Source organism: Limanda limanda, chromosome 7 (genome assembly GCF_963576545.1).
Source record: "Limanda limanda chromosome 7, fLimLim1.1, whole genome shotgun sequence".
NCBI lineage: Eukaryota > Metazoa > Chordata > Actinopteri > Pleuronectiformes > Pleuronectidae > Limanda > Limanda limanda.
In genome coordinates, this window is record NC_083642.1 from 8,167,520 (window position 1) to 8,305,654 (window position 138,135).

The following is a 138,135-nucleotide window of genomic DNA, read 5'->3' on the forward strand; positions in this document are numbered from 1 at the left end:
ATTCATGATTTTTATGAAAGCAGTGCTTTGGTTTTTATTTATTTATTCATTACTTTTAACTTGTTATACTGTTTGAGGGAGAGTCAAGTCTCTGAGGGGTTTCCTGCTGATGGTTGGTCCGACGTAGTTTATTTATGAAATTACTGTCAATCCAGATTATGTTCATGTAATTATGAAACATGTTATTTTAATAATGTACATCTATATAGTATACAACTAATAAACTCAGTATTTGGTCATCGTGATGTAATTGTGGGTGTTTTACGACTACAATAACTGCAGCTATTATTATAATTTAAACATGTTAAGATTCTAAAGCCAGGCTCGGTTTACGAAGTGACATTACTGACTTTAGTAACTTGAGCTATTGCTTGAACTTCATAGTAATGTCATTGTGCTCTTTATGACAATGCTCCTGTTGTTCCTTAATAAATATAATATTTACCATATTTATCAGACTTGTTTTTCCATGGCTCTTTAATAGCTAATATACTCTTTTGGTTCTCATAACTTTGTAATCATGTCTGTATTGATTTGCGTACCTCTATATGTTTTTATGTCTTTTACTGTATTTGTTTTATTTTATGTGAAATACTTTGAGCTGCATTTAAAGTATTGAAGGTGTTTTGGAAATGTATTATTATTATTGCTACCACCTTTGTTTGTGTGTTACTATGTTAGCATTTAACAATTTGCATAACTGAGGCAAATTAGAGTGTTATTAGCCATTAATTGACAATAAGCATTATTATTAATAACAAAAATGTACAAATTAATATGTATTTCCTCTGCTGGAGAGATGTCATCTTGAGGGGAACATGAGAGCAGGATCCGTTTTCATGGTGATACATTGAACAGATGTTGAGACATAACCACAAATGTCAAACATCATGATGCATCATGGAGGAAAGGCCAAAGAATTCATGGTGATTTAGTCATTAGGAGTCAAACCATTTTGATGTCTGAACAAGTTTCATCGCAGATTAGTTGTTGAGATATTTGATTCTGGACCAAAGTAATGAAGAAACACAGTTTTACCAAAATCCAAACAATTAGTGTGGATAAGAAAAACAATGATGGAAGAAATAAACATTTTCTTTTGGTATTTTGGTGTTAGTGTGAAGGGTTGAGGGAGTCTTTACACAAACAGTCAGGATGACCTTGAGCTGGGAGATCTCTTTAAAACTGTGAGTGGATAAAAGTGGAATTATTAAAAACGAGTCTGAGAGGAGGCTCTCGTCTTTTTCAGTTCAACTGTGAGGATGAGCCACACAGATGTCCTTCAAAATCTGAATCCATTTCTGCACAATGTGACTTAATGCAAAAAGTTTACCTGTGCAATAAAACAAAAGAGACAGTGTAATGTTTAAATATAAATTTATATTTACATCGATATTAACATCAAGGAACAAGGTAAGAAAAAAACGCAATAGTATTTTACATCCTGTAGTTATGACTGTAAGATTCCCAGATGTGTCTTCTCTTTTCTTTAAGCAAAACACAGGCATTTTCTTAATACTTGTAGATCAATCTTTCATATTCTTCATAGAGATCAGGATTTTGAAAAAAAAAAAAAAAAAAACTGACAAACTCCGAGCTACTGGTCTGAGACATAATGACATCAATCATGAGTCCTCTCCGCTCAAGACATTCTCAGGTGAAATAACCGTTTGCAGCACCACAATTCAACCGGGTGTAAGTTCTACAGGAAGGAAGAAACAATCACAAACAAAAAGTCAAAACCACCTCAGCAGACTGGTCTCTACTCTATCTCATACGGAGGGGGGGATATAATATATGCAATTAAACATATTTAGTTCAATGTATATCATAGGTTATGTGCAACAATAAAAGCACACATGAGAACTTGCACGATCTACGTCAGGAACTGTTTCTACGCACCGCAGAATGACAAACAAAAATCTTTGGATTGAGCATGTTGCCTTTCGAAGGTAGATTTCTGAACAAAAAGCTTCACAGGAAACACGTTGAAATTAAAGGCAAAACTCAAAATGTCAACAAAAAAAATGGATTTAAATGCTTTCTTGTGTCGCTTCCATCGAGATACAAAAAAACCATCTGTGAACAAACCAACAAACACAGTTAAACGCTGATTTCCAAATTCTCACATCTGAGGCCGAAATCAGGGAAAGCCAAAGCACAGAAATCTCAGGAGTGAAGCTCACGCGTGGAAGCATGAGATTCAGGATCAGAACAAAAAAATGAAATAATCAACCTCACATACTGATAAGACGTCTGGGCCCCTTGAAGCCAAACACAATCATGTGTCAACTCTTTTTCGTATATAGGCATATTTTGTGTTGGATTTTTTTTTTTTTTTGCCAAAGGAAAAATAATTTATTCAACAGAAAATTACTCGCTAGCACCTGTTCAGCTACGACTATGTCTGAGTAAAGAGAGAGCGGCAGCGTGAGAGAGAGAGTCCACCCACACCGTTTACAAACCTCCTTTACAACCGGTGGCTTACCTACTGAAAATAAAAGCTGACCTATGACGGAATAAGAAAATTACACTTTTAAATATCAAGCCTTACAATCTGTGCAAAAACAGTATGTGACCTACAAAAGCATATATATATTTATATATAGTACATTTGAAGCATATTTACAATTCATATTCACAGACAAACAAAGGAATAAAACGGCTCCAAACAAACGAGACATCACGTCTAATACTGCAGTACCGTCGCTTTGAGTAGATGATGCTTCAGCTTTGTCCTCAGAGGAAAACCAGGAGGAAGGATTATTGCTAGAAATCCGCGCGGCTACACTGAACGCTAACACTTCCTCTCAGCGTGTGTGTGTGTCAAATATCAATTTAATCACCGACTATACTTTTAATTTCTGCAACACTGGAAATTGATGCAAAATAACCAAAATATCTGGATTTTAAAAATCACCTCTGGAATGATAAAACGCCCTCCTCCCGATTCTGTATAAATATAAGCGGAGATTTGAACATTACTCAAAAGTCCAAATGATCTTCTGTTAAAACGACTTTAAAACTATGAATTTCTCTGGTTGTAATAAATTCGCTCCGCTGTAGAAGAGAGGATAAAATCTGTGCTTACTGCCTTTCTACTGGTTCCCGCTTTAGAACAAAGATCATCATGGTTACCCATTCCCAATCAACAGCCCCCATTTCTCGGAGAGGAAAACACACGCACACACGAAAATAAACAGTAAATGTCTGCTGCTATGTGTCATTTCTCGGGTAAAGGCCTCTATATTGCCACAATCCTTTTGATGTTGGCCTTTCCTTAAAGTGCAATCAGCCAACACATAAATCAGTCGTACTTCAGCCCAGCAGCGTCCTGGAGGAGCGAAACAATGTGCTACTGCTTTATGACATTCATCTGAGTGTCACAATCGGATGGCTCGTCGTCTAGAGACCGGGGTTTTGTTTTGCTTCGCAGACATTTCTTCCAAGAGCAGCAGAGAGAGAGATGGCAAATTTGAGAAAATCCCACAAAGTCCAGAGACAAGGAGAAGGAAATCTGAACACAGCCTCGTGGTACATTCGACGAAGGAGAGGGGGTCCGCACACGTTTTTGTCCGAGTTCATGATCGATGCAAATGCCTGCCCACCTCCACTGGTTTGGTCCAGCGAGCTGTGCGTTTACTGAGGTACGCACACTGCTCGTAAAGAGAGGATTGTTTAAACTACAGTCCACACGAGGAATCCCGGAGCTGTCTGACAGACTCCATGTGTGTGAATGAGTCACAGTGCTTCTGATTTTCATGAACCCTGTGTGTGTCTCTCTGTCGATTTCCCTCACGTTGCAAGACTGCAACTACTGGCCATGTGTCCAGAGGAAAGGAACTTCACTCCCCCGTCTGGTGAGAGCGCAGCACTGCACACGGACACACACACACACACACACACAGACACACACACAGACACACACGCCACTTGATCCTCCACACACACTCCAGTGCTGCAGCTGTGTCCCGTCTCTGAATCACAGTGAGATAAATGCTTCTGTCGCCAGGCTCAGCAGTATTTCTAGATAAGAGGGAAGAAAAGGGGGAAAAAGGGCATAAAACGTTAATTAAGTATTTCTCTGCTGTCAAAACAGATGCAAATATTTTGTCAAGTTTATCTTAAAACAACACTGACTTGGTTGTATGCACATTGAAAGGCTTATCGGTAATTGTTCTTCCTGTCGATGTAAGTTAAGCAATGGGGTAAAAACCTCCGTCCTTGATTGATCCATAGATCTATTTCTAAAGTAATCAGTAATGAGTTTAAGCTTCTAAAGTCTGAATTAGGTTAGGTTATTACACCAGAGCCATCTCTTATCTTATTTCAAGAGCATCAGCTTTTGCAATCAAGCAGAAAACAGAACTCATTTGTTCCTCAGTCTGTCAAACTGTTAAATCAAAGTTTGATCTGTGTGGACTGAGCACTTTAAATGTGACAATATCTAATGCACTGCAGCCATCACGTTATTAGTAATGTTTAATGCAATAAGTCTTGTTGGATGTTTCTTTTGTTTTTGTTCATTCATGTGAAACGGTGCACGTCTTGGGACACATGACATATTTCAGAAGAGCTTTCTGTAATAAAAGGTAATCTTGTCTAATCTTATAAAGTATGTATCTTTAAACTCCATAGTCCAAAGTCCCTCTTTGTTTTTCCACAGACATTTGACAGGTTTCCATTCAAATTCTATCACAATTCACATTCAATTTAAAAAAAGGAAACATTCGATTCCGCCAGTGTAATGCAAACATATGGATTCATTGAGATAAACTGCTGCTACTTCTCCAGTCAGGCGCCATTAAACTAGAGCTAAACAGAACTAAGAGCGATGAGATAATGTGATGAACGAGCGACAGTAAAACCTCTAAAGGTGAAAAACAACAGAGATGCAAACAAGGTATTTATTTTTTTACTTCATCTATCAATTTAAGGAGTCGTTCCACACACTCAATGACTCCTGATATTTTTCATCTTTTCACAAAGTTAAAAGTTTTAAAACGGACATTTAAGTTTCAGATGCACTTTTGATTTCATTCATAAACCAACTTGTTCCCCTTCTTTACACGCAGACGTGCATACAAACACGTAGATGGAAACATGCTCTGTGTTTCTTTGCGGATCCACAGCAGAGGGAGAGAAAATAAATACAAAGTTGGTAACTGCTTCTAAAAGACTGTAAATTAGTTCATATCAGTTAAGACGTATTTTATCTCTCACACCGACATTGTTATCAGAAATTACATCAAGCAGTAACTATACATATGGTCAGGTCAGTAACGTTTAAACACAACTTGTGAACCTGTCCTTTGAGCGTTCAGACTCTTTCTCTCCTGTGCACTTACCTGATCAGGGCCCATAGGCATGCGTCCCATCACCATCGGGTTCATACCCATCTGTCCTCCCATCTGGCCCATGTGTCCCCCTCCTCCGCTGGCCGGCATGCCCCCGTTCATCATCATGCCGCCATACTGCCCCGGATTCCCCTGCTGCCCAAACTGCTGCTGCCCCGGAGGTCCCTGCTGCCCAAACTGCTGCTGAGGGTAGGAACTGACGAAGAAGAGCAACGGGAAGGATGAAGGGTTAAACCGTGTGCATTCAAGAGGAGAAACAACACACAGGTGTGCTTGATGTGGTTGATGTGGTACCTGTTGCGCCCCATGCCTCCCTGCGACCAGCCTTTCATATCGGCCCCTTGGTACATGGGACCGCCCTGTGGGTGCTGTTGCATCATGGGGTTTGGCGGTCCCAGGCGGCCCGGCATCATGGCGTTAGGAGGACTGGCGCCCGAGGGGCCGAACGAGGGGTCTCCTTGCTGTCCCATCCCTGTGGAGATAAATCAGCTCACTTATCTCTTCACAGACAATAGGTAATTGATACAAACGATGAATATAGATGATGATCCTGTAGTCGGCTAGTGATCTCTCATACTTCAGTTATTATATTATAAACAGAGACCAGCGAGAACCCTGCAGCACACAGACTCACCACCAGGTAGCAGCACTACTATTAAGCACCCGGCTCACTGGACTCACCATAGCTCCCACCATAGGCGAACTGCTGGGGGCCTGGCGGGCCCATGTTTGGCCCCCCCATAGGGCTGTCCATGCCACCAGGAGCTGTGACGTTCGGAGGCGGACTGAATCCTCCCGCTGCTGCAGCCGCGGCCGCCGCCTGCTGCTGCTGCTGCTGCTGCTGCATCAGCATCATCATGCGCTGCCTCCTCATCTGCATGGTGACCATCTCCCTGCTGCGCTGAGCCATCATCTGAGCGTTGATGAAGCCCTGCTGCACAGGACAAACACAATCAAACACATCTTAGTATGTGTGGACAAACTTTGCTAACTAAGATGATAATATTTAAAAAAGAACGTGTTTCTGTCTTCTACCTGTCCTCCCATGGCAGGCTGCATTCCAGGCCTCATGCCAGGGTTCCCTCCTGGGTTCTCCATCTTGATCGGCATGCCCTGCCGCGTCTGATTCATAAACTGAGGAGGAAAAGAGAACATTAACCTCAAGCTGAAGAAGCCAGTGTTACTCTGACCTTCTCCCACTTACACAACATATACTTACAGATAAATCTAATTCTTATATCGACCATTCAATATTTTGGCAGTTGAAACACAAGAGACAAGACTAAAATCGTTGTGGTCGCACAAAATCAGGCGTCAAGCATCACTTCAGCTGTGCAACCTCAAGTTTGATATCATTATAATGTGAACACACTAAAAAACTCAATACTTGTCAGTTGGGCCAAGTATTTTAATGTTAAGTGTTGACTTCCATGCACTTCCTGTCCTCCTACCTGCTGTCCCTGCAGCCTCTGCTGCAGCTGGAGTCTCATGGGCTTGTTGGCACTCATCATCCTCGGTCTCATCATGTTGGCTCGGGGGTGCCCCATCCCCCCCATCCCACCCATACCAGGGAAACTGCCACCTTGGCCCATCTGTGAGAGCATGGGCCCAAACCCACTCTGCTGGCCCTGCCCCTGCATGGGGTTCCCTCCGTAGCCGGACTGCATCGGCATGGTGGGGGGGCCTGGATAGCCCTGGCCATATATGGGCTTCTGGTCGAGCACCATGGACGGGTCCTGTCCTGGAAACTGCTCCAGCTGCTGCTCTGGCCCCTGGTTCTGGAGCAGAAAGGACACCAGGACAAAAAGAGAGACATTTGTCAAACTTCTCCATCTTATTGATTAATTTCCAATTGGTTGGCTCTGTAATTGTCTTTTTTTGAAGCAGCACAGATGTCTCCCTCTGGGCTCATCTTTATGGATTTAGTGAGAAACAGCCTGATCAAGGTGAATCATGACTGAAATGACTAATGATGAACATCATGTTCACTTATCAGTCATGACATGTAGACTGAACTACTTTTAAACTTCCTCTGAAGGAATCTAACAGAACACACAGGTGAACGTGTTGCGTATCCATCTTTTTAATCTTTCTCTTTTGACCTCACCTGGCTGACGAGGTCCGGGATCCCCAGGGCTCGGTCGATCTCCTCCAGAGCGATGCCATCGGTGTTGTTCAGCAGAGAGTCCAGCTGGTCGAGGAGCGCCCGCTCGTCGCTCTGACCCTCGCTGGTGGTGGGAGGCACCAGGAGATCGTCTAAGGTGCTGCCGAACTGCCGCCTGCAACACAGAGAAGCTCAGCATGAGTGCACGGTAAATAATGAATTATCAATATACACAGAAAGAGATCTTGCACTGACCTGTTGCCCTCCATGCCCATCATGGTGTCCGGCCACGAGGGGGACGGGTTGGGTTGACCCTGCTGGGTGAAGGGATCCATTCTCATGCCCATGTCACCGGAGCCACCTAAAACACAAAGACACCTCTTTACACAAATACATATTTATGCATTACGTCAGATTGATAAAAACTAAAACTGGTCATCAGAGTGGATTCACCGAAGAAGTGAAATCCAACAGGTGTGCACTCATTTTGAGACACTCTACAGTGGATGGACTGAAACATTTACACAGACATTCATCTTCTTCTTAGTGGAATCACTTTGGGGATCCTCGAACATTTGACCTGTTAAACATCTGCATCTAAGCATTATCTTTGTTAGCACGCTGACTTTTAGCTCGAAGCATCCCTGTGCCTAACTACAGTCTCACAGAGCTGTTAGCACACCTATAGATGCAGCACCATCCTGAGGTTTTGTTAAACATCTTCACGTTCCAATCCTTATGATAATTCCCTCAGCATCTGGCTGGAACTCAAACGTACCCATATCCATGAGCTGCTGCTGCAGCATCGACCTGCCGCCCGGCACGCTGTTGGAGCGGCTGACCGCGGGTCCTGACATCATGCCCTTGCTGTTGTTGTACTCCATGCCTGGACGCATCATGGACGGGTGTCCTGCTGCGCCCACAGGACTGGCACTGGAGCGAGGCATGCCCCACTCCCCCGACCCTCCCATGGGAGACCTCTGGGGAACCATGCCCCTGCTCATCGGTCCTGGTGAAATAAACACAAGATGTGCATATGTCAGTGTTGAAGGAGAGCAGGGTGGACCGGTATTGATCCTCAACACGTCTTAATTCTGTTTTGAAATAGATTATAACTGATGTGGAATGGTTGGCGACCACTCACACATATTTTGGGATTGCCCAATGATGCTTCCTTTCTGGAAGGGGATAAAGAGCGAGATAGATAAAGTTTTGGGAATTAATATACTATTCACCCCAAGTCAGTTTCTTTTCGATCTAACTCCTGAAGGCATGTACACAAGAGACCGAGAAAACTTGTTACATATATTCTTGATGACTGCTAGGAAAATGGTGACAATAAAATGGTTGAATCCATAGCCACCTACAGTGGCACAGTGGAAACAGAAGCTGAGGGAGGTGTATGGAATGGAGGCTTTAACTGCTCAATTACAATTAAGGTCTGATGTTTTTGTGAGGAGGTGGCTACCTGCAGGATACCTCTCTGAGGGGAATCCTGTGGTACGGTGGAATGTCTTAACTGTCCATTTATTTCTTTATTTCTTTATTATTTGTCACTAATCAGTCTGTCATATATAATTTGTGATGTTGTCAAGGAATGTTTGTGTTTCTCTTCAATAAAGTTCTAAAAAAAATAAAAAATAGATTATAACTCATTTTCATATAGTCAAGGACCTAAAAAGAGTATCACATGGTCTAATAAGTAACAAGGGGAGGGAGGAAGAGAGAGGTTAGTTGAACACACACCCATGTTTCCAGGGTAGCCGTCCGGGCTGCCCATCATCTCCTGCTTGATAAGCATGGGGCGTCGACCTGCTCCTCCAGGCCCCCCCGGAGGCTTCCCGTCCATGGACATCGCCCTCTGGAAGGGCCCCCGAGGTCCCGGACCCATTCCTGGACTCCCTGTAAAATATATATATATAGACTCGTTGGTCAGCAGGTTTCCATTTTCCTCAAAAGCAGGTAGAATAATGTGCTTCATGAAATTAAATATGGGCGATAAGGGAAAATATCTCTCACTACCCGCTGGCATTTTGAAAATATTGAAATCTTAAAACATTGTTAATTTTTTTCATAAAATAGATATTCTTATGGATTCATGAATAAATTAATATATAATGACAATTGTCAGAGTTACCAACCATGAATAATTAACACGACTTTTGTAAAGTACCTAATCATGCACTTTTCCGTTGACCCTCTTTTATACACTTACTGAAATAATTCACCTCATCAGTTTCTCCAGTGTGGTAATCAATCATTAATTCAGGAATGCAGATGTTTTTAGAATAAAATGTTCTTTGAAACAGCTTTTGCTGTCAATCTTGATTACAAAATCTTTGAATTGTCCAGATGTAATTACTTAAATCTTACCCTGCAGGCTGTCGTCAAGGCAACCCTGAGGTTTGGCCCCTGTGTCGTTAGAGCCTCCACCTCCTGCCTGATCGGGGTAAAAGTCAGAGCTTGAGCCCCTCAGATCTCCCAGGATCGACTCCAGGTTGTGCAACTGAAAATAAGGAATCATTATTTTGAGTGAACATATCTATATTTACTGTAGATGGGTAAATCTCAATAACAATATAACAGGAGCAGTTTTCCAAATATGAAGCAATCTTACGTCGTCAGGTGGTTCTGACTTGATCTTGCTCTCAGGATGTTCCGGTGCAGGACCAGGTCCGGGTCCGTTTCGTGAGGGGCCGCCAGCCGCCCCTGGAGGTCCCTTCCCCTCGAGATCCTCAAGTTTGGGCTTGACATCCGCCGGCTCTTTGGAGTCGTCCTTGTTGAGGAGGTAGTGGAGGAGGGCGTGGGTCTTCTCCTTCTTGGGGCTGTGCTGCTCCTGCTTCGGCTCTGTGATCGACCCAGGCCCGGCCCCTGATGCTGCCGCCCCACCCTCACCGCCTTCCTGGTTCCCGAGTGTCACCTTTCCTGTTGCCTCCGCTGTGATCTTAGCCACATCATCTGGGGTGTTGCCGTTTTGCAGAAGCTTGTGGAGGATCTTGTGCTTCTCTTGCAGCGAGCCTGTGTAGTGGGCTGACGATAACGCTGCAGAGAGTCCCCCTTGCCCGGTGGCCTGGCCTGGATTGGCACTGGCTGAGGAAGAGGAGGACACCCCAGTGGACGAGGGGCTGGTCATGCCCCCAATGGGGTCCTTACTGTCTGATCCTGCAGGAGTATTGCTGCTGGTCGTGGGGGGTGCTACCGGAGGTCCTGTTGGTCCACTATTACCTTTACCCAGCTCCTCAGTTGGAGATGTCAGCAATTGCAGCAACTTCTTATGCCCCTTACTGTCCGGTACCCTCCGGGGGGGTTCGGCGCTCGCCACCCCGGCCTCATTGCTCCCCTCTCCAAATTCTTTAGTTGCTGTACCGGCCTGGCTGTCTGGTCTGTCTCCAGAGTTCTCAGCCTGAGGATGCGGATGATGGTGGTGATGGTGCATCTGGTGGTGATGGTCAGCAGGTCCAGGCCCTAAGCCCCCTGCTGGACTTTTGGAGCCCTCTTGGCCTGGCTTGGCAGGCTGACTGGGCTGAGCGGAGGAAGAGGAGGAGGAGTGGATGCTGGGAGAGCTGTCTGGTTTGTGGGCTGGTGACGGAGACATGAGGGTGGAGGGGAGGGAGCTCCCGACGCCTTCACTGATGGCTTGTAGGGCGTTTAGGGAGCTGCTGGAGAAGGTGGTGGTGCCTCCTCCTCCACCTCCTCCACCACTGCCAATGCCGCTCATAGGAGAGTGCATGCCTGGAACACACACAAAAGTAATCAAATCAAAGAAATAAGTAACCATACATAATCTATACAAAATCCAATGATACTGATGCTACATTTCTGGTCACCGATGGATTTACCTCCAGGGGAAAACTGGTTGGCCCCCATTTTTGGGCTCCCTCGGTTCCGCGGTGACATCAGGAGTCCCTGCTGGGGTCCGGCCATCCTGGGGCTCCCCGAGGGGCTGTTCAGACCACTGAGCCCAAAGCCGCCGCTGCTCTGAAACGGTGGCTGCTGTGGATGCTGTTGCGGATGTGGATGCTGCTGCGGATGCGGATGCGCATGCTGCTGTGGATGCGGATGCTGTTGGGGATGCTGCTGTGGATGCTGCTGCATGCCTTGGCCTGGGTGATTCATGGGACCCATCTGATTCATCTGCCCCATCTGATTCATCTGCATCATGCGGTTGCCGCCGCCTCCTCCACCGCCTCCACCTCCACCGCCGCTCCCTCCGTACATAGGGCCACCACCCATTGGACCCATATGACCCATGTGGCCCTGCTCGTTCATGCCAAAGCCCCGGTTCATGCCACCCATCCCCATCCCCCCACTGGTGTTCATGTTCATCTGGGCATTCGGGTTGGGGCCGCCCATGCCCTGTTGTCTGATGGCGTTCGGCATCATGCTCCCGCCCTGAGATGAGCGGTAACCGTTGGGTTCTCTGTGTGGAAGGAGAACGAAAAATAAATAAGCAGGTTTGAAATGAAAACTTGAAAATACTGTTTCAAACCATCACCGCTCTCAGGTTGAAGAGGCTTAATATAAATGCAACCAAACCAGGAGCTCCAGTCTGGAGTCTTCTCACTATTCAAAGGACATCGGTGCATAAAAGCTACTTCAGCTATTCATGCTACATGAATGCCTTGGCTGCCTGCATAGATACGCTGGAAGTGCTTTTTTTTTTTGTCAATACAGTAAATTACTTCCTTCAGTTTCTGAGTGTGTATTCTCAGTTGTTCTGACCTCTGCAGTAGGTGAGTGGAGATGAAGCCTTGCGGCTCGTTGCTCATGGGATGGCGGTACAGCTTGCTCTTGGTTTGGGCCGTGACCGGAGTGCCGTCGGACAGAGAGAAGCGGTACAGGGGCGTCTCGGCGTGACCCTGCAGAAAAGCTGCGGGAACAGATAAAACCAGCGATTAACACCGTGAAGCACCTCTCTGATAACAGAGGTCATCAATCACTGTCTTTACGTTGAATCCAACTCTGTGATTACAGTGAGAATCAATGTTGTATAGCTCCGACATTCATATTCATGAGATCAATACTGATACACTGATGCATGAGGTGTGCGTGTGTGTGTGTATGTGTGTGTGTGTGTGTGTGTGTGTGTGTGTGTGTGTGTGTGTGTGCGCACGTCTCATTGAGATTCAGTGAATGAGTGGAGGTCCCAAGCAATAATTAAAAACAAATAATATCAGTCAGTTAATACAATGGTCACAGTGACTGTAAAAATAACACTGAGAGATAGAAAACAGTTTATTAAATACAACAACGTTTTGATGCTTTTGCCTCAAGGCCTTTCATTGTGGATTTAACTGCAATTAACAGTTTGAAGCACAGCTAATTCTACTTGTGTGTGTGTATGTGTATGTGTGTGTGTGTGTGTGTGTGTGTGTGTGTGTGTGTGTGTGTGTGTGTGTGTGTGTGTGTGTGTGTGTGTGTGTGTGTGTGATCACAGGACGTGTGACCCACCCTCGTGGTAGTGGCGTTTGTGCGACCACGGCTGCCCGTCGCTGTGCTGCAGGAACATCTGAATGCAACGCCTCAACAGATCCTCCCAGCCCGGACGCATGGACGCTCGCAGAGAGTTCTGGTCGATCTGGATCAGTTTACCTGCCGGGGAGGACAGAGGGAGGGCGAGGAAAAACAAGAAGACGTGAGCGGGACGAAAAAGAAAAATGGCACCATGGTTCTTTTGAGCTCACTCGTTGTGTTCAGTGAGCGTTTAGCTGTGTGTGCGGCACCTCACCTGAGAGCTCATGCCGGGTGTTGAAACTCTCCGTTCGCTCCATGGCTGACACCCGTCGGGCGACACAGATCATACATGACTGCAGGTCTGCACATGAGAGGAGAAACGTGTCATAATCACTGAAAAATTAACAGCAGTTGATTGTACACAATTAGATATAAAGGTTTTATTAGTTATTTATCGTCTGGTGTTACCCGCATCTGCCAAGAAGGTTATGTTATCATCTGCATTTGTTTGTTTGTCTGTCCGGTACTTAGCAGGATTATTCAAAAACTACTGGACAGATTACTATGGAACTTGGTGGAAGAATGTAGTATTGGTCAGGAGAGAACCCATTAAATTCTGGAGCAGATCCAGATCAGGGGATGGATCCAGGTAACATCAGAGATAAGGAGCTTTTAAACATTTTTCTCAGAAAATAATTTATGGATCTTGATTGTAAGAATCAATCATGTTTAAGGGATTCTTATCTAGTGTTTGCAATTTTAATGAAGTTTCAGAAGGGGACTGTTGGGACTTGGTGGAGGTATGAACTCTACTGAGTGTCATTCTTATTAAGTAATTAAACTAGCTTCGCATTTGTAAAACACATAACAAAAAATGTTTGTAAGTGAGAATAGAAAGGGGGAGAAAAAATTTGAAAAGTTATTTTCAAAGTCAGATTTTCAACCAGACTTGAATATTTTAATATTAATTTTCACTTTTTTTTTTTTTTTTTAATAACTTGTGTTTGACATGTTTTTTTCTTTTATTTCTACAAAGAATCCTTACATTGTTAAAGATTCTTTATAACATTTACTTGAATGAATTTAAATACAGTTCACAGGTGTAATTTGTGGACAATGTGTGTCTCCTCCTTCCCTGTAAAGTCCATTCTAAGTGCATGTTCTCTGGAGGATTGGGGTTTCTACATCACACTTTTATAATTTGCATACTTAAAAATCTTAAACATATTTCAAACATTCCTCTTTTGTTGATGAATTTAAAAACAGCCTCCTTGCGTCAAACTCTGCACAAACTGTGCATCATTCTGCAGTGATGCTCAAACACCAAAGTGAGGAAACTGTAAAACTCCTTTATGAGGAAGTCTGTGTGACGCCAGCGTACCTTCCCCCTCCTCGATCATGGCCTTGGGCTGGGTGAGGGCGAAACACTGCATGGTCTCGTAGCGTGGCCCCGCTGGCCCCTCCTCCATGGGGCCGTGGACGTGGCCAAACTTAACCAGCATCCGGCAAGTGAAGGTGTGACTCTTCTGTCGGGCGGCCTCGCTTCCCCACGACACCCCATTTACTGCGAGGAGGCACAGGCACAAACAAACACATCACGCTGACAGAACTTTACACTTGGGAGTAAAATGGAATGAGCATGGAACTCCTGGGACTGAAGGAAAAAACTAAAATAAACCCACATGGAGGTATGAATGGATTGCCTGTAATCAGATATCACACAGCTCACACACCCTATCCTGCCACAGATGCACACAATCACACAGACACACACAGACACAAACACACACCAAGCTAAACAAACAAATCAAACTGCAACATGTATTTTCCCTCTTAAATTGAGGAGCAGAAGCTTCTCCTGCTGTTCCGATCCCCGGCTAAATGGACCATGGGATTAATGTAGCCAAGGTGTCGATTTCCAATATCGCTCCCTCTCTGTTTGCTCTGCAGCGGGCAGAGGCCAGGGACACTCAGCCATCTATCCTCATTTAGACCCTGACTCTTCATCACAGCACACACACACACACACACACACACACACACACACACACACACATCAAGAAAAGGGTCACCTTCACAAGGGGGAGAGGGAGGAAGAGGAAGGGGGGAGGAAACAAAGGCGAGGCAAACTTCAGAGAGACGTCCAACTGTCCCTCCAAGGTCTGAGTGAAGCCTTATCGGGGCCTTGAGTTGGCCGGAGGTTTCTGTCTGGCAGGTGCAGGGAGGATTGGAGCGAGGGCCCGGGAGAGAGAGGCATGTCGAGGAGGTGGGATGGCGGCGGTGGTGGGAGGGGAGGGGCCAGCTGATAGCGAGAGGTGATTTAACAAGGCCTTGGCTTTCTCTCCTCGACAGAGCGAATGCAGCCGCCTCCCCGGGGCGGACATCTCCCCTCAGACACAATTAGCCGACAGTAAGGCAAGACAGAGGGGTCACAGAAGCACGCCGGCCAACAACAAAGGCTTGCTCCGTGTTCGGTGCACGAGCGTGTATGTGTACTTGTAACTGTATGTGTGTGTCATGGGTCCCTGTGCCTGTGTGTGTGTGTGTGTGTGTGTTTAACTGTAGCTGGCGTGGTCAGCGGTCATCCCACAGGAATGTGCCGAGAGAGCGTATTTCATTCATGGCTCCAAAAGATAATGAAGGGGGGAGAGTAGCAGAGCGAGACACAATGAGGGGTGGGAGAGCAGCGCAGGCTGGCTGAGAAACAGACAAGCACAATATTCATCTTAGTGGGCAGCCATATTAAGTATGAATGAGGGGGGGAAAAGTAGATAAGAGGCGAGTCTTACGAGATAAAGAGAGAGAGCGAATAGGAGGAGCGTGCGGCGGGAAGAGGAGGAATAAGTGGAGGGAACGTGTCGATGACATGTCGGAGCCGCGGCTGCTCAGGAACATTACTGCAGAGTTAATCAAATCGCAGGTTCAGTCGAGCACACATATCCATAATTAATCAGCTTTATAAATAGTGCTCTGTGCACAAGCTCACGGGTCCACACACACACACACACACACACAGCAACTTCAAAAAAATGCAACCCCACCATTGACACAGGCATGTAAATAGCTGATGAAACATACATATGCTCATGCAAACACGCGGCGAATTAAGTAGAGGAAAGTGTGGAGGTGCATTATTCAGCAGGAAGTCGTTTCCAGATGGCTGCTATGGGGTCTGAATAGAGCTCAGGCCTGTTTTACACTGTCTGGACCACTGAGTGTGACTGACAGCTGCGCTACGCTCTGCCTGCTTAGCACCGAGTGGGTGGGTGCTTCCGTGCACAGGAGTGTTTTGTCAGGTGTGTGATTGTGTGTGTGTGTGTACGTCTTTCTGAAAAAGCTCTCATGCACACGAGCAGTCGTCCCAGGAGCTCCTGATTATAATGAGAGAAAGACTTAAGAACAGAGGAGCATAAATAAATAACTGAGCATGTGTACGTTGACGAGCGTGCCGAGTTGTTGTAACCTCTTCAAAAGTTTGTTTTGTAGCTCGGCCCGGCGAAAGATGTCAAGCAGGGTTTGCTTCCATGTGAGTGTGTACGTGTGTAAATGTGTGTCTGTCTGTGTGTGTGTGTGTGTGTGTGTGTGTGTGTGTGTGTTTCTCACTGTTAGACTTGGGCAGGTTCTTGTGGAACTCCTCCCTGTCGTCCTCATGGAGAATGTTGTACACGCTGGTGTTGAAGAGCTCCTCCTGTTTGTACTGCAGGTACTGCGTCACGTTGTCCGACACGAACACGATACTGCCCTCGCGGTTCACCACGAACAGGAAGCCGTCCAGAGCCTGAGAGGAGACGGAGAGAGAGTCACCACCAGACATTCGGGCCGATCAAAGCCTTGAATAACTGTCTTACATTCAAAGCAGGGAGGAGGGCGTGACTCACCTGCAGCAGCAGCGGCCCCAGGTGGTCCTTGTCGATGACCCCCTGACCTGTTGAGGACACGTCTGACTTCTGGACGTCGTCATCGTTGGACGAAGCTTTTCCTGTGGGAGAGGAAAGAGGGAGGGAGAGAAAAAACAGAGAAAAGGCATTACAAAAAAAAAAAACTGCACCAACAGCCACTTCCAGCCCTGTTCACTACAAAGATGACCCAAAAAAAGAGCAAAGTAAAAACGCAAGGTGATTGCATCGATACCTGAAACCGGAGGAGCCAGCCAGACACGCACTACTCTAAATGCACCAGCAGGGGGCAGCGTTTCTCAATCTTCACTTTTTATAAATTTTTTTAGGGGGGATTCAAAACTACAGGTGAGGAGGGAGACGGACGGAGGCAGGTTTCTCTGAGGAGCCCGTCAGGAGGAGTAGAGGGCTGGGTGCATGTGGAGCAGGTAGCTGCCGTCCTCATGCTTTATATTCAGTGTCAGACTCCGAGGGACTGTCTGGTAGGCTGGGGCTGAGAGAGAGAGAGAGAAGGGGAGAGAGAGAGGGAGAGAGAGAGGGAGAGAGGGAGCGCGGGAGCGAGCCGGAGAGGTTGTGGAAGCTGTAATGGTGCAGGGGCAGGAGCTGAGACACCTGAATTAATGGAGGGGCTGAGGGTGATGGAGGGAACGAGAGACAGACAGATAAAGAGAGACAGACAGGACGGTGGAGTGGTGTGGACGGCGACGGGAAAAAACGGCTGCTGTGTTAATACAGGGCTTGGTCTGAGAGGGGGGGTGGGGGGGGCTGCTCAGCTACAGGAATCATTCTATCTGATTAGCTCCCAAGGGGCACAGATACCCACACAAAGAAAAACAGCCATCGCTGCCTACAGCCGGGCTTCTGTGAAGTTAGGTGGAGAAGGACTGAGAGAACGAGGGAGATGAAGAGGAGCGAGAATGAGACATAAACAGAGTGAGAGAGAGAGAGAGACAGAACGAGAGAGGCTGCACTCCATCAGTTCACTCAATACCTTAAGATGCTGGAGGCAAAGCTGGAGATGCTGCAACTCATTGTGCTGCAATACAGATGAGACATGTGGCGGGGGGGGGGGAAACAGGGAAGCAGAGGAGGAGGAGGAGGAGGAGGAGGAGGAGGAGGAGGAGGAGGAGGAGGAGGAGGAGGAGGAGGAGGAGGAGGATGCAAGAGCAGGGTGCATTAAATCCAAGTGAGATGAAGATTGGGAACGGTTGTAGGGGAGGGAGCAAAATGAAGACTGGCAGAAAGCACACTGAAAGTGAGGAGAGGTGAAGAGAGGAACAGGTAGAGAGCGAGAGACGAGTCTAAATGCCCGTGTCATTATGTCTTCACTTCCTGTAACTATGGCAACCTGTCAGCAGCCAATCGGGGCCGGCTGTAGCCTCTTCCCCTTCCTGTCGAGGTGGCAGACACTGACTGAGCCAAGCAGAAAACACACACGAGCAGAATTCACCACCGGCTCTTTCCGCCCCCCCCCTGAAATCCACCTTGAACGTAGAGAAATAAAAAGTAAAACCCACACACACAAGTCTGCAATGATGTGAATTTAAAAGTGTCAATTCTGCACCGACGCTGCATCTGCAAACGTAAACGTCTCGGCCGGCAGCTTTTTGAAACAGTTCACTGCAGAAACCGCTGCTGCATAATCCAGACAGAACCACGACAACAGCAGCTGGAACAGAACTAATAATTTGGCAGTTCAGCAAGAATGGATGGGCATGTGATTACCTGCAAACGTCCAATTAAACAGCCCCTGGTGAGGCCAGTGCACAGCTGGCCATGCACATAACACACACACACACACACACAGACTCACACACACACACACAGCGAGCGCGAATGACAGCTTCACAAAGCATTGCCAATGTTTCCTTCCAAACATAAACAGTTGAGGCTGTGAAATTTGTGGGAGATGAATGACTGATTCGTCCTTGCACCTGGGCTCTGAGGCATGAGTACATATGTGTGTGTGTGTGTGTGTGTGCTAACCCCGTGCTGCCCCCCTCTCCTCAACCCTTTACCTCATGTTTCCTACACACACACACTTCTCAACAGTCCGCCTGACGCCCGGCTGCAGCTGTCTGGCTCCAGCCTTCAGCTTCTCAGGCGACCGGGTCCACTCACCCTGCTCTTTGATCTGCCGGATCTGGCGCACCGTCTCTTTGAGGATGGCACATTTGTCCGGTTTGACGTTGAAACTGTCGATGTCGCTGAGGTTGGCAGAGATCAGCTCTGCCAGCTCCTCGATGTATTTGCTCTCCTGCTCCCGACGCTTCCTGTCACACCTGCGGGGGGGCCAACGTGCAGACATTAAAGCAGAGTCAATGCTACCCTGCTCTTTGCCAAAATTGGAAAAAAAAATGATGTTTTTTTATATATAAAAACAACACAGCGGCTCCTAAGAAGACAGAAAGTTGTTCAGCAGCTTAGTGCCCTTTGATCACAGTGAAACACCAACAAGAAACGTTGTGGGCTGAAGACTTGAACAGAATGACTGTACTTTTGAAAGCTGCACTTTTACGTCATTTGCTGATGTTGGTGATTGAACAGTAGTGAAACAAGCTTAAGTTAAAGGAATAGTTCGACATTTTGGAAAATATACTTATTTCGATTCGAATTCAAATCTGCGCCCTACATAGGAAGCTACAGCCAGGACATCATTAACTCTGCATAATTAAAAGAAACAACCGGAGAAGGTGACTGACTTTGTTTGTAGGTGGGTGGGGGGGTGGGGGGTTCTGTGCTGCAGCATTTCCGGCAGGAGGCTTGTTAGTAATGTCATCTACTCACTCAACTTTCCAGATAATTTTCTGCCGTATTCTCTCTTAGGCTCACTCTGACATTTGACTCTGGGGGGCGGGGCCTATCTTTGAAAGTTCCAGCATCGACTCTGACATTTGTGTTCTCACATACAGCGTGTCCGGAACATTTCTGGCAAATGTTTGCAAGCAGCTTTATTCTTCTTTGGGTTTTGTACACTTCAGTTTTTAACATCTGACAGACTCAGTTGTGATGCTAAGCTAAACGAACTAGCTGTTAGCACTAGCTTTAAGATTAAAGACATTAGAGCAATATCAATAACACAATTTTGACATAAAAGGGAATATAGGTGTATATATATTACAAAATATTTTACTTTTCATTTGACATATTCGTTTAAAAAATGTTTTTGTTGTTTGGATTTTACTTCTGCTTGAATCACACTTTTTTTTTACTTAATTCTCAAGATCTTCATCTTCATCAAAATCATATAATTCAATTCCAGTGCCATTCCTACCTAAGCATCACACAAAATCTTTGAGCACTTGGTTTGGTTCTTACTTGTCACAGCGTACATCCTTCATTAGCGCAATATCAATATCACAATTTGGTGTATATTTTCCAAAATATTTTACTTTTCAGTTGACATATTCGTTAAACTCTTTTGCATAAATTGTTTTTATTGTTTGGATATTATTTCTGCTTGAATCACACTTTTGACTTATTCTCCAGATCTTAATTATAAATCATATAATTCAATTCCAGTGCTTTTTCTACCCAAGCTTCACACACAATCGTGGCCGGGGCGACAGAAACCACTGACCCAGTAGCCCACTCCCCCCCCCCGCACCCCCATGTGCTCATCAGACACACTCACCCCAGACCTGGCGTGTCGCAAGTGGAGAGCTTGCGTTTCCGGTTTTCTGAGCTCAGAGGCTCCATGGAGTTCTCCCCCAGTCCGCTCATCGTGGACACATATCAGCACCTGAGTGGGAGGAGCACAGACACAGGTGTGAGTAAGGGTTAAACACTATTGAGTCCCTATTAGCCTTTTATTACCTATTATTTAGTTAATTGTAAAGGGGAGAAGAAACGTGAATCTTCCTTTGTGAATTCAACTCAAATAACCAACACAAAAGCAGGTTGTAATGTGGATACAGCTCAAGACAGTGCACAGAAGAGTAAAATATGCTTAGATCATGCAAATCATATTCTCCTGGCAGACTCTGACGAACATCAACATGTCTCGTCGGCCTCCTCCTCTTTGGAGAACGTGAGAGTAAGCGTGTGAGGCTGCCTTTGTTTGTGTGTGGGCTGGTGCATGTATAAGTTCATTAGCTCATACGGTGCCTCCACACAAATACACACACACACACACATGCGCGCACACAGGATTAGCGGAGTCTCTGATGATAAGCCACGCTGCACAACTAACCCCGTTAGACAGCCGTCTGTCTCCCATAATGCATCACATTTCGTCTCCAGGAAATGAGCTGATGAAGGTTGTGTGGGGAAGAGGGGCAGATGGGACTAAAAGGAGGCGAGGAGGAGGAAGAGAAGGGAATAGAGGGAAGAATAGGAAGGAGTAAGGGAGGGAAGAGAAGCCGGTGTTGTGAAGTGAGCTGTGATTGGTCACTTTCTTTGCCACAGTGACAGCAGCTGACACTGGGGAAAGGTAGGAGGGAGGGAGGGAAAAGAGGATGGAGGGAGGGAGGGAGGAGAGGAAAGTAAATGGCGAGGGGATAGAGAGAGAGAGAGAGAGAGAGCACAAATATAGTGGGAGACAGAGGATGGCGAGAGAAAATGCAGAGGAAGAAATGAAAAAAAAAATACCAGGGGGGAGAATCAGAGCGAAAAGAGGCGGAGGCAGTGGGAGGGAGCGAGCCGAGAGAAAGAAAGATAAAGGCATGTCAGAGAAAGACAGGAGGCAAGAGGAACAGGTGAGAGGAGGAGATGGAACATTCACACAGTGTCTGCTGTGGATTCTGAACGCATGTGTGGCTCACCGAGTGGGCAGAGAGCCTCCAGTGCCCCTCTTAACCTTCACAGCCAAAGCAGCCTTTTCATTCCATTGATTACATGGTTATCCTCTGACCAGAGCACTGCCTCTCCTGCATAGCAAATCAGGCCAATGGCCGGGGAGAGATGCCGGCCTGTTATTTAATCATCGCGCACCATCATCTCAGGCTTGTGGGATCAGAGCTGTCGGCGCAAAAAACGTCTGATTGCATTTGTGTTGTTTTTTTTGTGGTTCTTGGATAGTGCGTGTTCCAGGATCCAGCTGTTGGCCTCGACCACATCTGGCCAAAACAAGCAGTAAACACACCTTCTTATCGAGGCGGGATCAATATAAAAAGGTTTCTTTCATGCGATTCAAGAAAAGACCAGGTGAAACACGAGACAACAACGGGGAATAGTCCTGACTCTTCCTCTAAAAGCCAGCGATGCTCTGAAGATGCGTCGATCCTCTTGCTCAATCCCTGCTGCTTTGGGTTTCTTTCAAATTCCTCTTTTAATCCCTCCCTGGAGTCCCTCCCATCTGACTGTCTGTCTGACTGTCTCGTTGCCTTTGTCTGCTTGCCTACCTGCATCTCCTCTCGCTCCTGTCTGCCTCCCTTTGTGCCCGTCTACCTGCTCATCATTAGACAAACCCCCCACTTGCTGCTGTCTGATGAAACCAACCACGAGGGAGTCGACACTCAAAGAGGAGGGGAGGCGCAAAGTCGTAGGGTTCAGAACTCAAAGAGCCAAAGCAAAGTGTTTGAGTGAAACTCCATCTTTGCTCCTCTGTCGATCCCGCCCGCCCGCCCGTCTGCCTATTGATGGAGTTCTCAAAGGGGGAGTTGCTCTAATTGCGGAGTGAATGAGGCGGCCCCAGAGAATGGTTGATTAGGAGGCTGCTGAATGCCCCAGGGAAATGGGTCACCTCCAGCCTGGCGCGGGCCGCCCGCTTTTCCAGTACAGGGAGAAAGTCAATTACACGCCACAGGCAGTGGGGCCTGGTGGCACCGAGGCGGCGGGGGTGCGGTGGGCACAATAGAGCAGCAGGGGGCAGTGGGAATGAGACACGTAAGGAGGGAAATGGGAGGTGGTGATGGAGGACAGAGGCCGCGGGAGGCGGCGCCGGGCATGAAGATGCCAATTTAAAAGGAGAGATGGGTTGAGGGAAAAAAGTAAATGGTAAGTTGGTTTTTCTACACCTGGGCGGATATTGCATTAGAGATTAGGAAAACATCAACGGAAATGCTGCAAATGTAAAAAAGTAAAAAAAATAGGTAGATGGAGCCCAATCTAATGATGCCTGCATTTCTAACACCAATTTGCATGTGACTTTTCTGTATAAGCTTTGAACACTTTAGTCTTCGGACATAATCGGATATGCAAACCACAGACAGATTATATGACTACTCCTCCCTGCAAAAAAACAAACCTGGTGGCTGGCTGCAGTACAGGTCATAAACAGTGTCATGAGCCACACTAATAGCACAGTACACCCAACACACATTTTGTAAGATTGTTTCTATAATGTTCTGTAGTTTTATCGTATTGATTGACAGCTAGGACTGACGTGCCATCGGTCGAGCAATCATTACTCCATAGACTCTGGCTACAAATGACATCACCATTGCAAGATGGCAGCACCCATATGGCTTCATTTTGGATTTGGATTCCTTGTCCACCTTTCATTTACAGTCTTTACAATAATTTACAATCGATTCTAATCATATAGATGAGGATGAGTCAAAGGCACTGATCAGAGTCTGTGAGCTGATCATCAGAGGAAAACAAGAATAAGGCTCCAGGTTAACTGAGCTGCCAGCAGAGAGTCTCCTGTTCTCCTGCTGGTCAGTACAGGTGACTGCACCCATGCAGGTAAACACAACTGAACTTTCACACCAAGCAGGATGAAGTTTGACCCGATTCTCAACCCTGATCTTGACCTGAGCGATTTTAGGGGGTCAACGCCTTCACGCTGACAGTTGACCCACATATTTTCTGGGTCAGTAGTTGGGGCGTGAAAGGAGGATCACTCGGGTCAACTCTGATGATGGCCTCACCTGGGGTGAAAGCTAAACTCCAGAGGTCTTTCCCAGGACAGCAACCTGCCGGTGACCCTGCAGCCCAGTGGGAGCACCGCTCACCAGGAGTCTTTGTGGATTTATGGCAAAACCAGAGGAAGCAGCTCACCTCATAAACCTGACAGCTCGCAGCCCAGAGCCGTGCACATGCTACAGGTCACGTGATGGCAAGACAACGAGTAGGAGACAGAACGCTGACATGCTGGCTGACAGAAAATCCTCAAAATAAACACTTTGTTTGATAAGATCATTAAAAAATTATACTTTTTGATTATAAATACGAGTTTTCTCTAAAATGTACTGTAGATATTCTTGATGTCCAAAACCCCTGAACTCAGGCCAAGGCATCCTTTTTAGAACCCACAATTTTTTGGGGGAAATTTAAACATAAATGCACATGTTTTCTGAATTGTTGATTCTGTAAAATAAAAGTTGTCATATCGGCAAACACAAACGTCGATATGGCTGTGAATTGGCCAACCTGTACATGATTTAATATATAATAGATGATATATGATCTTAACGGATGCAGGAAAGACAGTTATTCAATTCATCTGTATGAATGTTTAGCCTTGATGCTGCTGCAGCCTTTTTATGAATCTGACTGTATTCAATCCAGCGTTGTGTGGTGTTGACAGTGAAACTGAAATCTGAGCCTTGTTGGGTCAATGCTCGCATGCTGACTTCTGTGAATCTTGGAAATCAGAGTCATGTTCCCCTCAGGATGAAGCATCCTCATTGGAATCAGCTAATAGTTTGGTGTTCCTTCACCTTCATTATGACTTTTACAGTTTAGCCTCACAACTGGTAACTGCTCAGAGTGACATCAGTGTTATCACGCTGTCTTTTGGAATAATAGGAGGCATGCGACATTTCAGCCTCTGGGTTTTTCTGATTAGCTTCAGTTCCCTGTTGGAATAATCACAAAATGTTTTATTATGGCAAAAGTAAATGAGGTTTGCAAAGATTTTATTGTTTCTCACAATAATCCTGAAAAGGGTTGTAGAGTTTATTGATTTAATATTTAATAATAACCGATCTCACCCTCTCCACCAGTTACTGCATCGGGCAGACGTTACCAAATCCCAGTGGCCTGAAAAAAACATCTACAAGAAATCCTTTATTCCCTCTGCAGTAACCAGCCTAAACAATTTCAAAATAAGACGCTGCACTTTAACCTGTTTTTGTCAGCTGCTGTTTTTAACAGTCCCTTCTTGTGTGCCTATTCTGGAATTTGGTTTAGATGTGTGTCATGTGTTTTGAACGTAAACAGTGTGTATTGTTGAGTCTTGTTTTTAAATATGTACTGTGTGTTGTCAAATGAGAATTATGTGTTGTATATTTGAGCTCTGTCCAAAGGAGGATTTTTGTCACTTGGGACAGACAAAGTTTACGTATCTGTCTGTCTATCTATCTAATGTTTATTTTTTAGAATGTGAAAACTAAACCAAGTTATGTTTAAGATAATCAGAAGGAGGGAGAAAGTTTTATTTACAGGGTTTATCCGGCCTCTGGGCCAATGACAGCTGTTATTGGCTGGATCCCTCCCTCACAATGAGCAGCACAGCTAATGGATGGACGGATTATACAAGTCACACAACGCCAATTTCTTGACATCTGTCACAATTATGGCTTTGCGCTGACTTCACTTTTTCTCTTTTTCTCTCAGTGATATTCTACAAATGTGTGGAGGTTTTTTTTTTTGGTTCTGCCTCAGAGTACACAATAAAAATGTTTGCAATAAGATGAGCAGAGCCTCAATAACGCTGCGGAGTTAAAACTCACAGACTCTAGGGGCAACGCCATTAAAATGGATGAACAGCAGCTAAAGACTGAGAGCAAAAAAATTAGATATGGGAAGAAAGGAAACAAAGTGGAGAGACGACAGACCTCCCACGACACAGTGAGTCACAGCAGAGGGGGGGGGGGAAACAATGCAACAAACAAGAATGTGTCGGAAAGAGTAACCGGGGGCAGATGACGAGTGCACAGGAACATATGAGCAATACGAAAAAATACTACCTGCTTCTTTAATTTAATCTGTGTTGTTCTTAATCTGCACAGTTTTACTGCAGGCTCAACATCACCTGAAGGTTCCCGGATGGATTCAGTCGATGTTCAAGTTTCCTTCAGGGCTGAACGGTTTGTTTGTGTATGAGACAGTTTCAACGCAGGAAGTTTTCTAAATGTAATTGAAAGGCACGAAAATATTTGAAAAAAAGCTGAAGTGGCATTTAAACTCCAGATGTTTGACAAGCGTCTCTCTTTCGGTTCGATCTTTGTTGGAGAAGCTAAGACGGCATGAAAGGAGCGGGAGGAGGAGAGAGAGAACGGGAGGGAAGGTGACGGTGTTAGCGGGGCGGGTGAGCTCAGACTGGGTGATGCAAATAGCCTCGCTGTCTCCTCCCCCGCCGCCCGCCCGCCCGCCAGCCGCTCTTTCATAATCTCTGTTGACAAAACAGAGGCACACGGCCCTGGTGTGGCCTTGTAAACTCACACCAGTGACATGACCAGAGCTGCAGCTGCTTCGCTTTGACGACCCGAGCCACGAGTCTTCAACTGGTTTCTGCCGCCTGAGGATGAAACCGGCTCAGATTTCCAAGACTGATTTTGACCGACGTCCGATCTCAAATCACTTCTGCTGACTTAAATTGAAAGGGTTTTAAAGTAATGACTATACATAACAGAGACCTCTGGAAGTTACATTCTACTACATGTTTATGTTGTAACAACCATCAGAGTCATTCAAACTCTTTTTGAAGTTAGTCATTTAGAGTAAAGGATAGCTGGTTTGCGATATCGATTTATCTGTCGATTATTTGCTTGATTTTTCTGTGAGCTCTTTGGTCGACAAAATGTGAGAAAATAGTGACAAATTCCAATCTTTTCTCTAAGTTAATATATTTTATTTGCTTGTTTTGTTAGTCCAACGGGTCAAAATGCAAAGACATTTAGTTTAATATCACAGATGACAAAAAGACTGCAAATGTTTTATTGTTGAAATTGTTGCTTTATGTAAACTTCTGATTGATTTTCTATATTAATAAAGTCAAGTGGATGATCTGTGTCCTCCAGTTCCCATAAGCATATGTAGTTGGCAGATTCAGCCCTTTGTTAATGGCCGCCACAGTGAACCCTCCTTATTCTAACTGTACACTCACAAGCTTTTGACTGTTTAAGAACCACATGAACCAGGAGAGTTTTATTCCCCTTCAAGCCTCAGGAATAATACAGCTGCAGGTCATGAGACATTACCGTGTGTATTTGCAGAATAATTAATGGGATTTATACTTTTGGGATCCCTGAACACCTGGAATGACTCATTTCACTTCACAGCGTGACCTGCTCCTCCTCATCATCATCTTCATCCTCACTGGTTTTACCTCCCGTTTGTCTGGACATGGACTCTGACTCCTCCCCTGTCAAACTAACCTCACTATACTTACACAATCGCTCCTGCTATCTGTGCAACAGCAGCACGTCCACGGAAGAAGCATGTGTGAGGACGCATGTGAACGAAAGAGAGAGTGTGGTTAAGTCTGGATACATTTGTGTGTGTGTGTGTGTGTGTGTGTGTGTGTGTGTGTGTTGTTGTCACCTGCAGACACGGCTAAAAGATTAATGCTCTCTTTCAGCCTCTGTGGCAGGAGGAGCACAAAGAATAATTTGACTTCTCCTCCTGTCTCCCTGCCGTCTTCCCACTCTCCATTTTCTCATCTGCCTGAAAACAACTTGCTCAAGCCTCTTTCAAAAGATCCAGAATCAAAACCTCAAATACAAAAACACCTTCATAAAACATTTGCTTTGCAAAACACACACACACGGTTGTCTGCACTCAGGTCAGGAGGATGTTGCAAGAATGTGGCAACATCGAGAAACTGTCTGTGGCGAACCGCTCAACCTAAACCTACTGTAGCAGGCCGTTACCATGCCAACCATATGGGATGTTAGCCCACCTTGTAACGGTGCCGAGATGATGGACGATCCGATTCCCTCTCCCTCTTCACTCTGGGGGTGTGGTCCTACGTGGGCTGGTCAATTGAGTCTGGGGGGGAAAAACCAAACAAAAAAAATAAAGTTATGCTCAACAGTGCAAATTTTTTAGGGTGATATTAATCAATAACAAGCAACATTATTAATCAGAGGCCTGAAGACACGTGCACAGGAAGCTGCATTAACAGCTTAATGAGCAGGAGCAAGTGTGAGGGAGCCGCGGCTCGCTGAGTGCCTTTGTCTTCATTACGGCGCAAACACATCAGGACTCCTACGCATTTGCATTAACACAGATCGCTCCCACGGCCAGACCAACCACACACATACACACACACACACACACACATAATATTTGAAAAAAGGATGTGAGGAAGACACAAGCTTTACAGGAAACCAAATGGTCAAAACCTGAAGGTGACGACAGCATGTGATCAATTATTCAGTCCCCAACTGTAAAAGGTAAAAGAAAGTGCTTCCATGTCTTTTCCACTAAACGTGCACCTCACATCCATAAAAATGGATTTAAACATCAAAAAAACATTATTGTTAAATATCTCTGATGCTTTATGGACTCAGAGCAAGAGAATGAAAACAGACCATTAGGCTGTTTCATCGCTCTAATCCCCAAAGTACATAATAGGCTAATTTGTGTCCATTTAGGTCCTGATAAGATACAATATGTGTCCGTGTGTGTGTGTGTGTGTGTGTGTGGACATGCATGCATACGTGACTGTGATTTGCAAAACGCTGCGCTGTTGTAGTACTTCAAGTGTTCTGTCTGAACAATCATAAGAGAGTATCCTGTGGGGGGGTAGAGAGTGTGTAGCCATGGAAAACACGGGGCGTTTCCATGACACCCTGTCATCAGCGCCAGGATGTCTCATGTTCAGCTGTGCCTGTGAGTGTGTGCTAGTGAGAGAGAGCATGCAAAATAAGGAAAGAGAGAAAGTACGTTTACTTTCGTTTTTGCGAGAGAATAGTTTCTGAGCGCACTTTTTCATTTTGGGTTGTGTGTGTGCGTATTTTTTGTGCATGTGTGTGTGTGTGTGTGTGTGTGTATGTTTCTGTCTGTGTCTGTCTTGTGGACGCAGCCTCAGTCATGAGCAGCAGTTTATTATTATTTAATATTCTTGTTTATTATTATCTGTCCAGTCAGATTGTTTGTTGTATCAGAGCTGCAGTTAATCCATAAACAATCAATAAAACAAATCAGCAGCTGATTTTCAGTCTGACTTTTCTAATTCTTTTAATTTCCAGTAACTTTAATTTCAATTGACTGAAGAGGAGCTCAGATCTTTTAATGAAGAAACATTGGTGTATAAAACTCAAATTATTAAATTAAATTACAGAGAAAAGAGCTTAATGCAGATATATGTCCATTGTAAATTTTATATAATTGTTCATGATCTTATTCATTATAGCATTTGATGGTTTTGACCTGTGTGTTAACGTGTGAGCAGCAGTGGAATGCTGGAACTTTACACTGGAGGCGGAAGCACAGCATGTACACAGGGTGGAGCGGAATGCTGTGACAAAGTCCAAACCTGGGAACGGCTGCACACTCACTTCACCTCTTTCACTCAGCGTCTGTATTTTTACTTTTTTACAGTCAGAATGATGCTGCTGCTGCTGCTACTGCTACTGCTACTGGTGGGTGGAGCAATTTATTTTCTCCATGTCGTAAAGAGTCCCAGATGTAAGAGTAGTGCAAAGTTACACGGGAAAACGGTGATCATCACTGGTGAGTTGAGAACTGCAGAACTTCCGCCATAGGATTAACTATTAACATGCACACACTGGAAACTGCTATTGGTAATAATGATAATTGATAAAAAAATAATACTGATGATATTTTTCAAAGGGAATATATATGAAGGCTTCAAATCTTTTAAAACCCTTTTAGATTATGTAATATATCACTGTGTTTGAACTTGTCCAGGAATTTCAACCATCGAAGAGCAGCATGCGTTTTAGAGGCGTGTCCAAATCAAGGGATTTCTTCACAACAGCTGCTTACTACAGAGTCCAGAAGTATCTGACACAGAAGTTCTAGATCAGCTGCTTCCGGATGTTGTTTCCGAGGTCGAGATTGAAAAGCACAAGCTCGACTTTTGTGCCAAAATAGACCGAAACGATATCAAAGTGAAAGAGACAAAAACACAAACTCTGTTCTCAGAGTCTGAATATCAGTGAAGCCGGAAACCGAACATTAGTCCTGATGGTGACAGAGGACAGACACTGCTGTCCCAGTCCGCATTCATGTCCAAACTTTCATAGAAATCTAGTCACAGCTTTTGAGATTTTCCAATCAGGACCAAACTGGCAGATTTAGAGTTGAGTGACGTCTAAAGCATGACTTTCTACAGGAGCAAACACTGGCATCGGTAAGACCACGGCGATGGACCTGGCCAGGAGGGGGGCCAGAGTGATCCTCGCCTGCCGGGACAGTCGGCGAGCTGAGGCAGCCGTCCAGGAAATTGTCCAGGTGAGGACACAAGAGCTTAGGGGTCAGGAATATATCCCAATTATTTAGATTAAGGTTCATCTCACTTCACTTGACATCATGACTCAGTAAACAAATAATTTGTCTCATATTATACGGCCAATGATACGTGTGTATCAACAACGTCTGGTGTCCCTCAAGGTTCCATCGTATCATTTCGTATGTAATCGCCCTGTTATGCTGATGATTCACAGCTTTTCACACCAAGTTAAGCTCCTCATTTCTTATCGTTAGCAAGAGTTTAGTGTGGTTTGTTTTATTAAAACAACGCAGCTGAGAAACAAAACACTGATCTGTTAGAGCTGGAAACCATGTAATGATTCAGAAACTTGTTTTTCTAACCGCGTCGTGATCAGGAGACCAAGAACAAACAGGTGATCTTCATGCAGCTCGACCTGGCCAGTCTGAAGTCTGTTCGATCCTTCGCAGACAACTTCCTGCGGTCGGAGTCCAGGTTGGATCTTCTTATCAACAACGCAGGTCAGGACACTGTTATTAATCTGCTTGCTTAACAGCACTACCTGATATTTCTTCAACTCTTAGAATGAAAGTTTTGTGTTGTGTTCAGTGTGTTTCTGGTGTTTCTGGTGTTTTGGTCTTCAGGCCTGTTGAACTCTGGGAAAACGGAGGATGGTTTCGGGATGATATTCGGCGTCAATCACCTGGGTCACTTCCTGTTGACGGTGTTGCTGCTGGACTTGCTGAAGGCGAGTGGGCCGAGCCGTGTGGTGAACTTGTCCTCCAGAGCCTTTGAGGCTGGGAAGGTGGATTTGAACTTTCTGAGGACTCATAGAGATTTGGCTTCGGGCAGTAGCGACCTCCAGCTCCTCCTGACCTACAGCCACAGCAAACTGTGCAACAACCTCTTCACCTACGAGCTGGCAAAGCGACTGGAGGGCAGCGACGTCACCTGCTACAGCGTCCACCCAGGTCAGTTCACAGCAGCAGTCAATCACTGACTCTTCAACTCGTCTCATATGTTTGCTTGTTGCTTGTTATGTCGACACCCAGTGGCCGGAGGCATTATGTTCTCGAGTTGTTCGTCCTCCCGATGCCGTGAATGCGATATCTTAAGAGTGCCTTGAGGGAATTTCCTCAAACTTGGTTCAAATATTCTCTTGGACTCAAAGATAAACTGGTTTGGTTTGGTGCCTGGAGGTCCAAGGTCAATGTCACCAGGGGGCTCTGTAACTTTCACACAGGGATGTTTTACCAGCTGTTTTTCCGCAACTTTCCATTTCAATATTTTCTCTTCACTTGTCTTAATTTTGACTAGGATTTTTTTTTTGCTGTTCCACACATTTAATATTTCTCCTCTGGCAGTGATATTCTTTTATTAACTCTCAGTAAATGTCTTGGGTTCTTTTCTCTCCAGGACTAGTGAAGACAGAGATTGGTCGTAACTTCAGCCACTGGTGGACGTTCCTCTTTCGTTTTACCGAAATCTTCACTCGAGATGCTGTGTCTGGATGTCAGACCACGCTCCACTGTGCCCTGGAACAAGACATCGAACACCTCAGTGGTCATTTCTTCTTAGACTGCGCCCCAATGCTCAACATCGCGTCGAAGTCTAGAGACGATGCTGTGGCCACGAAGCTGTGGGAGCTCAGTGAGACTTTCTGTGGTCTCTCTTAAAAGGAAACTTCAAATCTGAGCTTCGGTCTTTGTATTCGGTGAACGTAACTCACGTTTTTCACCTGTGACAACTGAGCTGCTCATTAAAGTGCAGAATTGTAGAAAAAAATACACAAAGTCTGAGTTTTTTTCAATGCAATTTGACACATTTCTCACGAATCATTAGGAAGAATATAGAATAATAAAAATTATATAAATGTATGTATTTATATCAATCTTTGTATGTGTGTGTGAGTTTAGCAAACTTCATGCCTACCAAGCCTATGTTGTGTATGTTTACATGTGTGTGTGTGTTACCATGTGCCTGTGCACCATTAATCGTCAGCAACCTGACCGCTGGCTGCACCCGTGATTGGGAGCAGATGGGGACTGTTGGTGTGTGCGGGTGTGTGTGTGTCTGTGTGCGGGTGTGTGTGTGTGTGTCTGTGTGTGTTAGAAGGAGGAGGGGTGCGTGCTCTAGTTTAGGTGATGTATGGACTCTCACACCAACAAAGACCCTCCTTCAACCAATGTGTTTCCTATTAATTGAAAGGGAAGAATAATGGAGTCGGCTGGCGACTGCTTAAGCAGGAAGAATTTATAGCTCGGCCGCGAGAAAAAGTAGCCGACTCCATTTTTTATGCAAAAGTGGGGTAAAAATAAAGAGTGGTGCTATGTGGCAGCCAGGAGCTGGGATGAGAGACCCTTCAGTGCAATCATCGCTGCTCTCTGTGCTCGCTCTGACACAGCCCTGAAAACTAGAGTGCGTGGAATGTTGTTTGCAGCACGTGGAGCTGCTCATAGTGGTGTAAAGCCTCAATCATAAAAGCAGTGTGAACAAGCTTAAGATGCAGAGGTTGAGTCAATGGAAAGAAATGTGAAGCTTGCAGTTGCTGAAGCATTTTTTTTTTTGCAGTCGCCTCTCCAGCTCTTGACACGTCTGTTTATCTCCTCGCTTTTCAATAACTCGTCAGCTGAGATCTAAACAAGCCATCATCCTTTCACTGTGAGAATGTTTGTGCTCTTGTATGTCATCAACGCACACTCCAGCAGCACAATGAACATCTTGAATAACAGCATCTTGCTCTTGTTAAGAATGCAAAAAGACACAATCAGAGTTTACTGAGGATGCTCATATTAACTCAAGGAAAATGTCATGAGGCACAAATCTCACCTCAGTGCCGACTCTGCATCTAAAAGCTGAATAATTATCAGAGTATTAGAAGCCACCGGATACTGATATTAGGGGGTCAAACATGTCCCATCAAAGTTGCTGATTTAACTTGGTTAGTTAGTTTGTTTTGAGATTTCTTCCTCTAGATCAGTGATGCCAGGGTTACGGCCCGCGGGCCGGACCCGGCCCGACTGTACATCACATCCAGCCCGAGGGTGATAAGGGGAGAATATAAATTTTAATTTAATTTTGATGGAATTTAAAGAAAAAAAAAAATTAAAATTTTCGGTGGACTCCGTTAGTTGGTCTGTTGCTGCTGCCCGCCTCAGCTGCAGCAGCGCCGGTAGTGCTGATCGAGATGTTGTCAAAGAAGAGGAAGGTCGACACTGAAGCTCGCATCTTTCAGGATAGATGGAGAGAAAATTATTTCTTTTGGGAAGTAGGAGGCAAACCCGTGTGTCTTATCTGTCGTCAACAAGTGGCTGTACTAAAGGAGTACCACATCAAACGACACTACGAGACCCACGCCGAGAAATACGGCGAGTACACAGGGCAACTCCGGACTCAAAAGCTAAACGAGCTAGCATCATCGCTACAGAAACAGCAAGCCGTATTCTCCAAATGTCGAGATACACACGAAGGTTCGTTTTATTTTAATACATATTGTAACAAACTGATAGTTGAGTTCTGTTCTGTTTGACTGCTTGATATGTGGTTGTTATGAATGTTCCGCTAAGTACACCGTGTTGAATAAGTACTGAGATGTCCTGAGTGTCTGTGAATAGGTCGGGGTCGGACATGTGACAGTTCTTGACCAATGGCTGTGTGGGATGACAGGCTCTCATTGGCTGGTTCGTTGGCGTGTCAGGGGTGAATGAGGAAGTGGAGGGAGAAGACGAGTGTAGATAGATAGATAGATAGATAGATAGATAGATAGATAGATAGATAGATAGATAGATAGATAGATAGATAGATAGATAGATAGATAGATAGATAGATAGATAGATAGATAGATAGATAGATAGATAGATAGATAGATAGATAGATAGATAGATAGATAGATAGATAGATAGATAGATAGATAGATAGATAGATAGATAGATAGATAGATAGATAGATAGATAGATAGATAGATAGATAGATAGATAGATAGATAGATAGATAGATAGATAGATAGATAGATAGATAGATAGATAGATAGATAGATAGATAGATAGATAGATAGATAGATAGATAGATAGATAGATAGATAGATAGATAGATAGATAGATAGATAGATAGATAGATAGATAGATAGATAGATAGATAGATAGATAGATAGATAGATAGATAGATAGATAGATAGATAGATAGATAGATAGATAGATAGATAGATAGATAGATAGATAGATAGATAGATAGATAGATAGATAGATAGATAGATAGATAGATAGATAGATAGATAGATAGATAGATAGATAGATAGATAGATAGATAGATAGATAGATAGATAGATAGATAGATAGATAGATAGATAGATAGATAGATAGATAGATAGATAGATAGATAGATAGATAGATAGATAGATAGATAGATAGATAGATAGATAGATAGATAGATAGATAGATAGATAGATAGATAGATAGATAGATAGATAGATAGATAGATAGATAGATAGATAGATAGATAGATAGATAGATAGATAGATAGATAGATAGATAGATAGATAGATAGATAGATAGATAGATAGATAGATAGATAGATAGATAGATAGATAGATAGATAGATAGATAGATAGATAGATAGATAGATAGATAGATAGATAGATAGATAGATAGATAGATAGATAGATAGATAGATAGATAGATAGATAGATAGATAGATAGATAGATAGATAGATAGATAGATAGATAGATAGATAGATAGATAGATAGATAGATAGATAGATAGATAGATAGATAGATAGATAGATAGATAGATAGATAGATAGATAGATAGATAGATAGATAGATAGATAGATAGATAGATAGATAGATAGATAGATAGATAGATAGATAGATAGATAGATAGATAGATAGATAGATAGATAGATAGATAGATAGATAGATAGATAGATAGATAGATAGATAGATAGATAGATAGATAGATAGATAGATAGATAGATAGATAGATAGATAGATAGATAGATAGATAGATAGATAGATAGATAGATAGATAGATAGATTACTTTCCGAAAGGGAAATTAAGTTGTCATAGCAGCCGGTACATTTGAATACAATAAAATACAAAAATACAATACAATAGAATAAAATAAAAAATATTGAGGTAGAAAGAATAAAAAACAGATGGTAATGTTATTGTTAGACAGTATATAAGAATAGTACAGTATATATAGTATATAATATAACATAATATATATTTATATATGATAGTAATTATACCAATATAAAAGCAGTATATAGTAATAATGGCAGCAACAGTATATATAATAATAATAGTAATAGTGATATAATAATAGTAATTATAACATGTACACATGTATAAATATGTGTATATAGACTTATGTATACAAAGAATATACAGAGAGTATGATATATTTTATCATTTCCAGTGTGATATGGGGGGGAGGGAATAAAAGGGGCTGGGGTTGACTGATAGCCAGGCTAGTGCCATAAAGGCACATGGTTGTGTGGAAATATGGGTTGGTGACTGGTGATGACTGGCAAAGTTAATGTGCCTCATCTGTTATTGAGCCAATTTAGTTTTTAGATAGCTCATATTTGCCTATTTTTTCAAGAACCGTTTTGTTTTACTAATTCCTACTGGATATTCAATCACATGGTCTAATGTTGGACTACTTTATTCTGGCGCTTTCTTTCTGTGACTCGTTTAGGCCTACTTGGCCTGGCCTTCTTTTAATTGGCCTTATTTTGCATTGACTTGTTTTCATGTGCAAGCCTTCAATAAATATAATAAAAGTAATTAACAGTTTACACTTGTGTTATTTATAGGAAATGTGTTTTGTTGGCACCTAGTCTATTTTGTTGCATTTCTAATTTATAAATGTAGGCTACTTGCATGGATAGGAAAATGTAACGTTTTTAGAGGGTAACTGTCTCCTGCTTTAGGCTATGTAATTTTAGGCCTCATTGTGAGGCTATTTTGGTGCCGATGCAATTTCTTATTGATGTGTAGGCCTTCATGAATAATTTCAAATAACCTATCTATCCATGTGTTGAGTCAGTGTTTGGCCTTTTCAGTCCGAAAGAGTAATCCGGCCCCCTGAGGTCTTGCTTGAAAAAATCTGGCCCCCTGTCCAATTTCACCCTGGCATCTCTGCTCTAGATCAATGTTTATTGGGGCTCCCCTTGGTTCCGATTTACTTCGTATTTCCTTGAAACTCATCCAACCTTAAGTTAAAGCTGCCGTAAGTATTAAACTTAATAAGGCAGAGGATCAGCCAAAAATAACTCGAATGGCACTGAATAGAGCGCATACCTCCACCAAGGCCAAACAATTCATTAGGATTAGAGGGAAACCTGTGTCCTCCAGTTTCCTTCTGGGCTCAACAAGCTGTCGATGATGATCCACATCGACCTGTGCTCTGATGACACTGGTCCTCCTGAGCACCACATACACACCAAGTGATGTATAATTACTGCACATTGAGCTGGTGAATCGAGCCCCAGCCGTGGCAGGAACAGAATATCAAGGAATGGCGACTAAGTCAAATATTGTGACCACTGTAAAGATGCACAGAGCTGATAAACTGCTCTTATAACGTGAAGAGGGTTGACACACACACACACACAAACACACACACACACACCTTCATCAGTCACCTCAGTCTGAACCAGGAAGAAATCTAAGCGAGCCACGTGCTGAAGAAATGTGCGACCATGGCTGTTGGGGAGCAAGAGTATAACAACCTCTATCTTCTGGTAACAAAGTCCATTTCAACCTGCACACTCACCAGTCAGCATGTTTTATGATTGTCAAGCAGAGGATCTGCGACTGTAAACTCTGAACTAGTTCCTGATGCAAAATGGACGTGTGAAAGCCAACATGAATAAAGGCATTCTGTGAAATAACACCTCCAGAGAGCGGCCTGTGATCAGAGCGGATACTAACGCTGCTTGGATCTGAATCAGACAAAGTTAAAAGACTCGATACCTGCAGCAACAGAATGAGGCCATATCTGGAACCTGTAGTACAAATGACTACAAATGGGGTGTGTAAGTTAATGAGTTTAAGGGATTATCATTCGTGGAAATACCGCCCAGAGGGTTACGATACGAGGAAACAGGATTTAAAAAGTGATCACTTTATACAATACGTTATAACCTACCAGGACATATGAGCATGGACAGATTATTATGACCACGGGCCGTAGACACAATATAAAAATCACAAAACTTAACACGCCTAAAAATAATTCTCAAGGACAAGGGCCCCCATTGGCTCCTGGGACCTTGGCAGGCGCCCATGCGGTAATCCGTCACGGCATATGAATAGTCTATAAGGCACTTTGCCAAAAGGTTGGTATGAGTCTGTGAAAGATGGAAAACATGACAGCGCCCCCAAATTCTAAATACTGCCACCTCCATGTAAGCGGATGGGACATGGGCCAAACTTAAAACTCAACATAAATGTCAAAAGAATTCTCTCAGAGATGGTTTCTGACACTTTAGGTCCTTCTGGACACTCTGATGTTTGAAAGAGTTCTCTGATCATTTGAAGGTACCGGTGTTAAACCCATAACCTGACCACAGATTCTTAAAATTGTCGTACTACAATCCCTTACCATTGTTTTAGTCAGATGACTAATTGAATTACACAAACCCACAGTCCAGTTAAGGTCATGTCACGATTGAGTCTTTTTCCCTCACAATGGACATTTGGAACTCGGAGCTCGGAGAGAAGGAGGACATTAACCAGACAAAAAGCCAAACATTTCACTTTGGCCTTTTATCAAGTAACTCCAAAAATGGACTAAATAATTAGGTGCCGCTGATATAATCTGTCGTCTGTGATCATTAATCTGAACTAGTGGAAGTGACCGGCCAGAACTGAGGAGCAGAGATAAACTGATATTAGTTCTCTGCGGATAAATGGACGTGGATGTGCATCGGCCAATAAGACAGAATTGCAGGACAGATTAGTTCTTCAAGGGTTATTGAGAAACAGTGGCTCCATTACATAATTTGTCCACCAGAGAAAAACATGTGGTTCAGGTCTTTGTTACATTGTTTACACGTGATCAGGATTGTCATCGGCTCAATGTCAGTTCTTCTATTGTTCTTGATTTGCTAACATTTTTGTAGCAAGTACAGAAAAGAGTAATGTTTCAGTTTGAATGGAGAAAAATAATGAACCCCTTCACTTTGTGTATTTCGTTGCGACTGTAATATCATTTGAGAGGCATCACCGGCAAAATGAAGGTCTCCGTCGTTCAATAATGATATCGTCTGAGTCGAAGACTATAAAGCAATCGTGCCTCAGCTTCTTTTTCTCTATTGTTCAATCCTGTCTTATCTTCCTGTTGGACCAAAGTCCGAAGTACACAAACAAGTGTTTTCACTCTGCAGACGAACCATAACATGGTTTGTTTGATCCGGACCTAGATCACCTGTTTTTGTCAGACAAGATTTTTGGTCCATTGGTTCAGAGAGTGGTCAAAGGAAACTCTCTAATCGGTGAAGTCCAAAGGTCTGGACATAAACAGGAAGATGTGAAGCCCTCATAAAGAAAACAGTTACTATATCAATATCTAAGATTATACTGAGAATCCTGCTAACACTATTTTACTGTTTATTATTATTCAAGCTTTGCAATTCAAGGTATTTTGCCAAACAGGAACTGCAAGTTTGTAATTTTTCTGAATATACTGACGACTACAGTGGAAAATGCCAAAAGTGAGTATTAGAACCAGTCTCTGATCAAACAGTCGCATCCAGCCAAAAAACTGTGAAGCATCATTGGGTGACTGATGAAAAATGAAATTCAAGTTTGTTCTGTGTGAGCTTCTCTCTAGTCCCCTCTTTCACCCCCGTAACAGGATTTCTCCCCCCCGCTCTCTGCATCTGTCTTCTGTAAAGACTGTGAATAAGGGAAAATTGTGAGCAGCAGCCAGCACAACACAACAGCGCAGTGAGGAACGCATAAAAGTACATTGTGTGTGAGTGTGTGCGTGAGTGTGTACTTTGGGTGACTCTGCTTTCGTTTTGCTTCAGTCCACCCCACTCCGCCCCCCCCCCTTCATCCCAACAAATCCAGCACTCACACTGGAGCAAAATAGGAGCCGAGCCACATCTTGGCACCTTGCCCCCCCCCCCTTAAACAAATCAGACCACAGAGGCTAATAAAAAAACTCCAAAGCTCTTCTCCACAGACGAGGGGGTCCCGGAGAGGGGAGCCCGACTCAAATGAACTTGTACGAGACGGAGAGTTGCTTTTCAGCCGGGACAAAAAGTGCCAGTCTCTCCATCGTCTCCACCCCCCCACCCCCCCCCCTTTGTTCACTGTTAAATACTTCTTCAATGTGATGTTCTTAACTAGCCGTGGTTGAAAAAACAAACCCGCTTCTCAGATCGGTGGCAAAGTGGGAGTGAAGTTTCCATCTTTAGACCAATTACTGCTATCATAGCACACTGCCTGCTGCTTCAAGCTTCACACTTCTTCAGGGAGGGATGAGAGGAGATGGAGGAGGAAGAAGAGAAAGCAGAGGGAGGGCGTCTGGCTCGGGGCGGAGAGAGGCCAGGCAGGTCTCGAAAATCTAAAACGCATCCAGCCGTCCAGGGCGTGTTCGCCGTAGGCCGCCGTCAAACATGCATTTACATATTCAAAAAAGGAAACAGGCCTTCGCATGAGTCATCCGTTCCAAGAAGGAAGAGGAAACCGACCTCGCAGCGCCGCGCTACAGCACACAACACAAACAGGAGCTCGACTCACACACAGGACAAACTGTTGAAAGAGAAGTGACCGTAGAAAAGAAGCGAAAGACAAATTATTGCATCAGGTTTTTTTGTAATAACAGCCCGGGGCCACTTTAAAATGACTTTACAGTGCAACATCTGCTTTGAGTACAGGCCGACACTCAATGCAATAAAACAGGCAATTTTCTTCTCTGGGGATATAAATACTATAAGACCACATTTGAAGATCAAAAAACGAGGGGATCACTGCGCACACGCACGGCTTCAAGTCTGTTTATATTCTTCTTTCTCCTGATGAACTGACCTTGCACCTGACTGGTCCGTGGTACCCCTGCTACTTTCTCTACTCTAGAAAACACACTCGTGGTACCCCTGCTACTTTCTCTACTCTAGAAAACACACTGTATTATTAATACACATATGTTTCAATTTACAAATGCTCACTATTCAATTTAAAATATTGCTTTGGTGTAGATATAAAAGATATTTTTAATGATATCTGTGGGGATACATTTAAAGTATATGCAATGCTAAGGAGAGAAATATCAAAAATAAATAAAAGAGCTAACTATACCATTGTGATTTGTTTTTAATTTGTTTCTTCACTGCTTCACTTCACGAGTGAAAACTGACCGTTAAATAAACTAACAGCAAACTTTTACTCAGAATGAAATTATACAATTTCAAACCAGCTTTTTTTATTCATTTGGCTCCTCTTTTATATTCTCCGATATATTTGTGTGCTTCCTGTTTTGCATCCTTGTCGTGTTGACACATGATCAACGCAAACTCTCGCCCGCTCAGAATTTTCCAGACACGGACTCAAGCTGACATGTTCCAGACATTTCACCAGGGGGCTAGCAGGAAAAGTTCAGGAAAATGACCAGAGCAACTGACTCTGACATTTGGTAAATTTCAGGAAAATGTCCAGACTCTGAAAGCAGCAACAGACATTGAGAACTTGCAGGTGCAAACTCCTTCAGTTTTTGCTTCAGTGTGTTAATGCTGACACATCCGAATAAGTGACAAATCCAAAAAGCTTCATTGTCTAAACTATTCCGTGCCCCACACTTGAACTTTGTGCTGTATGGATGCAATTGTTACACTTCTCCTATCATCAAGTCAGATTCCCCCCCAATTTGTCACCCGCCAGTACATCATGTTCTGCGAGTTCACGTGCTGCTTATTTTACTTTGTCGAAACTTCTTGACCCTGCATGGAAAAGTTCAACCTGTGCCTCCGAGTCAAACGAGTCGCTCACAGTGTCAATGTTGACTTTGTGTTTGTGTGCGCAGGAAACGAGCACGCAACAGTCAGGTTTGGGCAGTCGCACAACAGATGAAGAGTCTCCACCTTACCTCCATGAACTGAATGAGGACTGACCGAGATCATTAACATGCTGGACTGTAATCTTGCGTTTCAGTCGAACCCTGAGCAGAATAACTGTGCGTGTTGTCAACACCAGCTTCATTTGAATCTGTCCACGTGCCGAACATGTGTGTGGAGAGGAAGGACGGAGGGTGTGGGGGGGTGGAGGAGGACAGTATGAAGGAATGGACACATTCTTGTTTGTCAAGTGACAACAGTAATGTTGCGGAGCCAGCAACCATCCCTGATTAGATAAGGACAGTAAACCACACGTGTCCTCATCTCTCACCTTCCCTTGACATGGACTGTGTCACATGGACGGACTTTTTTATTCTCCGTGTCACAACGTGTGGCGACTGTTCACGTGTGACAAGTAGCAACAGTTCAACACGTAGTCGAGCAGAGAACTAGGTTAAATAAAACGCCTCATTGGAAACCATCACTTATTCAGGAGCTTTACATTATCATAACATATAGCTCCATTCCTGTGAGCTAATTAACAATGAACCCAGAGAGCAGGCTGTCACATGGAAGACAGTGAGTGACTGGAGATTTAGTAAATACTTAAAACATTCCTGACAGGCAGGGTAAATTGCCTAGTTACAGGCCTCAAGAGAAGGAAAATCCGGGGAAATTGCAGATAAACAGTTGTCAACTGCTTTTTGTCGCTGGTGAAATGAATCGGAAACCGAAGGGGGGGGAAAAACAGGCAAATCTCTACAGTCATTCAGCACAGGCACAATGAGGCCACGGGCTGTGGATGTGGCTAGTTTTCCAGACTGTTCTTGCCTAATTAGTGGAACAGGTCAATCAATAACCCCCCCCCCCACATCTCTAACCACGCCGCTGACCCTCATTCTGTCACCACTGGAACGTGCAGGTTTTTCCTCTTTTCACGGCAGAAACAAAATGCACATATTTATGCACTATGCAAAACAACAGGAAGACAGGTCAACAGCAGCATCACCTTCATCCGCTTATATATTCATCACACAGATAAATTAAATCAGATTCAAATAAAATGGATCATAGATTTACTGCACTATTTATTTTAGTGAGGTGTAAACCACATGGTCATCAAGTAGTTACTTTTAATTTAGAATGAAAATACTAAATTAGAGAAGTTACAATACAAGCTTTGGAAATGCCTCTGATAGTGCAGAAGTCCCACTCCGATACCAGATATTTAAAATATATTAGTTTCATCCAGATACAATTGCAAATTTATTTTGAACTACCACACGTGACGTACTATAGTCAGGCCATACAACAATGATAGCCATCAATCCTTCCATACAGAGTAAGTACCATTCAGCTGTTATAATATGTTGGTTACGTTTTTTTTTGTTTTTTTAATGCACTGCTATCGGATCAATATCGGCCGATATTCCAGGTTATCGGAATCGGGGAAGGGATAAAATAATGTCGGACCATTTCTATACAACATACATGCAACCAGGTGGTAACATGAGAGGAAGACGTTTTCCTCAGTGATGATGAGATGGACAAAGCTTAAGAGAACATTACACCAGGGCACCATGGGAGAGATCTGCTCATCAGCAGTGGGTTAAGCATTTACATTTAGAAAGTATATACATATTAATTCATGATTTTGAGGTGGTAATATTACTGAATTATTATTACTGATAGACTAATATGTAAGCAAAATATCGCTGTTGTTTGAGTTGGATCTAGTTTGAACGATTTCATATTTTGTGTAAAACTGTTAACGCATTTAAATTGTTATGAAGCAAAAGGTATAAAACTGCCCAGATTGGGAAACATAAAAACTTGAATTTTGTATTTATACTCATATACAATACTTGAGTAAATGTACATGTTACAAACCAAATTACATGACACGTAGAGATGGTAATTTAGTCCATCAAAGCTACAGTACACACGCCTCCCACTGATCCTGTGTAAATGGAGAGGACTAGGAAATACCCCGTGACTAACACACGTAAATGCTCGAATGCGTTCCGTATCCTGTATCAAATGCAGCTTCTGTACATCAAAGCTGAGTAATGTTGAGAGGTCAACCTAAAGGTCAATTAACAAAACTTGGTGCAGTTGAAAACAAATTTTTAAAAAAGGGGTTTGGCATTAGTGTGAAAGAACAGTAAGATAATTGGATGCATATAAAACTCAAGCTCTTCACTGCTGCCAGGAAAAAAGAGCAATTCTTCTGCTGACGTGTGTCGAAGAGCGAGTGTGTGAGAGAGAAAGAGAAAGAGAGAGAGAAAGAGAAAAGCTGAGAGTTTCTTTAGTGGGAATGGGACATAATTGGCTCCCAATAACCCATCAGTGTGGTCTGAGCGAGAGAACACCATCTTCTCCTCAACCTCTCCTTCCCCTCTGCGCCTCCTTCCTCGCACTCTCTCTCGCTGTGACAGTGAGGGAGCAGATTCGACACATAAACACCCCCCCCCTCCATCCCTCTTTCCCTCCCTCCCTCCTTTGCCTCCTCCTCCCTCTGTTTATTTACTCAGTCCAAAAACTGCACAGCACAGGGGAAAAAAATGATGGGGGGTGGGACGTGTTGGAGGAAGAGGAGAGAAGAAGAGGAGAGGAGGGAGGTAGATAAACACACACACTGCAGATTCAGCTGCGCACACGTGGATGGGACACACACACACACACACAAATACACAAACACACACACTCCTGGTGGAGCATCTAAATCACATTAGCTGCCTGCCTGACATCCATCACTCCCACAGACAAAAGCACATGCCGGAGAGGCAGGGAAACTGCATGGCAACATGCATAACCACCCACAAACAAACACACACAGACACACACACACACACACACTCGGTCACAGTGCAGCCAACACACCTTGAAAACATACGACAGGCAAAAAGAAAACCCTCCTCTCTCACAATATTCCCCAATCAGAAATCAACCAGCATTCACTTGCACACACATCACTGTCAGGACGCATCAGCTGTACGTTCAGGGACACACACATTCACCCCCATGCTGCAGCTGTGTGTGTGTGTGTGTGTGTGTGTCTGTGTGTGTATTCTATGATAATGCAATGAAAAAAAACAAAAACATGGTTGCTTTAAATATTTAGAGCGGAAGCAGGGGCAGAGCGATATCTTGAGAAATCTTTTTTTCTGTCGGTATCAATCTTCTTTCCCATTACAGGGGGATGGGGCCCCTTATCTAACAGTGTGTATTTGTGTGTGTTTGTTGGGGGGGGGGGGGGGGGTGCCTCTTATCTTGAAGATGGTACGGGTGCATGTCAGTGGGGTGCCCCTTACCTAATGGGAGGCATGGGGCGAGAGTGTGTGTGTGTGTGTGTGTGTTTGTTTGTGTGTGTGTGCTTTTTATCTAATGGCCTGTCTCTTGGGAAAAGTAATTGGCTGCTGGTGGAAGAGGAAGGAGGGCAGAGGATAGAGGACGAGAGAGGAGGAGGAGGAGGAGAGAGAAGGAGAAGAGTTTTTCGAGAGACCAGACAAACTTGACGTATGCTCTGTACATCAGAGGACCATATGGTGCCCACTGTGCGGCAGAGGCGGGGGGGGGGGGGGGGGGCACCACAGCGCAGCCCTCATCCACTCGTTTATCAAGCCAGTCTCAGCTCCCACAGATTCTCCCTCCCTCTCTCTCTCCCTCTCTCTCTCCCTCTCTCTCTCCCTCTGTCTGGTTAACTCAATAACATCCACATCCTCCTCTCTTAACTCACTGCAAAAAAAAAAAAAATCCCATCCAGCCTCCTCTCTCCTCCAGCCTCCTCTCTCATCCCAGACAACCGGTTCTGGCTAGCGTCTCCTCCTCTCCTCCTCTCCTCCTCTCCTCCACACCTCCACGCTGCAGCAACCCCTCCACTCACTGTACAGCGCTTAATCCGAAACCCAAAAGGATTATTTCCATCGCATTAAAATCTGACAACTGACGGTGCCCGGTATGTGACATCTCTGGTGATGATGACGCCGAGCACTCGAGAGCATGTTTACACGTGCACGTGTGCAGCACCAAGAGGGAGTGAGGGAGGGAGGGAGCGAAGGGGGGGGTGGATGAAGAAGACGCCAAAATAACTCAACAATTACAGTAGACACATCTCCGCCGCCGTGCTGTGTAGTTAAGGAACGGCTAATGACCGATGTGCAGCTGCAAGCCGGTTTGCATCATAGCGGCGGAGTGAGAGAGCTGCTCTTTTAAATGGCTCATGAAATAATTTTAAAATCGGCCTGTTGTGCACACACACACACACACACACACACAACACACACATATGACACACACCCCCTCCATCCCAGCCGTTTGATGTGTAATGAGAGAAACCATTAGCAGTAAAAAAAAAAATGGGCTCTCCCCCCCGCCCTGTCGCTCAGCAGATTGTAGTCAGAGCCACAGTTATATGTGTGTTTATACATTCACTCCCCTTTACATTGTGTTACTCTCTGACAGGAAGCAGTTTGTGTAGCAGCGAGTCGCCCTGCTCTCCCCGTGTCCTCCTCCTCTTCTTCTTCTGCTGCTCCTCTCCCTCTGTCTCTACTACCATCCCCCCTCTCTCTCTCTGGCTGTCTCCTTCCTCTCCATACCCTTCCCCCAGCTCTTTCCTGCTCTGTGCCTCCCTCCCTCCCTCCCTCCCTCCCTGCCTGCCTGCTTGCCTCCCTCCCTCCCTCTCATCAGGCTATATGCAGCAAGGCACAAATTCATCAGGGGAAAGAGAGAGAGAGAGAGAGAGAGAGAGAGAGAGAGAGAGAGAGAGAGAGAGAGAGAGAGAGAGAGAGAGAAAGAGAAAGAGAAAGAGAGAGAGAGAGAGAGAGAGAGAGAGAGAGAGAGAGAGAGAGAGAGAGAGACAGTCAAGGAGAGCTGGAGATAGAGAGAGAGTAAGAGAGAGAGAGAGAGAGAGAGAGAGTAAAGGAGAGCTGGAGATAGAGAGAGAGAGAGAGAGAGAGAGAGAGAGAGAGAGAGAGAGAGAGAGAGAGAGAGAGAGAGAGAGAGAGAGAGAGAGAGGGAGAGAGAGAGACAGTCAAGGAGAGCTGGACATAGAGGAGGGGGTTTTTGAAACGGAGCCGGGTTCGGACTGAAAAGAGAGCAAAACAAGAGCGAATGACAGACTAACGGGGAATGAAAGGATGGGAAGAAAAAGGCAGAGGAGAAAGTGAGAGGCATCGGGATAAAAAGAGAAGGTGGGGGGGGGGGGGTAGGTTGGTGGGAGACTAGCGAGGAGGGGAAAGCTCGCTCTCGCTGTAGCGGTGGGCGTTCCCTCTCCCCGGTTCCTGCGGGGTCAAAAGTTTACCGTGGTTTTAATTTCACCTCTCCGCAGCCAATCAGAGCGCAGGCCCCGGCTGCGGGGGGGAACTTTGACCCAGTCGGGGAATTTGACTGTAAAGATCTGAAACTCGCCTCCTATTCTCTCACTTTTTTTTTACATTTTCTTCTGTTTCTTATTTTATTATTCCCTCTTTTAACCATGCAGGGGACTACCCCCCTCGCCCCCCCGCCCACTCCTGCTTCATGTTTATCTGAAGGTCCTTGATGACAGAGGACAGAAAAAAAAAAAATATGAAACCCAGTTGTTTGCTGTTGTCCAAAGGGATTGTGAGAAGGGGGGAGGAAGATTGTGTCTTCATTGTTTTCCGACATTTCTGTACTTTTCCTGCGCTTGACGAACCAGACGCCACCTAGACGGCGAGTGGGTCGGGAAATAAAAACACACAAGATCAACAGCCTCTGCTCCAGGACGACACTGACACTGGAGTCCACAGTCCACACAACACTCGATCCAAACAACATGCACATAAACACTCACACACACCGAGTACAGAGACACACCCCACACTCTGCCAGGGAGCAGGGCGGCTGGTGTATGAGCACTTGTTTGAGTGTGTGTGTGTGTGTGTTTGTGTGTGAGTGTGTGCAGGCATGTGAGAGTGGAGAGAGTGTAAGTGTGTATCTATGAAAGGGGGAGGAGGCTGCAGTTAGATCATAGCATCAGAGAGGGGAGGGGTGGCTCTGCAAATAGAGCGAGCAGAGAGTCGGCATGGCTGGCGACAGTAGAATGGCTTCGAGCCTCTTGTAAGGAGACGAGACCGTGTGTGTCTGTGTGTGTGTGTGTGTGTGTGTTTTTGCTGTGGCCGCTTCATCACTGTCTGAGTTTGTATGTGCGTGTTTGATTAATTAACAGCCACAGTCACTGAAGAAGCTCCCTGTTGTTCTATTCTCCCTACATCAACTGCACAATTGCTCCCACCCTCCTCCTCCTCCATCCACCTGACTGCGATAATAAGGCACATGCAGGCGCGCTCACACACACACAGACACACACTTACACACACTTACACACACGAGTGCACATCCTCATGAGAGAGCACCAGGCTTTCACGGGTGTGAGCAGATGAAGTGTAGACTCTGAGACCTGACGAGATATATAGCCGCCCTCCACCTGTTGCTGAATTCACTCCAAGAATAATCCTGGTGATATTTTATATTTTTCTTATTGCCACCAAAAGCAATAAGATGCAGACAGAAACAATAATAAAAGTAATTACAGTTATGTGAGTCAGACATATCTTATTCTGCTTCGCCATACATTTTTTCAAACAGATTTTCATTCAATTCCACAAACACTGTTCTGCTACTTATAATACTCTCAATACTAAAGCATTAAATCCAACCATGAACAGTGCTCAACAATGGCACCACTTATTCAATCACCTTCAATTTAATGTCCAGCTGTTTTAGGGAATAATAAAGCCTTTTTAAAAACATATATATATACACATTTGTGACCCCCTCCCCCCTATTTACATGGCATTTTATAGACAATGATAAAAATACAGTCTTTCACAGCCCTATTATGACTTTTTCCTTAGAGTTTATTACATGTATCCCTGAGGAAAGTATGAGAATTTTTTTATATTAATATTAATACTCGTATTTCATACAATATGTTCCAACTGCAATGTTAAAAATTAGAAATATGACAAGGTCTTTCTTTATCAAGGAAATATCTCAAACTTTCACTGATTCCAGCTTCTCAAATGTGACCATTTCTTGTTACTGGTAATAAGTGACGTCTTTAAAAAGGTCCCATGTTTGCAGAAATTGGATTTCCATGTCCTATTTCATTATAAAGTAGGCTGTGAAAGTACCAAAGTGTGCCAGTCATAAAGAAATACACAAAGTGCTGATTCAGCTTCTGTAACTTGTCACAACATCCAGCCCACAACCTGACCCACATGGACCAACCAGCCAAGCCTGGAGGATTGGATTTTAAGAACTTACATGATAACTACTATAGTTGTTTCAGTCTTATTAAGTGTTTTCTCAGCCTTTAAATCCTTTTCTCCCTTTTCTTCTTCCGATCATTTAATTACGCTTAGTGGTATCATATAGCTCTTAGGTCACAGAGATCACCAGTGGATTGTTTTTGTACCAGTTTGAATTGTTGAGTACAGGGTGTTTGTAAAGGCCTGAAAAGACACTGAAAGCAACTGGTGGCGTTTCCCATTCCAACAGTGAACTTTTGGTTCAAAGCGGATGGAGTAACAATTTTAAGTTGCTAAACTTAAACATTTAATTCATGCAAAAAATCGATCACACCCGTAAAAATGGGAGTTCAAAACAAGCACTGTTACCAGACCAAGCTGCTGTCGTAAAGTGGTCTGTAGCACCTTGCCTGGGGGAGAGAGCAGTGTTACTCCTGGGTTTAAAGTTACACAGTAAATGGACGGTTTGAAAAAACACTTGAAATTGAACAATGTCAACTGCGTCGCCCCATTCTTCTGCTGTTACAACCCCCCTGAGACAGTAAAACCTAAAACCGTTGGTCTCCTCAACTCCTTCTGACTTTGTTTCGTGCAGAATAAGCTTGGGGGGGTAAAAAGACCTGAATGGCCTCAGTTTGTTTTGTTGGTAAATACAAACTCTGAAAGTGCGTCAAGAAAGAAACACACTCTCTACGCAGTGTTTGCCATAGAATGGTAGTCACACAGCAACAAGTGGCCCAACCCCCTTAACCCTGCATAACTCCTCCAGCTATATTTCTGGTGTGTTGTGCAGCTGAAGCGTGTCAGGACAAAGGTTAAATGCAGAGCGGTCACAAATTAGTCCTAACTACTCAGAGTTGAATGTATGTGTGAGTAATGTGGTGTCAAACGGACACGAAAAGCTTACGATGATATACAGCAGGCCAAATACAATGACTCAAAGTCTGTGAGGACAAACAGAGGCTTGTTAGAGTTGTAATCAGCCTCCTGGTTCACAGATTAAATCACCTGCACATGTCAAACTTACCTTGCACAAAGCCAAACTGCTTTGAGGAACCATAAAAATAAACATTACTGCCGTCGCTTCCTGACGCAGCAAATCATCTTTAATGAAAACTTCAGTCCGGTGATTTAGATTCTGCAAATAATCTTCACTGTTCACACTCCTTTCCCTGAGTTTCATCAAGCCCCATAGTTCATCTTGGCTGTGTTATAAAATGCTTAAAGTGCCAAAAACTTCAAGTCAGTTGGTACAAAGTTTAAAACCAACAACTTCAGGCAAGGAAACTCTCCACAGCTCTCCACATTCCCACGGTCATAGGACAAAACCTGTGGTCACAGGGTAAATGGGGATGAATTGCGCAAATGGGAATAATGCCACAGTGTAAGGAATTAGTTGTGCTAGAAACGAAAATCAAGAGTTTGAGAGACAAACAACTGGCCAATGTCTGCCTCAAGTGACTGTGCTGGTTGAACTCTCTTTTTTGAAAAAGTTATGAAAATTGTTGGATGCAGCCCTGAGCAATTCCGAAGACGGAAATTTGTGACCGGAGAGCTGTTAGATGATCCTACAAGCATTATCTTTAAAGCCTACTCAATGTTCTACTCAAACGATTGTTGCTCAACACATCCTGTAGCTGGTTCATGGTAAAAGTTTGCAAATCCAAAACAGAAATGAACCAGAAAAAAAACCTAGTTATTTGTTAAGAATGATGATTCAAACTTCTAAATTAGTGTAAGCAGCTTCAGAAAGGAGGTAAAGACAGATCGCCTCCTTTTTAAAGTAAATTATCCCTGATATTTGATTTTTTGTATCTTCTCTTTTCAGTTCTCACCTTTGACTAATTTGGAAGAGTTCATCTGTGTTTTGAAGATACCTCCTTGATGCATTATAAACAGCAGTATTTCCAGAAAGTTAAACATTCATTTGTAGATGTAATTGCTGCCCTTGCTCTATTTATCCATGATTGCCTGGACTTCAAATTACAGCAAACCGAAAAGCTTTAATTGCAGGAAATGGAAAGCAAGTGCCATCCCCAGACAGCGGATTTCTAGAACTTAACCCTTAAGAGCAGAATGTAAAATGCAGATTGTGGGTAATTTACTTCGCAAATGTGAACAGGGCAAGTATTAAGTATACCTCAAGTTCATCATGAGGGAGGATAACATTATTTTAGCTGTGATAACTTCCCACAGATCTAAAAATCCTCATAGTGTACCCTTGTTCGTTTTGGCAGCTTGAAACTCATTAATCTTTTACTTAAACTGTCCTTCCTGGATCATATTTCATCTCCTCGCTGGAGCCTTTTCTTGAAGCCCGGTGCTATTTTGGGTCTAAACGTCCACTACGCACCTGAGTACACCTGGGCAGTGGCTGTGGGCATAGCAGTTAGATCATGTGAAAGAGTTTCCCAACACTATACAACATTCTACAGAACACTTTGTTCTCCGCTGAACACCCCTGACCAGAACTAAAGGTCGAACTAGAAGTGTCCTCCAGGTAAATTATTAATGACTTGTTTTCTTTTCCTCCCAGCACCTCTGCTCTCCATCCGTCCGTCTCCTTCCCCACCTTTCCTCCTGCTTGGATTGTTGTTCTCTCACTCTGCTCCCTCCCATCCAGTCATCCCCACATTCTCCTTCCCACTCCCCTCCACCCGCCCTTTATTCTCCCTCCCTCCTGCTCACTGTCCAAGTGTAGTGTAGAGATGGTGTTATTTTTAGCCCTGATGAGATGGGGGGAGAGAGATCGTGCTGGGCTACCACGCACTCACCACAAGGCCTTTACTGGAGACCTGTCACCAACATGTGAGGGAAAATGGTATTCAGTTGACACCTACAGTGAATGTGTTCCACCATGTGTCTACTGTCGTATCATATGAAGCTGCTTTACCCTCTTGTAGACTGAAAAAGCAATCTCAATATTTAAAAACTTGATTAAGAACTTGTAGTGGCAACCAAATGGAATGACAATTAATACCAACGTAACACTAAAAATGACTATTACATGTTTGCTGGTGATTTCTACGATTTGTTTTCATCCATAACAACAGGCCGGTGTTTCAGATATACTTCTTCAGAGCTTGAAGTGGGATATTTGGCTTTAGATAGTGGGTCAAGGTTGAGAGTCTGCAAGATAAAATAAGGCCTTTCTAGTGTGATTAGTTTTTGAATCCAAGGAAGTTTGTTATGAGGGTTAGTTATTATTATTATCATTAATATACTATACAAATATGCTTTATCGGACTTTTATATGTTATTGAGGAAGACCATTAAGCCCATACCAACTTAAAGGGGCTGTGGTTTTGCAGCTGAGCGTGATTTCAGACTTAAGAGTGGTTTCATTCTCAGAGGAGTTTGCATGCTCTTCCCATGTCTGTGGGAAGTATTCCTCCTTCTCCCACAGTCCAAAGACATACAGAATAGGGTTAGATTAATTGGAGACTCTACATGGGAATGTGAAATGCAGTGGATGGTTGTCCTTGGAAACGCTGGAAACCTATCCAGGGCATACACTCCCTCTAGCCCAATGTCCACTGGGATTGGCTTCAGCTTCCCCGCGACCCTCAAAGGACACATAGAACCGATAGTGGGTGGACGTGAGCTTTACTTAAATATATAGAGAAGCTCATGTTTGTGCTCCTGGTTCCAGTTTGAATATACAATTGCAAGGAGATTCTCCTGAGATGTTAACAGTGTAAAACCACTGAAGACAGAGGGGACAGTGAAGACGTTGACTTGCTCAAGGACGCTTTGGAATGATGATTGGAATTGGCACTGTAACCCATTGAAGTCATACAGACTCAACACTGTGTCCGTTAGAAGGGAGTTTCATGGAAAGAGCAGAAAGGTAATGATTCAAAAAAATGTCCGTCCACTTCTCCTCAGAAAAAGACATAGACAAGTCTTAACTGAATCAATATTATTGACCTGAAAACAACTTTTATCTTGATATGCTACTGGCATGGCTCTAGAGATTACAATGTCGATCTGTTGATCATTCCAAATACCTGGAGAGGGAAAGGCAGAATTTACTTTGTCAGTCAGTCCTCCATTAGTCGGGCTTGATCAGCTCATTAAACCACACCTCTCGATCTGCAGGAAAGCTGAGGCAGCTCACCTGACGATTACCTGAGTGGGCAGCTGAGTCCAGCAGGAGATGATATTTCATCCTGGGCATCAAATCTAACCAACCGATGCCAGACTCTGCTACAGGAGCTTGCACTCAAACACTGCAAAGCATTAACGCAAGCAAAGCCTCCTTTTTGGTGATTTGCTGGAAATCGGCTAAAAATACAAAAACAACAGCTATAAAAAGCCCCAGAAAGAGAAACAACAAGAAGAACCGGAATCCTTGTCTCACATTGCATCAAATCAATATTTAAATTCTGGCCCCTTTTTCCTCCAACAAGAGCCTGCGGATGTCACTGCCTGTTTACTACGACTCAGATCTCACAGGACTAGCAGATTGATTGTGAGGGAGGGAGGCAGTATAAGAAAATGAGAGGGGTGGGGCGTTAGACAAGAAAAGCTGATTCAACCAAAGTCGCTCCCCTCTGCCTGAGCTGAGGTCGATGCACGGAGGGTTTCTTTCACTCCCCAGCTTGGCAGAACCAGATGGGTAAAGGCAGTAACTCTGCTAAGTCCACAGCAGAGTGTGAAATTCAGCACTTTGACTAAAGCATGAGCGTGCGTCTTGCTTGTATGTCTTTGGCACGCTTTCGAAATTTCCCAAGTCATATGCTCACTGAGAAACTTATTAGGAGCAACATACGAATACCGGGTAGAGCCTCCCTCTGCTCTCAGAACAACCTTAATGTTTCATAGCATGGATTTCAAAAGATGTTAGAAATATTCCTTTGGTCAATTTTGACATGATTGTAACACATCATTGCAGCAGATTTTGCAGCTGCAAATTCATGTTGTGAATCTCAGATCCGTTGAAGTAAACTAACCTGACTGTTGTGTTGCTGTTCGACAAACCATGCAGAAAGCAGCCATTAGAAGATGGTCAATGTGGGCCAAAGAGGGTCGCACAGGGTCACCAATGGTACTCAGTAAGGCTGTGGCATTCAAACGATGATTGATTGATGTTGATTGGCCCAAAGTTTGCCATAAAAAAACACTCTCCACACCATTAAAATACCACCAGCATCAAGGACTGTTAACTTGAGGGAGGTTGGGTCCATGGATTCATGCGGTTGACGCCAAATTCTGACCCTACATTCTGCGTGCCATTGTCGAAATCGAGATCCATCAGACCAAGTTAGGATTTTCTAGTCTTGAACTGTCCAGTTTTATCAACCTCTGTCCCCTGCAGCCTTAGGGTTTGTGTTGTTGCCAGACAGGAGTGGAACCCATGTGGTCTTCTGCTGCTGTGGTCCATCCAATTCTGAGATGCTTTTCTGCTCACGAGAAGTAATAAAGAGTGGTTATGCGAGTTGGTATTCATGAACAGAAATGACATGCATGTTTGTTTGTATAAAGTGGGACGGTGAGATCACAAGACGCATGTGGGGCCACATTTTAAATGCCAGGCGTGTACTGGGCCTCTCTCATCATTCAGGCATTAGCAGTGAGGACGTTTTTGTATTCATTTTAAAAGTGCTCTAGAGACGGCTCTGCAGGAAATATCCCAGGAGAATAACAGTTTCAGAAATAGTTCAACCGGCCAGAAGACCATGAGGAGTTTGATGCTGAACCGAGTCACAGCTCCAACCATCCAACCATCTCATAACATCATGTATAGGAAAACAATTGAGAGAAAAAGGGGTAAATGAAGCTTTCAACCATTTTCATTTGTTATTCTGCAAATTGTCTCATCTTTAGGTTGGTCTTGTTGCTTGCTCTTGTTTAACAGACACGGAGGGATTTCAAATTTTGTTTGAAATCTTTGTTCAGTTTGTTTCTGTTAATTGTGCTTGTTGTTGGGTTTTGATTCGACTTCAGAGAATTTGGCGACCACACAGTAGGAAGATGAATGCAGATCCCTACAAATAAATAAAGTGAGGCCAATCACCGATGCTTGTGAAACGTGCTGTTGTGTAGAGTATGTCGCAACTGAGCTTGACAGGAGGTACAAACAAACAAGCCTGTGACATCACAGCTCCAACGGTGTGGCCTCAAGAGGGGAGGGTGGAGGGGTAGCCAATCAGACGAGCCACGCTCGGCCAGCCCGCTTCCATACACCAAGGTGACGAGGGGGGGGTAGCAGACCTTGAAGTGCTCTCCCGCTATCCTGAGATGAGTGATGCTGCTGCTGATGACACCGGAGAGAGGAACTGGTGGATGAAGATGGCTGCTTGTGTGTGTTTGTGTGAGTGTGCGTGTGTGTGTGTGTGTGTGTGTGTGTGTGTGTAAGGGGTGGGTTGGAGTATAGTTATATAGGAGGTGTGGCGACTGAGGGGAAGGCAGGACAGGAGTGAATTAAGTTGAGGAGGTGGTCACGTAACACCCGGGTTCAGGCAGAGTTGAAGCCACTTGCTCGCTGTGCTGCAGCTGGTAACATTTACCTCAGCTCCTACCCCATAAACGTGTGTATGCATTTGTGCGTCTGTGTGTTGGTGTGTGTGTGCAAGGGCATGTTAAGGAGCTTTAAAACACATAAACTAGGCCTGTATTTTTACAATGGAAAATAAGTAAAAAAACAGAAGTCCCCTTCTTACATACACACACTCACTCTCTTTAACAAGCATCTATTACCTTACAGCAGAAGAAACGTGAGCCTCCTCCCCCTAACCCCCAGCTCTCCTCTACTTGGGGCTCACATAAAAAGTGACAAATTATGTTTTTCTAACCCTCTCTTTAACAATGATACACACACACACGGCTGCCCAACACGATCACGTCACTGACCACAAAAAGTGACACGATTCCTCACCGTTCTACCAGAAAATAGTGACTCTTTGTCAGCTTGCGAAAAATCCTGCTGAACTCCGTGTGCACTCTGAGGAGAGCGAGAGGAGAAAACCAGAAGTAGAACTAAACCTGGCTCCATATTAGGCCCCATGCACAAGTTTTCTTTACGCTATTTCGAGGCAGATTGAGGAAAATCGTCAGCAGCCGAGCTCTAATCTGTAACACACGCCGACAATGGTTTTCTGCTATCTGACCTTTGTGTGTTTGCGGAGCCGCAACACGTGAGCCAGGTTTCTTGGGGACCCCACACTGATCGATTTTCGTGGCCCCCAGATAAAAGTTGACAATCATGATGGAAATTTGGTCAAGTCTCTCGTCATCAATCCTAAAACAAGTCAAAAAGTTGAAGTATCTGAGATTTAGGATTAAATTCTCAGGATAAATTGCACACAAGAGTGGCTCAGATAATTACGAGTTAAAGACTGAGGGTGGGAGCGAAATATCCTCGTATGGCCTTAAATTAATATAAATGCAATGTCATTTTTCTAGTGACTATATTCTTGATAATATAGAAACTTATACAAGTGAATCTGTTGTACTAACGGGAATTAACTGAGCTCTGGTGACCGCCAATGAACTCCAACATGTCCCACAGTGTAATTTTGAACTAAATTCCACCAGGTGTTTCACTGTCGTTGTTCTTTACGCTAACAAAATAATAAATTACTATGATGGACACATTTGACGAACAGCCGTTATATCTTGTGCATATATTCATGGTGCCCAGAGGATGAATCTCACAGACTTAAAGGATGTCCTGATTTTTTTGCATGTCCTATAATGTAGTTTACATCTGTGATTTTTCATCTACAACCTAAAATCAGATTCAGACCAAAGTTAATCGCAGGTCATTCTCAGAATTCTGTCTAAATCGTTGGAATATGACTAAAACCCTGCAGAACTAACCAGAAACCATTTTGCTATGGGATCACACCAGCTGCAACACAACATGTTGACGCTCAGTGGTCATTACGCCATTATCACACGAGTTCTCAGTAAACACAGGTGCGACCATGACCTCGACCTTTATTTTCATCTCAATTAAACACGTGCAAAAACTTTGGTCAGTGCATTTTGCAGAGTTGTGACACAAGTCTTTCCACAAACAGACATCTGCCAAAGTACCTACGGTTCCATCTGTGGTAGTTCACACAACACTGGGTGTTTCCAGGACCATACGTACACAGCTGCATTATTTATTGTGTGTTGAGTTTGATTTAGTAGATCATGCAAACACATGCGAGTGCAAGAATGTTGCCATGCTAGCATTAGCATTTCCCTGTGTTTAAGCCTCACAGAGCTGTTAATATGGCGGATTCTGCTATCAAGCACATTCCAATTCACCAGTTATTCATCAAACAATCTGACAGACCGCAACTAGATTTCATCACCTGACACAGACTGTCACCAAGATGTCATTAGACTTCATCTACTGCAACATGCGGTGAACCTTCAAGATGGTTGATCCTACAAAGACGAGGAGAGGAGGACAGGAGAGGAGAGGAGAACAGGAGAGGAGAAGAACAGGAGAGGAGAGGAGCCAGGTAGCTTCACCATTAGAGAGAGGGAAACACAAAGCCAAGCTCTGCTGCTCGATTTCTCTCCAGCCACTGTATTCCTCTCTCTCCGACTGACCAGCTAAATATTTTATCAGCTGGCAAAAGAACCTACAAGCCCCAAGGCCAGAGGCTCTTTTTTGTTTGTTTCTTTATTGAAGAAAGTAAGTGTGTGTGTGTGTGTGTGTGTGTGTGTGTGTGTGTGTGTGTGTTTGTGTGTGTGTGTGTGTGTGTGTGTGTGTGTGTGTGTGTCAGAGGGGGGTGGATGGAGGGGAGTATGCTCACTGACCACGACGTCACCGGAGTGCTTTTGATTGGTCACTTTGAAGTAGTTTTCTGTTTCCCTCTCCCTCACCCTCTATCTCTTTCTCTCTCTCTATCTCTCTCTCCCTCTCTCTTTGCGTGCATCCTACGTGCAGCACGCTGCCTCAGAACTGGATGAACGACCTTGAGCAGGCGCGAAGGGCTGTGTTGCCATGGCAACGAAGCCTCGCGCAACCAGTAACAGCTGGATGCAACAGCACTCCCTGAATTTTAGCGGGAGTCGCCACGTTAATAAAACGACTCTCCACCTCCTCCTCCTCCTCCTCTCCTCCTCTCCTCCTCCTCTCCTCTCCTCCTCCTCCTCTCTTCCTCATCCTCACTCTCTCTCTGCCCCCACCCTCTTCACCATTCTCCCCTCAGACACATGGGCTCGTACCACAACACAAAAGAAAACCACGGCCGCATGACTACAGTATGTTTTAATGAATTAACTTATTTAGCTTCCTGGCCACCAGGTAATTGCAGATAGCAGGAGTGAAACGCAACGGAGAAGACGACAAAGACCGCAGAGGAGAGAAAGACGGAAATCAGGAGAGAAGTGCAAGTAACAAAACTAAACGCAGAACAGGGAGAAACGCACCGAGATGGGCACTTGACATTCCGCTCACAGACGAAATAGCTCTCAGAAAAGGACACTGGCTGCACTGAGGCATTGTGGGGAAAGAAAGGAAACAGAAAGCAAGGATACAGAGTCGACTGTTGTTCTGACAGGGCATCAGCTCATCCCTCTCTTTCTCTACTCTTCTGCTTCTCATCCGTTCATTCTGAGAGCTGATATTCAGTTATTCTATTATCACAGACAAAACCTAAGAACTCTTTTTCAGCCACTTAACTTTACCGAAAATATACTATTAACCTCCCTCAAGCCATTTTTCATCGGAAATGAGGAAATTCAGAAATAAAGATTGACAGAAATTCCAAACAGGTCAAATAGTAGAAGTGACTGGCACAGCTCATGGATCAATTTCAGGCCAATGCACAGACCTGACCCCTGTTTGCTGTTAGTGTGATGGAGTCAACACGTATTAAGTGACCTGGTTTCACAACTCGCTCTAGATCTGTGTCTGGTGAAAGTTAACATTAATCATCAGGTTTTCCCTGTTAAAAATATAAAATACAACAATTTATGCATTTTAAAAGGCAATTTGATCAACAATTAAAATGTGAATTATTTGGATTAATCCTTTAAGTCTATGATGTGTCGGAAAAGTGTCATGAAACAAAGGTTTAGGTCAGTTTACGTGTGACAGTTTATTAATTAATTCTCAAAAAACATCCAATATGATTGAAAACATAAGAAATCATATCAGCACATAAACTACAATTTAATTGAGAATGAAAATAACCCATTTAAATGACACAATATTCTTCATGGCGATGACGCTCTAACCCAACATCATTCGATGACCAATCACGAGTCAGTCACTGCCTTCATTTATGATGTTTCACCCCGTTTATATAGCAACAAATAACTCATTTTAAAAACTAACCTTACTGGATAAACAAATCAGAGTATTACAAACATATTTGAGAAATGTATTAGACGTGTGCTGTGAATTTTTTAGTTTGCCCCTTTCCCCATCCGCTAACACGGACGAGAAGGGATTCAGGACCTATACTGCAGTCAGCCACCAGGTGGCAAATTTGGCTTCACTTTTGGGGAGCAATCATGTCATCCATTTTTATATACAGTTCATGCCGCCCCCAGGGAATTGCTGAAGAATTAGTGTATCTATATTGTGAATAGTGGGGGGAACTGGAGGCTGACAGGGTTCTAAGTGACCATGGGCCAAGTTATCCCCAGGTTCAGTAAACCGCTTGTTGTCTGTTATTTCACTTTTCACACACACACTGGTTTCCCTTTAGAAAACCGCCAGGAACCACTTTTAAAGAAGTGAAAATTGAGATTGATACAAGTGCTGGTAAAAATCTACAGGGAAGCTGCAGCAGTGATGTGTTTCTTGCAGACTTCATGCGTGAATGAACAATAACGACTGCAGGCAACAGTCTGGTGTAAGCGGTCAAAGGCAGTTTTGATGCATCAAAACACAAAAGTTTGTGTCTTTGGAAATACAATGTCAGACTGTGCTCGACCGAAACTATAATCGCAAAATGTCAGACAATTCCTTTTACATTTTATACAAATCTGATTCACTGGACTTCTCACTAACTTTTTTAAAGGTGGTGTTGTTTGCGACACAGAAGTTGTGGTGTTGAAGCACCGAAACTTTCTACTGTATTATCTTGACTCGTGAGAGCAGCTTCCGGCACAACCACGAGAGCCACACACACACACACACACACACACACACACACACACACACACACACACACACACACACACACACACACACACACACACACACACACACACACACACACACACACACACACACACACACACACACACACACACACACACACACACACACACACACACACACACACACACACACACACACACACACACGAGAAGTAAAAGGAAGTTACAGTTGTATTTTTATTCGAGTGTGAAATACTTATGAGTGCATTTATGGGAAGGACAGTGAAAGTCAGAGAAACTAGGGTCAACAAGTAATTAAAATAATCGCAACCTAACAGGATGAACTTACATCTCTAATGCTCATTAAATAGAACTTAAAGCTTTTACATTCACACTATTTAATTGATTGTTAAATAAGTCAAATGGCCTTACGAGCCTCTAAAAGCAGCCAATGTGTTTTTTAACTGGATGTGGATGGCAGCGCTGGTTTCAAACTGTTCGCTGTACGATAAAATGAAACTCATTTGGGTGTCAAAGCCAAAGCCAGCTCATAAATCCTCTGTCTATCTCCAATTCATTATCAGAAGAGCAGCAGCAAAGTGTGAGTCCTGATGACGCTGCATGTGGTAATGCTGACTCTGTGGTTCAGGAGGAGAGAGACATATGAAACATGTCTGATGAAACATTAGAGGGAGAACACATCTGAATCCAGTTTGGGTGTTTATTGTTTGAATGATTCAAGAGTATCGAACCTCAATACTTAATTTATCTTTTGCCCGCAGAACTGAAACTAAAATCTGGTGCCCCAAGTTGGCATCAAATGTCAGGTCAATATTTACTAGTATTTACCTCTCCCCTGAGGAGCCAGTCATAACATTGAAACCGTAACCTTTCCATGACCACACATATAAAGCTAAACTGTGAGTAGTTAATTAAAACACAAGAATGTCTCTCAGTAGAGTCAAGGCCTCCTGCAAGGCCGAGCAACACCACTGTCTAGTTGCTTACACTTATAAAACAATCAAAAACCTATTAATCTACAACTTAATCCACATTACTTCAGATACACACTAATGATAGTTGCAGGTTTATCTAGATCTATGTTTTTATCTATTATTCCCTGACAATTTTACAAAAATCTGGAAAATATCCGTATGTCACAAAGTGATGAAAACAATCCTAAATGCCTCCTGATCCACATCTGCTCCAAAATGTTGTGCAATCCTGCTAACAATTAAAACAGCAAAACCTAGAAAACTGAAATGTTTCTGCTCCAACACAAGCTGCAATTAGGTTCTTCATCATCCAAGGTTTCCTCTGAACATTGAATAGAAAAAAATATTGCAAGTGATATATTTTGTGAGACAGTTGCTAGTACTCAAGAGCTAGAGCTCAAACATTGAGTCACTTAACATCATCTATTGTCAAATTAATCAGACTTATATTACCAGAACCGGAGGGGGGGGGCTGAAATAGCTCCACTCAATTAACTAACTCATTAGCAGTCGTGTTTACTTTTTATTTAATAAGACAAGTCCTGATTTAAATACAAATGTTGACAATTTTATTACGAAAAAACTTTGAGGGCTGATTCTGTTTTCACAAGATAATGGTAAAAGTATGGTTTTAGTATCAAAACTCAAATAATTAATAATAAAGCCACAATTTGCTGTTTACTATTTGTGTATAATGTGTCAGAAAATGGTTAAAACGCTCATCCTATATGTCCAGTGTCCAACATGATTTCTTTAAAAGTCTTGTTTTGTCCATTAAATATCCAAAGATATTACGTTTACTATCATATGAGAGAGACGGAGAAGTTTGGAATTCTTTCTTCAATAAACACTCAGAGATTATTAGCAAAATAGTTATCGATCATATTGTAAGTCATGACAATAGATCCCCAGCCCGATCATTTGGGACACACTGAGTACCGGGGATGTCCACTGCCAGACTCGAGAGGCCTGAGTCCATGACAGGAGGACACAAACAAGTGAGATTAAAAAAGAAAAGCGAAAGACCCCTCCTCCACAAAGCAAAATCAATGAGAGCTGGTGAAGATTAATTCCTGTTTAACACGTCCTGACACATGGGAGAGGGACCCGACGACAACAGGACCACAGCTCACTGCACTGCTGCTGGGGGGGGGGCAGGGGACAGACAGCGAGAGACATACTATAGGGAGAGAGCCGCTAAGAATGTGGACGGTTTGAGTCAGACGACTTCCTGATTCCACTGAGGATTGAATAAAAAAACTAAAAAAGAACCACACAGAGTAAAGGACGTCAGAAAACAAGATCAACAAAAGACCAGGAAGGACACAAAAGAGAAAATACGCCAGGTTAAATTCCAACAAGAGGCTCCACCTGAGCCCCTCCCCTTTACACACACACACACACAAACACACACGGGGACTGGTGTGTGAGGATCCTCTCTCTCCACCCCCTCTCCTGCTTGGCCTGGTGAGCCCAGCCCCCCCAGCGCCTGACCCAGTCACCAGCATCCCCTGCTAACCTCTGTCCCCCCTATTCCCCATTCAGCAAACATCATGCATCAATGTCGCCCGCCTCCTGCTCCTCGTCCACGCGTTCATCCCACTGTCCGCTTACCGAAGACCCTCTCATGGGGGGCTATGGGGTCCGAGCAGCTTGCCCACGTCCCCCTCCTCGGCCATGGTTGGTTGTGTGTCGGCCGTAGGCGCGTGTGTGTCGGCACGTGTGTGAGGACTCGTGCCACGGAGCCGACTGTAAATCTGTCAGGAGAGAGGGGCTGTGAGAGGCGGCGTGGTGGGCTACTCGCTGCCACACCCCTTCACTTGGGCAACAGCTGCGATTAGTCCATTAAACGGTTGATCTACGCAAATTAATCACCAATTATTTAGATAATAGATGCATCATTTAAAAACCCTTTAATACGCTGTAAATTAAGTGTGAGTTTACGTCGACAGAAAGAGCAGTGACACCTCTTATATGACACCAATTCCAAATCAATTCAGAACCTAATAAATAAAACAATTTGTAAAGAGGACATGGAACGATTATTTGATTAATCGATTATTTGATTAACTCAATAAAAAAAAATGATTTTAATGTTGACCCGAATGCCTTGAAGCTTTGAACCTTTGACCTACGCCAAAATAAATGACGTTAAAATCAGTTTTCAATTGCAGCGTGTTTTTCCCACGTTTATCCTCAAACAATGATATTTAATCCTAGTGGTAGTTTTGTGCCTCAAATCTCTTTATTACGCAACCAACACTGACACTGTGACAACTACACACCTGACCATGTAACAACAATAATCACAACAACGTAACCAACATGTCAACGAGGTCAAGTGTATACTGCATCCAAACTAGAATGGCTCTATAGAGCTCATCTCTCCGCTCAGATCCTTTCATTTAATCAAGCTGCACCAAATTTCACACACTTAGATGTCAGGTCCCCAAATGTGTCTTTGTTATTTCCATCAAGATCCATTAATTATTCTCCCGGAAAAGGTGTAAATGTTAAAAAGAAAGTGATAAGAGAATTCCTGGATCTGCACCAAAACGTTAAGTATTCTGCGTTGACTCAAATCGCATCCTTCCACAAAGTTTCATGGAAATCTGCTCTTTTGTTTTGGTTTAATCTTGCTCACCCTAGCATTAAATGACATTTTGAGCATTATATTTTTCCGATCAAAATACTTTTACGCCGTTAAAGGGGATCAAGAACAACTGCAGTTTTATTTTGTGTGTTTCTTTGTCAGGCTTATGGACGAAAAAGAAGAAGAAGAAGAAGAAGAAGAAGAAGAAGAAGAAGAAGAAGAAGAAGAAGAAGAAGAAGAAGAAGAAGAAGAAGAAGAAGAGGATGTTTGTCATTTATCAATCAAAAGTCATAACCACTCTCTTTTGTTGCAGCTTCTCAGATATGAGGGTCGGCTGCGTATCGTCAGACGATGTCAAATTGAATCCAGGAAAATGACAATAATGAAAATACTATCGATAAACAATGCTGCAGATTAGAGAAGGTAGATTTTAACACTGACCACAATGTAATAAATCCACACCCCTCACCTGTCTGTCTGACTGACACACACACACACACACACACACACACAAACACACACAGCATCACCTCCATTCACCTCATGTAAAGAGATGGCCACTATTATTCAGTGTGAGCAGGTACTGTAATAAGGCTCTGGTGACATGCTCAAGGACACGGTGCTTCTCCACACACACACACACACACACACACTTACACACACACACAAGCACACACAGGGATCAACCCGGGGACGTTCCGGGATCCAGGGCAGTGTGTGGTGTGTGTGGTGTGTGGTGTGTGTGTGTATTACGCACAGGGCCACGTTGCTGCCCCCTGCAGACATACAGTGAAACACATTACTGAGGAAGAAGCAGATGACAGGAGGAGGTGATGAAGGAGACGGAACGTGAAAAAACAACACAACCACCAGCAGCCACCACTCACTCTCTCTCTCTCTCTCACCACACGCGTGCACAAAGCCATGCACGATCAAGCCGGTGCACCCCCCCCCCCCCCCCCCCACCTGCACACTGGACACATGCAGGTGGGGTGGGGGGGGGCAGTGCACTACTTTCTCTATGGGCTCAGCAAGCACACGGGACCCGGGCAGGCTGAGCGACATCCCCTCAGCCCCTGTCACTAAACATGCACACACACACGGTCTCTATCAGACATGATGCATGGGGTCCACGGTGAGATTGTGCGTGCACGACAATTTGCTCCAACAACCACCCACCCCCCCCCCCCCCCCCCCCCCCAACGACAGCCCTCTGCAGCCCGGACAAAACCCGTCCCCTGTCCCCGCTGTCCGTCTCCTGCAACGTGTGTGTGCGTGTGCATGTGCAAACTGTGCGTGTGCATGTGCGTGCAAAAAATGAAACAAACTTCTCAATTTGGGAAACACTTCTACAGCCTGTGCGTAAACTACCCAAAGCTCCCGGCACCGTCTCCAAGTTCTCCCCCCGGTGCTGAGCCTCTCTCCCGGGCTGTCACCACCGGAGCAGCAGCCCCCCGGTGCACCACACACCTCCTCAACCCCCGGTGCAACACACCTCTCACCCCGGCATGGAGGTGCACGAAGCCCCGCTGTCACACTCCGGATGACCGTGCACTGTGCCCTCCGCACCGATGCCAGTATAGTGTGTTGCACCGCCGCTGGGAAGCCTCTCTCTCCCCGGGTTCCTCCTCCACCTCCGCAACGAGAACCGAATGAAAAGTGGCGTGAAATCCTCCGCATGGCCCCGCAGCACCGGAAGGAAGGAGTCTCTTACCTTGACGCCGCCGCTGTCTCGATCATTTCTTCTTCTTCTTCTTTACACCATTAACTCTCCGCCATCTTCGGCACTGTTTGTTTAAATGGGAAACACTCCCGGAGCTCAAGAAGCCAGTTCTGTAAGTTGTTGGGTAGTCGCGGGGGGTTCTGGGTAAAGGAGTTCCTGCGAGGGGAGTGCGTAACCTCCGCGCCGCCGCCCACCACCCGGAAGCGGACTACAAAAGGTGGACTGCACCGCCGCCACGGGGGGGAGGAGGAGACGGGGCTGGTGGAGCAGCCGCTGTCTGTGGACGGATGTCAGTGACGGAGAGGAGACACACAGGTTTGCATTCTCTGTTTCAGCAGCAGAGATAAAACCAACTCCGATCTATTTGCTCCTATTTAACCTAAAGGACAATATCCGGAGTTTGTGCGTAAAGACCGTAAAGACGCGTGTGAGCGCACAGACTGAAGTTCACAGCAAATTAGGTCGCGGGCGTCTTATCCTCCACTGATGAGGAGGAGTTGGTCCATTTGGAAAAGTGAAAAGTGGTTCACGCTGCCAGGGTCATCCTCTTTAATGAAAGCTGGGATTAGTTAACACTTTACGGCACCGCTCTCCATTTGTAAAAACTCCAATTCACTGCCATGCTGTCCCATTAGGTCTCCAATGTAATTACTTTTTTACTTGTGTTGGTACAATACCTGCACTTTGCATATATGTAGGATTAAACCATACATCCACCAGGGGGCAAATCAGGAAGTGGGAGTGTGGCGACACTTGAGGGGAGGTTAAAACATGTTAATGTAATCGCTATAAACAGATTCCAAGTCTGAAGATGCAGAATCTGTAGGCGAGCATCAAGGTTTTTTCGGAGCTGGACGCCTTCTGGTTTGCGTTTCCAGTTTGACCAATCACATGCGAGCAGGCTGTGGTTGTCCTGCAGGTACAAAGTCCACGTGGAGAGCAAGAGAACACGTTGACCCAAATGCATCTGCTATTTTATTTATCTGCATTCATAAGCAGATGGCAGTTGAAAGAGTTTAGCCGAAATGTTGTCTGGACCCAAAACACCTACAAACAAACATCCCTGTTTGTGTTTTGTGAGGAGCAACGTTCAAGTTGGGTAATAAAAGAAACTGGTCAGACAGTAAAGAGTTTACGATTGTTGTTGATGCTCAGATAACAGAAGAGAAACTGGTCACAGTGACTTTAGAAACTGTTCGTTGGGAGGACGAGTTTTAAAACTGTACTTTCTGATATCGCCCCCTACTGGTCAGTGTTGAATAGCATGTTGGAGCTAATGCTGATCCGGTCGGGCTGACTTGGGGGAAAAAACAAAAAAACATCCCTCTCATCGAATCATCCGAACCGGCCTGGTTGTGTAGTTATTGAAATTAAATTTGCAAAAGCAACTGGTTAAATTCTTTAAATAGATTTTTGTCTGAATTATTGTCTTATAATGTTCTGCCTATTTCTTACTATAGTTTTTATTATGAAACAGTGGCTGGTTGTGTGTCCAATTAAATTAATTAAAGTGAACTTGTGATTCCTCGTCATTTGAAGACTTAGAGTGAATTTTACCACCTTAATAAACTGAAACCTGTATTGACACTGGGAAGTAAAATTCACAACATATTTGTTTAAAAGAAAAAAATAATTATCTAGTTGATGTTTATTTTCTGATTTGTTAATCATCACATGACAACGCTATATGCTAACATTTATTACAGGGGGGTTTGATAATAATCGATTGTCAGCCACAGTGGTGTATAGACCAGCTTGTGGCTTAGAAACTAAAAAATAATAAAATTCTCATATCAAAAACCATGTCACAAATTTGATCTTACAGTGGGTCAGTTGTATCACTAGAGAGTATTTTACCACAGGAAACTATCAGATGTTACATCAAATAGTAAAACCCCCTTATTAAGTGTATTATAATATTTCTGTATGGACAAATTAAGCTGTATTCTTTACATGTATTATCATTTTATGATTTCTATAACTGTTTTTCAGTCTCAGTGGGATGTGTCAGAACAAACTAGGAACATCATTTACTCTGTGTAATAACCTGACAAAAATCCTCTTATCCAAACTAACTATAAATGTTATCTGAATCCAGCCTATGACATGTGAGAATTCTAAATATTTTGGGGTGTTATGACTTTGGCTTTAATTATACAAGACATTTAAAAGCAAACCTGTAACGTGAGGTGCACTCCTTGGTAATTTTCCTGCGTTTGACAGATTAATTGCTAACGGAAATGTTATCCGCAGCGCTTTTCCATTTGAGATAACTTGTTAAGAAAAAGGCTTCTTCTACCATCAAATCTTGGTTGTTCCTCCTCATGAAACTAAATGTCACTTCACTTCCCTGCAGCTCTTTTTGCAGGAGCCAGCCTTCTGTGAACCAGGTTTGTCTGACCGGAGGCTCTCTCGCTCCTTCAGGCCACGTATCTCTTATAGATGAGGCGCATATGTGAGCTCCATATGCGAGCTGGCAGGGTCAGAGTGGAGCAGTGACGTCGGGAGCCGGGCGGCCTATGAACTGGGACACGTCGTCACCGTGCCCGGCTCTGCTGCCAAGATATACAAGGCAGGGAAAGACAGGACCAAAATCCGTCACCATGGTTATACCAGGCAGAGAGGAGCACACATCGATGGATAGATACACACAGGAAAACACACACACACACACACACGCAATGAGTCAGGATCCTATTGTGTCAGTGACAGTGGGAATGAAAGAAGATGAGAAGAGGAAGGTGAGAGAGAAGTGAGACAAGATGATGAGATAGTGGAGTTTAGTTTAAGGCAGATTAAGAGGACGCGGAGACAAGATCACAGATAATGATAAATGGTGCCCGGTGCCTGAAGAGAAGGGGAGCTGGGGAAACCTATAGGTGTTAAAGACAACAAAGTAGAGAACAGGGGGAGAGAAGAGGAGACTGCGGAGTTGTCAGTTTGATAGAGGACGACGGGAAGTGTAGCTCGTAAGAAAAAAAAAGAAAAAAGGACCTAGAGGGAGTGAAAATGAGAAAGACCTGCTCCAATTTTACGGGAAAAATGAGGGAGGGAGTGCAAACGAGAAGAGAGAGAGAGAAAACTGTAAGGGACCAAGGATGGAGTGTAAGGAAATGTTGAAATATGGTTGTGGAGAAGGTTTAAAGCAATTAGCCTCGTGGGTCAGACATAATTCATCAGGCGAAAGCAACAGAACGGCTTACGTAGAAAATCAGATTTGAATATCACTCGGTGAGAGATGCAAAAATGCAGAATTGATGCTTCAAAGATTCTTAAGAAATTATGAGTTTATCACTTTTGTGCACATCATACTGAAAATAAACAAGCAAACAGAGTGTGAGCGTTTCATTTTGTACTGTAAACCCACCGATAGACACATTCACCCAGACACACACATGCAGGGATGAGTGGAAGCCAAAGGATTTAGAGACATTTTAAGCCTCCTTTAAAAAAAGAAATTAGACTTGGAAGACATTTGAGGTCTGTTGGCCAAATTCTACCATCGAGCATCAGAGAGTTATCGTCAGTTTACAGAGAACTTCATTGTAGGTGAGCTTCAAGATGCTTATATTTTCTATACCTGCCCTTTACACTGTATGTAAACAGATTCTGCACGTTAATATACATATATACTATATATTACTCTATTCACAGACTCACAGAAAAAATCTAGATAATCACTATTTGATCGTCTTTCATTTAAGGACCATGTGGGGGTTCTTTTTGTAACTCCACTACAAAACACAACTTGATTCATGTGATACGGAAGGAAAACTAATGCCTGCCTGGAAGGTAGGATAAAATATTTAGAATTGTAAAACATAAACGTCCGGCCTCGGACAATAGTTGGCAGTGAGGTTTGTAATAAATGGCCGACAGCTGGCAAAACATTTTAACAGGGACAGACTGAATAATGGATGAGTTATATTATTAAAACTGACAGTTAATATACTTTTAAAACTATTATTACATCAAATCCCTATGAGACAAACAGATTTGTGATTATAGGAGATACAAATATATTTGATTGATTGATCAAAGCAAAGGGATCCATGATTTCTACTGAGAGATATCTGAGATTTTTCAGAAATTCTTTACAAACAATTAGATGAACTGCTTCTTAGAAAATCTGCCACAATCTACTTTCAGAGTGAACCAGTAGAATTCATCAGGTCTGTTCTGCATCAAGTTAAAACAGTGGTGAATTGTTGTCTGTAGCTTCAGGTTGCACTTCCACAATAAATTTAAAGCCACATTATTATGGTCCTTATGGTCGCATTTGGAAAATTCCATAGTGCTGCCTGAGGCTGAAAGAAAATGGAAATGGCAGGAAGTGAAAAATGTAAGGAAACACACACACACACACACATGCAGCAAAATTATTTGTACAGTACCTCAGCATCAAACTGCGTCTCCTTAAAGATACAATAAAGCACACTTACAGCCTAATGTCAATTCATTAGATGTGTAGAGAGTGGACAGAGGAGGACCGTGTTTTATTTACCAGCTTATTGTCGAGACAGTTCCTCTGTGAGAATTTAGGGGACGGAACTAAGAGAGAGAGAGAGAGAGGGAGAGAGAGAGGGTTGTGGTAAGGTGAGAGGAACAGGGAAGCTGTTTAAAATTCTAAACAGGTAGGAAGAAGGCTTCAGGAGGGTTGTGGAACCGCTAGCAGCGCACACACATACACACACACACACATACACATACACACACACACACACACACACACACACACACACACACACACACACACACACACACACACACACACACACACACACACACACACACACACACACACAGAAGGACATGGTCAGAGGAAAGATCCAACCTGTAGAAAATGCAGAAAATCCTGTTACGTTTCTAAATCGAAGTGAAATTATGAACAGAAAATGAACTGATAGCTCCCTGGTGGAATAAATCAAGCACTCAGTCATTCCCTAATTATAGATTAATGTGTTATTAAATCTTGATTGTTAAATATAACAATACGGTTTTTTTGTCCCGCTCATCAGACATAATGAGATTTTCTTCCCCAAGACTTGGAGAATTGTAACTGGTATCTGGAGCTGTCTTCTGACAGTTGATTGACTGATACTGATAATGAGTTAGTCACTGCTTTGTATCTTGTATGTGCTCTAAGAGAATATACATTATAAACTGGTTTGAATTCAGAAACTTGAAATTTAAGTTGGAAACTTGATGTGAAAACGAGTCCAGCATCAGGTGACTGAAGAATCGTCTTTATTTTGCCTTCATCAGGAAAATTGCAGCTTGAAAAGATAAATGAGTATAACGACAGTTATTCTCACATAGGACTATGGAGCCTGGAAGCTGCAGTGCTAATGCTCCACGTTGAACAGGATTGGTGGTAAATATGACAAAGGAAGGTTAATAGGTGGCCTTCTTTATACATATATATGTTTATATATAGACAATGTTTGAAGTGAGCTTATTAGCACTCAAATAAATGTACAGTATAAAAAACCAAATGGAAGGAAATTACTCTGAGGTCACTAATGAGAAAAAGAAAAGGAGGTCTACCCACAGGGACACACAGAGATAACGGTGTCAGCGATTTTGAGAATAAAGAATAAAGTTGTACAATTTAAGAGAATAAATTCATAATATTAACATTATTGTAACAATTAAGACTTTGAAATGAGGAAATTGCAGCAGGGCTATCGTACATATGGAATCTTTACATCTGGGGTCAATTCAAAGGGATTTCATAGTAACTCAAGAAGCAGTGAGATTGAGGATTTTGGATCCAGAAAGATATCAGTTCTGGGGTGCCTGGGTTCTGCTTGCTGCTTCTTTCCTAAAAATCTGTTTTGCGACTTACTTGTATTACAACTTTGATCTCGTAAATTTACAAAATGTTTTCTCATATTATCTGACTAACTATATTCTCTTAAAGTAAAGACTTTTTGTTTGTATTCTACATGTTTATTCTCAAAATCTCCGATATTTGTTCTCTTCAAGTGGCCCCAACACTCCCAAAGATAAAGGTGAAGCTGGGGAAAACGATGAGCTTGTTGTACATTTATGAATCCACCATTTGGTCCAGTCCCATGTAGCCATTAGGCCCCTGCCTCCATTTGTGTTTGTGAAACCTACCTCAGCATCGTCCAATGCAAAATCAATACGACATGATTGAGCAGATAAAGCCAAAACGGGGGCAGTTGTTGATGCACCGGCTCAAAAGCCTCGGGGGACGATAAAGTTGCTGTTTGGAAAAAAACAAAACCCACAGAGGCGGAGGAATAAGTGGGAAAGGAAGATGGAGCCTGGGACGGTGTGTTTACTGTCACAGTGGAGGAGTGCACGGAATGAGTGTGACCAAGAGAGAGAGAGAGAGAGAGAGAGAGAGAGAGAGAGAGAGAGAGAGAGAGAGAGAGTGCAGGCACTGAAGGAGCAGATGAGACTGTACAAGCACACGTGACCTTGCTCGTGCTGTCAGCTGTCCTACTTGCTGGCTGGGCCGTGTGTGTTTGCATGCACACGCGTATAGGTGTGTACAAATTAATGTTCCAGATGCACAGCTTGTTGTCTCCCCCAAACCCCACATTGCATGCCGCACATACACACATAAAACACACCACACAGTCTAGAGGACATGCGTAAATCATATTCATATTCCCTCCACATTTTGGTTGATTTCTGTGTTGGGCAATGTGAACGCTTGAGGCGAAAAAGGACATGTGCTGAGTCCACGGCCGAGGTCTCCTCCAACTCTATAAGCTCACAGTGCTACACGGCACATAATAATCCTGCGCTCGCCCCCAGGCAGCCAGGAGTAACCACAAGAGCACAAAAGCTTTTCAAAGTGTCCATATGTAGGGGAGTTAATTAATTGCCAAACTACTAAGAGAGAACAGAACAAATTCAAGCTGCAATCAATCTCAATTTGAGAGCACACAGGGACAGATTTAGAGTCCTAAGCACAAAATCCTGATTTTGCGCCCACTCAGCTCAACATGTGCCCTCATAATTTCACCCAGACGTGTTGGTGGTCTGAGCTTTTCAGAACTTGAGGAGAGGCTTTAAAACTGGTTGTTTTTTATGAGAACAAGCATCTTTGTCAGCTAACATCTATTCGTTAGTTCTGCCTGGAGGTAAATGATAAAAAAAACCAGACCATGTCGATGGGTGACTTCTCAAGGATTTCCTTTTTTAAATCATTATTATTATGAGCATGTTATAAGTGCAGAAATGGAAAAAACCCAACTCTGCAAACATGGCTTTTCACCTTGTTTTTATAGCATCAAATGAATATTTCAACAAACATCAGTGTGGTAGGATCTGCCTTAATAGAAACAGAAACCATCCACTGAATTCATTTGTTGTATTTATGACCTATTCTGCAGCCGGCCACCGGGGGAAGATTGTTTGGCTTCACTTTTAGGGAACAGTCATGTCTTCCATCTTTGTTTATGGCTCACACCATTCATTCAAAATACAAAATTCTATCATTGATCCATAAACCATTCCTAATATTTAGGTTAACTAAAACTGGATGATGTGCAGCACAGTTAATAGGCTTTGATAGCTTCATGAAGATCAGAACTGTCGAGACTGCTCGGCCAACAAAGCATATTTGTGTTCACCAAATTTCAATTTATTGAGAAAGTTATGCACAAATTACCTTAATGAGTGAATTGAACTGAAATGAAAATGAAGTAATTTCACTGCAAATTTGTCCTGTTTTTAATTGTGATTGGACATCAATTCTTTCTCTCAAAGCTCACAGTTCTTTCTTCTTTACTCTGCACTCAGCTTATTGTAACTTATCCCTGTGCTTGCTTAAGTCTTGCACTTTCAGTTACTTTTGTCGCTAATGAACTAGACGTATAGTGTTGTTTTTTTTCCTGCATTTTTCTATTTTTGTCAGTGTTGTTCTTTTTACCAAGCTGTGACTTAATCAGAATTTGTTCTTGTTATTTACTGACCTTGATTAAAACAGTCACACACAAACATGCACACACTAAAAGGCATTTAATGATGGAAATAAACCTACTGAGAGCTCTTTTTCTTACTTTTCCTATTTTTCCTATCTCTTTTTCCCCTCCATCCAGTCATTTAGTCTCTCATATATCTCCTTCTTCTCTGTAGCCTCTCTATTTCACCTTTCCTCTTTTTATCTGTACCATTTCAGAGTCTGCTCTAATTTGCATTTGCCAGCTCTGATGGACACTGATAGGGCACGACTCGTCTCCTCACAACACAGACACACACACACACACACACGTCTGTCTTTGTATAGCTGTGACGACAGTGACAGGATCCGTTCCATAACCTCTTATCCTAATGCAAAACCAAACCTCTGACTTAGACCTAATTCTAACCATGACCTCAAAACCAAGTCTTAACCCCACAAAAGCCCTTGTCATTGCGAAAAATTCAATTTAGGATTGATTTAAGATTCTTTTAATAACACAGCTTGGCTCCCAGTTATATTACAGACCTACAAACTCCCTATGCTCCGGGACGTTAACTAAGATCTGCTCGATAGCAGCTCCTACATGAAGTCTGGTAGCTATACAGACCCTGAGACTCTGGACTCTTTACCTAGAGGAGACTTGTTCGCACTTTACCTGTTTTTAAATCATTCCTTAACACATATTTCAATAGAAAAGCCTGATTTTTGAATGGCTTTAATGGTAGATTGGTCATATAGCACCTTTCTAGTCTGGATGCTTTACAGTACATGTGCAGCAAATACTGTATAACACATCTCACACACGACTGTCCGGGGGAATTTGGGGTTCAGTGTCTTACCCAAGGACGCTTTGTCAAAACGGACTGGGAGAGACTGGGATTTAACTGCGAACCCTCGGGTTGGTGGACAACCCACAGCCATGAATTGTTTCTTTTATGTTATATCTTTTATTATGTTCTGTGTTGTTTTATTCCCATTTGTAGAGCACTAAGTAACATTGATTAGATGCAACAGAAATTGTATTATTATTTTAATTTGATTGCATTATATGTCCCTACTATGATGGCTTTGAACCTAAATTTGTCCTCATAGGAGAAGAAAGACATACAGACATACACACTACACACACTCTCTCTCTCCCCTCCATTATTCTCTGTAGCTCTTCTGTAAATCATAGCACTCTCCTCGACATTACTCTCCGTCGGTCTGTTTCTCCTCCTCTCCCTTCAACACTTTGTCTTCTCTCCCGTCTCAGTCCTCTGATCCCTCCAGATGTTTCCACACTCCTTCATCCTCCACCAGGCCTACACCTGCTCCACCGCTCACCTCACACACTCTCCCCTCTCGTCTGCTTTTGCTCACAAATAGCCGCGAGGTCATGAACGCCTCAGATCTCCATTGAGCTTCATGGATCGCTGCAAGTAAACCTGGCTGAGAGAGCAGCTGCTGCCCAATTTGCTCATTGGGGACAATCAATGGAAATAACATTGACGGACGACAATACTTCCAAGAGATTACACTGACACACACACACATGCACGCACACGCACACGCTCCGGTCCTGCTAATTGTTGGCTATTAGTCTGAAAGTCTGGGATTACATGTCTTATTAAATACAGAATTTCAAATGAGCTTCGTTAAATAAGAAAGTACTCCCCTTTTAATGAAGCTAATTTATATGGAAATTACACATAATACTGACGATTCACTGGGAGATTTATCCTCATTGGATGAAGGGGAGGAGCAGGATCATCATCCCCCCCCCCCCTTTGCCTCAGCTGGCCCCTTGCTTTTTCTCAGCCTCTTTCTGCAGGTTTGCTTTTGAAGCAGGGGTTCAGGTCATGTATGTCTGGTTTGGCTGGAAGGAGGGGGGGATACAGCAATCAGGCTGCGGTTGTGTGTGTGTGATGGAGAGCGGTGTGTGTGAACCCCCGTGTCCTTGTGCTGACCCTGCAGAGCTCCGGCCTGCCTCTGTGGTTCCCACTGATCCATCATGCTGTCTGATTGCCCAGAGAAAAGCCATTAGTCTGAAACAACACAACACATTAGCTGTGAGCTGCAGGTGTCTCTGGTCTGCACCGGGGCTCGTTCCTCACATCCAGGGACGCAGATGTCATGTTTACAGTGGCCCGGCAGTCAAACCTGCACGCGTCCCTTCTCCAAGATTCTATATTAAATGTTTATAGAAGACATATTATAACCCAGCAGGTGATTTGGTTTGCACGATGAAGACTGTTTCCAGAGAGCCGAGCTGCACGCTGAGAGATAAGACAACGTTTCCGTCTTTCTCAGTCTAACTGGTGATTTATTAATGCAGGTCTGCATGCTGCTATGCCCCTGCAGACTGCCTCGGTCCCTCAGGCAAGAGAAGCTCGGTGTTGCCCCCTGGTGGTAATTAGCCACGGAGTACAGTTTGGCCAATATTTCATCATGTCTCCTGACACCATTCCCGGTGGGTAGTATAAATGAAAAAATGTTTAAAATTGAGGTCTCGGAATATACCCTCAAGTGAAATCCAGTGGAAATGTGTAATGAGCAGGAGGTGAGAAGGGAGGAATCCTCTAAAGACATGTGAGTATCCCTGCTTTATGAATTACTTTTTAAAAAATAAATGACTACAGCCCTGATAATTTACTACACACTTTGAAAATGCTATATTTTTTCCACTGTGACAGATGCACTGCTTGTGGGCAGAAGGGAAAAAATTACAAAACATGTTCAACAAGTTTGTGTAATGATCAAAAGCTTTATTCAAACATGAAATAAAAAAATAGTGACAGAAAATGATCAGAGCTCACAAACATTTGCATAAATATAATACCATCAGAGCAGTTCAGAGACAACAGATCCAAAAAACGAAATATATATTGCAACATCTACGGACAAGCAGCAGTATGAAAACAAATCAAGGACAATGCTGAGTGAATTAATCCGATACAATAAACGTGTGTCTCTGTCTTTTGTTTAAGTGATCATGCATTCGAGTGCAGTCATGATTGCTGCCACCCAGAGGTTGCTTTTTAAAATAGGTTTCCCCAACAATTGCATTATTCACAGAGTTTTAATCGAGCAATTTCCAAATCGCAGACAATCGGTGCAGAAACAGCCCAAAGTGAGCAGAGTTATGTTGCTCTGACAAAATGCATATAATGCACAAAAAATTTAAAGTGCATTCCTGTGGGATTATTCAGGCTTATTGTGTTTTGAAGCGAGGAGGGTGTGAACTGCAGCGCGGCTCATGTTTCAGAGCCCGAACATCTGCTGATTGTTGTACATCTGATGAGCGAGAGAAGCTTACAGACGCTTTCACTCTGCAAAAAAATGTCGTTTGTTGGTTCTACATCCGGCCCCGTGATCACAAGAACCGACAAAAATATATATATATAATCACACGTCTACTGACCAACTCGCCTCTGGTCGTATTTTGTGTCAATATGAGGGTGCGTCTCACTATAAGGAAACATGGAGTGGTGATGGCTGCAGTGAACACCTGCAGCACCGTGATAACTGAGCACTGTTATACAACCGAGTTAACTTTGCTCTAATAAGGCCATGAGTCAAATGATTTTTACACTCATACCACAATGTATACCCACATTAACAGATCAGCAAGCTTCATTCTTATATATATATAAAAAAAAACAATTCATATCAATATGGATGCGAAACAAATATATTCAGACGTGTGTACTGAACAACAGTGATTTTCAACTGTTCCCCCCTCTATAAAAATAGCTTAAAAATCTGACACATATTTTTAGTACAGTGTTGGGTTAAGTCTTTTTTTTTTTCCTTTCTCTTTTACATCTGAGATAGATTAATAACAGGCTGGTTATTAAGTCCTCTGCTCCCCCTTCCCTCCTATGACACTGCCGCACACAGACACGGGGCTTTAAAAGACCAGAGTCCCACCAAGGAGCACTAAAGGGAGCAAACATGAACGGCATAAGCATCTCCTCCCTGCTCTGGACTCAAACTCCAGCCGACTGCAGACAGGCAGTACAGACGTCTCTATACAGAGCTTCACATGCACAGTGGTTTGTTAGTGGCACAGGACTTGGTCCATGACAGGAAAGAGTGCGGCCAACATTACAATACTTGTGCTCCGTCATAGCAGATGTCAGGATCATTGAAAAGGCGAAGCAGGAGGGACAGAACACGCCGCATTTGGCAAAACAGAAATCACTAAATCTCTCTCACACAGGAAAGGGCATCTGAGGGGCAGAGACAGAACACAGAAGCGTTTAGTAACTGATATTCTATAGAACATACACCAATCCACAATTCAGTGCTTTACACATAGAAGCTTTTCGGGACGGGGCCCAATGAAAGTGAACTAAAGGACAGGATGTGACTGTGAAATACAACCAACAGGGCAGGAGTCCATGAAAAGATTGTCACAATCCATGCTCTGCACACAGGCAATAATTTAGCTTTTTTACGAGACAAGCAATAAACATCGTTGTCATCATCATTCAGGCCCAGTTAATTTACCAACACACACACACACAGTGGGCGAAACAATACTGTACACAGCAAACACACACACACACACACACACACATTCAAGCACAATCCCTCACAAACACACCTCCCATTGCAATATGGGATGTAACTTATAGTTTAAGTGGCGGATAGCTTGTCCCCTGATACCAAGAATAAAAAACAGAAGGCAAACAGAATGCAACACAAGCAGAACGAGTGATACAAACCACCAACGTTATAAGGACACTTTAAGAAAGATTGTACTGTTTGGATTAACTGAACGCAGTTGCTATGTACCGCTGTGTTGGCTGGTTATAGCTTCTCAAAGCATAGAAAATAATAACTCTGTTGTATATGACAAAAATAAATAACTAAAACCTCTTGCAGCAGTTGTAAAAAGGCCACTGAATGCTTGTGTGTTTATATATATAGCTATATATATATGTGTGTGTGTGTTTGAGTGTGTGTGAGAGAGAGATGCAAACACAACAGCACAGGTAGGAACTAGCCATTAACGTCTTTTAGCCTTAAAACCATCATGCATGGACATTACCATATAAAAGACTGAAGTGCAGCCTCTATACAGCCTCTAGCTCAAGTCTCCAGTCATGCTGATATGAAGGTTTGTGTGGACAGTACAGAGTCACAGGTTACAGTACAGCTTCCTCTCAGTGGGTCTCCGAACCTGGATGAACCCCTGGAAGAGGCTGGTTACCAGGCCGGGGATAAAAGCAATGAAAATACCAAAGCGCCTCAATCCGGTAGCGTGTCGGATTTCAAAGGCAGAGGCAGTTGAATAATGGCAGTATATGATCAAGGAGTTAAGCACAAGCTTCAGTTTTCTGGCTGCAGCTATGTCAAATACCTAAATAGCACAAATCTTCCCATGGAGCGACTGATTTAGGATAATTTCCTGAAAGCAGCAGAACATCTCGGTGCCGTCCTGCAGAGCGAGAAACAGCTTTATTTTGGGGACATGAACCAGCGGCCTGTTTTGTGAGTTGAGCTGAATAAGGTACAAACTAAAAAATGAAACCTCGCACAGTCGACCTGTACATCAACACTTTGCTGAGTTGCCCTGAAATCAATTTTTTTAATCTTTCTAAGGTACCATGATAATAACTGATGCAACGTCAAATTACCGCGGAGCAACTCCCGTTTTGAAAATACCCGACGAGTGATCGTAGTTTTACACAAAGGACACTTTGAAGAGCTAAATCTTTCCTGTTAAAGCATCAAAACCAACTCGGCCCCACCGCCGTCCCATCTGCAGAGAACCCAAAGGAATCAGAAACGTTTCAAGCAGACACAGTAACACTGAACTTTTTTTTTTTCCAAAAGGGGGAGTTTCAACCCCAAAGGGACAGGTACGGTTTCTTAGTGCGCTGAAACATTTGTTTTGGAGAGCAGTAGACAAAATGTGAAGTTGTGTACAGACATATACTAATGTCACACTGTCAGAACTCCCTCACTCAGTTGTAACTTGGATTCTTCCTCAGTCTCTATGACGCTTTGGCTTTTCTTGCCCGCGGTGATGTTTTATCCTCAGACTTCACAACCCCATTAGCTGCGCCTCCTGCCAAGACAAGTGAATGGAAACACCCCCGATTAAAGGGAATATACGGCACAGCAGACAAATCAAGTGTTCAACATGCAAACTGAAATGTAGAATCACATTGTGTCTGCTTGCTGTGACTGATATAGTGAGTTCTCACCCCTTGTTGTTTCCCTTTTGTGCGGCTTGCTCTTCGGGCTGACCGTCGTAGTCGTTGTAGTCTTCTTCTTCGACGCCTGGTTCTGGCTGTGCTCCCTCCACTTTTTCAACTGGAAGTTAATGAATTTCCACATCATCCAGGCCTGTGTCAGGCAGATAGCTGCTAGACAAGTCATCCTGAGGGGTGAGGAGGACACAGAAAACTAAACTACAGTAGAATGCCATTGGTAAGGTCACTTGGAGAGCGCATATCACTTGTCACCATATTGTATATACATGAATATTTACATTTAAATTAAACACAGGCAGAATATCCATTCTCTGATTTAGTTGAAATGAATATTTGTTCCTGTACAGTAACTGAATAAAGACCACCCCCCCTACAAATACTTTTAATTCACAAAATAAAAACACAGGTCATTATCCAGATCTGCACAAATTTCCACTTATTCATACACATTAGCCCTAAAGGTGATTTTGTTCATGAAGATCTCAGCATTATTTCTTGAGAAATAAGATAGCAATTTTAAAGATAGGGAAATCTATGAAAAATGTAATGGGTTCTTCCCTGAACCAGACTGCATCCTTCCACCAAGTTTCGTGGTAATCTGTAGAGTAGTTTTTGTGAACTACATTAGTTGGTAAATTAGTTTGGAGGAGATTACTGCATCTTCAGTCAGACGCCACCTGAACTCACCTTATAGTGAGCACATTGAAATTTCCTTCCGCCAGAGAAAAGCCCTGGTTTTCAGTACGAGGCAGCCCGAAGCCAAAGGTCAGGACCGAGAGTGTGAGGGTGAGGAGGCGGGCGATGACAAAAAGTAGAGCCCACAGGGTAAAACTGTGAAGGGAGGGGGGAGAAATACAGGTTTCATCAGGTTGTTCAGATCAGCACCGTGTTTCTGCCCAATAAATAATGAATGCAATACCCTTTCTGCTTGTTCTCATCACTGAAGTAGAAGAGGCGTGAAGCGTGGAACAGCAGCTCCACCAGGTAGTGAGGGACCAGCAGCACCAGGCCCAGTCGGTGGAGGCTGAGGAGACAGAGTGAGGGAGGTGGCAGCAGCGTTATGACAAGTACTATGAATTACACGTCCTCTTATTAGAGAAAAAACCTGTAGACATCAGATTGATATCAATAAAACAATTGACTTAGAAAAGGGGACGTCTAAATGGAAGAGGCCGTTATAAAAAAAGGTAAAAATACTCAATTATCCATTAATTTCAGGATCAGTTCCCTGTGAGAGGGGAAATCAAGACGAATTAAAGCTTTAAATAGTTTAAAAATGATCTTCAGGACAATAAGAGGAAGTCAAATAAGATAATTGAGCCACTTCTGAGTCCATCGCAATGAGTCCATTAACTTGGTTTAGATGTAGTAGAAATTAGGAAGGAGGAGGATTTACTTTTTTTCAATTCTGCCTCTCATTTGACAGAGAGACAGAAACCAGGGGTGAGTAGTTGAGGTAAATGATCGGATCGGGTGGGAGTTCAACCAGGGACCTGCTGCCCAGAACATGTGCTCCTATGTGATACACACCCTAACCATCAGGTCACTCCCCAAAGAGGAGTTTTCTAATCACAGAATAGTGAATTGAATCTGCTTTCATACATTTCCCTGCAACAGAAACTTGAAAGTGCTGCAGTTATCAGCACGCCTCTGTTAGTCACGTTGCAGAAAATACATCCACAATCTCCCCCTCTGTTCTTGGGTAATGCGTTTACTTTTGAGTTGACCTTTAAGATCAAATAAATGACACCGCTTGATTCTATTCTGTCAGACATTTGTGTGAAAGTTTGTCTAAATTCTTTGGATATGGTGAGAACCATGTTTAGTGAGGTCCCGCCGACCTTGACCATTAACCACCAATTTTAAAATCAGATCCTCCCGGTGTCTGTGTGGATATCTGTGACATATGTAAGTAAATCGCCTCCAAGTATTCCAGATATATCAAATTCAAAAGAATGGGACAGACGTGAGGTCACAGTGGCCTTGACCTTTGACCTCCAATGTGTTATCAGTTCATCACAGTGAACATTTGTGCCAAATTGAAAGAAATCCCCTGGTGGCGTCGGGGAGAAATGGTGTTGATGGGACTGGGACGGACGTGTGAACGTACGTATGAACGACCTGTGAACAGAACGCCTCCAGCCAAAGACGTCAGCTGGTGCGGAGGAATAGAAACTAACAAGGCTCTCTACACAGAAGTGTTTTCCCCAGCGCTGGTTTAAAACATGCGTTCAACAAGTGAAGTATTATTTTACTCACTTTAAGACATAGGCACCAGTGATGTGGACAACATAAAGGCAAATGTAATAGAGCTGGCGGGGAATGTCTTCCTACGGAAAAGACAAGGAAAAGAGTGTGTTAGTAACAGGAGACGCTTTATGGCAACAACCAACAGTTTGGATGAACGATTTTTATGCTGGATTACGTATTTAACACACTTTACTGAATTGTAACTTCATGAAGACTAAAAATAAGTAGAGTGAAGCCAAATTTATCTCTACATCAAAACACAAGAAGTAGAACAAAAATCCAAATGAAAAACGAATAAACAGAGACACAATTAAAAAGGACATGTCCAATAAACACAAAATACCATGTTAGATTAAATACCTATTCCATATATTATTTTCTTAAGATATGACTATTTATCCTTTATAAAATTCATCCCTTTAACAGAAACATCTGATTTCCTTGAACATTCAATTTCCATTAAGATCATTGCGACTCTATCAACCAATTTATTATGGGCTAACATAATATTTGAGCAATTTTATGGAATGTCCTCAAATTTCGATATGAAAAACTCAGAAGTTTCGATAAAAACATCTGTTGATAATTTTCTCTTCTCTTCCTTTGAATGAAAATTTTGATTTTCACATGCATTTCCCCAAAACCAAAATAAAACCAACAGATTTTTCTTTCACTAGAATCGTTGTTCCATCTCATATCTGCAACACCATTCATTTGCATGAACAAGTTGCTGCTCTACAAACTAATGCCTTCACACATGAGTGACTCTGAAACCTTTCTACGAGTACGTTACTTTGAATTGATTCTTACCTTTCGGACTTTTTGAAAGTACAGCTCGGGAAGTGCATGGAGCCAATAGGCAATTTGGCAAATGTAGAAGAACTTGACCTGAAAACTGGACAGATGACAGGTGGCAAAGAGAGAAGAGCGTGGTGTTAGTTCAACATGGACACAAGTTATATTCATATACAAATGGAACATGATGTGCATTGTTCTGTTCTTTATCTGAAGATCCATGAATTTTAATTGAACACCCCTGTGATCTGTGTAGCTTGACACTATTACTCACTGACTGCTGACATTAAACTCTGATAGAAGATCATAATATGAAATAAATAAATAAACATAGAGTTTTGATCTATGCATGAATCACGGTTATGCAATACAATGTTTTGATGATTATATATGCATTTACTTACACCATGTGGGTGTGTGGGTAATCCTCCCATAAGAACGTAGGATTCGTTGCAAAGTCCTCCTGTCAGGGAAGAAGAGAGAGTGTGAGACAAAGCCTAACGGAGGCTGAGTCTGTGTGTCTGTGTGTCTGTGTGTGTGTGTGTGTGTGTCTGTGTGTGTGTGTGTCTGTATGTTTGTGTGTCTGTGTGTCTGTGTGACATCCTCGTACCGCCGTCAGGATGCTGCAGCCCCAGATGAAGGAGAACAGGTAGAACGCTGCGAGCTGTCCGGACTCGTTGAACTTGCTGTGCTTGGTCTTCGACAGGTGCAGCCTTCTGTTCATTTTCTGAAATCAAAACACGTGAACACATTAATGCTGTGCGTGTCACACGGAGGGGGGCATCATTTCAAAAAGAGAGATATAAGGAGATATTTTTAGATTCATTTTCACTTGATTTCTGAGGGAAAAGGAGGTGACTTATATAAAACTGCCTTTAACTGACTCATAACTGTCATTGCTGGAAGGATGGGATATGATCATGCACAAACAGCTCTAAGGAAACTGATTGTATAGAAATGATTGCCCGTGATACTTTGAATACCTTTTGAAATAAGGAACAATAGAAAGATTATTGTGGAGAGTAAAGAAGTCTGATCAGCCGCTGGGATTCACTTTAATTCTTGTAAAAAAGAGACGTGTGTGCAAAGCCGATACGTTTACACAAAGGTTTCAGTTTCACTTATTCTACTTCTCTACATATAAATGAGATTCAATAATTAAATCAGTGATACAAAGGGAAAAAATGTGAAGGCTTTCGAGCTTGAGTACTCACATCGAGAATGTACTCCTGTATCAAGGCGTGAAGGATGACCGCGATGAGCAGGTAGAAGAACACGGTGGCCACATCTTTAGGACCGTACTGGTAGAAGTTCACTGGATCACTCTTCTCATCTGCAAAAAAACATGTTTCGAAGATTGAAGAGGCAGAACAAAGCAATCACCGAAAGGGCTTTTATTTTGAAATCTGAATACTGAAAACAAAACACTCTGACTCACCGAGAACTTGTGTTACGTTGTACTGGACTGTGATGAACATGATGGCAAACTTAGCTGTGACCTGGAAGACAAAGGAAGAAACATATCACACACATGCAAGACATATAAGAAGCAGTAATAACTAATAAATGGCATTTTCAGTTTCTGTTTTAAAAGATTTTACAACTAGGTGAACCCACCTGAGGCTTTTGTCGTCCGAGATATATAGACTCAAACATAGAGTTCACCAGAAACAACTTACTTCATTTCAGAAGAATTGACTTCATCTGCTTTTGTGCAGTATTTCAATTCTCAGATATGTATGATATTTCATGTTTTATTGCTTTTTGTATTTTTCTATTTATTCCCTGCTTTTAAAATATCTGACTATTAACATTAAAATATGTACACAAGGAACATCTGTGTGCTTGAATGCATCCGTACTTTACATAGTATTTTGTTTTTGTTATTTTAATGTGTTTATACTTGCCTGTTTTTTAATCTCTTAGAACTTTGTAACTCAAGAAGTGCTATGTAAATACACTTTGATGTTGACTTGCTTTAATCTCTGCTTGTTTGTATGAGCTGCAAACTGAAAGTGAAGCCTTTGCGCTGTTTATAACAACCCTCACGATTCTAAAATATTATGTCGTTGTTTTATAAACACATGTGTTGATTGAGCACTGCTGTGACTAGGATGGGGGGGTCTATGACTGTGGTCCCATTTCAGAAGGGTCCTGAAGGGGCTCCCAGGGGCCTGAGGTAAACCTTCAAGTTCACTGCATCTGCTACAATGACTGTCATGTTTCAGGGTGAGAGTGGATCATCTGCCTCCTGAGGACAGACATTGTTTTTTCTTCTGCAAGCTCGAACCCTCTCTCTCCATCCTCACAGAAAAAAGCCTGATTGAGATGTTAATCTTTTCCACATGTTAGGCTGGAGTATGGTTTGGGTGGAGACAGGTGAAGCAGGTGGAGGAGGAAGAGCTTTAAACGTGCCTTAGTCATAACAGACATTAAAGTCAAAGGGGTTGATGATCAAAGGTGGAGCAGACAGACAGAACCTGGTCATGTTGTTATTACAGGTAATGCAATGGATTAGCCGCAGACTGGTGATTGACCAGTTAGCGGTGCCACTGGGCCTCCTCCTCTGCCGACCACTGAGACACATGAGAAGGGCAGAGACACGCTAGCTGCCGTTAGCTGACCTGACAGCAGCTAGCTAGCATCGGCGGGCTAACTCCACCTGACAGCAGCTAGCTAGCATCGGCGGGCTAACTCCATCTGACAGCAGCTAGCTAGCATCGGCGGACTAACTCCACAGTACCTCGAACATCAGGCCGAGGAGGATGATCATGGCCAGGCAGGACACCATGTCGGCGTGGTTCTGGATCACGAACTCGTGGCTCAGCACCGGCGGGCTCTTGTTCTTCTTGCGGAAACCCATGGCTCACCGCCGCGGCTCTACCGGCAGGGTCCCGGGGAGGTGGGCAGGTAGGTAAGAGGGGGGTGCTGCTGCCTGCTCGTCTGTCCGTCACTGAGTGTGCCTCCGCCGGGGCTGGAGCTAGCTTACCCCCGCTGGATGCTCCGGTCGCTCCGGTCGCTCCGCTGCACTGACCCGCTGCTCGCGTCCTGAGAACCGGGCATGAAGACGGGCTGCTACACCCGCTGCTCCCGTCGCTGCTGCCCCGGTGGTGGAGTCAGATGACGGGGTCCTCCCACTTCAGACCCCCCATTCATGAACCGCCCCGAGCCGCTGACGTAGCAGGAAAACCCAGGAAAAAACACCGTGCTGCTGCCTTCGTGTGCTGCACGGAAGAAGCCGGTGTCCAGGCTCATCAGTGCCCGCAGAGGAGGAGGTTCTCCACACTCTCCTCTGACATGTACCCGGGTTCTGCACCGTGGTTCTGGGATGTTGAGTCGTTTAGCAAACATCAACTGCAAAAACAATTCATATAAGAGAACACATTTGAAGTAACATAAGAACATGTTAAATGATATTTAAAAGAAAAGGAAAATAGAAAAGAAATACAACTAATTTTCTGCAAATTTGGGTAAGAATAATTTATAATATATAATAATAATAATTATCCTTACAATTTCAATAGGACCTCACTGTCTGTCAGTGCACGGGCCCTAGAAAAAAAATTAAATTAAATTAATCATGCGCAGTTCGCTTCTGCGCAGGAGGTAAATACATTTTTTTAATTAAATTCAATTAATAACAGAATATAATAACAAAAAGCCAATTCATTGTCCCGAAAAAAAAAAATAATAACCAGGATTGCTCAACCCTTGAAAGTACCAACGATAAAATACAATTTCTAAAAAAGTCTCAGAATCATCACCTTTGACGCCACGCCACGGTCACACCGTGTGATGACAAATTGATCTTTGAGTTAGTTTGTATCTACGTCTTGTTGTGATGACACTCATCTCAATTTAAATTGAGATGGGTTAGGTTAGTGTATCTATCTATCTATCTATCTATCTATCTATCTATCTATCTATCTATCTATCTATCTATCTATCTATCTATCTATCTATCTATCTATCTATCTATCTATCTATCTATCTATCTATCTATCTATCTATCTATCTATCTATCTATCTATCTATCTATCTATCAATCTATCTATCTATACCAACAGTCAAAGAAAAAAAAAAAATACTTTGCAGTATTTGTATATTGCGCTTTTTAATGTAAACAAACTAGATATTTGACACACTAGATATTGCATCCAAATTTACTTGAAATAACAAGGTCATAACACTGCAGGAGAGTGGAGGACTGTCTACTCTCGTCCAATCACGTCTCAGTATCTGCTGTGACTGACAGTCAATCAGTAAGCTCTATGTCCATTAGCTGTCGCCTCGTCCAATCACGGCGCTGTCTCCGAGTTGGGAAAACCAATCAGTGGGGTCCGTTCTCCAGTTTTTTTGGCTTTGAACTCGACGTCACTCGAGTTCAAAGCCAACCGTTCAGCCAATGGCCATGGCCCTCTTCAGTTTTCGGCGCAGCCACAGGTGTAATAAATTAGCTTACAAGCTAGCAGTCTGACTAAGGTAAATGACTGTGGCCTCATCAGCAGCGAGTTAAGGGCCGACATATTACCTTTCCTAAGTAAATCCCCACAGGGTCGGCGTTCAGAAGGTGAAGTAGAAAGTACACCTCCGGACGCGATTGGACGAGGCGACAGTTAGCTTCAGCAGATACAGAGACGTGATTGGACGAGAGTAGACAGTCCTCCACTCTCCTGCACATCAAAAAGCTATAATCACAAATAAGAAGAATTATCTATACATTGATAATAAATAAAGCAGCCAGTGAAAAATGCTGGAAACAGACTCGACTGAAATATCTGTTATTACACGTTGTCGGCGCTAGGAGGCAGTATGACACAGACAGGCATTAACTACCTGATCCTACATCTGTCACATTCAAATTAAGCTTCCGGCTCAACTGGTATATCGTCGCCCGGCTAGCTCAGTCGGTAGAGCATGAGACTCTTAATCTCAGGGTCGTGGGTTCGAGCCCCACGTTGGGCGCGACATTCTTTTTTCCTCGTAATGCTCTCACAGATCTGCTTTTGTCCCTGTAAAGATAAACATATAGAGAAATAAATATACTGATGGATTCATACTTTATTTCTTCCAAGAGAAATGTGGGTAGCAAATAAAACAGTCAAACACAAGAGCATGAATGAATCAGTGAAATGTCTAGTCTAACTACCACAAATCTGTAACTGTAAATAACTAGGTGCTTATAGAGTTGTCGATGATACAAATATTATTATAATTATTATTATTAAGAAGTATAAGGTGATACACAAGACACAAGTAACCAAGGCAGAGTATTTAAGCCAAATATACAGATTTAAAGATAAATAACTGAAGCTATACAAAGTTGTGCGTTAGACTAACACAGCCTGTACAAATTATGGTAAAGCAGATGTAAAGTGAAAACAGTGCAAGAGCCTAGAGAGATATATAACAAATATATAAAATAAGATCAAGATAAACATACGTAGTAACAGGTCTGGATCTAGACCGGGCCTGTTACTAGTTACGGGAGGGGCAATTGGAAATTTGGGTTTGGCACCTTCACACATTGGACTCAGTGGTGAGTGTTTTTCTCTTTTAAAGAACGTGTCACAATATTAAAAGATCGACTTGTCCTTTTTATGAATCGATATCAGATCATTCAAATTAAATATTTTATTAAACCCAGCACTGTGTCCAACCAGCAATTCTGAAATCAGGAAATAACGAACGAGAGGAATGAAATAAACATGACTGGCAGATTCAAATGAGACAGAATCAAGTTGAGTAGAAATTCTAGGCTTCTAGATCTGGCCTGGGCAGTAATGGTGAGAGTATGTACTCCATCCGCATGGCATCTCACAGGAACCACTTTCTGGTAAAACATCAGCAGCGGTTTCCTGCAGATGTTAAAGGACCCCATCCCCCCCCTCAGGAAACAGAGCCGGCCCTTCCCCTCTCTGTGGAGGGTCTGTGTTCGCTGACCAGTGCAGTCTGTCGTCCAGCTGCACTCCGAGGTATTTAAAGGTCCTGACCAACCTCAACATCAGCCCCATCAACGAAGACTGGCTGCAGATGTGGCCTGATCCTCCGGAAGCAACCCTGTCCTCTTCTGGACAACGTTTTAATTTCATATCTATCTATCTATCTATCTATCTATCTATCTATCTATATCTATCTATCTATCTATCTATCTATCTATCTATCTATCTATCTATCTATCTATCTATCTATCTATCTATCTATCTATCTATCTATCTATCTATGTATCTATATATCAATCTATCTATCTATCTATCCATTATTTGTAAGTTGTTTTCACTATTTAATAACATTTAATTTGACCAACAGTCAAAGAAAATACTTAGCAGCTTTACAGTATTTGTAAATTGCGTATTTGTAAACAAACTAGATATTGCATCCAAATTTACTTCAAATAACAAGGTCTGCAGATGTGGCCTGATCCTCCGGAAGCAACCCTGTCCTCTTCTTGACAACGTTTTCAATTCATATCCATTGACACGTTTCTGGGTGTATTGCAGACTAACATAACAGAATATAATTATTTCAGTTAAGTGTAACAAAATTTACGCCATGTGCACACACATTTTGTCTAAGTATTGACATTAGGATTCATGTTCTAATATTTGGACACACCTTCACGTACTTATAAGTGCCCCAAATAAAAAGATATGTATTTATTGCAGAGATGTTACGTAGGATTACACAATATGTGTTTTTCTGATCACTGAGCTTATAAGTGTCTGTCAATGTGCTGCTGAAAGTTAAACACACAAGAAAGAAAATGGTACTTAATCCAGCTGTGTTGAATAATTGATGATCATTGGTAGAGCACAGGCGTCAAAGAGGAAACCCAACACACACACAGACACACACACTTCCAACAAACCGTGCTTTGGTATTTCTTTTTATGGAGAAGGTGACAGGTCCATGCATATTTTATTGTATTTATATTTATTTGATTGATCACTGTTATTATATATGACGGGAACATAACAGTAACAACACTGTGTATGACAGAAAAGGAATGGTGACCTCAATACTCTTTTCCTTTCCTTTACTATAGAATAAAATAGATGTAGATGTAGTTTTAAGATTTTATGCATTTGTGTCAAGCATTAAACATAACCAGCCAAAAGCACCATTAAGAAAACAGAAACAGAAGGGCCAGAGGATGGATTCCTGTTCGTAACCAAGCAACTAAAGACCCTGGACTCCTTGACAAATGTGCCACAATGAATAGAACAGAATAAGAAAGCTGTTAAATGTCATGGTTTGAGAAAACAGAACAAGTGTGATTAGCAGTCTTTTAGGAGTGTGCAGTAAAAAAAAACATAAACACAATGACCAGCAAAAATATACACAGAAGATGTCTGTGCATATTCTCAGCCATCCAGGTCGAGGTTTATCCAAGTGCTAAGAAACAGGTCAACTGCACTTGGTTGAGTTTCTTGAAGACATTTCACTTCTCATCCAAGAGGCTTCTTCAGTTCTAACTGAAAATATACATAACCACAGATTTAAGGCCGGTAAAATGGTGCAAAGACACAAATAGTTCACTTTGCACCATTTTAGAGGAGATGTTAGGCAGTATGATCTCATTCTATCTAGTATGAGGTAGATAGATAGATGGGTGGGTGGATGGATGGTTAGATAGATAGATAAATAAATAGATAGATGGAAAGATAGATAGATATATATACAGATGGATGGCTAGATATATAGATAGGAAAATAGATAGATGCTTTATTTATCGCTAGGGAAGTGTAGTCATCCAGTATCACACAAAACAGTCAAACACTAGAGCATAAGAATAATAAAAGGAAGTCAGGCCACCAGAACTACCACACAGCTTTCACTGTAAAGAAGTATGTGCCAGGGGAGATATTGACAATGCAAATATTTTAATAACAAGGTGACTTGAAGGAGTGTTGAAGCCAAATAGACGTCTACCTGGTGTTTTATTTCTGTTGCAGATTGGTTCACTGATAATAGTTGAGAGAGCTGTGTGTGTTTTTTCCTCTCTCCTCTGGAAACAGCCAGGAGGGAGGGAGGAGTTTAAACAAAGGCCTAGTCGTCCACATGAGAGAGAAAAACATGGAGGCTGGTGCAGAGCAGCCCTGGAGTCCTGCTCCTCTGCCTCCCCTCGCTCACCCCTCTGCCTCATGAGAGAGACAAACCCACCGACTGACTCTTCTTCGCTGGGAGAAGCTTTCGAGGCGATGCTGTGCAGCCGGACTCGTGTGAACCACGTTGATTCTGCGGCTGGTTTTTCCGCTTCCCCTCTTGTTTCTCTCTGCCCCTGCCTGCCTGCACCGAACAAAGATAATCACTCAAGGAAACGCTTCGGCCAATCAGGCGCGGCCTTGCATCCCGCTCGCAAGGAGGCCGACCAGTCACAGGGCGGCTTGCATCGCCGGGGCCTGGATCGCCTTCTGCCTGCAGAGCCGGAGCCTTCCCCTCGGCCGAGAGAGGGCTGAGAGTGTCCTCCATGTTTTATAAGTGTTGACATAACAGTGTGTCAGGCAGCCATGCATCCACAGAGGTAAGCTCTGTCTCCTTTCTTCTTTCATAGATCTATCTCTCTCTCTCTCTCTCTGAGCTCTGTGATAACCAACATGGCTTCCTTCCTTCCTTACCCTCGGTTGTTGTGGTGTGGGTTGTTGGGGTTTCTCATGATGTGAGTGTTCACACCTTGAAATCAGTTTAGTGGAACAGGAGGAAGAGGAGGAAGAGGAGGAGGAGGAGCTGAAGGCCTCACACCACCAGGCCTCTGTGCTCCACGGCTGCGGGAGAGGAGGAGGAGGGGAAGGGGAGGGGTGGTTGGGTAACGACTCTCACCCTTGCTCTCTCTCTCTGTCTCAGGGTCACATGGGTGTGCCCCCCCCCCCCCCCCCACAGACTGCCATGCTGCCACACAGGAGGCAGAGTGGACCATGGCAAATCCCTTTCACCCCATTTTTTATTTTTTTTCTTAGAATCTCTAAAGGAGAGTTATATTAAAAAATGGCACCCACACCTCCTTTAAGGCTGTAGCAGCCTGGGAGAGAGAAGGAGAGACAAACAGAGAGAGAGATGGGGGGATGGGCAGTGGAGGAAGAGAAGAGAGACAGAAAGAGGGTGGGTGGGTGGGGTGTATGTCCTTTGTACGTGCATTGGCTCTGTGCTGTTTTCTTCTGTCAGACCAGGAAATAGACGCAGGGGTCAACAACTTGTCAGAGGACGCATGACTGAAACCTGTACTCTGTCTGACGTGTGACTCCACATAGAACATGCAACAGGAGCAGCTCCTCCTGCAGCTGAGGAGAACTCACTCACCCCAGTCTGCTCCGAGGACGAGCCACTCGAAAACAAACCCTTTTATTCAGCAGGCCTCGGGCCCAGGGCTCCGTCAGCTCCACGGCGTGTTGTGAAACCGCTTCCTCCACTCCCTGATCCTCACGCAGTGGCCATTTTGTGTCTAGAGAGGTCTTCTCGGGAGAGAGGCTTCTCTTACGGATCAGAGGCAGAACCCGAACGACCACCTCGTTCCTCTAGGTTTTTACACTACGTTTCTCACGATTTAACCTTGAACAGAAATGTCGTATACATGCGATAGATACAAACTGATTATTTATAGCAAAAATACACAAAAAATAAGGCAAGTTTATTTATGGCACATTTCAAAGAGGCAGTTGGATCCTTGTTATATAAGAAAACATAAAAATAAAGCATTTTAAATGGTGGTTACAAATCCCTGAGTGGAAACTATCACCTGTTTCTTTAAGAATGAACATGTTATATACAATTTCAGTACATTGTTTCATGTCATTAGTCATCATTATAACAGTGTCGTCTGTGTAGAGAAGACAAAGGTTTTTTTTCCCCTTCCTGTGGCTCGCCTCACTTTATCTACACGACTGCCAGGAAATGGTCACGTTGCAATCCGTGTTTCATCTCAGCCGAGTTCACTCCCTTTCGTAAAAAAACAAAACCAAAAGTGATCTCTTACTAAAGAGGCATGACTCCACAGTGTCTACTACATGAGTGTGCTGTGTAAATGTTGCATTGACAGTCACAGATGTAAGTGCGTAACGTTTAAGGGTTTGAGTGCAAATCCACTGGGCCTCTCCCTGAGCCCGGCGTACTCAGCCTGTAAACAAGACCCGCCATTGAGTTATGCATCGCAACCACAAATATAATCTCCCTGAAGGCCGTTTTTTCAAATCCCCTCCAGCTTTTCACTGTCATAACCCAAGAAGGACCTGCTAAACCGGAGGAAAGTAAACCGTCGATATGCAGTGAGAAATGTCTGCATTGCAGCAAAAAAGAAAAAAAAGCAGCATTTTTAGAAGGACGAGTGGAGCCTGCACACTGTGATCAGTGTGGCATAGCACAGCCGACCAATAATGTTCCACCCTGTTGGCCCTGCAGCCAATTGCAGCTGCAGTCGAGGTTGACAATCAGAGGGAGAGCAGCAGGGAGAGCAAGGGCCTTCTGGAAAATTCCACAGCCATCTTTGATTCACCCTTTGACAGCCTTATATAAAATCCAGGTCAAATCTATCTTTCATACAGGATATGCAGTGCGTACTGGCTCTGTACTGTATCTGCTGATTTAACTGTGTGTGGGGGGGGTTAAAAGGATTATCTTAGTGTAGTTGATTCTTTCAAATGAGAATCATCTTCATTTTGATTATTTTGCACAAGCTAATAATTTGTATTTATTCGTCTGCATGTTGTTTTTGGTGTTTGTGAATGTATCTAACCATTTTACAGAGCCTTATGATCTTCATGAGGTTTTCCTTAGTAGGAGTCCTATTGTTTTTTGGTCCATTGCATTAATCCTAAGGGTTGCCATTGCCGGTTCTAGTGTAAATGCTTATATCAAATGCCGCTCTTGTATATTTACTCAGATATTTGTCTGTATGATGTGTAAAAACCTGTTTTGTTTTTAGGTATGAGGGATTAGCTTCTCTGGGATCTGCGTGTGGCTCCACAATGTTGGTGTCTCTCGCCTCAGAATGAAATGTAATTATTCTATGACAGCTGTATTCACTGGGAAGGAGGGAAGCCAAGATTGAAGACAGTAGGAAAAAAAAAGAGAGGGAGTGAGAGATGAGTGCCTCTGTGGCGTTGCTGGATTTTCTCATGTCCGTGTTTCCAGCATGAGGGTTTTTTGTTTTTGTTTGGAGATGATCTTGTATCTGCGTTTATTTTTATTTTTATGTGGGACTGCAATCTCCACACATCTCTCCCTGGTCCTCCTGCACGGATGTGCCAGTGCCTGAGTGCGAGCCTTGGAGTGGGGGATGGGGGCGAGGGGGGAGGGGAGCAAGCCGTGGCCTCCATTTTCTGTGACGAGAGAACCCTGCTCGTCTCTCTCTCACAGGAGTGGAATCCAAAGGCACTGACTCAGTGTTGTTTCCTTCTTGTCCATCAGGTACCACTTGCAGCAGAGGGGGGAAATGGCTGTCATGTGTTTTCTTGAACCCGGGTCTCTCTGTGGAATATCCCAGAACCTGCTGAGGATTTATTTGCCTAAACTGTGATGGATCATAGCTCCTGATCTGAGAATGGCCTGTGGATCAGCTTGCTTCTTTGACTCCTGCTCATCCTGTCTTCCTGGTAGCTGCGGCTGCAGTGTCTTGTCATTGAGTGTTTGATCAATATGAGCTGGTGCTGGTTCGTCGTTCAGCAGCTCTGGTGCTGCCTGATGATGGCGAATCTTTTTTTCCCTCTCTCTCTCTCTCTCTCTCAGGGCTGTGGTACACGTAGCAGAAGGACTTGGCTTAATGTTTTCTTATTTTCATGTGGGCCTGGTTTGTTCACTATGTCCGGAACAGGAAGGCCCCGGAGGGGTAGTGTGTGTGTGTGTGCGTGTGTGAGGCGGTTGGCAGGCTGAAACAAGATACCCATGTGCCATATTGTGAAAGAATCTCTGCTCAGGCCATGTCAGATCAAACAAGTTACACTGCACATTCCTCTTAGGTTCAGTTTGAGGCACTGTTTGTGATTTCCAGTTTTAAAGTCTGAAAGAGCAGGGGATTTGTTTAGTAAAGCCTTGATGGTTGTGAGTTACAGTGTTAGCTTTGTACAGTATTGTTTTTGTTGGGCAGAAATGAGATCTTTAACCACTGTTAAATACTTTAGTGTTTAAATGAGAGACTTCTGCTCTCATCTGTTAGCATTGGCTTTGCTGTATCTAATTCACTAAATCCTTTATGATATGTATGTTTACCATCGTGTCCCAGTCAGGGAACTGGCATTTGCTCGACTGTGTGTGGAACGCCTGTATAAGGGTGGAGGAGGGGACACGAAGAACATTCTTTTACTTTCAGGAGACGAGAGGAAGAGCTAAAAAAAAGAAGAGCTTATCCCTTCAAATGGGGTTGACCTTTGTGTCGTAGCCTGTAAACCCATCATCCTTACTGGAACCCAGAGCTGCAGCCAAAGCTATGAACTGGTCAAGTGTGTGACCTGTCAGGGGTCCTCGGGAGGGGTGTCTTCTGCTCGGGGCTTGTGAATAAAAGCTACAATCTTTGGAACAAGGCCTTCTGTTGCTCGAACAAAGGAGGAGCCAAACACTCAAAGCCCTTCATTTATGGCTGGACCTTTCTTTATTCTCTTTCTCTTTCCCCCCACAGAGGAAATGAGACGGGAGCTGGACCTGGGAAATCAGGCTTTTTAAATGCCTGGTGTGTGTCTCTGTGTGTGTGTGTGTAATGGACAGAGCTTAATTCTTAGCATTTGGAATACTTTACAATCTGTGGATTTATTTACCTATGATGTCAATGTCAGGTTGTAAACACGTCAGTAAACAAGTCCCGTATGTGAGCTATTATATTACTGTTCTATATTGATATTCTGAATATACAATGTGGCTCATGTGTTATCGATTGTCTACAGATGGATGATAGTGATATAAACATGACTTTAATCAGCAGCGCTTGTGAAATAAGCTTGTGATGAACATTCAGGCTTAACAACAGGAGACATTAGTTTGGAAGCCTATTAGATGGATCTGTTGTTATTTGTCTCCCAAGAATGGGCCCAAATCCTCTGGGTGTGCCGCCTTGTATCTACTGTGGGGACCTGAGAGCTGGCAGAAACATATGCTGTTATTCACCACGAGACGCTGCCCCCACAGTCGTATGGCCTAATTCCCTCCGGCTTTCTCTCGTTAGCACAGATCACGTATCAGGGAACTAGTCGGACTGAAACTCGTACAGCTGCGATGCCTCCACACGCAGGGAGATGCAGGGCAATGTCAGCTAAATGGCCTCATGTGTTGTTGTGAATATCAACTTGTGCTCAGCAGAGAGGAGTGTTGCCATGGTGATTGTTACCATCCTCTCCCTTTGCAACATAAAGAACATATTCAGACTCGCTTGTTACTGATAGTATGGAGGGGATGTGAACTTGGTGTCAGGGATGTGCTGAAATCCAGTGGAAAAACGGTAACAATGGAAACGTGCAGGGTCCCTGTTGACGGACCCACTGGGACCCTGGTGCATGAGGCTGCGCTCCACTTGTTTGCTCTTGTGCTGTTGTTGTGGTTTCTGGTTTCTGACTTTGTGTTTTCCTGTGCGGCGCTCTCTGCAGTCTGGCTGAGGAGGAGATAAAGACGGAGTCGGATGTGGTAGAGGGGATGGATGCGTCTCTGCGACCCAAAGGTAAGACTCCGAGGCCGAGCGGCTGGCGTTAAGGGCCGAGCCGTCTGAGGTGACGTAGTTTCACCTTGAGGTTATTTAGGACAGTGCGATGCGTTTTGTTGCTCTCTCAGGACTTCAAAAGATAATTCATTATACCCTGCTGCCTGTTTGTGTTAAACGTATCCACACAGGGTCTAGTTAGTTAAGAGGAAGCCCTCAGGCCATTCGTTTTCATCAAGTGTTAATGTAGTTTTATTGTAGCATCTCAAATAATTGCTGTTTAGATCAGTGTGGTTGCTTTCAAAATAAAATACTCGCAGCTCAACACATAATTATTATTGTTTGTTATTTAACTGATCAGGTGAAAACTAAATTGCCTCAAATTGCACTTCCTCCCTTGATTTTTCATCAAGCTCTAATTACATTGAATGATAATATTATGGTTTCGGTTTTTCTCGATGTATTTTAGGAATAGCTAAATTAGAGTCCTAGCCCTCAAGACTTTTATTCATATTAAATATGTGTAACTTGTCAGACAGGACTGTGCTTGAGCCTTAAAGGCCTGTTTGTCTGGTGTAGTGTCATGACCCGATTGTGTCTCTGCGTCCAGTCCCTGATCCACCAGGGTTAGCAGAACGACCGGTGGTGCCACAGAAGAGGAAGGTGTCGAGTCCCACTCACTCCTCCAATGGACACTCTCCCTCAGACACCTCCCCTAGCCCTGTCAAGAAGAAGAAGAAGCCTGGGGCCATCGGTGGTCACAAAGACCAGGTAAGTGTCTAAAGTTTACTCATTTTCTAAATCTGGTGTGTTCTCACAGGCAGAGTCAAACCCCTAAGAAAGAAGCCAAAACAAAAACTAGAATGGCACTCTGTAGAAAGCAACACCCAACTGTCTGTTGACTTAATGCAATAAATAGAAAGAGGGCTGAAACTCTAGCAGAGCCAACATTAGAACACAGCAGGGGATCCATTGCTGGATCCACCACAAGCTACAGGGTGTGCTGACACGCGACAGTCACATAAATGTAAAACAAACTAATGGATGGTAAAGCAGAGGTAGAGGACACAGAGGAACGTTTCAAACTTTGTGGTGATCGAGTCGGCGCTAGTGTCGATTTGCTGTAAACAAAAACAAGTGATTTCCTCAGCAGAATTAATTATACCTCCTCCTGCCTCTGCCTGCGGCGCCACCCCTTGCCTGAATACTCCGGAGGAGTTGCTGCTGTTGTGAACACGTTTTGAATGTGTGAAAGACAAACTGCAGAGAAAGTCCAGACCCTAAATTGTTCCTTCTTCTGGAGGACATGTCTGAAGGCGGCTGTAGATATCAGATCCCTACATATGCCTTTTTGACCAACTACCATTAATTATTATCTTGTGAAATCAGTGAAACATTTTCACCATGTTTCACTATGTTTAAATAAGGCGCTTAAAAGTTCCTTGATCTTCCCCCCGATTCGCACCTAGCCTCATTGTTATTGGTCCAGTAGCTTTTAGTTAATCTTGAGCAGAGAAAAAGCAGAGTGCCATATTACCTGTGAGAACATGTCAGTTTTGATTATGACTATAGATTACAGCTGAAATATCTATGACAGTGGATTTGTCTAGTTCAAGTTGTTTAGGTTGTAGCTGCGTCATGAGCCTGGTCAACTCAAATATACTTTTAATACATTTTAGATTCTTATGTTCAGTTATTGTTGTGTGGAATTTGATGCAGATGATTTTATTACGTGTTTGCCAGATTAATGTGGTGCTGAGTGATTCCCTTGTGTCCTTAAGCCCCATGTTGACCTTGCATGATGTTAGAAGCTGAATTCTACCACCACTACTACAGATAGATTAACAGTTAACCAGTGTGGATTTATCCACTAATATGCATGAATAACTAGTTAACAAAAGAACCTGTTGTGTTATCACCTCATGCAAAGTGTTTGCTCTCAGCTAAATGACATTTACATAGTGAAACCTGTTGTGTCAGTTTTGATTGACTCACGGTTGAAAATGTCACATGACCAGATTGTTTACAACAAAGCTGACACACCCCTTTGAAGCATCACTTCAATTTCAAGTCATTCTAAACGTTAGAACTCTAAACTCTAAGCTGTATTTTGATTTAACTTTGTGTATAATTTAGACTTAAATCAAAATATGCGTCAAGAAAAGACAGTTTACATGTGACACTGCAACACATTTGTATAAGCAACATTAGAAAATATATTGTCAACAAGAATTAATCATTGAGAAGTGGCTGAACATCACCGAACTCATTGCATCCTTCCAATAGAATGTGTCATCAGAAATAAAGGTGGACATACAAGATACTTGCAGTGTCACTCAGGACCTCCAAATTTCGTTATTGTTAAAATAGTCTAACATTTAACATTGTATTGAATGTACAGTTTTTGTGCTATAATTAATATTACAGTGATATTGATGAGGGTGTCACAGCTTTGTGTACTGTATTTGATTAAAAAAAAGTAGTCCTGTGTTGGGTTAATTACGTCCTCTATGCTGCTTACCCTGCTTATCCCAACCTACTGCTGCCTTGTTTGTGTTGCACTGCACCTTTTTGTGTTCCTGCGTGTTTTTTTGAAACCTTCCCCCTTGTCTCTCTTACCTGCATTTCAGTCAGAGCTAAGACATGGTCCGTTTTACTATATGAAGCAGCCAGCACTCACCACAGACCCTGTTGATGTTGTACCGCAGGACGGCAGGAATGACTTCTACTGCTGGCTGTGCCACCGCGAGGGCCAGGTGCTCTGCTGTGAGCTCTGCCCCAGGGTGTACCACGCCAAGTGCCTCAAACTACCAGCCGAGCCCGAGGGCGACTGGTTCTGTCCAGAGTGTGAGGTATCTTGCAGAAGACATGTGTATGTGTGCGGGTGTACGCAAGTGATTGTCGGACTCGAGGCACAATCTCGCTTGCTCGGTTGACGAAAGGGATGTTGGGTCGTGTGTTGTGAGCGGCTTCAGCCAGGGACAATCTGAGGTTTATCCAAAAAACCCTCTCTTGTTTCCTCTGAGACACACGCTCTGACATCCCCGGAAGTTTAACCGATAGCTCACACTGCGAAATGTCACAGGATTAGAGTTTTATCCGCTTCTTAACTTTTTTTAATTGGCACAATTTTGATCATCTAACATCTGTGCACGCTAAATCAAAAGACAGCAGATGATGTAATCGTTACAAAAACCAAGCTGTAAAATTGTTTGGATTTCTGTGTTGAGTGTGTTTGCTTGATGTTTCATTACCTTCTGTATATTTTCATCAATGTAATTCATAATTTTTTGTTGCAGAAAATAACAGTTGCCGAATGCATTGAAACCCAGAGCAAGGCAATGACTATGCTGACATTAGACCAACTGTCCTACTTGCTCAAATTTGCACTCCAAAAGATTAAACAGCCAGGGGTAAGAATGCTACATTCTCTGTAAGGAAATGAGAAATCCAAATCATTGTTAAAGCCTGTTTCATTTATTCATTTTTTAAATGTTTGTGTGGGCAGACTGAGCCTTTTCAGAAGCCTGTGGCTCTGGAACAACACCCAGACTACGCTGAGTATATCTTCCATGCCATGGACCTGTGTACTTTAGAGAAGGTACTATTGTTTATTTAATTTGCTTTGCACAAAAATGTCATTTATTTTCATTTAAGTTCTTTGTGTTTAATTAAATGTCCTTTATTTGTCCATAGAATATAAAAAAGAAAATGTTTGGCTGCACTGAAGCCTTTCTTGCTGATATGAAATGGATCTTGCACAACTGCATCATCTATAATGGAGGTAGGCAACTTCGAGACTTATCAACAACATATCAACATCTTGAAAAGAAAACATCTAATCTGCTTGTGACTTTATTCCAGGTAATCATAAACTCACAGCAACTGCGAAAGTCATCGTCAAGATTTGTGAACATGAGGTAAAGAAACATTTCTGACTCATCAATGGCAAAGCTTCCGATGTTTCTTCTCATTCAGAAATCAAACACATCTTTACCTTTCCATTTGCATCTTAGATGAACGAGATCGAGGTGTGTCCAGAGTGTTACCTGTCTTCATGCCAAAAAAGGGAGAACTGGTTTTGTGAGCCATGTGTACGTTTTTACATGATCTTAAATACTATATTTAAACAGTGTTTGTTCACGTTGGGATCACAAATGTGTGAAATGCTGATTTATTCATTTGTCCCCAACAGAGTCAACCCCACCCCCTGGTCTGGGCCAAGCTAAAGGGGTTTCCTTTCTGGCCAGCAAAAGCACTTCGAGATAAAGACGGACAGGTAGACGCACGGTTCTTTGGTCAACATGACAGGTGAGATTTCCTTTTGAGCACCGTAGAAGAAATTTCCTTGTCGTCAAAACAAAAGCGAGCCAAGATTTGTCTCCAGGTGATCTAATGTGGTCAATGTTTCATGCAGGGCATGGGTCCCCATCAACAACTGCTACCTCATGTCCAAAGAGATCCCCTTCTCTGTGAAAAAGACGAAAAGCATTTTCAACAGTGCCATGCAGGAGATGGAGGTCTATGTGGAGAACATTCGCAAGAAATTCGGGGTCTTCAACTACGCACCCTTTCGCACTCCCTTCACACCCAACAACCAGCTCCAGATGCTGCTGGACCCCTCCAACCCCAGTGCTGGGACAGTGAAGACGGAGAAAAACGAGAAACTTCGCTTAAACTTTGATACGACCGCATCTCCCAAGATGGTCCTCAGCAAGAGCTCCACACCCAGTGGGATGAGTCGCAGGGTCTCCATGACGGACATGCCTCGGTCCCCCATGAGCACCAGCTCGTCTGTCCACACAGGGTCTGATGGGGAGCAGGACATGGAGAAGCCCAGCAGGAATCCTGGTTTCCACTACAGCACTGGAGAGGAATCAATGGACTGTTCAGGTAAATAACGTGTAGATATATGGAATAATAGCAATACATTAAATAGAAGTGTTGACAGAGCTTGTTTTAGTTGATTGTTTGGCTGCCAATTCTATAGACATACTTCACTTTCATTGCTCTTATACCTGCTCAACAGTATATAGATCAAATTAGAGACAAGCTTTTAGTGGCCAAAAATGCATATTTGTCTCTGGAGTTGGTAGAAACCAAAGCAGTGCTTAAAGAGAGTGAAAATTTGATTTATATTTGAAAAATGTCCACAATCAAGACCACATGAATGATAGTGTTGTTCTGCAACATCTGGATGTGTAAATAGCAACTGTATACAAGTTCATCATATCACTAAGTGACGATAGGTCCAGCTAGTGTTCTGTTCTGCCATCCTCCAAAATCTGTCATTGCAGGTGTAAATTCTATCACCTTAACTGTGTAGCCTTTAGTAGAAGGATGCATCACATGAATCAAAAGTAAACAAGTTTTTTGTGTGGGTGTGTGTGATTACAGGGTCTCCGGTCTCAGGCAGGATGGGTCCTACAGGCAGTATGACAGGCAGCCCAAAACCCTTTAACCCTGGACTAGTGCCCAAACAGGAAAGGACCTCGGGCACAGGCGGCATCCTAAATCTCAACCTTGGTCAGTACCACCATTGAAGATGTCATTATGAGGCTGAGAGAATTTGCTCTGAAACTAAACGTTGACCTTTTCAGATCGAGTAAAGGCTGAAATGGATCTGAAGGAGTTAAGTGAAACTGTGCAGCAGCAGCAACAAAATCAGCAACAAGGATCGTCTGCAGCCCTCCCGACCCCAAAGAAACTCATCAGGAGCCTGGACAAGACTATTGAAAGCTGCAAGGCTCAGCTCGGTAACTAAACAATCAACCTGTGCTGATTGTTGCACTGTTCAGAGTCCTGCACAGACCTGCACCCACAAAGCTCCGTAAAGGACCTTACCCATTACCCACTATTATCTCCCAGTCAAATCTGGATTTACCCAGACCTGTTAACATGTGGCACGTGACCTGACCCATCTTCTGTGATTGTGATTGTGCCACTCAAGTCAAATGAGTTTTGGCCTCCTCTTGTCTTGGTGGTGGAGTTGTGCTCTTGGAGAGTAAACTGTCAGCGACAACGTGCTGAGCTTGTGGCCATCAAAAGCTAAAATGTTGTGATAACTTTTACATCAGCAAAGCCACTGAGAACAATCTTTGTTGGTTACAATGGGTCCTGTATTGGGTTGGACCGTGTGCTGGGTACCACACCCAGTGTAGGAAAAACTAATAGGTTTTTACCTAAATCATGATGCAGCTGAAACATGTGATATGTGACACTGTGCGACTTCTGGTGAGAGTTGGGAAACCGTATGTTTGGCTGTCATCGAAGATATTTAGGTCTTTATTCTACAATATCTGTCCGAAAGGGTTTTTTCTCTTTTTAAAATGACATAATGAAGAATTTATGTTTCTCATCCATCCAGGGATCGATGAGATTTCTGAAGATGTGTATAAAGGTGTGGATCACAGTGACTCCGAAGACTCTGAGAAGTCGGACTCAAGTGACAGCGAGTATCTCAGCGACGAGGAACACAAGCCAAAGAGCTCAACCCAGGATGACAAGGACAAAGCAGAGAAAAAGAGGCCTAAGGCGAGCATGGACAGAGAGAATAAGGAGGGAGGAACAGGGCCAGGGGATAAAGCCACCCTTGAACCCCTGCTCAAAGAGAAACTGGGGACCAATGGCCCAGATAGGGACCTCCAGGACAAGCCCAGAACGCCCCAGTCTCAGCCCCTCGCTGACAAGCCCAAAGCCTCAGAGGAGGGCAAAGGAGATGCTGCTACATCAGTAAATGAGCAAGACTCTGATTCTGAAAGAGAGCTGGTGATTGACCTGGGTGATGAACACGGAGGTCGGGACTCAAAGAGGGCGAGAAGAGAGCCAGGAGCTTTGGCTGCCAAGACTCCCAAAGAGTCTAATGCTGTCAAGTTGGAAGGTGAGGACTTGGAAATATGTTCTGCAGTGATCATCCATAATATCCTCATGTTTTAAATGCACGTATCCAATATAGAAACTATACAATCCATTAGCACAGACATCCTCTCCAGAGCTCCACTTTATCTACCATAAAACCTTCTTCTATCTTGCCTTTGTCTGGGCGGCCATTTTTTGTGTCGTGACTGATTAAGCCCCATAGATTCAAAGTATCCAAAACATTTTTTGATCACAGGCTAAAGCCAATCCCACCATCATTAGGCGTGAGGTGGGGTACACCTTGGACAGTTAGCCAGTTTATTAAAAAGATCTGACGTTCAAAGCCATTCATACACACGTTCACACAAACGGGGAATTTAGAGCTAAAGTGCAAAATATACAATCAAATACTCTGCTCTCAGACATGCACTGAACTCTGAATATATCCAAAGGGGCTAAATGTTAGGAACACAAACATCCGAGTCAGTTGCTCCGGACATTCACAGTGAGCAAGTGGGCGTATCGATGGTGGTTCTAACATACGACATGTTTTAAAACTAAATATAAGCCAATTCATACACATAGAAGACGGAGAGGAAGACTTGAGCTTGGAATGAGATCAGAGAGCTTTTTGTGATGTGGGTCAAGGTTAATGTGCTGTAAACAAAAACATGTGATTTCCGCAGTGGAATTTAATCTCCCGCCTCCTGCATGCTCTCCCCAGACGTCACCTGACCCCTCCCGTGATCACTCCAGAGATTTTCTTGTTGTTGTGAACGTGTAGGACCTGGAAAATCTCCTACTGGGTTAACAACAGACAAAGTTGCATTTTCCAAAACACGATACACTCAATTTATTTCCTTCAATTTGGTTTTGGTAATCCTAAATAATAATAAATACAATAATCCTGTTCTTTGAGATCAAATGTTATCCAGTAGACTCATTAAATGGCTTCAAGTTTGTAATAACTTAACCCTCTTGTGCTGAAAGTGCTTTACTTCGAAATCCAGAGTGGCTTTAAAGAACAATATATGTATATTTTTTCTTTGCAGGTAAACTTCCTTCACTTGCTGCAGCAGCAGCACCATCCCGGGACGCTGCCTCCAGCCTAAAAGATGCCTTGCAACCTTCCATCACTGCTGCCCTCAACCTCGTCGCCACTGCAGCCTCTGGTCAGTCCAGTTCCACCACAGCTACCAGCGGAGCAACCAGTGCTGCTTCTCCTGCCTCCACCTCCGTCTCTGCAGCATCCCCAGTACCTGCAGCGTTAAAGAAACAGCGCCCCCTCCTGCCCAAAGAGACAGCTCAGGCCGTGCAACGGGCAGTGGTCTGGAATCCCACCAAGTTTCCAGCCTCCTCTCAGAAGTTGCAAATGGAGAAGGTGCAGAAGCAGCAGCAGCAGGGAGAGCCGTCAGCAGTGCAAACACCGGCCCAGACGCCGGGTCAAACACGAAGCCCACAGCAGCTGCAGTCTCAACCACAGAACTCCTCTTCCAGCACCCGCTATCAGACCAGACAGGCAGCCAAAGGTACTTTAGCACTAAACAATCCACTGACCAATCATCTTAATATAATGGGATAAATTGTGTATTAAAAGATGCATAATATACCTCCCTTTTTCCACTTTTAACTCCTCAAGTGCCACCAAAGGACCCGCCTCAGAATACGTCCTCATCCACAGCGGCACAGGTCACATCCTCTAGCTCCTCTTCCTTCATGTCAGGAGACGTACAGATCCCCACAGTCTCTGCTGATGTGGCTGCAGATATAACCAAGTACACAAATAAGGTAAGCTAAGCGTTCTCTCACCAGTGATTTTTTATCTTACAGGCTGTTGTAGGCATTATAATCTCTTTAACTATTGTCATCTTGCATCAATGGCCACTAGTACAAAGAAATAAATCTAAGAAAAACGTGCCATGACCCTCAGTTTGTTTGGCAAATCTTTGCAGATCATGGACACGATAAAAGGGACAATGACTGAAATCTACAGCGACCTTTCCAAAAACACATCAGGAAACACAATTGCAGAGGTAAATACTGCCACACACTGGGATTAATGTGCTATTATACTAATATTTAGCGGATTATAATCTCTGTGTATTTTTGTCTCAGATACGACGGTTAAGAATAGAGATTGAAAAACTCCAGTGGTTGCATCAACAAGAGTTGTCAGAGATGAAGCATAATCTAGGTAAGTTCCCAGCGTCACTACATCTTTAAGCGTCAACATCCCACTAAACCAGTCTGCCTGAATATCATGTATTTACATTTGTGTTATATTTAAATTTCTCTTAAATGTTATGTACGTAGAACTGACGATGGCGGAGATGAGGCAGAGTCTGGAGCAGGAGAGAGAACGGTTGGTGGCTGAGGTGAAGAAGCAGACAGAGGTGGAAAAGCAGCAGGCGGTGGACGAGACCAAAAAGAAACAGTGGTGCGCCAACTGCAGGAAGGAGGCCATCTTCTACTGCTGCTGGAACACCAGCTATTGTGACTACCCCTGTCAGCAAGCCCACTGGCCTGAGCACATGAAGTCCTGCACGCAGTCAGGTAATATAGACACGCTCATTATGTACCAGTACTGCATACATGAAGTACACTGACAGGAACCTGTTATTGGCTGTAGGACATGTGGCAGTGAGTCAATAAGAACTATCGTGTTAAGCTGGTTTCAGACGTGCACTGAACTGCAGTTTTTCGTGGCAGCTCCCTCGTAAAAAGCTCTGGGGAAGTTTCTGACACATGCCAGATGCACAGACTGAAAGAAAAGAACACAAAGAGGGTTGCAGATAAAAAGGAGGTGTTCATACATGTAGAAGATGTCTGATTGATGATGAGAGTCCAGAGCTTTTTGGTGAAAAGTGTTATGGAAGTTTCCTGGAAGATGGTGAAGGGAGAACTCAGGCAGCAGCTGATGTCTTATGCAGAACATTTTAAGTTAGACCTGATGCATCAAGGAAACAGAGTAACATGAGCAATTGTCACCCCTCAAGTATCAAAATGTCCCCAACAGCAACCCAGTATATCTCCCTCTACTTGCGTCACCCATTTCAACAGCACATCCATGAAAGGCTAGAATTGATGTCACTCTATGTTTCATGTAGTATTTTGCATTCTGTTGGATAGTTTAGTCTTAATATGCTTTCCTAAATCACATTGTGTCCTTACGTGTTGCCACTGGTGAAATACGCAAAAGAGATTCTGCATCTGAGTTAAATATGAGAGGGACTAATCGTAGACACTACAATGTACTGTTGGTCGGCCCTTTATCTATAGCCAGACCTTGGGTATTGCTTGAAGAGAGAAGGGAGTATGTGTGGAACGAAAACAGTCCCCACTCTCCCAATGGTGTTCAGAAGTTATACACACTATAAACATAATATATAGTGGCAGATACAGTAATGTGTGAGGATTGTCAACAAATCCTCAACATAAAGGGCCGACACTGGGGTTGATGTGCTATAAACAAATATATGCGATTTCCAAAGCAAATTGTATACGTCAGTGACACAAGTGTGTGATCCCTGTTCTCATTTTCTGTTTTGTTTTCCCTTCCAGCCTCAGCTTCGCAACAGGATCCGGAGGCAGAGCCCAACTCGGAACCTCCCATCAAACCATCGGGTCTCTCTCCCGCCACACAGACCCTGACACCAGGAGCAGGATCCATATCAGACAAAAGCAACTCTCCCTCATTGATGGAAAAGAGTAAGGACAGTGCTGCCGTCACTGTGACCTAACTGCGACGCCACAGAGACTCTGGAAGATCTTTCCAAGGCCACTGAAGGGCTCGTGGCATCAAAAACATTTGCCGTAAAAAAAAATTGGTGCTTGAAGGCCTGTGTCTTTCTGACAAAAAGAAACTCTTAATTTTTTCATTCCCACACGTACATCTGCTTGGCCGATCATTTTTTTTGTTTGTCAATCGATCGCAGTTCCCACAATCTGTGTTCAGGTGGATTCCTCACGTGAAAGTAGACTGTCTGGAGAAATAAAATGTGAGTCTGTCTGTTTTCATACTGTCGTCTGTGTTACAACTCTGTTACCACTCTGTTCCCAGTCTGATTGTATCTTCACACAGATTATTTACCACACTATCACATTCAATGCTGCTTTTATGTACTTCCTGGCGGTTTCATAGAGTTGATTTACTCTCTATATTCTAAGATACAAACAATTCAAAATAGCCAATCAACACTTGATGCTCATTTATAACGGTGCCATCAGAGGTATTTTGAGTAGTTTCATCTTGACTGTTTTTAACCATGTCCTCATCATGACATTTTTTGGTTCATACCAGTTTTGTATTGTTGCTCCACATTGTAAAGGCCTCCATCAAAAAATATCTGTGATTTATTAAAAGAAAAAATAACTAAAAAATGTAAACTGTACAAAGTTTTGTAAGAAGATAACTGAACAATATTTATAGTGTTATATGTTTTTATAGTATGTTAAATGAAATCACATTTCTATGTGTCTAAAAAAAGAAGTTATTTGAAAAATAAATTACTTCATATGAATGTCAGCACTGAGCAAAGTCTCTGTTTAACCAGTTATCCAAAGCTGATGTAAATCCTGGTCAGACTGTGTCTAAGAACTGGGAAGGTATGAATAGAAATTTGCATTTTTGGCTGGTTATTATTTCCTGTGAGCATGTATGTTTTGAGCTTGTGTCTCGTTCTTGTTTACATATTGTAAATACAATATATGGACTTGTGAAGCAAAAATAAAAATGCTCTGATCAGTGAGGTGCTTATTGATTATTGACTCGACCTCAGTGCGGTGAGAAGTCAAACGTCCATCATGGGTATAGAAAATGATTCAGATTAAAATAATAGGATAATAAAACAATCAACTTAGAATGTGGATCAATAAACAGAAAGAGTATTAATAATAATTACAATGACATTTGATACTATGATCCAATTATACTTTATTAATCATTTATATATATAGATAGATAGATAGAGTACTTCGTTCAACCCCGAAGGGAAATTAAGTTGTCATAGCAGCCGGTATATTTGAATACAATAAAATACAATACAATAGAATAAAATAAAAATATTGAGGTAGAAAGAATAAAAAACAGAAGCACAAGATAAAATAAAATAAAATAGGCAGATAAACTGCAGTGGCAATATGATGTTAATAGTACTGATGATATGATGGTAATGTTATTGTTAGACAGTATGTAAGAATAGTACAGTATATATAGTATATAGTATGACATAATATACAATTATATATGATAGTAATTATACCAAATAAAAGCAGTATATAGTAATAATGGCAGCAACAGTATATATAATAATAATAGTAATAGTGCTATAATAATAGTAATTATAACATGTACACATGCATAAATATGTGTATATAGACTTATGTTTACAAAGAATATACAGAGAGTATGATATAATATATGATATATAGTAGAGGTATGAATATAAGTATTTGACTATACAATAGGTAATATAATATACTATGAGTGTAAGAATATGTAGACAGAGTGTGCAAAAGACAATATTATTGTATAAAATGATATATAATATCAATATGGTTAAATATATATATATTTAAATGTATTATTAATTTGACTATTTACTACTATTAAGTTCCATAAAAAAGGTTGTAAAAGCCAAGACGTCCAGGCTAAAAACACATTTAAAAACCAAAATATTATGGAAAATATATGGAAAAATAAATAAATTCCATTAAATAAAAGAAAATAAAAGAATAAAATGATCAACAGATGCTGTGACCTCGGAGCTTTACCCGAAGTGACCTATCGCGATAGTTCGTATCACCACGGCAGAGAAAATGGAAGGCTGCGCTAGCTAACTAGCTAGCTGAGATAATCTCTCCGCAACTGGGAAACTGTCGTTCTCACACCGAAGGTATGCTTTCTGTTTTCACATCGTCTCCTTGTAAATACGAGGAACATGTTATTCGTCTTCAAGGAGCATTGTCCGGTCAGCGTGTCGCCTTTGTTACCAGGGAGTGTAGCAGCTAGCTGTTAGCTGTTAGCTAGGCTAGCTGATGGGAACAATGTCGGTCGCCCTCCTGTTGTCCCTCTGCAGAAACACTCCGGGTTTGTAACACTGTGGGAGAGAGGACGTTTCCTTTCTGAGCTTCTTCACTTGACTGTGTTCTGGTAGTGAAATGAACCAGGTCTGTGTGTTGTAGTTTCTGTTTCGAGTGTCAGGAACATGGAGGCGAAGAGCTCCTACTTCTCATTTCTGCTGATTAGAGTCTGCAGAATTAATCCTATTACACCAGGTCCATTTCACTGGAAACCAAACATAGGAACTGTAGAGATCCACTCGTTGGCTTATTGATGAATTCATCAGATAATCACAAATCATTATCACCATAATATATTGTTTTATCACAATTTCTTGAAGAGTAAGAGTATAAATCAGCCAGTATACAATAGGTATTTCATATTAAACCAAAATGCAGAACTTCAGTAAATGTATCTCTAACCCTAACCCATTTTTTAAGGTAAACATACAATCAAGTAAATTAATGCACCTTTGTTTATGTTTGGCGTTGGCTATCAATAGAAACACATGTCAAGATAAAACAAATTAACGGGAGTTGAACTGAATCTATTCCTAAAACAGTGCCAACTAAAACTTAACATGTCTTTTCAGTTTGGTATTTCATAAACTTTGTTATGGTTTGATGTCGAGAGGGTATTTGTACTCAAACCAAAGTTATGAAATGTTTTAAGAAATTTTCAAATGTCCCCCAAAACAATTCTAAACAGAGTCATCACCCACAACAGCCAATATTTAGAAATTGAGCTCAACAGCTATAATGCTAAGTCGTGTGTCTGGATTAATAAAGACCCATTATCTAATGTGTCTTCCCTAATGTATCCCTCCTCCATCAAGTCCTCGTCTAGCAGACCAACAGTTAACTATTTCCTCTGTGTTTTCACAGTCTCGGACATCAGCATGGACCCCATGAAAAATAACTGCTTCACAGATGATAGTAATACAGGTAAATCATGTTCTTTCAGTTCATGAATTAATGATCAATATAAAATAGATGTAGGTTCTCGCTAGAGGGGTAGACACTTCTCGATTATTAGATATATTTCAGGATCAGGACGGTCGCACATTAAAGGTCTGGTCAGAGTCTCCCACCGACACTAATCAGAAGTTATAAGGACCTGAACAATACCTGACACCATTGATTAATAACTAAATTCATGTGGTTATCAATTTTTGTGAGTGACAGACATGGGCAAACACTCAGACACACACACACACACAGGCTGCAGACAGGAGAGAGGTTCTTTCCCGCAGATTATCACACAACAACGCACAGTTTTTTTTTTCAACTTCATTGTTGCAGAAGAAGTTACTTAAGTTTTAGTGTGAGTCGTAGCCTTGTGATTCAGAATCGAAACGCGAGGTGCTTAGAGATTCCAACTCCTAGTTCTCACTATGTTCCTGATGTGTGTTTCTCTTTTTCTATAGAGGAGCAGCTGAGCCAGACAGAAGAAGCAGAGTCGTGTGTTCGGCCATCCCTCTCGCAGGTCACAAAGTCCTGGGGCTTCAGACGGACAACCATTGCAAGAAGAGAGTTCATGGAAGAAGTTGGAGACCTCACACACAGCCCTCCACCTGTACGCAGGAGCAGGGCTCGTCGAACCTACGCGACACCCCCGGCTGCTACAGAGGCCTGCAGCCCTCGGAAAGCTGCATCGACGTCGAGGAGTGTTATAGATGAGCTTGAATGGTCTGCACCTTCCTCACCTGCTTCAGAAGAGCCTGCCTCAGAAGCCTCTGCAGGAGGGAGTCTCGACCCCATCTTATGGCAGGACTTTGGGTCTGCCTTCCACACTGCTTTCTCGCTGCTAGGCGGGAATGAGGACTTGTCAATGGACATGTCAGATGCACTTGCAGCCCCTGACATTTTGGAGGCTACTGATGCCATTAAGGCTCTTTCTCCTCAGGGAATAGAAACTGAAGGGCCTGATAATATGGAATCTGCTGATGAAATGGAAATTTCGCAACCGCTCACTTCCGACTGTGCGTCAGACGGAATAAGTGATGTGGTGTTGATCTCTAGTCAAGAGGACAGTGATGACATGACTCTGATGCAGATTAAGGAGCAGCTGGTATCCAATAGCAGTCAGGGAGACACGAAAGGTAGAGGGGGGAAAGGTGGAAGAGGAAAGGCCAGAGGAAGGGGTAGAGGCAGAGGAAGAGGTAGGGCAAAAGGGAGAGGAAGAGGCAGAGGGAGGGGCAGGGCAGTGGAGCTTCACTCGATCATTGCAAATGAAGTGGACGATGATGTGATGTTTGTAAGTGCAGCTGAGCCGCAGCAGCAGTTGCAAGAAGAGGAACACGATCCACACATCCCTACTGAAGTGGTGATGTCACCTGCTCACTCCGCTATGACTCTGAGTCCTGCACAACGATCCTACTCAGACTGCATAATCATAGACACTGACTTAGACCAGGTTACTGATGTAACTCCTGGCCGGTATGACGATGCACCAGAGGAGGAGAAATTTACAAGCATAGCAGAGTATTCAAGCATATCGGACAGTGAAGGTTATGACTCCAATGCTCTGTACTGCATCTGCCGACAGAAACACAACAAAAGGTACATGCCCGTTTTTGGTAACAAGATCTTTTAGCAGGAGTTGCACTTTCAGAGGTTTGCATACCTGAACCATCTGTTAGTCTCACTTCCTCATCACTTGTATTTGTTCATTGGCTCCTCTAGGTTCATGATCTGCTGTGACAGTTGCCAGGAATGGTTCCATGGCGACTGCGTTGGTGTCAGTGAGACACAAGGTAGTAAGATGGAGAAGAAAGGGCAAGAGTATATCTGCCCCCCCTGCACAACCAAAAGGCAACTTCAGTCTGAGCCTTACCTTCAGCCAGAGCCCGAGATTAGCTTTCCTGAGTGTTTGACACTGAGTCCTATTGGCGGAGAAGGGGAGGAGCAGCAAGTCCTCAAGGTTAACATTTTATTTTGATTGCAAGTGATCTTCAGATTGCTCATTACGTTTTAAAATGTCTGTTCAACTTCTTTGCAGCAAGCAGTAGTTTGTTTAGTAGAATAGTTGTGCTGTCAAACAATGTGTTGCATGAAGGAATTATGTTCTCTTGGTTTAAAATGAGAATCTGTTTTCAGGACGCTGTCGTGTTTGAGGATGAGCAGGTGGAGGAGGAGGCCCCTATGATCAGGCTAGAACCTGAACCTGAACCTGAACCTGAACCTGAACCTGAACCTGAACCTGAACCTGAACCTGAACCTGAACCTGAGCCTGAGCCTGAAGCTGACCCTGTACCTGAGCCTAAACTTGAACCTGAAGCTGAGGTGGACAGCTCTCTTCCCCTGTGCATAGGATCCGGGTGCTTCAAACAAGCCCTGCAGGACTCTGTTTACTGTGGCACTGACTGCATCCTCCAGCACGCTGCCTTCACTATGAAGACACTATCTGGCCCTAAGGTGCCCAAGTCCAGAGCAAGGCCACAGAGAAAGGTTGCCACTGCCAGACCAGCTGCAACGGTAAGGAATTTAATTCCGGAGACATTGAGATAGATGTTTGATGTGTATAGGTAATAGGGATGTGGTTTCATTACTTAACCGTTTGATAACAGTTAGAATTATAAAAGAATTACGATATCTAACTGGTGTCCTTCCTCTCGCGAGTTACTTAATTTGTATGTGCGCCGTGTGGAGAAATCTCCTGCAAGTCACGTTTGGAAGAAATCCTTGTTTACTTTCGGGTTCTGACCAGCTCCTCCCGCTTTTCGTTCTGTAGTATCGCTTAGCGTGAAAACCGTGAAACCATGATATTTCCTCTTACAATAATCATGGCACCTAAATTTCATGCTGTTACATATTTTCTTGTTGGGTCTTTTCCATATGCTGTGTTTAATTGAAACTGCAGTGTAACACAAACCTTTAGGTGTCTTTTATTCTTGACCTCCGTAAATATTTTCTTCGCAGGGACAGAGGTCTGTTAGGACGTCTAAGAGGTTAGCAGGAAAAGCTGAGGAAAAAGTTGAAGAGGAGGAGATGAAGGAGGAGGATGGAGGAAATGGGGAGCCTGCATCTCCTATATCCTGTGACCCCATTCTCACAGAAGTTCAGGCCACTTCAATACCATCACCTAAGTTGTACACAGCGTGTATGTACCATTCACTACTCGTACACATTCAAATCATACAGCAGTTCAAACACAAATCGTGCACAAATCGTCTCTGTTGGCATTATAGATTTTCCTCCCTCTTTGAGTTAATGCAGTATGTTACACAATCATACATAAGCACGCACACACATACCCTCTCTCTCTGGGATGGCTGACAAGTAGCAGGGGTCAGCAGTGGGTAAGTATGTTCACTTTTGTAGTTGTTGAATTGAAATGTCCAAAGTGTTTTGCTGAAACGGTCTTCAGTCAGGATTCAACAAAACACACTCACCTACACACGTCTCATAACCGGAAATTGCTAAATGAGCAGCAAACCAAATACAGGAGTGTGTATGGTATTGCTGGGTAGGCAGGGTGTTTTACCACGTTTAGTATCCATGTATTCAAACACCATTACATTACATTTCATTTTTTTTTTTTTTTTTTTTTTTTTTTTTTTTTGCCATTACATTGCCATGTTCAGTTTTGCCCGAGGTCTTTTGCAAGCTCACTGAAAACACAACATGACAACCACTCACAGGAGGATGATGGGGAACACGTAACACAATGAGCCTTTTGGTAAGAGTCTCTTATTCTGGAAACATGACTCGTTCGATGAACTCAGCTGCACTGAAGAGTTTGAATAATACTTCAGAGTCACCTGAGAATCGAGTTCGAGGTTCCGCTTTTCACCATAACAAGCAGCGCAAAAGGTCAATTCAGAGTCAACTGGAAGAGGATCACACAACATTTTACAGAATTTCACGAATGGAAACACCTTGATTTTTGCATTTTTGTCTTCAAGAAGCTTCAAGAATCACAACTTTAAAATCCAATTCTCCATAACATTTGAACTCTTCAACTTCCTTTGCATGCCACTGTGGAAAGATCATTTTAAAAAGGAAAGCTTTGCCGACTTGACTACGTGCACTTAATACACTAATCATAGAATATTCTGGTGACAATTTGACGTGATGTGAAAAGTCAGTCAAATGTAGACAAATAAATGATACCTACAGTTTTCATCATCAAGCGGAGACATCAAACCCTTCACAGCTCTTTAGTACTAGTGAATACAATGGTTTGACATTGTTATACCCAAACCTTATAGTTTGTTTTGGACTCCTGTATCTTGTAGTTTTGATGGCAGTTGCATAAAATATGCCGAAAGCTAATTCAACTTTTAGTTGCACCTTATACAGGAAATGCACTTCATTGCCCACACATACACATTGTACAACCTTCCTTGTCCCCATGTCGTGTTCAGACAACCTACCAGGTCTGAGTTACCTGGTAAACTTGGTCTCTTGATGTTTCAACTAACAGTGTCGTAACCATCAACACTCAACACACAGACACACACTTTTGGACTAGTCGGTACAGACACACAAATACCAGATTGGTTAGCATCTCGAAGGACTAGGGACTGGGCATCTGGTAACTGGAGCAGGAGTGGACTTCTTGCTGCTACAGAGAGAATTTCAGGATTCACCCGTGCAGGTGCTAGAAAGACGTTCAACCCGGACTCCACCCAACAGCGAAAAGGAGAATTCTGGTCTCGTTTCCACGACGATGTGAGTGGAGGTGTCAGCGGGCCTCCGTCAGTGAAATCCTCCATTCCTCTGAGCCTCTGCGAAAAAGGAAGAACCTGTTGCTCCTCACCATACACACACACAAAGTTTAGAGAGAAAGGAATTATCAGACTTTCTTTTTAGTAATACAGGGTCTAGTGTTTAAGGAAATCTGTTTGATCTAACTTTTTATGGATCAAACCGAATGAATACACCCACACTCCTGCCATTCTGAACCCCTATCCCTTTCACTTCTGCTTACACACACTCACATGTGCCTCCTCATATTCAGACGAACATAATAAGAAGCGAACAAAGTACTTTACAATAAGATTATCAATAATAGTTAAAAAAACTTAATGTTTGTGGTTTCCGTTGATTGTTTTTGAACTAGTGTAGAATTGCAGATTTTGACAGCAGAACAACTCCTCCTTACTTTCACTAAAAGTGCATAAAGCATAAAGATAAATACAACAGACACTAGGTTGGCGTTTTACATTTTACGTTTTCTAGATTTAGATTTATATAAGCAGAATACAATGCTTCCGACTTCTGGATAACTAAAATGTCACAATAAAAATCCGTTCCCACACTAAAGTTTTATAGGTTCTCCCCAGGCCCCATTCCTCCACCAAGTTTGGTGAATAAAGGTTTATTTAGTTTTGTGTATTATATTAACAGTTAAACCAACCATTAAACAAACAGATAAACAAACATGGGTGAAAACATAACCTCCTTGGCAAAGGTAATTATTCCTCACTTCATTTCGAAAGTCCAAAACTCGACATAAGTAACTTCAAACTCGACTGCCCTGTGAGCAACTGTAATGGACTCATAACCCAACTCAAAAAGGAATAAGAAAAACACACATTAAATGTTCCCTGGGAGTTTTTGACCGAGCGCTTCTAGGAACTGATTTTGAGGGGTTTCCAGTTTAGTTTGAAACTGCAACGAAAATGATGAGACAATGGTTTCACACTGTTCCTCTGATTAATAGGCCAAGATAGGCTACAATACACAAGCAAAGGCATAGAAGAAGAATATTACAAGCTTGGTTATAACCTTTACTTCATTTATTAAAACAATTCTTTCTTTCCTGTACTAGTCAACTATAGTGGCATTTGAAACATTGAATGAAATGCAAACCTCAGTGATAACTTTTATCAAGTGAACCAGCGTCATTATAAACTCAGCAGTTTTACATTTCATAGCAGAAAATGCACAGGTCTTACTGGTAAAATCAACAAACTATTTCAATTTCAAGTTCCGCAGTAATAATTTTCATCATTTACACCTTTCCTACTGTAACATGTATCTGCTGTTGAATAGGCCTGTGAGGTCAACACATTGTATTTTCATTCTGCCTCAAACTTTTCTCTCGGTGCACATCCACTCAGTCAGACGTTACACAGACCGTGTTCTGTAGCTGACGGGAGAAAATCTGTTTGTTATCTAGTTCAACTGGTTCACACTTTTGTGTTGACACGTCCAGATCCTCCGGGTATTATCCAGAAAAGACAAAGTATTTTGTCTCTCAGTGCGAACAGTCTTCTACGAAAAGTAGCTAAAGTTTGTCCAAAAGGTTGCTCTATCTTGGCTATGATCAAAAACATTGATCAACCAACCCCAAAAACTACAGCAGCAAATATTTCCAGTGGCCCACGGTTACTTTTGCTGATTCATACTGAACCCGAACCTTTCGAAGGAACTCCCGAAACACTAGTCGCAGCATATCTCTGTCGACATTGTCCACATTAAAAAAAGAACCACATCTCATCAGTAGTTTAACAGCAGTCCATCAGGACCCTGGCTGATCCCCTGTCGCAGCCGCCTCTGCTCGACACCTCGTGGAGACAATGAGCCTCTGAATGTGCAGCTGTGAAGTGCTGAGACTTTTCGGGAGAAACCTCTGACTAAGCTTCTGGCTCTTGGCGGACAGAGGTCACGTCTCCAGCTGTGTGTTACAGCTCGCCTCACTGGTTCTCAGTGGGCTTGAGGTCAGGAGATGTTGCAGGCTGAGACAGCATCTGCTAACTAGCAGTCCACAGGGCAGAGGGGACCTGGTGATCAGAGGTTCTCTCCTGATGGGGGGGTGGCATCGCTGCACAATTTCATCAACACATGACATCAACTCAGGAAGCAAAGTGCAGTGACATTTGTTTTCCTAGCGATAGTGACTTAAGATTAATTTTGGTTCCTTACTATTTCTGGTGATAAAGCAGAACACTTTTAACACTTCTCTCCAACTTACTTTATTTCAACAGTATAAACACTATATATGCACTGGAAACTAATTTATTTAATTTTGACATGTTCAAACTGACTTTTGCTTTGATAACTTTATCTAAAAATAAACGATGCACATAAAATCATTTAGATTTCTGTTAGAGCATTTGATGAATAGTCATGAGAATGACTTTCCCATCATCATATATTAGAAAAATGTCTTGGACATGTTTTCCTACAATGCATGATATAACATTGCTTTTTTTTTGTCAACATCTCAGTTGAAATCTGCCCTCAGTCATGGTCACACTTGATTTTTTTTACTTTCACTATTAGTGGGAGGTAATGCATCAAAAAAAAAACTTCACTCTTAAACAAATATTTTGCTTAAGCAGCACACTTGTCAATACATAAATATTTTATTTTTATTATGTTTTAAACAACTGCATTTTGAAAGGATGTAGGTGCTTGAACTGTAATTATCATTATAGAAAGCTCAAATAAATAAAGGTACCAATCACCAGTAGATGTTAACGGGTGTTAGCGACCACCAGCGGATAGCGTCAACAGCCTTTTAATCGAAGGACACCCTCTTCTAAGGCAAACCTATAACAGGCTGATCAGACCTGGGTGCAGATAATCACTCATTTCCACATAGTTTAGATTTAAAGATGGCGCCACGGGAGTAAGGGCCCTCAACGTCTTCTCTGTCATCTCTCTTCGGTACTTAAATTTAGTCTAAAATCCTGTCACACTTGACTCCTGGTGCATCATGTGCTGCGTTACACAACATAAGCACACAATGCTGCCCTATGTGTCGTTAAAAGCCTTGCTGGGCTGTGGCTGGTCTGAAGTCACTAGAAGGGAAAGTCCACCGTCTTGATACAGTCCCCCCCACACCCCGAGGAATCATTTAAGTTCAAATGACGAATTCCCTGATTGCAGACGCCCCTGCAAAAGAGCAGTTGTGGCTTCAAATAAACAGGTTGCGTTGCCATGTGCACACTCTGTTCCTCCGGTCTAATGGTTTTTAATCATGTGTATTCTACTTGATCTGAGTGAAACTCTCCCTGAGAGCTGTTTCCCTTCTTGTTTCAACCTTTGAAACAAACAGGTGTCTGAAAGTTTCACCCCACTACACTGATGACATGTTTCAGGCCTTTCATTATGCAAACTTCTTGCGAAATCCACTCATACATGATGCTTTAATGGTTTGGTACTGTCATTTCAGGGATTAACCCAATACACACACCTCTATTATTATTATTATACATGACACAGGATGTTAGTAATAAGGAGATCTTACAGATAACTTTATTTTTAGTCATTAAAACAAATTGGATTCATTCTTGATGAACTAATTTCTATGTTGGAGTAAATTTAATTTCTTTTAAGAGTGTACAGTCGGACCCTTGTGGTGACTTTGAGTGCCGTGGGATCACATGACAGTGTAACTGGCATGTGAGAGACATGTGATCTCTTTGATTTGATTTCCAATGATCTCGATGGAAAAATGTTGAGGTCGGGGATGATCATTTCTTTCCATTGGAACTTTGGTTCAATTCAAACCGATCAGTTTTAGCTTTGAGCAAGACAGGTATTTACTATAAGAAGTGATGCCAACAATGTCAGGTTTTTAGCTCAAATCTATTTGAATTTTAGCTTGTAAATCAACGGCTGTTAAGCGTGAGTTTCCTAAACGTGTATTTTTCAACGCTTTCATTTCAGCACCTCGTTGTCTCTGGCTTTTAATTGTAAAGCACGAGCACCCTCTACTGGCTAAACAGAAAACATGCAGCCACAGAGAATGAATAGCTGACATTCGACGTATTTCGCAGCTTGTGAGGGATTATGCAGGTTTCTTTTTAACATCAAAAAGATTGCAGTGTATATACATTTTTGTAGAATCAGTTTCCCAATTACAGCTGTACATAGCCTTTATACATATGTAATAAGCAGTATGTGTGCTTGCCTGTATAAACATATTTCCATACAAACATATTTCGCTTTGTACATGGCAGCAACTGAGAAAACACAAGGACGGGTTTAGGGAAATTGTCATTATGTGGACCATGATGTCATCTGTTGACTTCAAAGCAAAAGATCAAAGCTGCCCAAACATGATATTTGGATTTCCCTTATTGTGGAATCAGAGCAGACATACAGGATCACAATGTCAGCAAATACAATTTTAACTAGACTTATTTCAAGAATGTGGAAAAGTTCCAACCTTGTAATATCACACAGTAAGTGGGGCACAATACTTCTTTTGAATTGCTTAATGTTGTAGAAAGTCAGTATCATCATTTCTTCCTTTTCTTTTGTGCCTTGTGCCTTCATATATAATTCAGTGATGTTCTCATACTGTCACACTACAACATTTCTCCGACTTTGGGACCTCGTTCAGACCTGGTATTAACAGCTGATGTGATCCTATCACAAGTGGACAGCTCTATGTACATGTGGACACACCCAAGATGCACTGAGGACACGTGGCCACATTCTTTTATCAGTGTGAATGCAGATATGTCCTGGGCCACATTGAGGGACCTCCTACTCAACTGCTGTCCTCTGACCTGCTACAGTTTCACAACCAAAACGTTTTTATTCTTCTCAGTGCATACCTTGATTTAGCTGTGGCCACTTCCACGATATGAACATCGGCCGCTCTATACTGATTTCTATCTTGTTTTCATCTGAGTAAAATCTTTTTATTGAAAAGCTAGGCGCTTTGATTCCCTCGGCCACTCCTGGCTTCGCTCTCTCACTCTTTCTCTCATTTTCAGTCCAAAACACACACTAATATACTTTCTATACAGTCCAATGGGCAAAAACAACTTAATGTTGGATTTTCTTAAGCAGAAATGATGAACATGTTCATTTGCATATAGAGAGGGGAATTGAGATCCGATGCCAAGGTCACAGGAGACACATTTTAAGCAGGAGGCCTTTTAATGCAAGATGTGAAGTAAATATGTTACTCCACTGTTGAATGAGCTGTGAAAAAATAATTGATATATATGACTGAGCATGTGGGCTCCACTGTGGCATATGATGAGGCCACTGGGGGCTCCAACTCAGCATTTGAATGTCTTCACACAGTGTAAACATGAACTCAACAAACTCAACTTAATTTGTCCCACATAGCCTTTTCAGGTTGCTAAGCTCAGCGTCTTCCAGGCTCTCCTTGTGTGTCTGTCTTCATCCCATGTGTCTCCGCTGCGTATTGAATCCAGGGAGAGTTGATTGGCCAGCTCGTCTCAGCTGTGCCAGTCACCGCTTCCTGGTTCCCCTGGAGGTTCTCTCACCTCCATGCTCACAATGACCGATTTGTCTAACCTGACAAGCAAGGTTATGATGGTGTTCCATGATGGTTGGTGCAGCAATTCATTCTGAAGCCAGGTATGGATCCATGGCTGCAGTGACTTTGGAATTTGATTCAGGGAAGTTAAGTGAAATGAGAAGTTTGTTCTTGTGCAAAAGAAAATAGTTTAGAGCTCAGAGAAACCTACCTTAAGTGTTTGTTGGTGCAGACTTGACATTCAGACTGAACTTCCATTTCCTTTCTCTGAACAAATCTTGAGCAGTCAAAGTTATGAGCAGTGTGTCATGGGTCTGAAAACAGGTTGAGAAACTACTGTCACGGAAATTCCTATTGGTTAATTTCACAAAACAAGGTGTAGTTGTGAGATGTCATCAGAGGGAAGAGGACTGCAAAGCTGCAATATAAAAGCTTGCAAGTAATAGGGGTGAAATTCAGTGAGTTATAATGGGTTTACAGAATTTCTACAGAAATGTGTAAATTCAGGAAAAGAAGAAAAGCCTCCGGATTTATGAAGCATCTTGGCCCCTGAGATTGCTTCTTAAGTGAACAGTTGCTCAGAGAAGAGATGAGGACTTTTATGGCGCTGGAGAGTTTATTGTGCTGAGGATAAAATGGCTGCCTCGAGCAGCAACGGTGGGAAAGTTATATCAAAAAGGGGAAAACGGTGCTACAATAAAAATGAAATCGTACAGATATGATGTTTGTGGTTGATCATGACCTTATTTCAGACACAAAACATGTTAGAACAATGCTACTGATGCTCTGAACTCTGTTTCACAGTCTCGACTGATTTCATGCTCACCAGACATGTAATTGGAAGTGTATCGCAGTAGTTATTAATAGAGAAAGGCTTTGGTGATTAGCCTACATTGATGTGATGCCTCCTCATTAAGAAAAGGTCCATGCTAAGACATGAGAAAGGACAGCGTGCCCCTGGAGTCTAGACGCTGGTGGCAGTAAAGTTGGAAGCTGGTGGTTGATGGAAACTTTCAGTTGAATCTCCTTGGAACATTCTGGAGGTAACAGTGGTTCAGAGTGATCATTGACCGGGAACTTCAGAATTGTGAATGTAGAGACTTTGATCATATATGAAATCAGAAATAACAAAAGTGTGTAGAGATGGAAACCGCATGAAATACCCCAAATGAATATTAAAATGATTGTATGATTATGTACAGTAGTTTCATACATATAAAACCACATTTACCCTTGAGAATTGCACGTTTTCTCCCCACTTTGACTGACACACACACACACGCTTACTGAAGTACAAGTAAAGGTCCCTTATTCTTTTCCTAATGTATGTAGGAAGTGACTCACTTAAATATTTGTTCCTTCCTTCGTTAATAAGTCACGTTTACATTTTCATTAATTCATGTTGGGCTTTCTGCTCATCAGTGGCCCAAAGCAGAAAAAGGATATTTCTTCAGATGTCTCACTAAACCTGGATCCTTCACTTACTTCCTTTAATGCAATGCTGTTGTTAAGGTTTTCTATTTCTTGAAGTATGTGTATATTGACATTGCCCCAGCCTGTTCCCCTGCCCGGGAAGTCTAAGAAATTCATAGGTATCAGACTTTAACTCAGCCTCAATTCATCGCTATGAAACTAATCAAGCATCTACACAAGAACTTTGTGTGAGTGGACAGCTCACATCAGCTTTATCACATTGTATTCTTCTTACTCCAAAGGACTCAGCTTTGAATTTACACCTCATCACAAGAATATGTACAGCAAGTCATGGCCCTTTGGATCAGTGGTTGTGTAGGGTTTTCTCGTTGTTGCCCAGACATGCTCGACTGAGCCACTGGCGTCAGAACTGGGGTTGGTCTCCAGGTGTTGCACTGTGGCTGCACACTTTGCATTTAATTCCTTCAAACTATTTACCCAGAGAATGAATTTCCTCATAGGACAGAATCAAACATAACTTGCACCATTATGACGTGCCTGTGCTGTATGTAGGAATAAAGTGAGCCCACATTATGTTTGTTCATCTTCAAAATGTAGGCTTCAACATCATTTTTTTACACTCAGTGGCAAATAAAGTAAGCAACCCTTTGAAATTTTATCATAGAGTATGTTCCAATATTAAACCCATCAATCAAACATTGACAAAGTTAGTTGGAAAGGAGTGTGAACCCTGAAGCTGATTAGATCAACATCTATCTGGAGTCAGGAGTTACAAAAACAACGAGTCCAATCAATGAAACAGGATTAGAGCTGGTTAAAGGTTAGAGCTACTTTGAATTACAAACCAAACTCAAACATTTTGAGGGTTGATTTGTATGAGGCTGTCATGTCAAAGTGTTTACATATTGATCAGTCCAGTGTTTATACATGGAGAAGTGGGTTCCTGACTAAGAACTATGTAGAACAATTAATGATGAAGCCCAGTTAAACAACTAAAAGCTTAAAGGTACCTCTTTCCATCAGTCAACCATATGGAAATCATTGTGCATGGTTGCATGGAGCAACAGGACACAGTGGAGGAAGCTGCTGTTCTGGGAGAAAAAAAACAAACCAGTTACTCTGCAATGCTACTGGTAAAATTTTTGTGGACAGATGAGACTATGGATGAAGCCATCGAGGTTCAGTTGAAGGGTTCACTGACTCTTTCCACTTGAAATGGGATTGTTTAATCGATGTGTTCAATAAATATACATTAGATTATTAATAGTATAAGCATATTGGTTGTCAGTGAGTTTTACTTAGAAGACCAGTTCATACTTTAGAACCAATGCAGAAAAGCAGGTATCTCCAAAGAGTTCCCACAGTTTTTCTTACCAATGTAGAGTTTTATAGAAATTGGCAGCAGACAAGATTTAGCTTTTCCATCCATCCATCATCTGTACTGCTTATCCCCTCAGAGGATAACAGGGGGCTGGTGCCTGTCTCAGCTGACATTGTGTGAGAGGCATTGTTCAACATGGACAGGTCACTAGAATATCACACGGCTGACGTAAAGACACAAATAGTCACTTACACCCACTGGCATTTAGACTGCCTGATCCCATTTATGTTATATGTCTATGATCCTCCACATACATAAAAACTATGTGTCTGTGTGGATATCACAACTTAATATATTGCACTGCAGGTGACTAGGAACAGCTGTTGATGTGTTGCTCTCTGACCTTATTCCCTGTGGGGCAGAGAGATTATGCACTTTAGCTTTTCGACGAGTGATAAAATAAACAACGGCAGACTTGTCAGAGCTGTCATATCTATGTTCCCTTTACTTTCAGTATTTTGGGAGACTAATTGATAAATCATCCATAAAATGAATGATTTCCTTTGTGATATACAGGTTAAATTAAGCCAATTCAAAGAGTAGTTATTTTAATAACAGTGGTGTAACTTCCTGAGATGATGATTATGATGATGATGATGATGATGATAATGATGAAATTAAGAAATTCAGACTTCAACTTCAACTTAAGTGTAGTTTAAAGTTTTGTGTGAATCACCTTTACATGATCCAACAAGTTGGAGCAGTCTTTTTAGGATCAATATAAATCTGGATATGAACATTCTAGTATTCAATAGAAAAACTCAGTAAAAAATGATACACATGTTTTTATTAATAAGGTTGTCATTTGTAGTCGAAAAACACAAGGCCTTAAATCCTACGCACAATTCTTTTCATTTTCAGACTCTTTTCTTTTTTTATTTATACTTTTGTATTTATTATCGACCTACAAAAAAAAACATCATCTGATTGATACAACTGCAACACTAACAGAAACGGCAACGAAAAGTACAATGACACAATACACCGCAACATGTAACATAAAGGGGGTGTACAGTACAGTGCCTCATAGGCAGTAATTGAAATAATTACCTTGAGGACTATATGAAAAACCTAAGTGAAGAAACTTTTCACACAGGGGCTGCACAGTGCCAATCTGACTAAGTCTCAAATACGCCATGTGGAAAGCAATTTCCAAATTTGGTCCCAATTCAGAATGTTATAGCACTCATCAGCTATTCCTTCCATACCAAGAAGATTGGAGAATTCCAGTAACCATGTTTCTATTGAGAAACTATCGGCCTAAGAATTTTTCAATTTAACAAAATCATTCTATAAGCAACCATGAAGGCCAGGCCTACTATTTTCCTTTCTTCTCTCCTCTCATCTTTCCTTCTTCTTTCCATATCCAACAAACAAAAAAAAACAAATGACATGGGGAGAAATTTATATTTATTATATCATAACATATGAATCAAGGCTCACACTTTCCACAACCATGCCAGCAGAGATCTGAGGAGTTTGGTTCTATATTCTTTTAATTCTGGAGGTTGTAATATAAGCTCTGTTAATCCTATGTATCATAATTTTCTGATTAAATCAATTACAAATGTATTCACTTGCATTCACTTAGATTGGATACCTGGATTTTATTTATTTCACAATTGAGAAATTCCAAATACATGCCCATTTTACTCCAAGCATATCTGTTTTAAACAACATTATTTAGTTGTCATCTACTGTTGGACCTTCTTTTTACTCTGTTGATTTACATATTCTTCATATCGATGTTCACATATTTCTTCATATTCACAAAGTTTCTTACTGTTCTTCTTTCTAACAGCTAATACGGACAATGAACAAGTAGAGGCTGACCGTGAGGCTGCAACTTCCTCAACACAATCTCCAGAGGACTCCTCTACAGATACCATTCCCTCTTTCCATCATGTCACTGAGCCAGGCCCACCTAACAGGGACTCTCATGAAGAAGCAAAAGAGCCAGAGGACAGTGGTGTGTCGAAGCCACAACCGGCTGAATCCAATCCCACAATAGCACCCACCCAAGCTATGTCTACTCCGTCTCCTGTTGCACAATCCCCTACCACCTCCGTGCTCAGACATCATGAAACCGGTGCCCTTATGGTCACTAAGACCTCCTACGTCATACCAAAGAAGCAGTCTGGACCTCAGCCTCCGTCAGTATCAGCCTCAGCATCTTGCCAGAAGTCGTCTTCAGCCCCCACGCTGCTGAATGAAACCCGGAACCTGCTTGTGCCTCCTGCACCCAGCGCTCCCTCCTCCAGGCCCTCTCAGCCCAACACCCAGGTCAGACAGAGCATCCAGCGCTCCCTCACCGGCATCCTGTTCAAAAGGTGAGAACTGTTTTACAAAGTGTTTGACTGAAAACCTCAGTCTGTGATTCTCTGAAAATGCAAAGTCCTGTCATACACTGTACAAATACTACACTCTTGATTAAATTGAAAATGAGCTCTTAGGAGGTTCTTCAATTATCTACATTTCAGTAGCATTTTCCTAAACTATACATATTTTGGAAATAATATTGACTTGCATGTCATGAATATCTGTGTAACAACTTGTTGACTTACTGCTTTTGTTTGTTTAGGGTGTGTGACTGTGAGGATTTGGACATGTCTGAGAGTGACGCTGCAAAGCTTGTCGCAAACATTGAGATGGAGATGTTCGACATATTTCGCAACACAGACAGCAAATACATGAACAAGTACAGAACCATAATGTTCAACCTAAAAGACCCAAGAAACAAGGTGATACAATCTGTTTTGTGATTTACAGTTCATTGGAATATTACTCTGAAAGTGCCTATATTTGTCCTTCACATATTCACATTTCAATTTTGGGGTCTACTTCGTTGAGTTTATTTGTTGTATTTTTCAAGAAAAAACAGCTATGTGACACATTAAGGACAAGGAAAATCATAATATGGGCACTTAAATATTACAGAAATGTTTCCTAGTGAATTTTTTTTACATGCAGCTCATAGTGAAAATATTTTTCTTGTAAACAGTCTAATTACGGGTTTCTCTCTAGGGCTTGTTGTATCGGGTTGTACAAGGAGACATCAGTCCCTTCAGACTGGCAAGGATGAGCCAGAAGGATATGCAGGCCACCAAGGCACCTGAACCAAGTGCAAAAGAAACAGCAGAGGTAAAGTGGTATATTACACTTACACCTGCTGTCATGCCTCAGAAAGGTTTAACTATGTTTGTGTCAGAAATTACCATGTTCTTCCATTGCTGTGTGTATCTAGGTTAAGGATGCTGCTGCTAAAGCAACACGTTTACAGCAGAAGCCTGAAGCAGTGACAATTGATTTGACCAGTTTGAATCCTGTTAGACCTGATAGAAGATCCAGCAAAAGACCGGAGAGCATGGTGTGAACAACTTATTTCATTAAATTGATTAATATACTGTGCCTCGTGCCATATTTCTCATGAAAGGCCGAGGATGTGATTTGGGGTCTCATTGTTTTTGTGTCTTTGTTGGTTCAGGTTGCTTCCCAGGAACCGAAGAGAATTGTTCCTTCGCTCAAGATCAGAATAAACCATCCAAACCAGAGCAGCAGTACATCCGATTTTCTCACCTGTATGCTTAAGGACACAACATCAGAGCACAAAGCTCACCTCTTTGACCTGAAATGCAAGATATGCACAGGTATAATAATATTTTTGGTCAATACTAAACAGATATTATCTTATATTGTTATTTTAATTATTCTAATAATGAATGGATTACTTCCCACAGGCCAGATACTACCCGGGGAAGAGGATGAACCCGCAAAGAAAAAACCCAAGATCTCTGAAAGCAAAGATAGGGCCGAACCCTCTTGGAGAAGGTATACAGGAGGCGACTCTCCTCTGCGGGCGCCACCTGACTCACCAGACATGGACTCCCCAACATCCTGCCTTGTCATTGACTCTCCAGTACTGACCATTGAAGAATCCCCTGCTTCTCCCATGAGGGATTCTCCAGCCTCCCCTACTTTAGAGTCTCCTGCTTCCCCTGTCTCAGAGTCCCCTGCATCCCCGACTCCAGACATTCCTAAAGCTACTACAACAACCAAAGCATACACACCAGTTGTGATTCCAGCTGTCTCCACTGTGACCATCTCAAGACGTGATCCCCGCACTGCAGCAAGCAGGTTCTCTGCTTCGTCTAGTAGCTCCTTTGGTCCCAGCAACACGACCCTTAACCAATCATCCCCTTATATGTCTATTAAAGAGAATAGCTCTGCCTTGACCTCTGCATCAGGATCCTCACTAGCATCAGGATCCTCGCTACCACCAACAAAACCTTTACCTAAATCCATCCTAACGAAGCCGATGTCAGATCCTCGACTCTATGGCCCATCGTCAAGGTAAATACAACTCTTGTTAGTTTAAATGTAAATATATTCTGTTTTGTATAATATACATTCGATTAAAATAAGCATGTGTGGATGTGATTGTCATTGTGCTGCTGTGGCTTGTGTTTCAGGATTGTGATCTCTGAATCACCGGATGCTGGAGAGACTACTCAGTTCCTTTCTAAGCAAGAGATACTGTGGAAAGGCTTCCTAAACATGCTCAATGTCGCCAAGTTCGTTACGAAGGGATATCTGGTTTCAGGATCTGCTGAAAACCTTAAAGCGGTACAGTACTGCACTTTAACTTTTCATACATATTCTGTTATTCACACAGCACAGTATTCATCAAATCTGTCTTTGTCACTGGAACTTTCTGTATGTTGTTTTGTGTAGGATCTACCGGATACCATTCAAATTGGGGGACGAATCATGCCTGAAACAGTTTGGGACTATGTTGCAAAGCTAAAGACCTCCGTTAACAAGGCAAGCAGTACACATTGTATACTTTCTCTTTCTGCACCCAATATATGTTCAAGTTTTTCAGTATCATGAATCTTGTTTTGTTTGTTTTTTGTGTATTAGGAGTTATGTGTGATCCGGTTTCAGCCCGCAACAGAAGAGGAGGAGGTTGCCTACGTCTCCCTGTTTTCGTATTTCAGCAGTCGAGGTCGTTTTGGGGTTGTTGCCAATAGCAGCCGCTCTCTCAAGGATGTGTACCTTGTCCCACTCGGTGCAAAAGAATCAATCCCATCAATGCTACAACCTCTTGAAGGACCAGGTAAGATGAAACCTCGTCTACAGCAGTAGTCTTGCATAAAAACCCTTTACATTGTTTGGCATAGGCAAGCAACTATATTAATGGCATTAACAGTAAAATCTTACTCAGGCCACAATAATGCAAAAAATACAAATGGTTTGTCCTGCTGTTGGTTCTATTTTATTGACTTAAAGTTGTCAGACTGAGGGAGGATGGCGAGTCCTGCTGTTCCATCTAAATTTGAAATGTTATCCACCAGTTAAATCACTTCTTGTACATCTCTTATGATTAAATAACCAACTCCCTTTCATAAAATGTAAAAAATGTGTCAGATTTCAGTATTTGGCCTCTAAAAGTAGACAACAAAAAGTTATGTACGCCAAGACAAAACTGAATATCTGTTTGAATTAAATCTAAATATTTTGTATGTACTTAATTCGTTAAAACAACTTACTTAGTTAAAATAGTTAGAACTGTATTATTTAAGGATATTTATAAAAATGTATCCAGTTTCTACACTCATCAGTTCACACTGTCAGTTCTGTCAGAGGTCATAACAATATAATTTTGACAGTTGTTTGCCAATACTTGTCTGTTATGTGAATCTGAATATTTATTTGACCAAGATCTCACAGTTTTCTTGCCTTTCTTTATTTCTTAGGGCTTGAAAAAAACCGACCCAATCTTCTTCTGGGTCTTGCAATTGTCCAGAAGACAAAACGTCCAGGTGGCTTGCCTCAGGAAATTGAAGAAAAGAGACCCAAAGTTCAAATGTCCAAAGACCCAATGTGGATGCCAAAACCACCAGTCCTCTACGGTTCTAACAAATTGGAGATATTCCAACCATATGATCCAGAGACTCCTGCTACTTCTTCCCATCCTCGTTCACCCTCTTGCCCTGGCTCACCATCAGATTCTTCGTCTTCTGGCTCAGTTACCGTACCATCTCTTTTGACTTCAATGAGAGTGACTCCTCCTGTTTCTTCCCCTTTTGTTGATTCTGCATCTACCTTCAATAGCATCATGGACAAAAGTTCCAAAACAGAATCTAAAGACAAAACACCACTACAGACTATCATGAAGTCTATTTACCGCAACAAGCAAACTGACTCTACGGCCTCTGCTGAAGGAAGTTCTGCAACAAAGACATGTGTTAAAAACATTCCTGTGTTTTCTCATGTGTCTGGATCAATGGTGGATCCAATCGTCCAACAATATGGGCAGAAATCCAAGGTGAAAAAGATAGAAGAAGAGGAAAACTACTATGACCGACCATATGACCCAGAGGAGGAGTATGATCCAGCCATGGGATATGGAGTGGCTGCTCCACAGAAGATTAAGAAAGATGGCCCTGCAGTATCGGGCTTCGTGGAGGACGATATAGCCTATGATCCAGAGGATGAGACTATCTTCGAAGATATTCAAAGTGATACTCACGTTACAAAGGCCCCTGTTACAACATCAGCTTTGACATCATGCCCAGCACCACCTTCTACCCAGGTTGTAACACCATCTGCAACTACCACTCCGGTGCAAACTACCCCAGCTGCAGTCATGCCAACTCTTCCCACAGGCGTTGTAGTTGTCTCAGCTGCAACATTGTCTGAACAGCAGCGCATGCTCGAGGAGCTTAATAAGCAGATTGAAGAGCAGAAACGACAGTTGAAAGAGCAGGAAGAGGCCCTACGTCAACAGAGAGAGGCTGTGGGTATGTTCATGGCTAAATTTTCTGTTTCTGATTCCATGCTGTCTTCTCCACTCCAATCTTTGCCTCTTAGTCAACTGTCATCACTGCAGAGTGGCATAATGCAAACAGAATCCAGGCCATCGGAATCAACAGACAAGACCAGCAACCCCACAGGGGCTGTGGACAAATCAAATGTGGATTCACAATCTGTTGAGTTAGAACCAGCCACTCCCCTCTCTGCTTCTAATAATGACACAGATAACATTATAGAGCAAGATAAAACGCAAAACAATGTTGAGGGTAGTGACAAGTATATTTCTGCTGGAGAGATTGAAGATTCTGATGTAGCCTATGACCCTGAGGATGAATCGCTCTTTAATTTAATTCAAGACGATGTATTTCAAGGAAGCAGTATGCAGACACAATATTCACCAGGGAATAGTTCTAGCCGTACGGGCGCTTTGCCGAATTCATACAGCAGCAGAAAGCGAAGGTCGTCACCAAAGAGACGGAGTCATCGTGAAAGGGACTCCCATAGAAGTCCTTCAAGTAGGTCACAGAGGCGTTCTCCTTCACATTCCCATAGACGTAAAGAAAAGGATAGACACAAAAGAAGTGAAAGCGACAGGTCAAGGCATAGAGCTAGAAACCAGTCTGAACATCAGGGTCGCCATCGTAAAGAGCATAGTACACGCCGTCATTCTCATGGTCATAAAAGATCTCCATCGTCTCCTATAAAAAGAGATTCTGCGTCTCTTTCACCGAAACAGAACAGAGGACTTTCCCCTCTAGTCCCTGAGAAATCAAATTCTGCAAATGTCCCGAGTGATATGCTGGAGTCGGTTGATGGTCAATGTGTCGAGAGTAACACACCATCATTTGCCCCTGTTACCATTAAAATTGCCCCTGTTTCTGAGTGCCCCGATAAAGACCTATTGCCTCATTCACATGAACTTGTTCATAATGTGACGCTTGAGATATCAGAACAACCAAAACCCAATGACCTTCAAAATTATTCAGTCAGTGGTTCTTCTACCCCGGTGGAAAAAAAACCTCAACAGCAAACTGTGTTTCACAATAAATATGAAAATACAGTTCCTTTAAGAGAAATAGACCCACCCCTTCGAGATTCTCCTCAAAGCCCTGATCCAGAACCACAATTCTTGAAACATAGCAGCATAGAAAAGAGTGAATCCGTTAAGACTGAGGAAATCAGAGATCCTGAGACACATATCAAAGTCTCAATGCCATTTGTTAAAGTTGAAAATACTTCTCTGCCTATTGGTGCTCAAGCAACAGTGCCCAATATTTTGGATAGTCCAAAATCAAATATCAGAAATTTGGATTTAAAAACTCTACAGTACTCCAGTGTTAGAGATCAATGTATGATTAAGGCAGAGAAACAGTCAGAAGGGGGGGGGGACCATCAAAAAATATTGGGTCAAGGGGGGACAGATTTAAAGCTAGCCAGAGACTCAGATATTCAGGGCCCTGAAACAGACCAACTGTCAAAACATGTAAGGATTCCAGGACTAGATATGGACCTTCAGATAGAGCCAAGAGACACAGAAATTCGACTTCCAGGGTCTGATATGACAGGAGCAGGCATGCAAGGCATTGGCCCCAACATTTGGGGCCCTGTGCCACATATTAGAGACTCAGAGTTGAGGAGTCAAATGCAATCATCAGACAGATCGGGGCATTTCACAAGTGGTTCAGAGTCAAGAGACCAAAAACAAAGAGGCGATAGTCCACATACTAGGGGTATGAGATCTGCTATGATGGGTGGAGATATAAGAGATCAGAGTCCAGATATAAGCGGTGCAGGTCCATCTCTCAGGGATGAAAGCAGTGTCCGAAAGCAATCAAGACATGATGACAGTTCAGTTCGTGCCCATGCAGAACATATTAAGGAGCAACAGACAGATAAAAGGCAAAATGTGACAGGAGGGTCTGTTCAAGACATTGATATTAAGGTTGGCTCAGATACAACAGGTGATAAAAGTGAGGCAAGTGCAAGGAGACCATATCAATTTAGCCAAGGGGACAGAGGTCCCATGCCCCAAATTACAAATCCAGACTGGAGAGGTTCAGCACCAGGTGTGGTTGGTCCTTATATGTTTGGTCATAGGAGTCAAAATATGAACCTGGCTCCAACAGATTCAACTGGCTTTGAATCAGACAGAAATAATTGGAGAGGGACAGATAGGGCAAATTTATGTTCAGTTACAGGAAGGCCATTAATGCAAAATGAATGGATGGCTTACCACCCTGATAAAAGAGGAGCCAACCTGGAGACACAGGGGCCTGACAGAGAACAGAGGGCTTCTGATGTCATGGCACCAGGACCTAATATGGAGGTGCATATGCCTGACAGGAGAGGGCCAGGAGGTCAAGATTTCAGGAGACAAGAGTTTGAAAGGAGAGATCCAACTATGGACAATCTAGGATCTGGCATAAGAGGACCAGTGGTTGCCGGGAGGGGTCTGGCTTTGGAGCATCCTGAAACTGACAGAAATGAGCCTGGTGGCCTACATTTCAGAGGTCCAGGGCCTGTGAGAAGAGGCCCAGCTATAGAAGATCAAGTACCTGACATGAGTGTGCCGGCAGATTTCAGCGAACCATGGCCCAAAAGAGGAGGGCCTGATATGGTTGGTCCAGGGCCTGACAGAAGAGGACCAGGATGTCTGGATTTCCAAGGTATATCTATGGAGGGCACTGGAACTCACAGGACACTGCCTGAAGGAAGAGGCCCTGCTATGGAGGGTCCTGAGACTGACAGGAGAGGGCTTGAAGGTCCCGATTTTAGAGGACCAAGACCTGAAAGGAGAGGTCCTGCTATGGAAGGTCCTGGGGCTGATAGGAGAGGGCCTGAAGGTCCAGATTTCAGAGGACCAGGACCTGAAAGGAGAGGTCATGCTATGGACGGTCCTGGTACAGATGGGAGAGGACTTAAAGGTCCAGATTTTAGGGGACCAAGACCTGAAAGGAGAGGTCCTACTATGGAAGGCCTTGGGACTGACAGAAGAGGGCCTGAAGGTTCAGATTTCAGAGGACCAAGACCTGAAAGGAGAGGTCCTGCTATGGAAGGTCATGGGACTGATAGGAGAGGACCTGAAGGTCCAGATTTCAGAGGACCAAGACCTGAAAGGAGAGGCCCTGCTATGGAAGGTCCTGATAGAAGAGGGCCTGAAAGTCCACATTTTAGAGCACCAAGACCTGAAAGGAGAAGTCCTGGTATGGACGGTCCTGGAACTGACAGGAGAGGACCTGAGGATCCAGTTTTCAGAGGGCCGAGACCTGAAAGAAGAGGTCCTGCTATGGAAGGTCTTGGGGCTGATAGGAGAGGGCCTGAAAGTCAAGATTTTAGAGCACCAGGACATGACAGGAGAGGTCCTGCTATGGATGGTCCTGGGACTTTCAGGAGAGGAGCTGAAGATCCAGATTTCAGAGGGCCGAGAGCTGATAGGAGAGGTCCTGCTATGGGAGGTCCTGGGACTGATAGGAGAGGGCCTGAAAGTCAAGATTTTAGAGGACCAAGACCTGAAAGGAGAAGTCCTGCTATGGAGGGTCCTGGGACTGACAGGAGAGGACCTGAAGATCCAGTTTTCAGAGGGCCGAGACCTGAAAGAAGAGGTCCTGCTATGGAAGGTATTGGGGCTGATAGGAGAGGACCTGAAGGTCCAGATTTTAGAGCACCAGGACATGACAGGAGAGGACCTGAAGATCCAGTTTTCAGAGGGCCGAGACCTGAAAGGAGAGGTCCTGCTTTGGAAGGTCTTAGGGCTGATAGGAGAGGACCTGAGGGTCCAGATTTTAGAGCACCAGGACATGACAGGAGAGGTCCTGCTATGGACGGTCCTGGGACTGAGAGGAGAGGACCTGAAGATCCAAATTTCAGAGGACTTAGACCTGAAAGGAGAAGTCCTGCTATGGAACATCCTGGCACTGATAGGAGACGACCTGAAGATCCAGCTTTTAAAGGAACAGGACACGAAAGAAGAGGTCCTGCTATAGATGGCCCTGGACCTGGCAGAGGAGAACCTGGAGGTCCAGATTTCAGAGGGCCAGGAGCTGAGAGCATACGTTTATTGATAGAGAGTCCTGAGCCTGACATTAGGGGGCCTGTGGGTTCAGATTTCAGTGGACCGAGACCTGAAAGAAGAGGTGCTCCTTTGGAGGATCCTGGGATTGATTGGAGAAGACCTGCAGGTCCAGATTTCAGAGGACCGGAGCCTGAAATGAGAGATCCTGCTATGGGGGGACTTGGAATAAACAGGAGAGGACCTACAGTGCCTGATAGGAGAGGTTATTCTATGGCCGGTCAGGGGCCTGACAGGAGAGGAATTGAAAGTCCACATTTAAGAGGACTAGGACCTGAAAGGAGCTGTCCTACTATCGAAGGCCCTGGGACTGACAGGAGAGGACCAGAATGTCCAGATTTCAGATCACCAGGAAGTGAAAGGAGACATCCTGCTATGGAGGGTCCTGTCAAAAGGCATCCAGATTTCCAAGGACAAGAGCGAGAAAGGAGAGAACCAGCAGGTCCAGACAGAGGGCCTGGCTGTGAAGGGAGAGGTCACTCTATGGAGGGACCTAACTGGAGAGGAGGATCAAGACATCAAAATGCTGGTGGACTTGGTCCTGACAAGCCAGGCCCGTATATGGGGCTTTCTGGTCCTGACTCCATAGGAATGGGACAAGATAGACCACCTGGTACTCAAAGTCAGGGAATGGGAGGACCACACTTCAGGGGTCCAGGGTCTGACAGAGTCTATCCAAATATGGAGGGCCCAGGGCCTGATAGGAGAATGGCAGGTGGTCCAAACATGAGGGGATCAGGACATCAACATCCAGGTTCAAACATACAGGATCCAGGGCATGACAGAGAGAATTTCATGGGTCCTGGGCCAGACAGAAGGCCTCCAGATATGAAGGAAACAGAAAACAGTATGAACTTTCCAGCACCCCCACAGTTCATGGGTCCTGAACTAAAAATATACCCTCCAGATATAGATGGCCCAGAGTTTGGTAGGAGAGGTCCACCCTTCAGAAGCATGGGGCCTGAAAGAGCTGTTTCGGAGGGACATGATACTGGTCCAAGAGGTCCAGATTTTAGAGCACCAGGTTGTGAATTCAGAGGTCCAGACATTGAGAGCCCAGGCCCTGGTAGGAGAGAATCAGGAGGCACAGGCTTCAGGGAACCTGGACCTGAAAGGAGACGATCAGTTGGTCCAGAAATAGGAGGCCCAGGCATAAAACAGAGAGGTCCTAATACAGAAGGTCAAAGGCATGATAGAAGAAATGACTGGGGAATGGCTGATTTTGAGGACTCAGATGCTAACCGAGAAATCCCAGGTATAGAGCGTCCAGGATCTGATAGTCGAAATATGAGGGGTCCAAGGCCTATTAGGAGAAATGTTGAAGGGCCAGATTCTAGCCTAATTCGGGGAGAGAGATGGAGGGATTCAAACATACAAGAACAATGGTCAGATATGAGAGGGCCAAATATGGAGGCTGTCGACAATGAGCAGGAATATTCAGGAGATCATTTGGAAAGACGTGGCAATAGGGGCCCAAGACCTATCCAGGAAGGTCCAGATGAGCAGGGCCAAGAAAGTGGGTACGGTCTTCAAAGTGAATGGAGAGGTGCTGGAGAGAGGGGGCAAACACCAGTACAGGAACGACCCAATTTTAGTTTTCCAGGGCCTGTTATGGGTCCACAAGATGATTGGAATGCTCCAGGTTGCGGGGGTCCAGGGCCTTTCCAAGATAATCCAGACATGATATACCAAGGTCCAAGGGGAGAACCTGGAAATGAACAGAGAGAGCCTGATAGACAAGTTGCTGGGTCAAACAGAGGTGGACGAGGGACATATTTTAGAGGAGAAAGAGATCAAGATAATAGAGCAAAAAGCCTTGATGGAAGAGGTTCAGGTTTTGTGGGACCAGGGACAGATATGAGAGGGGGTCCAGCTATCGCAAATGACTGGAGGCAGCCAGACTTCAGGGGGGATATGAGAAGGCCAAACATGGAAGGACCTGGTGCACATAAGAGAGGCCCAAGAGAATTTCATGGAAGAGGTTCAGGAGGTTCAAATTTAAGACGACCAGAACATGTAAACAGAAGGTCAGACATTGAGGGTCCAGGGACTGATGGATTGTTTTCAGATTGTGGGGGGCTAGGATCTGATAGGCGAGAGGCAGACATGGAAAGCCATGGACCAGGTAGACGAAGATTTGAGCATGAGTATAGAAGGGAGAAGAGAGGTCCACACATGAGACGGCTAGGGCCTGATGAAAGTTCAGATGCAAGACATGGGCCTGGTAGGTGGGATCCAAACTCTGAGGTTCCTGGGTCTGATAGAAGAGGTCCAGACATGATGGGCCCGGGTTTAGACTCCAGGGGATCTGAGCCAGCCATGAAGAATGACATGCAAGCTATAAGACATTCAGATGAATCTGCACCACGTCATTTCAATAGTCCACATCACATGACCAGATTCCAGGGTCCTAGTAATCCACACTCTCCAGTGTTCAATGGGCCCCCAGGTTTTCCTTCAAACAGTGGAAAACCACAGAGACCTAGAGTAGCCTTACTTCCCACTCCATCAGAGGGTCCTATGCCCTTCCCAAATGTTATCAACCCGAAACCAAAACAAATGCATTTCTCTGCAGACAGGGAGTGGAGTAGAGATAGAGCAGTGGGTCAAAACAGACAGTTAAGCCAAGGGCAAAGAGAAGAGGAGAAAAGTCCTGTTGGTAAAATTAGCACATTGGCAGATGCAAATACAGGGTTGGGAAAAGAAAAAAGGCCGGAGAGCGGTGAAACTGATAAACAAGGGATCAGTGGAAGTGTAAATAGTGAAGGCAATAAAACAAATGTCAAGCCAAGTTAGAGGAGTGCAAAAAATCTAAATGCTTGTGCCCCCTCAGCACAGGGGGTGGATAGAGATACGACAACATAACCACACTGAATGTATCAACGGTCAAAGCCATGCAAGATCACACATTGTTGCTTGATATGGAAATGATTAGGGTATTTGAGTTCACATTGTTGTAGTTTTGTGTTAAATTAATCATTTATTTTTGTTATTTGTTGAAATGTCTCTTAAACCTAACCAGCTGTAAATTTCCTTTTGAAAATACACAATTGTTTTGTACAGAAAATGTACAGTTTTAGTTTGTTTGTTTTTTAACATGACCACAGTGTCGGTACAGTAACCATGATCTGGCTTTTATGTTCCTCTGCTGATACAACGTAGCTTGTTTCAAGTCAATAAAGTTACGTATACCTTTTTTAAAATTTGTATTAAGTCTGATTTTGTTATTGATATTAAGATTGATTGATTGATGTGGGTTGCCTTTTGTGGGAAGAAATCAAACCCTGAATTTTTACTCTTTTACAGGTAATGTCAAAAATGTTCCTTTATACAAGTTGACACATTTTATAAAGTGTCTGGTGTCTCTTTAGAGGCAATATTCTTAATTGCTTATCATGACAGCTTCATTGTTTGTGATAATAAAGGCAAGAAACTCCACTTGGAAATAAATGTAAATATAAATAAGCTAATTACTGTTTTTTGAATTGTTTATAATACATGTGGTACAGTATCTATCTGAGATGAAGTGAGTCATAAATATAAAGTAAAATATATGAATATTTAACTACATGAGCCTCAAAGTCATTTCAATAATTGTATTTGTTTACACTTGTCTATCATGTAGATTTGGGTATTTTTCACATTACAAGCCTGAGATTTGAATTGATTCTGATTTTCTTGGGCTCCTGTCATGACAACAAGATGGAGAAAGACAGTAAGTAAGCGAGAGGAAGTCCTCGGGAATAAAAATATCTTTGCTGATGGATGACTGAAGTTATATTGTCCATAACAACCCTCTCCCGAAGAGCTCATGTCTCACCAGTGGGGGGCGACAGCATTCAGTCTAATCACTTGTCTTCCATTAGTAGATATTGAAACAGCTTTGGTAAGTTGCTGAAGTGTATTTGAGTAACTAGATTTATTTAAGTACAGTTTTGAGGTACGTGTACTGATAAGTATTTATATGTTGTGTTTTAATATTGTTCTTTTGCCTGTACTGAATTTGTCTGATAGTTATAGTTAATGATTACAGACTTTGATTGTGCACTTGAAACAATAACCTCACATACTATAAACCAAATTGAATGTAAGCTATTCCTAAAAAACTAAAGTGTTGTCGTTGTGGATAGTAGAAAAGTCTCTCACACACCAGGGAAATGTTCTTGTAGCAGTAGCAGACCGACTGAGGTAGACGAGACAATATAGACAGGCACTAGTTTAAAATTCAAAATGTAATGACAAATTACAGAGAATATTTACATAATGAACACCATCCACTTAGGAAGTATTGTTTGTAGAGAAATGTACTTGAATAAAGTGCATATATATAGGCTATGGAGAGAGTACTTTTAATATCCAGCTATAATATTTTTGTATCTTTATTGTATATAAAGCACTTTGAGCCGCATTTCTTTTAAGAAAGGTGCTGTAAGATAAAGTTTATTAATATTTTAATCTCCCTCTGAATTGTACTTGAGTGGTGCTGCACTATATTGAGCTATATATATATATATAAACTATATTACTTTTACATGTGCTTCTGTTATGTTCTTGAGTACAAGTACTTAGTATTAGTAGTATTTACAACGTGTCAGATATTATAAATCTATTCTTTCCACACAATACAAACGGGCAACATTTCAATACCCGACACAGTGACAGTTCCAGTCCATCGCGGTCCAGGAATTA

The 138,135-nt window shown here is 43.0% G+C and overlaps 5 protein-coding genes and 1 non-coding gene across 7 annotated transcripts; 4 read left to right on the forward strand and 2 right to left on the reverse strand.

Annotated features, from left to right (window-relative positions):
* Positions 1-1,360: 1,360 nt before the first annotated feature.
* Positions 1,361-64,874, reverse strand: LOC133004504 (nuclear receptor coactivator 3-like). The gene is made up of 23 exons (XM_061073965.1): positions 64,809-64,874; positions 27,604-27,692; positions 20,446-20,553; positions 18,933-19,093; positions 16,794-16,894; positions 16,519-16,693; positions 14,297-14,479; positions 13,190-13,276; positions 12,913-13,053; positions 12,184-12,331; positions 11,301-11,881; positions 10,079-11,193; positions 9,835-9,967; positions 9,208-9,363; positions 8,240-8,470; positions 7,717-7,822; positions 7,465-7,636; positions 6,809-7,135; positions 6,393-6,491; positions 6,039-6,291; positions 5,652-5,829; positions 5,349-5,553; positions 1,361-4,026 (listed from the first exon to the last, which is right to left on the reverse strand). The coding sequence occupies exons 3-23, from the start codon at positions 20,532-20,534 to the stop codon at positions 4,015-4,017; spliced, it is 4,653 nt and encodes a 1,550-aa protein (XP_060929948.1). The 5' UTR covers positions 20,535-20,553; positions 27,604-27,692; positions 64,809-64,874; the 3' UTR covers positions 1,361-4,014.
* Positions 29,167-31,895, forward strand: LOC133004506 (retinol dehydrogenase 11-like). Its single transcript, XM_061073966.1, has 5 exons — positions 29,167-29,381; positions 30,007-30,125; positions 30,500-30,623; positions 30,747-31,073; positions 31,519-31,895. Exons 1-5 carry the CDS (start codon positions 29,255-29,257, stop codon positions 31,776-31,778), a joined length of 957 nt encoding a protein of 318 aa, XP_060929949.1. The 5' UTR covers positions 29,167-29,254; the 3' UTR covers positions 31,779-31,895.
* Positions 64,875-75,539: 10,665 nt separating the features above from the next.
* zgc:113278 (Translocating chain-associated membrane protein 1-like 1-like) lies at positions 75,540-85,131 on the reverse strand. The gene is made up of 11 exons (XM_061074361.1): positions 84,760-85,131; positions 83,455-83,515; positions 83,231-83,349; positions 82,627-82,743; positions 82,421-82,479; positions 82,032-82,116; positions 81,231-81,301; positions 79,891-79,995; positions 79,659-79,802; positions 78,963-79,138; positions 75,540-78,823 (listed from the first exon to the last, which is right to left on the reverse strand). Exons 1-11 carry the CDS (start codon positions 84,877-84,879, stop codon positions 78,750-78,752), a joined length of 1,131 nt encoding a protein of 376 aa, XP_060930344.1. The 5' UTR covers positions 84,880-85,131; the 3' UTR covers positions 75,540-78,749.
* Positions 85,132-86,908: 1,777 nt separating this feature from the next.
* On the forward strand, positions 86,909-86,981 carry trnak-cuu (transfer RNA lysine (anticodon CUU)). The gene has a single exon. It is a non-coding gene; the product is annotated as a tRNA-Lys (tRNA).
* A 3,103-nt stretch (positions 86,982-90,084) lies between these two features.
* On the forward strand, positions 90,085-107,234 carry LOC133004761 (MYND-type zinc finger-containing chromatin reader ZMYND8-like). 2 transcript variants are annotated; one of them, XM_061074274.1, is made up of 20 exons: positions 90,085-90,540; positions 95,579-95,649; positions 96,239-96,399; positions 98,259-98,480; positions 98,928-99,041; positions 99,137-99,229; positions 99,325-99,412; positions 99,493-99,548; positions 99,645-99,722; positions 99,824-99,939; positions 100,046-100,521; positions 101,026-101,154; positions 101,229-101,384; positions 101,996-102,508; positions 103,539-104,015; positions 104,126-104,274; positions 104,439-104,519; positions 104,602-104,680; positions 104,800-105,039; positions 106,048-107,234. In XM_061074274.1, the coding sequence occupies exons 1-20, from the start codon at positions 90,527-90,529 to the stop codon at positions 106,224-106,226; spliced, it is 3,492 nt and encodes a 1,163-aa protein (XP_060930257.1). In that variant the 5' UTR covers positions 90,085-90,526; the 3' UTR covers positions 106,227-107,234. The 2 variants fall into 2 exon arrangements, with proteins under 2 accessions (XP_060930257.1, XP_060930258.1); XM_061074275.1 differs by having other exon boundaries at positions 98,337-98,480.
* Positions 107,235-108,307: 1,073 nt separating this feature from the next.
* Positions 108,308-129,263, forward strand: si:ch73-181d5.4 (death-inducer obliterator 1). Its single transcript, XM_061074153.1, has 17 exons — positions 108,308-108,380; positions 109,432-109,491; positions 109,974-111,108; positions 111,232-111,469; positions 111,646-111,698; positions 111,780-112,023; positions 112,468-112,648; positions 124,363-124,891; positions 125,143-125,302; positions 125,586-125,702; positions 125,806-125,928; positions 126,046-126,208; positions 126,299-126,911; positions 127,031-127,184; positions 127,293-127,382; positions 127,482-127,677; positions 129,103-129,263. Exons 2-17 carry the CDS (start codon positions 109,446-109,448, stop codon positions 129,261-129,263), a joined length of 4,203 nt encoding a protein of 1,400 aa, XP_060930136.1. The 5' UTR covers positions 108,308-108,380; positions 109,432-109,445.
* The last annotated feature ends 8,872 nt before the right edge of the window (positions 129,264-138,135 follow it).

What these genes read in the sequence shown, in the direction of transcription:
- LOC133004761 (XM_061074274.1), top strand. An exon ending in CTGCATCATCTATAATGGAG is followed by an intron (nt 99,413 to 99,492) that starts GTAGGCAACTTC and finishes ACTTTATTCCAG; the next exon opens with GTAATCATAAACTCACAGCA. An exon ending in ACTGGTTTTGTGAGCCATGT is followed by an intron (nt 99,723 to 99,823) that starts GTACGTTTTTAC and finishes TGTCCCCAACAG; the next exon opens with AGTCAACCCCACCCCCTGGT.
- zgc:113278 (XM_061074361.1), bottom strand. Translation starts at nt 84,879, where the DNA reads ATGGGTTTCCGCAAGAAGAACAAGAGCCCGCCGGTGCTGAGCCACGAG. An exon ending in TACAGGAGTACATTCTCGAT is followed by an intron (nt 82,744 to 83,230) that starts GTGAGTACTCAA and finishes TTTTGATTTCAG; the next exon opens with AAAATGAACAGAAGGCTGCA. An exon ending in GCTGCAGCATCCTGACGGCG is followed by an intron (nt 82,480 to 82,626) that starts GTACGAGGATGT and finishes CTTCCCTGACAG; the next exon opens with GAGGACTTTGCAACGAATCC.
- si:ch73-181d5.4 (XM_061074153.1), top strand. Translation starts at nt 109,446, where the DNA reads ATGGACCCCATGAAAAATAACTGCTTCACAGATGATAGTAATACAG. An exon ending in CACAGATGATAGTAATACAG is followed by an intron (nt 109,492 to 109,973) that starts GTAAATCATGTT and finishes CTTTTTCTATAG; the next exon opens with AGGAGCAGCTGAGCCAGACA. An exon ending in AGGAGCAGCAAGTCCTCAAG is followed by an intron (nt 111,470 to 111,645) that starts GTTAACATTTTA and finishes ATCTGTTTTCAG; the next exon opens with GACGCTGTCGTGTTTGAGGA.
- LOC133004506 (XM_061073966.1), top strand. Translation starts at nt 29,255, where the DNA reads ATGATGCTGCTGCTGCTGCTACTGCTACTGCTACTGGTGGGTGGAGCA. An exon ending in GAAAACGGTGATCATCACTG is followed by an intron (nt 29,382 to 30,006) that starts GTGAGTTGAGAA and finishes GACTTTCTACAG; the next exon opens with GAGCAAACACTGGCATCGGT. An exon ending in CTGCTACAGCGTCCACCCAG is followed by an intron (nt 31,074 to 31,518) that starts GTCAGTTCACAG and finishes TTTTCTCTCCAG; the next exon opens with GACTAGTGAAGACAGAGATT.
- LOC133004504 (XM_061073965.1), bottom strand. Translation starts at nt 20,534, where the DNA reads ATGAGCGGACTGGGGGAGAACTCCATGGAGCCTCTGAGCTCAGAAAAC. An exon ending in TCCACTCACCTACTGCAGAG is followed by an intron (nt 11,882 to 12,183) that starts GTCAGAACAACT and finishes CCTTCCACACAG; the next exon opens with AGAACCCAACGGTTACCGCT. An exon ending in AGTCAGAACCACCTGACGAC is followed by an intron (nt 9,968 to 10,078) that starts GTAAGATTGCTT and finishes CCTTATTTTCAG; the next exon opens with TTGCACAACCTGGAGTCGAT.